Below are 119855 nucleotides of genomic sequence, written 5' to 3'. Positions count from 1 at the left end.
CCCTGGCTAGCTAGAAGTTGTTTTGCTCTGTGGTGTCTGCAATAAAGGTTGCTTCTGGCTATAGACTTTGGTGGTCTATTCCACATTAGTTGCATGTCTGTGGGACCCAACATTTTGGTGCCCAAACCTGGGACCACACAATTCTGGGAAGACACCCTAGTCTCTGGCAACTTTACTCTAGTTTTTGGCAAACTGGTAAGTTTTCTCTGGTTTTTGTATCTGGTGTTCAGACAAGCTGGGCTCAATAGAAAGCAGGCAGACACACTGTTGACCTCTAATCCAGAGGGGAACAAGGGATGCCTCGACCCCTCCTCTGACCATTGGGTCATTCATTTGCAGCCCTTTGGAAATGGACCAGAACCACATGGCCCATCACACAGCATTCTCCTATCCTGTCTGCCGGGTTTTCATCTCCCCATTTTTGTTCCCTGCTTGTCTTGTTTGATGTCAGTCTCCTTGTTGCACTTGCTTGTTAATTAATCTACACCATGGGTTAAACTTCCTCTAAAACTAAGGCCCCCTTGGGCCTTGTCCTTTCTTATTTTCAGGACTTCAGGGATGCTGCAGCAGTCTTTGCCACCTGTGTGAAACTGGGGTGACTTAAGGTCTTCTTCTCACTAGAATGGCCAGCCTTCTGGGTTGGATGGCCTCCTGAAAGGTTCCTTTGATCTTAAACTTATTCTTAAAGTCTAGAATGTTGTTTTCAGCCATCCAGGCTATCCAGTCTCCTACACTGTGGCCTGGTGCTATCTCCTGGTCAACCTCCCTTCTGGGATAAAACCCCTTATTCTTTCTCCGGAGAATGTACCTACCATTCTTCCCATTCAACTGGAGAAATCTAGCTAACCTGATGCTCCTGCAGTCTTGCCTTCCCTTCCTGATCCTGAGCTGGATGACTCTCCTCCTCCCAATAACCCCTGACCCCATAGACAGGCAGGGAACTCCTCTTTGATAGAGAATAGCATGGCTGCTAATTTTCTTTCTGCCTTTCCTTCCTTTGAACTCTCTGCTCCCTCCTGGAGTGCCTCCTCCTCCTCTGTCTCTCCCTCTTACTATTCACCACCTGAGCTGAGCCCACTCAATCCTCACTTAGGAAAACCTCAAGCTGTGGCCTTCATTGCTTTTCCCCACCACACCATGGGCCCACTTGATGTGGAGGTCAACCCCCACCTCGCCCACTTTCCTTTGCAACCAGTGACCTGTACAACTGGAAGCTCCAATCTTGCTCTTTAACCGAAAAGCCACAAGTGCTAAGAATGCTTCTTGATACTGTTTTGCTCACCTATCAACCCGCTTGGGATGATTGTCAATAGCTCCTACGGTTTCTGTTTACTACTGAGGAGAGAAAATCTGGTGAGAATGCCACAAGTTGGTTCCAGGGCAAGATGATCACCCCACCCCACAGATGATGAGACAACTATTAATGCTGCCTTCCCCACTTCCCAGCCTGATGAGGAATGGGACTAAAACACAACTGAAGGGAGGGAGTGGATAAAGGCCTATCATCAGATTATTATGAGGGGGAGGTGTCTCCAAGTGGCTGCTAGACAGCCAAAAAATTTGTCTAAAGTAAGTCAGGAAATACAGGGGGGGAAATGAGCCATTGGGACCATTTTTAAATGCTTGATGGATGCCTATTTTACCCACACTCCGTTGGATCCAGACACACCAGAAAATCAGATGGCAATCAATCTGGCCCTTATTAACCAAGCAGCTCCCAATATTAAAAGAAAACTTCAGTGGCTCTATGGATTTGAAGGTAAAAATTTGTCTGAATTGATGGCTACAGCCACCAAAGTTTATAGCAACAGAGAGGCACCGAAGGATAGACGAATTCAAGGGCTGGACAAGGTCTTACTAGCAGGAGACAGGAACTGGGGGCCCACTGGACTTAGGGACCATCAACTCCTTGCAGCCTGAGGGAACCAGCCCCTAGGCAGCACAGGGATCAAAGGAAAACCACAGCATCAGCGTGATTAGACTTTTCTATCTGAAGGGGCTAGAGAAAGAAGACACATACTTTCCTGGTGATCTCCTTCTCTTATTCTCCTCTCATGTTGTTCTCCCTCTTTATTTATTATTCTCTTTTGTTCTCTCTCCCTCCACTGTTTATATACTGTGGGGATATATTGTGTACCCTAATAAACTTGCCTGAGGATCAGAGGACTGAGCCAGCCACTAGATTAGATATAGATGGCGGCCATGGTGGCACACACCTTTAATCCCAGCACTTGAGATCTCAAGCCTTTGCTTAGGAAGCACACACACCTTTAATCCCAGGAAGTAATATTGCAGGGCAGAGAAAGGTATATAAGGCATGAGGAAACAGAAACTCACTCTCTTTAGCTGAGGGTTTCATAGAGGTAAGAACTAATGGCTGGCTGCTCTGCTTCCTGATCTTTCAGCTTTCACCCTGATATCTGGCTCTGGGTATTTTATTAAAATGACCATCTAAGATTCAAACAACAATACACCCCAACAAAGTCTTTCAGTCAATACAAGAGTCATAAAGGGGTTACATGCTGTTTCTCAAGTGAATGATTATAGATAAGACATGTTTTTTATCTCCTTAATGAGATAAAAACAGAATCATCCTGACAACTCACATATAATATAACTAAGTATCTTGTTATGAGCAAGCAAAGAGTCTATTTTCTCAACCAACCCTTTTGTTGAAAGGCTTCATATTTGTGGTTATGAAGAAGGAATCAATTACTTTATTATCTATCTTGAGATGTAATTTTATAAGGAATTTTGTAGGATTCTCAAACCTAACTTGCTAAAGAGCCCAAGAAAGTGAGAAAACTGTGTACTTGCAACCTATACTTTTAGTGTATTAGCTGCTTCAAGCATTCTCCCAGGAAGTGGAAAGGTGATTCAAACTAACCCATGACTATGTAAGCATTTTGAACTAGATATCAGAAGTCATAAATTCCAAATTCTCTTTGGGCCCAGAGGTGCCTGGAGAGTGCTGTGTCTCAGGGCTTGGAGATGCAGGGGATGTTGTAAATCCCCTAATTTAGGCTCAAGTCAACATTCCTGGAATATCATATATCTCTTAGCTATAGTTTAGTTGGCACTCCTGAGATACTAAGGCACTATGATGCTTTAAATCTCAAAATCTCAAATTTTTTGCCCTGTGTGTGACTCCTGACTATCAAAAGAAACCTGTAGCCCTTTTGTTTGGGGCTGCAGAGTCAAATTATTTTCTGTAACCCTGACTAGTTACAAACAATCAGACAGCTGAATTTTGAACCTCCAGGGTGCATACCTATATCAGCAAATTGAAGTCAGGAATAGGTACAAGGAATTAGTTATCCATTAGCTAGCAATAATTGGGCTGTTTTGTATTTATGACCCTAGATAATGGGTAAGATAACTCAGCGATGTGTCTTCGTGAATTTTAAATTGTTTCTCTGGGAAAAGTTTATCTTAAAAATCATTTGCAAGGCATTTGGTCTAAATTGAAGTTATTTTGAAGCTTTGTATCAGCTAATGGTGCACACCAAAACCTGTGACTGCATTTCTCAGCAATAAAATTAGAAGAATTTGAGCCAGCATGGCTCACAGTTAGTCATTAACTTAAGCTGTGATCTGAAGCAGATTTTTAGGGGGAACTCATAGGCCCTGACTGTGTAGCATTTTCTTTTATTCATTTTTACTCATCAAAATTCTGTATTGAATATCATTTTTATTCAAATAGTACATCTTAGGGATGTAACAAAGACTTTTAAGGGCCTGCCTTACAAGCCTTCTTTCAGGGTTCTAAAAAAGAACTACAAGAAGCAAGGAAAAACCTACTATCTGAGGTCAAAAGTAAGTCTGCTCACACCGTGTTCTTTCTATGCAAGTCTTTTGTTCTCCCCCACCACACTGCAAGGATTGCAGCTAATATACAATTCTTAGACAATGCATGGTACAAGTCTTGAATTTGGGTCATAAAAGACAGGTAAAAGTTGCACCAGGCATTGACTGTCAGGCTTTCTTTATGACTCAAGATGGAAGTGACTTGTCAAAGTCTCAGTGAACTCTTAAAGGGAATTGGGTTGAATTAGAGGGAGAGAGACCTTAGATCAACAGGGAAGCCTAGGAAGGGAGGAGGAAAATTTGTGTGTAATATTATATTCATAAGTGTGGCTAGATAATAAGCTAATCAATAAACCAAGGTAAAAGTAGGTACAAAGAGTTAAGAATTTGTTTAAGGTTAGTATGACGTTAGCTTGGGAGAGCAATTTAGAGTGAATCCAGGGCACTCTGCTCTTCCTATCTCTGAGAGCTAACAAACTCAGACATGTCATAATTTTTCCTTAGGATTGTTTTGTGAAGGCTACAATTGTGATCTATTTGCATACTTTTTCTGACATCTGATAAGATAATTAAGAACTTTTTCTGAACCAGAATGTCTCTGAGCCATTTAAACGATCGTAATTGTCAAGGGATTGCGGCAGACACCGACTTCTAAGTTTATATTGGGAAGTCGAACAAAGATCTAGTTGTGAGAAACAAAGGTTTTTAACTGTGCGACTACTTTTACACATATCTGGGGAAAGTCATCCAAATACACCAATGCATAGAGGAACTCATGCTCAATAAATTATCAATACATTGCTAACTGTGGGAATAAATCTCAAAGTTGTAACAAATGGAAAGAGCTATAGCTTCTATAGCAAGAACAGCTATTCATTCAAAAGGCAGTAATTCCAAAATGCCATGTGTGATGGGTTTCTGGTGGGTTGTTCTTCTAAATAACAGCTGAAGTCTCACTGCATAATCATGCAACATGTAGCAGGGATGAATCATCTTCTTGACAATCCACAAATAAAAATGCCCAGTTGATTGGGAATGTATTCATGAGTTAAGCATACTACAATACAGGCAGTGGGGGTCTCTTTACATCTACTCACACCTTACCAGATATCAAGCAAAGATTGTAGCAGCAATATGTAAAGGCACAACAGAAGCAAAAGACATTCTGGGGCCTGTAGTCTTGTAGCCTTGCTTAAATAAGATTCCCACATCAGAGAGTTTTCCTCCTGGTGGGTTGATCCCTTGAACTTAATTGTCACCTGCTGCTCCTCTGACATGGCCACCAGCATCAACTGTCTCAAATAGCCAGTGGGCAGAGAAATAAAGAGAGCCCCAAGTGTCCCCCTCTCAAAAAGAATCAATGTGCATATTGCAAAGAAATGGACCATTGGAAGAGGGAACTTCCCCAGAGAAAGAAGAGACAAAAAAAAAAAAAAAAACCTAGAGATGGCCAAAAGGTCCCTGAACTGGCAGACCCAGATGACTGAAGGAGATAGGGCTCAAAGGCCCTCCTCAAGCCTTGAGTAACCCTACAAATGGAGGGACAACCTATTGACTTACTAGTGGACACCAGAGCTCACCATTTGGTGTTAAAAATCTCCTCTAGGGCCTCTACCAGGCAAAGAAACATGGGTTCAAGGGGCTACAGGGACCACAAAATGAACTGTGGTCTTGGGAAGGAAAGCTGTTACACATTCCTTCATGGTTTTCCTTGAATGCCCCTACTCTCTCTTGGGAAGAGACTTATTGACCAAGATGAAAGGCTAAATTCATTTCACTGGGAAGTGGGTGATGATCTCACCACAGCCTGAAATCTGTGACTTGTGTCTGGATCTAAAAGAATAATACAGGCTTTGTCTACAGACATGTACTTCAGAAGTGTCTCCTCTAATGCTTGAACTCTAACATTCTATTCCAGGAATATGTGCAGAGACCAATCCCTAAGGATGGCAATCCAACAGCTCCCAGTAATAGCTCCTTAAAAGCAAATGCCCATTTCAGTGCAGGTATGGCGATACTCCATGACTCCAGAAACCGAATTGGGCTTCACTAAACATGCCAACTGGCTCCTGGAGCATGAAATTCTAGTCTCCATGGAACACCCTGCTTCTGACAGTCAAAAAGCCAGGGACCAATAATTATCAGCTGGTGCAGGACCTTAGGGAAGTTAACAAACTGGTTGAGGATATTCATAAAACAGTTCCCAACCCTTCTACCCCACTAAGTTCGCTCTTCCCAGAGCTCCAAGTATACTCAGTTTTAGACATTGAAGACACCTTTTTCAGCCTAACCCTGGAAGCCAAAAGCCAGCCCGTCTTTGCCTTTGAATGGCCTGACCCAGACCAGGGCTTCAGCTGGCAACTCACCTGTACCTGCCTGCCACAGGGATTCAAAAATTCCCCAACTATCTTTGATGAGGCTCACCACTGAGACTTGATGAACTACAGGACCTCACACCCTGAGGTAAGCCTCCTTCTATATGTGGATGATCTCTTGATTGCTTCCAAGGACCAGAACTCTTGCTTACAGGCAACCAGGCCTTAGATCAGCTGGGATATAAGGTGTCAGCTATAAAGGCCCATATCTGTGTCTCAAAAGTCATGCACCTGGGTTACATTCTAAAAGAAGGTAAGACATGATTACCATTTGCCCAGAAATAGACTATCTTGGATATACCAGCCCCTAAGACCTGGAGGCAAATCCAAGAATTTCTAGGCTCAACTGATTTCTGCCAACTCTATATACCAAAGTTTGGTGAAATGGCCAAACCCCTATCTGAGGCCATTCATGGGACTGATGAGTCCTTCCTCTGGACTGAGACTCAAGAAGGGGCCTTTAAAGCCATAAAGGAGGTTCTGATAAAGGATAGCAACTTGGTTCTGCTAGACATAAACAAGCCTTTCCAACTATTCATAGATGAAAACACAGGAATAGCTAAGGAGGTCCTGACTGAATGTCTTGGACCCTGGAAGCAACCTGTGGATTATTTAGCCAATCTGTTGAACTCTGTAGCTTCTGGATGGCCTAGCTACCTCTTTACCATCATAGCTACATCCCTCTTGACCAAGGACACTGACAAATTGACTCTGGGGCATCCTCTAACCATAACCACCCCCTACTCAATAGAGAGGGCTCTTAAAAATCCCCCTGACCTGTGGGTGGTATGCAGAGTTAGTAGAAATTTTCTTAATAAAGAAAAATGAAAAAACATAACCCTGGCCAGTGGATGAGCAATGCCTGGTTAACACACTATCAGGTCTTGTTCCTTGATTCCCCTTGCATGAGGCTCCTCCCAACCACTTCTGTCAACCCAGCAACCCTGCTGCCTAACTCGGATTCAAATATCATCCATGACTGCATGGAGATACTGCAAAAAGTACATGGAATCCAACAAGACTTCACTGACATCCATTGGCCGGATCCAGACCACATATGTTTTATGGATGGCACCAGCTTCATTTGGGAAGCAACCAGGTATACATGGTCAGCAATAGTGACATCCTCAGAGACTATTTGGGCCACAGCCTTGCCCTCTGGCATCTCAGCACAAAAGGCTAAGCTGATTGCCCTAACCAAGGCCTTACAATTTGGAAAAGATAAAGTTATCAATGTTTATATGGACAGCTGTTACAGTTTTGCCACAGGACATGTCCATGGGACTATCTATAGAGAAAGAGGCTTACTAACTGCAGAAGGAAAAATTATTAAAAATAAACAAAAGATTCTGGCCTTATTGTCTGCCCTCTGGCTCCCCAAAAGACTGGCCATCATCCATTGCCCAGGACACCAAAAAGGAAACTCTTATGAAGCCAAGGGCAATAGATGAGGAGATCATGCAGCCAAGGAAGCTGCCCTGGCTGCCACCAATTTATTGATACAATACCAGACCCTATGTTGCCTGAAATGCCAGATTATTCTGCCAGAGATGATAAACACTTTGCCTCTTTATCAAGGACTCAGGTTATAAATGAATGGAGGTGCACACTGGATGAAAGACTCATCCTGCCAACTGAACTGGCCAAGTCTTTGATCTACCAAATCCCCAGATGAACCCATTCAGGCTAAAGAAAATAAAAAGAACTCCTAGGACAATCAAAATTCAAAAATTTCAACATAAATCAATTGGTGGGTGACTGTGTGACTCAATGCCTCCCTTGTGAAGCTACTAACCCACAAAGGAAAGAACCCTCTCAAAAGAGGAGGGAAAGAGGAATCTCCCCTGGAGTCCACTGGGAGGTGGACTTCACTGAGGCAAGACCTGAAAAATATGAATATAAATATCTCCTAGTCTTTGTAGACACTTTTTCAGGTTGGGAAGAAGCCTTCTCCACTAAACGAATAGATGGCATTGATGAATTCATCCCAAGGTATGGACTACCTTCTGTACTAGGGTCAGACAATGGACCATCTTTCATCTCTAAGGTAACGTAAGACTTAGTTAAAATATTTGGGACCAACTGGAAATTACCTTATGCATACCAGCTCCACAGTTCAGGATAGATTAAAAAAATTAAGACCTTAAAGGAGACCTTGACTAAATTAAGCCTAGAAACTGGCAATAACTAGACAGCCCTCCTACCCTTTGCCCTCTTCTAGGAACAGAACACTCTCTATGACTGTGGGTTAATGCCCTATGAAATCATGTTTGGCAGACCTCCTCCCTTGGTTCTCAGACTCCTCTCAGAAGTCATGGCTAAAATATCTGAATATACGTTTCTTAAGTCCATCCAGGCTCTCCAGACCATCCAGAACAATGTCTTCCCACTCCACAGACACATTTATGAGTTGCCAACTGCCAAACCACACTGCCACAAATGAGGTGATCTCTTTTGGTCTGGAGACATCATAAAGATGCCCTTGGACCACACTGGAAAGGAAAGCACACAGTGATACTAACTATCCCAAATGCAGCTAAGATTGATGGAATCAAGACGATTCACCACTCACATCTCAAACCCACTCCCAATGGAAGATCAGATGACTCAGACATTAAATGGAAGGCCTCCTCACACTTGAGGACTCACTAAATATAAGGCTAAAAACTCTCACGCTATCATTACTTTTCTGATATACTTATGCCTAGTCCCTGGGATTTCTGGGAACCTCCCCGTACCCTCTCCTAGTACTTTTATTTGGAGACTCACAGACTTCTGGACAGGGCAACTAATATCTGAAGTGTTCCAATTTGATTTTGAGGCAGTCCCAGTCTTTAAAACTGACTTGTGTCATCTAATGCAAGACTAATATTCAATAAGATACCCAGGAGAGCCATTCATGGTGGAGCTGCCCAACTTGGTTCTCAGCCTATGAAAGTATGTAAATCTCTGGCCCTTACTAAATGTCTTTCAGGAGAAATTCAAGGGAAACACTTCAATGTTTGCCTGGCTATCTCTACCCCAGCCTGCTCCAGTCAAAATGAATTCTGGTGTCTATCCTGGGGATGTGAAACTTTGGCTTCCTCTTGGAATGTTAAGCAAGACCCCTTTATTACACTATCAGCTTCTGTCAATAGCTCCTGCACAAGACCCATATTCTGTAATTCTATTATAATCCAAGTTTTAAAATGGGATGCTTACACTCACAAGCTTATAGCTCCTGAGACTCGAAGATGATCTTAGGGATTCAGGTTATGGGAGTCCAGTAATGACTGTGGAATGGCATTTACCATACAATGATCACAGGTCAGGACTCCTGTCCTCCCCATAGGACCTTTATATGACCTCCTTAGGCCTCTCATGATTCCCACTCAGGCCTTCCCAAACTCAGCCCAGCACCATCTGAGATAGTCCAAAATACCACCCTACCAGAGACTGATGTGTTAACAATAACTAAAGAAACTATAACAAGCCAGATTAAACCACCAGTGCCTATGGACACCCGCTATGATACTGTCCTTGCCACCTACTCCCTTCTTAATTCTACCAATACCAATCTTACTGATGACTGCTGGTTGTACCTAGACCCTAGACCACTATTTTACAGAAAATTAGGCCTTCTGGTTACATAGACATCTGTAAAATTCGGGACTGTGTCCCTAACCAACAGGACAGGCTGTCCCTGGGAGGTGTCTCTCATCCTAGGAGACATTTGAGGGGATGCCACCTGCTTCTGCTCATATAACTACCCTTTAGACAAAACTACCTATTTGCCAATATGCAAAAATATATTTTCTTAAGGTCTTCAAATGCTCTGAACTTAGACAACTCTCATCAATTAGTCACTCCCCAGAAGGCCTTGGTACAACTCTACCATGGGTTTATACCCCTGTATATCAACTAGCCTTTTCACCATGGGAAACTAACATGAACTCTGTGTCTTAGCAAAAAATGTCCCACAAATATATTATTATGATGACTCAGCTGGAAGAAAACATTTGAACTCCTCTGTGGGGCTATGACATAATAGAGGAGCCTCAATCTTCATCCCCACAATAATGGGGGTACATATTGTAGGTTCTGCTGCCCTGGAAGAAGCATCACTGATCACTAGCCAAGCCAGTTACAATAGTCTCTTGGAGGCCGTGGAAAAAGACCTATTCCACCTCCAGGCAGCAACCTCATACTTTGAACAACAGGTGGTTTCTTTAGCAGAAATGATTCTACAACAAGGAAGGGGACTAAAGTTACTACTCCTAAACAAGGAGGGCTATGTGCCACCTTGAGTGAATGCTTTTGTTTCTATGCTAACCACTCAGGCATTGTTAGAAAAACTCTTCAAGAGCTCAAAGTAAGTCTCCTTAAAGACAGAGAGACAACCATCATTTTCCTGGTTCCATAAGCTCTTTAATTGGTCCCTTTGGCCAACAATCCTATTGTCCTCCACTGCTGGACCATTGCTTATTCTTTTGATACTCTTAATGATTGGTCCTTGTATGATTAATGTGATGGTTAGATTTGGAAAGGACTGAATTATAGCCGGAAGCTTTTCTGTGTCCCCCTCTCACCAGTTCCTAATCCTATGGTTGCTTGTAAATAATCATTCAGAGGCTTAATACTAATTGCAAACTGCTTGGTCTATGGCTCAGGCTTCTTGTTAGCTAGCTCTTTCATGTTAAGTTAACTCATTTCTATTAATCTATATTTTGCCATGTGGCCTTGATATTACTGGTCTGCTGGCATCTTGTTTCCTCCTTGGGCAGCTGGATTGTGTCTCCCTGACTCTGCCCTCTACTTCCTATATCTCTCTTGGATTTCCTGTCAGGCTATTATTCTGCCTTACCATAGGCCAAAACAGCTTCTTTGTTAACCAATAGTAGCAACATATATTCACAGCATATAAAAGACCATCTCTCAGCACTTCCCATTTTCTGTCTAATGAAAAAGGAAAGTTTTCATTTTAACATAGTAAAATTACATATAACAAAACAGTTATTCCGCAAGAATTATAGCTACAATATTTAGTCTATTTGTATTTAGCAAAATTAAAGAAAATACTCTATCATCTACCCTATTTTTGTAAGTCTAATGTTTCATATCTAATTTACCTTTTATCATGACTAAGAAAACCTATAATTATAACTACCTAGTCTTCAACTCTATCAAAGATCCAAGAAGGATATAATATTACTTGAGTAAACAGAAGGTACATTGTAAGCAACTTCCAAAATTTTAGAAATGACAGAGACATCTGGCTGCCTGGAAAGTCACCCAAATTTCTTTTGTAATGTTGGGGCATCCATCTTTAGCCTATAGGTCTAGAGTATTTGGCAGACTTTTCAATGAAGCAGGAAATTTGAAGGACTCTTATGCCTATTGGCAAAGTATATCAGTCACTTTCCTCTGTGTCCTGTAGAACATGTCATTATCTTCTGTGAAGCAGGAACGTGAAGGACCATGATGCCTTGTTTTGGCAAAGTTCAGTAGTCACTTTCCTGTGGGTCTTGTATGTCTAGTTTATACAACATACTGTCAAGTGGTCCAGGCAAGAGCAGTTTCTTACCCAAATGTATCAGTGACTATGGGGGTCCAGCCCCTCAATAGTCCCCTCCCAGGGTCCGGGAAGAATCTACAACCAGCTGATAATTAATCATTGATGAAAAGAAATGAATCTATGTACACAAAATTTCTTAATCCATACATTTTATTATTCTGTCTGATCCCTCCAGGTTCTATCTTAATTCCTTCATCTAGTTCTGTCCCTTCTAGGTTCTCATCCATCTAGTTCTTTCCCATAGCAGCTCCTCTCCCATCTCCTTCTCTCTCATCTTGGTCTTCCTCAGTTTGTTCTTCCTCATCTGGCTCTTCCTCATCTCCCATCTTGTTCCTCTAGTCCTCTCTTCTAGCCCTTAAATCTAGTTCTTCACCATCTCAGTTTGTTCCTCTCAAGTTCTTACCCATCTAGTTCTTCCATACTCTTTTCTCTTCTCCATTCTCTGTTCTCCACATTCTACCTAAGTCTCCCAGGAATCCAGTTATAGCAAGTCCCGAGTTGAGCAAGGTCACCAGGCTTGAATTCTACAGGGTCATAAAGACAGGTAAGAATTTTCCTCAGGCAGTGACCGCCAGGCTTTCTTTTACAATCCAAAATGGGAGTGGTGAAAGAGGAGGTCAACTGAGTGCTAATGACTGTTAGTGTATGAGAAAGGGGATCTGTGTGCTCAGTCTACATTCCTAGAAGTGGTTAGGTAAGAAGTTAGGGGTCTGTTAGTAAGGTTGTATAAGAAAGAAGGGTCCAAGCTAAACTGTGTAAAGCTATTATTTAATGTCCACCTGACATTGGAGGCAATGTCTCCTTGTGGAATTTATCTTAAATCAGGAGACTTGCATGTGGGCTATTATCACTGTTACTCCTTGAAAGTGGCTAAGGGAGATATCTGATTCCAGAGAAAGACTTTCCTGAGGCTGTTCTCCAAATACCTGGAATGTGTATGTCCAGAGAGTGATCACTCCACACTATTAACCCTTCTTAGGGAAAAGTCAATTGGGAAAACTATGAAGGCACACATGATTTTCATAACAGAATACAGCTGATATATAACAATCCAAATAACACCAAAAGCTCCTTGGGATTTGGCTTCCTCTGGAGGAATTCCCTGATCCCTCCAGGTAGTGACTTTGCCATAACCAGCTGAGTTCTTGTGATATTCCTATGGCCTGCAGCACAAATGTCTAACTTTTGCCACAAAGAGATGTCTCCGTGTACTGTGGCAGAAGTCTGCCATGCGGCAGCTCAAGCCCACATGCCGCTGCATCTCTGTATCACAGCTTGCAGGGAGACACAACTAGGAAGCTGGTTTTTTTTTTTAGCTCCATTCTAGAATCTCGTCTTTTAGGTGGAAACTCTTGCCACCACTTCTGGGAGCCAATTGTAGCTGGAAGTTTTCCTGTCCCACCCAGTCACGTTGCCATTCAGCCCCAAGTAAACACACAGAGGCATACATTAATTACAATCTGTTTGGTCTATGGCTCAGGTTTCTTGTTAGCTAGCTCTTTCATCTTAAAATAACCTATTTCTAGTCATCTATATTTCACCCTGTGACTGTGGCATTACCAGTCTGCTGGCATCTTGTTCCTCCTTGGGTGGTGGGATCCTGTCTCCCTGACTCTGTCCTCTTCTCCCTGTGTCTCTCTTGGATTTCCCACCTGGCTATTATTCTGCCTTATCATAGGCCAAAACAGCTTCTTTATTAACCAACAGTATCAACACACATTCACAACATATAAAAAGACCATCCCACAGCACCAGATAATTCAGGAAATCCATGGATTACTGATAAAAGGACTATTTATTAAATGATTATATTGCAGGAACAACTCACTATTACAGGATATGGCAAATTCAGTCTCGGAGTCCGGGAAGGCTGAGAACCGGTCCCACACTGCTTCATGCTGCCTGATTCGGTCTCAGCCATCCAAGGTGGCGAAAGAGATGAGAAAGTAGGAATGCACATACAATTCCCAGGTCTTAAGCGAGCCAACAGGCCATGCCCTAGGGGCTGGTACCCTAAGGGCATAGGTGGAAAAATAACCACTACACAGCATTTCTTTGGTAGAACTCTTGATTCTCCACTCACAATATGCAATTGTTGAAAACCCAGACTCAGTCTCATCTGTAGATTCTCCGGTATAAACTCAAGAGGGGAACGAAGAGCCCGGGAATATGAAAAATTGTATGCTTATTTATGTAGATTACACATATATTCCAGGGATGTTGGAGCTGACAGCTGCTTTAAATAAGTTAACCTTTAACAGTCACCCTTTGCCCTACACTCCTTCCAGTCATGGGAAAAGCAGTCGGTTAAGAATGAAGGCGGACTCACAGTTGTGTCAAGATAGTCACAACTTTCACAAACATCTTGAACCAACACCCTGTAATCAAAAATTGTGACCCTCAGAATGCACTGTGACTAAAGGCCTAAACTCAAGATTTCAAAAGTTCCCCTGACACTCCCCACACCCTTACCTCATGACTGTAAAAGTTCCTTGGCTCACCACCTGGCCTGTGATTTTTTTTTATTATTATAAAAAGAAGCTTGTGGCCTCCTCTCAAGGTCACAGTGCTAAATGCTGACTGGTCTGTGGCCCTAGCTAGCTAGAAGTTTTGGTACCCCATGGTGAGAGAATGAAGTTTGCTTCGGGTTAATAGACTGCAGTGGTCTGGTCCCCATTTATTTGCACAGCTCGAGGATCCAACACTAGAGGCATGATGGCCAGAGAGTTGGGGGTTTGCTCTTATTTTCCAATCATTTCCTTTGGGCTTTCTTATCTCTAAAGGATAGATTTAAAATTAGGATCCACCGTTGGGGATGGTAGAGCTGTGGAAGGGCATTTCTAGTTGGAGGAAGTAACTCATGGCAGGTGTGTGTGTGGCGGGGTGGCAGCAAGCCTTTGAAGTACATGTCTTGTCCCTGGTCCCTTCCTGTTACCTGTTTTCTGTTGGTCTTGAGGTGAGAAGCTTCCAGTCACATCTTTGGCTGTGACAATGCTGCCTTGTCATAGACACAGGAACAGAGCCAGGGGATAGTGCGACAGAGGCCTGAAAGGATTAAATTGTCATCTGGCCTATAATCCTGTTTACTCTGGAGAATGAGGCAAGATCACATATTCAAGACCAGCCTGGGTAACTCAGATGATAGCGGTTTTTTTTTTTTTTTTTTTTTTTTTTTTAAGTAAAAAGAGGGTTTGGGATCTAGGCAAACATTTGCCCAGCATTTTCAAGATCCTGGGGTCCATCTCCCAAACAATAAGACATACAATTTTCAAGGAAATTTCATGCTGTGAGTGAGAATAGCCTGAGGTATAACTGTCAGAGAAGACCCGGGAAAAATTCTGATAACATCTGGAAGCTGAGGCTCCATACCTGTATGTCCTGTCTATTATCTATTGTAATGCTGACACAGGAAAATGAAAGATCTCAGATGCAGGATCAAGAGGGACACCGAAATGGACTGTTTGACACAAGGCGTTTACTAGAGACGTTGTTAATGCCCTGGACAAATGGACAGACAGAGAGACAATAGCATGGTGGGGGCTCTGAAGAGAGGAACCAGGCCCATGTGGTAAATGAGGAGTTCTTCTCTTGCAGCTTTCTGAAGATGGTTTTATAGGACAAGCCTGAAGCCAGGCTCTCCAATTCTCAGGTAGGAGACAGAGGAAGAAGTACGGAGCAGAACGTGTTCTCCCCGTACCCACCCAGGATCTCCTTTACTGTAAACTCATCTTCCCCCGGGGAAGAAATCTGGGCACCTGGAAGTCTGAGGCCCAGACAGTACCTCAGTGGGCACCTGCCAGGGTCTATGAGAGGGGAGGGGTTGCTGCAGGGATTGTGGCCTGAGTAGCAGTCTGGTCTGGATTCTAGTCTTTCGTTCTTAGAGAGAGAACCATAAAAAATAAATAAATAAATAAATAAATAAATAAATAAATAAATAAATAAATACATAGAGCATTAGGTTCTCTTCTGTTGGCTTTGTCAGCTCGATATAGCCTAGAGTGTCTGAGAGAAGAGGCCTCCATCCAGGGGTTGTCTAGATCAGAGTGGCCTGTGGACATGTCTTTGGGAGAGTGTCTTGACTATTGGTTGATATTGGAGGGCACAGCCCACTGTGGGTAGCATCTTTCCTAGGCTATATAAGAAACTGAAGCTAATCATGAACCTGTGAGTGAGCCAGAAAGTATGCCAGCATTTGGTCAGTGTTTTATCATAGTAGGGAGCAGGGCGTGGGGTGGGGACAAGACTGTTGTTTGAATGCTAAACGGTCTTATAAATAAAAAACCTGGTACCAAATATTGGGGTGAAAGCTGAAAGATCAGAGAAGCAGAGCAAGCCACGGCCAACCTTACCTTGCCAACTCCTCAGCCAATCCTAAAAGCCTCTGAGTCCTCACCCAAAAAGCCTCAGCCAAAAAGAGCCTCTAGTTCCTGTCTCCTCATGCCTTATATACCTTTCTTTGCCTTGCCATACTTCTTACTGGGATTAAAGGTGTGTGTGCTTCCCAGTACTGGAAATAAAGGTATGTGTCACCACTGCCTGGCTCTGTTTTTCTCCTAGACTGAGTCAATCTCATATAGTCCAGGGTGGCCTTGAACTCAAAGAGATCCAGACTGATCTCTGCTTCCTGAGTGTTAGGATTAAAGGTGTGTGCCACTAGCATCTGACCTCTATGTCTAATCTAGTGGCTAGCTCTGTCCTCTGATCCTCAGACAAGTTTATTAGGGTACACAATATATCACCACATGGGACCCCACCATGGCCCAAACTATAAGCAAGCCCATTTCCTTTACTAATTCCTGTCTCCAGGGTTTTGGTAAAGTATCACACAGGGACTTCATATCCTGTAAAACCAGACAAGCTGTACTGAAAACTGCAACCAGAAGCTAAAATCAATCTTTACTCTCATTAAGTTGGAAATGTCAGTTATCATGTCATGGCAATGAAGAATTGACTAGTATCTAAACAAAAAAACACATTTATTTGAAGGAAGATAATTATGTCTAATAAAGTATACAAACACAGAGAATAAGAGTTTATCCAAAAGGTGTAGCTACAAAACACTAAAAGACCCAGAAACTGTGCACTGACGTTTAATAAACTATCTTGGAAGCTTGTCAGGGCAAGCCCTCCGCATGGGGTGGACACTCTGAGACAGGGCTTGATGCTCTGAGAGGATCTCCTGGATCCTGTCCAGACAGGCCTTGTTTGCTGCCATGCCTGCCTCAAATTCCTGGCGTTTCTCTTCCTTCTCCGCTTCTAGAGCCTGCTGCTGGTAGGCAATTTGCATCCGAAGTTGATTCCTATACTCCTTAGCCAAACCACAGCGCCTAAGGTTTTAAAGACAACAAAGGATAATATTAAAAGTTACATTTGGATTTATTCATAGCATTATCATGAAATAAAGCACTTCCATGAATATGAACATGCAAATATCACTTAGAGACTGAGAAGTGGGATTGCTAGATTATGTAACAGTTCTGTTTTTTTGTTTTGTTTTGTTTTTCATATTTAAGAAACTCCAATGCTGGAGAGATGGCTCAGAGGTTAAGAGCACTAACTGTTCTTCCAGAGGACACAAGTACAGTTTCCAGCACCTGTGTTATAGGTCACTATGATCTGCAACTCTAGTTCCAAGGGCACCAATATCCTCTTCTGGCTCTGAGGTCACCAGACACGTATGTGGTGCTGGCAAAACATGCACACACATACAATAAAAAGAAATAAATACCCTTTTAATAAGTAAGAAAACTCCAGTTAGTTGTTCTACACTAACTGCTGATGGTATAACTGTGACATTACATAAACCAAAGCCCCTGGTCCTAAGAACAAGCACAGAGAGCTCTTTAAAACACCCTGAACAGTTTCACCCACAGTTCTGCAGCAGAACATCTGCGGAAGTCCTCCCCTTACTCTCTGATTCCCATCCCCAGTAGATCATGAAGACCTTCCCATCCTACCTTCTTTCCTCCCACTCACCCTATTACCCAAGACCCCAACGCAAACAGACGTGCTGGCCGCCACAACATCCAGGGAAACAGGTAGGCTAACTTCAGATCTTTGCCTCTCCTTCCTTCTAAATCCAAGCCCCAAGCTCTGTAGCAGAACATCTGATGCACCCCCCACTCCTCTATGCCCCCATCTCCATCAGACCACAGGGATATCTGCACCTGAAATTATAACCTTCCTAAATACAGATGCCTATCTGCCAGTATAAAAACACAATAATATCCAAGAAAATATGTCCCCACTAGAACACAAGAACTACTACAGTATGTCTTGAGAAATGCAAAATGGCTGAAGCATAAGACAAGGAACTTAACACATCCATTACGGATATGCTGGAGCTCCTTAAGGAGGAAGCCAATAAACACCTTAAAGAGAAATCCATGAAAACATAAGCAAACAGCAGAAGAAGAATAAAACAGTTCAAAACTTCAAAGTGGAACTCAATCAAAAAAGAAAACCCAAACTGAGGGAAATCTGGAAATGAAAAACTTAAGAACTTGAACCATAGAGGCAAGGCGCACTAACAGAATACAAGAGAGAGAAGAGAGAATCTCAGGCACTGAAGGCATGATAGAAAAATGGATACCTCCGTCAAACAAATACTAAATCTAAAAACTCCCTCTTGGGCTGGCCACAAAGAGGACATTGTAATTCTTAATATCTATGCACCAAATAAAAGGGCACCCAAGTTTATAAAAGAAACACGACCACAGCTTAAATCCCATATTGACCCTCACCCACGAATAGTGGGAGACTTCAAAACCCTCTCTTGCCAACAGACAAGTCATCCAGACAGAAACTAAGCAGAAATGCTGTTGCTAACTGACATTATGAACCAAATATACCTAGAAGATATATACAGAGCATTTCACCCAAACACAAAAGAATATACCCTTTATGTTTATTCGTAAAGGTATATTTATGGGTGAACTGGGGGCAAACAGGGCAGGAACAGGAGAGATCAGGTGAGGGGAAGATGAAAAAAGAGAGTACTGGGAGAGATGACTGGAATTGGAGGGCATTGGAATTGCAATGGAAACTCCCGGGAATCTATGAGGGTGACCCTAGCTAAGACTCCTAATAATGGGGCATATGGAGCCTGACCCAATCATCTTATGTAACCAGGTAAGACTTCCAGTGGAGGGATTGGGACACCAACCCAGTCACAAAACTTGTGACCTACAATTAGTTCTGCCTGCAAGATGTGCTACAATAAAGGTAGCACTGAACTTGTAGGAGTGGCCAATGATGGCTGGTCCAGCTTGAGACCCATGCCATGAGAGGAAGCCCACCCATAACACTGCCTGGAGGGCCAGGACCCAGTATCTGGATAGCCCAGAGACCTAGAATAGAGTCAAACATGACCAACAGAAAAAAAAGTCAATGAAAATAACCTGGGCTCATAGGGTCCCATGGGAACTGAACTAACAACCAGCGAGCCAACGTGGGACCAACTGAGGTTCTCTGCATGTATGTCACAGTTGTGTAGCTTGGTCCTCTTGTGGGAATCCTAACAGTGAGAGCAGTGAGACATTTTGCCTGCTTTAGGGAGCTTTTTCTTCCTACTGTATTTCCTCATCCAGTCTTAATATGAGGGGATATGCCTAGTCTTACTGTAACTTGATAGACCATGTTTGGTTGATATACCTGGGAGGCCTGCCCTTTTCTGAAGGAAAATGGAGGAGGAGTGAATCTATGGGTTAGGGGAGGTGGGGAAAAACAACTGGAAGGAGAGGAGGGAGGGGAAACTGTAGTTGGGATGTAACATAGGAGAATAAAAATGAATGAATGAATGAATAAACACATGAATGAATGAATGAATGAATGAATGAATGAATGAATGAATGAATGAATATGGCTTCTTCTCAGCACCTCATGGCACTTTCTCCAAAATTGACCACATACTGAGACACAAAGCAAGTCTCAACAGATTTTAAAAAATTGAAAAATCACCCTGCACCCTATCTAACCACCATGGAATAAAGACAGATATCTACAACAACAGAAACACCAGAAGCTTACAAACTCGTGGAAACTGAACAACTCTCTACTGAATGAAAAAATGAGTCAAGAAAGAAATTAAAGACTTTCCAGAATTGGATGAAAATAAATACTTCACATGCACAAATTCATGGGAAACAATGAAAGCAGTTCTGAGAAGGAAATTCATAGCACTAAGTGTCTACATTAAAAAATAACTGGGGAGACCACATACTAGTAACTTAACAACATACCTGAGAGCTCTAAAACAAAAAGAAAAAATCCACATTCAAAAGGAGTAGCAGGCAAGAAACAATCAAATTCATGGATGAAATCAATAGCATACAAACAAACAACAACAACAAAACAACACAAAGAATCAATAAAACAAAGAGTTGGCTCTTTGAGAAAATTAGTAAGATTAACAAGGCCTTATCCAAAAGGCAAAAGAGAGAATATCCAAATTGACCAAATTAGAGATGAAAAGGGGACATAACAGACATCAAGGAAATCCAAAGAATCATAAAGACATACTTTAAAAACCTGCACCCTACCAAATTTAAAAGTCTAAAAGAAATGGATACTTTTCTTAATACATACCACTTACCAAAGTTAAATCAAGATCAGATAAACAATTTAAACAGACCTATAATCCTCAGTGAATTAGAAGCAGTAATTAAAACTCTACCAACTAAAAGAGCCCAGGGCCAGATGGTTTTATTAAAGAATTATACCAGACTTTCAAAGAAGAGTTAATACCAATACCCCTAAAACTAGTCCACAAAATACAAATAGAAGCAACATTGCCCAGTTCATTTTACTAGGCCACAGTAACCTTAATACTCAAACTACATAAAGATCCAACAAAGAAAGAGAATTACAGACTATTTCCTTTATGAACATAGATGCAAAAATTCTCAATAAAATATTTGCAAATGGAATCCAATAACACATCCAAAAGATCATTCATCACGATCAAGTGGTCTTCATCCCACAGATACAGGGATTGTTAAACATAAATCAATAAATGTAATCCACCATATAAACAAACTAAAAGACAAAAATCATACGATCAACTTATTAGATGCAGAAAAGGCCTTTGAGAAAATCCAACACCCCTTCATGATAAAAGTCCTGGAGAGACTGGAGATAAAAGGGATACACCTCAACATAATAAAGGTAGTTTACAGCAATCCCAGAGCCAACATCAGCTTAGATGGAGAGAAACTCAAAGCAATCACACTAAAATCAGGAACAGTACCTGGCTGTCCACTCTCTCCATAGCTAGTCGATATAGGACTTGGCAGTCTTAGCTAGAGCAGTAGCATAACTGAAGGACACCAAAGGGATACAAATTGGAAAGAAGAAAGTCAAAATAGCCCTATTTGCAGATGATATGGTAGTACACATAAGAAACGCCTAGAGCCGATAAACACTTTGACCAAAGTAGTTAGATACAAAGTTAACTCAAAAATCAGTAGCCCTCCTATATGCCAATGACAAATGGACTTAAAAAGAAATCAAGATAACATTACCCTTCACCAGAGCTTCAAATAATGTAAAATATCTTGGGGTAACCCTAACCAAGCAAGTGAATGATTGTTTGATAAAATTTAAGACACTGGAGAAAGAAATTGAAGAACATATCAGAGGATAGAAAAATGTCCCATGCTCATGGATCAGTAGGATTAATATAGTAAAAATGGCCATCCTATGAAAAACAATCTAGAGAATCAATGCAATCCCCATCAATATTTCAACACAATTTCACAGATTCTGAAAGGACAATTTTCAGGTTCATATGGAAACACAAAAAGCTCAGGATAACTTAAACAATCCTGAATAAACAAAGAGCTCTTGGAAGTACCACCATCTCTGAGTTCAAGTTGTACTACAGAGGTATAGTGATAAAAACAGCATGGCACTGGCACAAAAACAAACACGATGATCAATGGAATCGAACTGAAGCCCAGATATAAAGCCACACATCTATGGACACTTGGGTTATTTTTTTTTTTTATAAATAAGCAGAAGTATACACTGAACAAAAACCAGCATCTTCAACAAATGGTGCTGGTCAAACCAGATGGCTGCAAGTAGAAGTCAAATAGATCCATTCATATCGTGCTGCACAAAACTAAACTCTAAATGGATCAAAGACCTCAACACAAAACTAGGTACACTAAGCCTGATACAAAAGAAAGTGAGGAATGGCCTTGAACTCATCGGCACAGGAAAAGACTTTCTGAACAGAACAGTATTAGCACAGGAACTAAAGTCAAGAATTAACAAATAGAACCTTAATGAAACTTAGTGAAAAGCTTCTATATGCCAAATGACACTATCATCCAGGCACATTGGCAGCCCACAGAATGGGAAAGATTTTTACCAACTACACATCTGATAGAGGTCTAATATCCAAAATATATTAAGATATCAAAAACTAGATATCAAAGAAAACAAACCTGATTTTAAAAATGAGGTACAGATCTAAACTGAATTTTTAAGAGTAAACTCAAATGGTGAGAAACACTTATAGAAATGTTCAACATCCCTTGTCATCAGGAAAACGTAAATCGAAACTACTTTGTGATTTCATCTTATACCCATCAGAATGGCTAAGATCAATAAAACAAGTGACCACTCACCCACTGCTGTTAGGGACTGTAAACTTGTACAGCCACTTTGGAAATCAGTGTGGCAAAAGGCCTTCACAGCAACACCATAGCCAAGGCTCTAACCCTATGCCAGGCTAATCTTTTCATCCCTTTCACTGATATCTCCACAGTGATCCTCTCTTTCAAGGATGGCCCCTTCTCCTAAAGGTCCTACCTACAACCTCCTTCCTTATCCCTGAAACTCGAAAACTTACTTTTCATCACTTTATCTCTGTAGCTTCACACCATCAGTTACCCATTGTAAATGGAAGTTTCTGTCCTGCCAGCAACTCCCAAATACCTGGCAGCTGCTTCCCAAATAATTGACTCAGAGGCTTAATATTCCTTATAAATGTTTGGCTGGTGGCTCAGACTTATTACTAGCTAGCTCTTACATCTTAAATTAACCCATTTCTATCAATCTATTGTATTGTCATGTGGCGGTGGCATTACAGGTCTACTGTCATGTTGCTCCTTGGGTGGCTGGCTGGCTGGTACCTGCTTTGACTCCACCTTTCCTTCTTCCTAAAACTGTAGGCTCACCAAGATAAGATAGATAATTAAGTATTTTCTCTAATTTTGTCAAACGCAAATGGATTAGAATTGTGACTGTAATTCTTACTTAATAATTGTTTTTGTTTTACTATATTAAAGTTAAAACCTTACTTTTTAATTAGACAAAACAGAGGAAATGCTGTGAGATAATGCTCTTGGATACTGGAAAGATTTGTCCCTTGAATTGATTTAATAAAACACTGATTGGTCAGTAGCTAGGAAAGAAGTATAGATGGTGTGACCAGACTAGAAGAATTCTGGGAAGAGGAAGGGCAGAGTCAAAGAGTTGTCAGCCATATGCAGAGGAAGCAAGATGAGAATGCCCTACTGAGCAAAGGTACCACACTATGCAGCTAAACATAGATAATAATTATGAGTTAATTTGAGTGTAAGTGCTCGTTAATAATAAGCCTGAGCTACTGGCTGAGCATTTATAAGTAATATGAAGGCTCCAAGTCAATTATTTGGGAAGCAGCTGCTGGGTATTTGGGAACAGGCAGGTGGGAGAGAAACTTCCATCTACAACCCATCACATGCAGCCTACCCTTTATGTTTTAGCCTTCATGTCTCCAATCCCTGCACTCAGCCTTCCTTCACCCTTCTATCACCCTGTATCCATGCCCTCCCCTAAATAGGGATACCTTATTGCCAATGAACACCTCCACCACTGATCTCCTTCACTTCGGAAATTATGGATAGCACTCTAATACCCCTGTCCCAGGGCTAGTGACTGCTTCACCGATGGTCATGCCTTAAAAATTGCCTGCTTTGCCATTACCAAGGAGCTGTCAAATCACTTCCTACCACCTCTGATCATGGATTCTAGCCCCTCCTTCCCAAGACTACCTTTCAGTAGGCAAAACTCACTGCTTTCATTATAGCACTGATCCTAACCACCAATCCACATGCCTTAGTCAAAATCTTATTGCTATGAAGAGACACCATGACCATGACAACTCTTATAGAGGAAAGCATTTAATTGGGGCTTGTTTATAGCTCAGAGGTTTAGTCTATTATCCTCAAGGTGGGAAACATGATGGCATTCAGGCAGGCATGGTAGAGAGTGCTACATCCAGATCCAAAGGCAGCAGGAACACACACACACACACACACACACACACACACACACACAGAGAGAGAGAGAGAGAGAGAGAGAGAGAAGAGAGACAGAGAGACAGAGAGAGACAGAGAGACAGAGACACTAGGCCTGGGTTAGGCTTCTGAAACCCCAAAGCCTACTAACAGTGACACACTTCCTCCCAACAAGGCCATGCCTACTCCAACAAGGCCACACCTCTTAATCTCTCTCAATTATTACCATTCCCCAATGACCAAGCACTCAAATATTTGAGCCTATAGAAGCTGTTCCTATTCAAACTACCACAAAACATACCAATATCAGGCTTGGGGTCAAACACCTTTACCCACTGATCCATTTGGGCACCCTTATTTCCTTTAATTGATACAGTCCATTATGTAGCCCAGGCTGACCTTGAACTAAGTATATAGCCAAGGATACCTTGACCTCCTAATCTTTGCTTACATCTTCCCAGTGCTGGGATTACAGATATACACTAGCATTCCTAGCTTGCACAGGTATTATTTTTAATATTAGCTGGTGGAATGATGAGAATTCTATTTAGCCTTTGCCTCTAGTAGGGAAACATATTTATAGGGCTTTTAAAACCCTTGAAGGAACAAGAATGTCTTCTTTAATTCACCAAATCAAGTCAGTTTATGGTAAAGAGATGGGTCCCTAGGTAGTTTCAAGACAGGTTTCTAGTCACCAGAAAGACAAGTTCTCAGGTAGCTGAGGCAGGTATTGAACCTACTACATAGCTGAGGATGACCTTGAACTCCTAATCCTATTGGCTGTACCACCTGAGTGCTAGAATTATAGGTGTGTGCCCCCACATCTGGCTTGGATATTTTCTTCTTCTTTTTTCCAATCTTGAATCTAGGGCCAGGGACGTGGCTCAGTGGGCAAAGTTTTTACCATGCAATCATGGGGACCTGAGTTCAGATCTCCAGAACCCACAAAAACCTGGGCACAGTAGCATGCATCTGTAATTTTAGCATTCTGATTGTCGCTTGCCTGTGTCTCTTCCTTGGTTACCAGACTACTGAAACAATGGACCCAAGAAATTTGAGTTTGACCATAGTAGAGTGCCTAGGTTGCAAAAATGGGCAAAATTGGATTTCTATGAAATCACAGCTGGCCTTTGCTCCCTAGATAGCCTGTCTTGCTTGAGCAAACAGTTCCAAGAAGAAGGGACCATTGCAATCTGCAAATAACTTCATCATAGTTCCTACTTCCTCACCCCCAAGTCCATCACCTGTCCCTGTAAAGATTTTGAGCCAGCTCCAACCCTCCCACCTCCAGGCAGACCCTGCATTCCTCTAGGAGAGAGGCTGGTCATTGATGTGTGTGCTAATAAACCCAGCTCATCTGCTGAGGTCAGATTCTGGTCTCTTTCTGGCCTTTGTCTCTTTATTCTGCACTTTGATCAAAAATCTAACAGCCCAGGAATATCTTCTTAGCTGAAACTCTAGGGGCAGCAAGGGAGAAATAAGTCTCCCAGAGAGACATACAACGTGTTGGGAAGACTTTCAGGAGAGACTTTCCCTTCGGTTAAATCTCACCCTCATGTCAGGACCCCTAAAGATGGACTTGAGGGGTTACTGGATCTCTGTGTCCCTTTTTCCAATGTGGTCACATTCTATAAACCATTTGTTTTCCTGCTTTTAACTATTAATTTGGCTTTTTAAATTGGCTCATAGAGACTAAGTGGCCAAACCTAGATTGTTGGGGCAAAGGTTGTGCCCCCAAATCTGGTAACAATCAGGCAAGATGGGAGGTACCTTGGTGGAAAAGAGCACCAGCCATGCAAGCATGAGAACTTGAGTTCAGTTACCCAGTACCCACATAGAATCTGTGCATGGTTACAGATACTTGCAGTCAGCCTAGTCAAAACAGCTAGCCTCTGGCTTAGTGAGACATTTTACTTTAAGGAAATAAAGTAGAAAAAGATAGAGGAGTGTGGTGATATTTTATCTGTGTACCCTGTTAAAGTTTATCTGAGTAAAAAGTCAGCCACTATAGTAAACATAGAGATCAGGCAATGGTAGCACACGCCTTTAATCCTATCACTCGGAAGGCAGAGCTCTGTCTGGATTTCTGTGAGTTCAAGGTCACACTGGGAACAGAGCCAGGCATGGTGGTACATACCTTTAATTCCAGCAGTAACCATAAAGGTCTGGAGGTCTGTATAGACAGACAGGAAGTGACATAGTGGTCAGGAAGAGGAAGTGATGTAGCTATGCAGAGAGATGAAATGAGATGGCAGAACAGAAAGGCACATAGGCATGGGTATATAGGAAGTAGGTCTCTTTGGTTGACAATTTCTAAGTGGTGAGAACGTGGCTGGCTTCTTTCTGCTTTTCTGATCTATCGGTTTTAATCCCAATATTGGCTCTGGGTTTTTTATTAATAAGTCTGTTTAGCACTTTATCTTACAGAGGACAGAGGACAAATCTACTCTGGCCTCCACATACACGAGTACTGACACATGAACATAAGCACATGTGCACACATACTTTCACATGCATGCAAAACACACACACACACACACACACACACACACACACACACACACACACTCTACCTGAAGCTCACAAGTCAGCTACTTGGTGTATGCAACAAACAAGAGACTGGCCCAAACAAGGTAAAAGGGCAGAACTGACCTCCATGTGTGCACCATGGCCTGTTCATACCCAGGCTCACACATGAACACACATGTACATCACAGACACACAAAAAGGTTGAAATTTTGAGTCTTACCACCTATATTCCTAGCACTTGGAAGTCAGAGGCAGGAGAACCTCCACAGGTTTGAGGCTGGCCTGTCTACATAGAAACTCCAGACTATCCAGGACTATATACCAAAACTGTCTCAAAACAAAACAAAGCCAAACAAAATAAAAAGGGAAACAAAGAAAAAACCTCAAGCAAACAAAAAAAAAAAAAAAAAAAAAAAGGCTTGAACTTGCCAGGTGTGGTAGTGCACATTGTAATCCCAACACTCAGAAGGCTAATGCTCAACTATGAGGTAGAGACCAGCTTGGGCTACATGTTGAGTTTGAGTTCAGCCTGGGCTATGTAGGAACACCTTGTATAAAAACATACAAAAGTTTCTTGGATAATGCTTAAAGAGCTTCTGGAATGAGAAGGGTGGTAGCCCCACAGAATGTAAGGTATCTCTTCCATTAGTGACAAGCAGATAAATATATGTAAAATATGTTTCTGAGTTCTATGAGCAGGCCTAGGAAACTTTGAATTTTGAGAAAAGGAAGTAGAAGCCTCTGATTTTTATAGGTGGCCAGAAAAGCCTGAGAGCTGGGCTTGATATTTAAAATACGTCTTGTGGGACAGCCCCTAATCCTGTGTGGACTGTCTTATCTACAGTTAATGTCATAATTTAATTGAACTGTTGGATATTCAGTGTCTAGAGAATCAGATAATTGGTCATTGGTGTCAGTACAAAAGCTACCAACTTTCATACGAAATAAAGAATTGTTTAGATATCCCTCTGTAGAAGATTCTGTCTTCCAAGACTGTGTTCTGAGACGGACCTTAATCCTACTTCCCTTCTGACATGCCTTTCTGCCTTGAGAGCCACTGCTATTCTAACCAGCGGTGACGCTTCTTTCTCCATCGCTGTGAATCTGCACAAACCCTGTACGTGTCTGTGTGACCCATGGCATTAGGCAAAGGAGGTGCTCTGCTGGTCCTGCTCTTAGTCTGGGTCTGGAAACTCCTGTTCCTTATAACACTTGCTATGCAAATGCCCTCTCTCAGAACAGTACTGATGCTCTGCTATCAGTACTCCAGGCCTCACAGCTGCTAACACAGGTGAGGTCCCCAACTACAGTAAGACCCACTGCCAGAGATGAGTGGTGTCTTTAGGTCTACCTCAGAGTCTAGCTGCTAACACAGGTGGGATCCCCGACTATAGTGATGAGTGGTGTCTTTAAGTCTACCCCAGCCTCTAGCTGCTAACCCAGGTGAGATTCATGACCACAGTGAGGCACACTGCCAGTGAGGAGTGGTGTCTTCAGGTCTACCCCAGTCAAGCTTCCAAATGTACTCAGCCTCAATTTACATCTGAGCTACATGAGCCATCCTAAGCAAGAACCACTGAATTGAGCTTTGCCAACTTGCAGAATAAGAGAAAATAAATTGATTTAAACCACAAATTTTGAATGTTTTCAGGCAGCAATAGGAATCTACAATGCTTCCAGCTCACACTCTTTTCTTATCCCCCAGTTGACTTGATGTTGAGTGGGAAGGGGTGCTAATGAAGATGTTTTCAAATCTCCGACAATAAAGTAGGAAGTAGGAAATCGGAAGGAGGGACTGCCAAGGGTGGGAGTTTGCCACCCAATCTGATGACTTGAGTTTGACCCCTACGATCCATAAGGTAGAAGGTTAAAACTGAATCCGACAATTTGCCCTCTGATTTCCTATACATGCCACTCTTTAGAGCAGAAACAGTAATTTGAAGTAAACAGGGTAGGCTACATACTATTTTTATCAAAGTGGCAAAAGGCTTAGATACAAAATCATACTCTTCTAGGGAAAAAAAAAGAACATATTTATATGCACCAGGTGTCAGTGAATGGACAGAACCCCATTCCCCAGGGCAGAGAGGATGACTGAATCAGAGGATACAGGCCCTCTTCTTCTACTGCACCCCATGGGAAGACAGTGAGGAAAACTTCAAGGAGACGGTGGCCTGCTTTTCCCCCTGAGCCTGACTGGATAATCATAAGGAAGGACACTGATCCCAGAGAAGACTGTCACAGGAGGACAGTGGTGTTTCCAAAAGCATCAGAACACATAAGCCCATAGTCTTGGGGACACATACAAAGAGCACTGTGCATGTGAGCCATTCCTACTAATCTGGCTATTAGGCTACTCTGGTCTATGCCAAGGGTCTTCCTCAATCACTCTCCATGTTATTTATTGAGGCAGGGTCACTTGTTGAACTCAGAACTCACCAATCTGGCTAGTCTAGCTAGCCAGCTTGCCCCAGGGATCTCCTGTCTTTGTGTCTTAGTGCTTCCAGTTTTTATGTGGGTTCTTGTGATCTGGTCCAGTCCTCAAGCTTCTGTAGCAAGGACTTCATCCACTGAGCCACCTGCCCAGTTCCCTAGGCTGGTAGCAATCACTTTTAAGTAGAACCTCCTGGGAAGTCCTCTGGTCACTGTAATCTTGACCTTGATGGAAATATTGGGATCTCAGCTCCTTCCTCTTCCTGTTTCTTACATCCCAGCCATGAGGTGTTTAGATTTCTGCACTGTCATAGGCCCAAAGTGATAGCGATAACTCACTGAAACTCTGAAACTGTGAGGGGGGAAATCTCTTTAAAAAGAAAAAGAACTGACCAGGTAGTGGTGCATACCTTTAATTACAGCACTCAGGAGGCAGAGACAGGAGGATATCTGTGAGTTCAAGGACAGCCTAGTCTACAAAGTGAGTTCCAGGACAGCCAGAGCTACATAGAGAAACACTGCCTTGAAAAACCAAAACCAAAGAAAGAAAGAAACAAAGGAAGGAAGGAAGGAGGAGGGAGGGAGGAAGGAAGGGAGGAAGGGAGGGAGGAAGGAAGGTTGGCTCTAGGTGTACCAGTACAGCATTAATATAAAATACTATCAGTAATGTATGGATTAATAGTGCATTATCCTTATGTTAAAGATACATTTTTTTCTACATAAGAAATAGGAATAAAGAGAACAAGATCATACCTGGCAAAACTCTCCCTCTCTTCACAGTTAAGTTCTTTCAGGCCTTCATTTATACGTTCTTGTTCTATAGCCAATTCTTCTTGTTCTTTGAGTTTTCGTTGCACTAAGAAAGACAAGAGAAATTACTTGCCAAAATTTTTTTCAAGCAAGACTGGCTGATATCTCTCTGGGCACTAATGCCATATTGTCTTTAGAATTGCTGGGGTGGATCTCCATTGTATAGAATGGAAACATAGGGCCAGTAAGATGATTTAGTGGGTAAAAGCTGCTAAACCTGAAGACCTGAATTTGATCCGTGCAACTGAAACATGGTGGAATGAGAAAACTGACCCCAACAAGTTGTCCTCTGACCTCCACAGGTGCCATGGTGCATATGTGCATGCACACATACACATACAATCACACACGCGCACACACACACACACACACACACAGAGAGAGAGAGAGAGAGAGAGAGAGAGAGAGAGAGAGAGAGAGAGAACACAATAACTAAATAGATAAATGTAATAAAATTAAAATATTTTTTTTAATCAAAGGAAAAGAGAAGGTCTGCAGTTGCATACCTGTAGTCCCATGTACTTAGAAAGCTGATAGAAGAGTATCTCTTGAATTTAGGATGTTGGGGCCAGATGGCTAAGATGTTGGGGAATATTATTTTAAAGTGTATTACTTTTGTTTATGTTGCATTTGTTTAACTCTGTGAAGCTGTGTTACTGTGCCTATCTAAAACACCTGATGGTCTAATAAAAAGCTGTATGGCCAATGGTAAGGCAAGAGAAAGGATAGGCAAGGCTGACAGGCAGTGAGAATTAATGAGAGAAATTTGGGAGGAGAGAAGAAGGAAGGAGAGAAGAAAGAGGAAGAAAGACTTCAGGGGCCAGCCACCCAGCCACCCAGCTATACTTCAGACACAGACTAAGAAGGAAAGAAAAGGTACACAGGAGTAGAGAAAGATAAAAGCCCCAAGGCCAAAGATAGATGGGATAATTTAAGTTAAGAAAAGCTGGCAAGAAGCAAGCCAAGCTAAGGCCAAGCATTTAAAATTAAGAATAAGCTTCTGTGTGTGATTTATTTGGGAGCTGGTTGGTAGGCCCCTCAAAAGAGTGAAAACAATCAACATATTTTGGACATATATCTACCTAGGCAGGGCGTGAGAAAGCTGGGGCAAAAAAGATACCACTCCTTTAAGAGGCACTGCTCTTCAGCAGGGAGCATTGAATAGAAACAGCAAGCTAAGTAAAAAACAAAACAAAACAAAACACCCCACTTGCTTGTGGTTTCCTACAACTAGGAGGGTTGAATGCAGTTCCAGATCAAACAAACCTCTAATGGGGCCACAAGCTTTAGGTTTGGCTCCCATGAACCTAGAAGAGGGCAGAGCTAGACAAGAGGGTGGTGTGGAGGATCAGGTGTAGCTTAGCAATCTAAAGTTTGCTTGTGCAGTCAAAGTAATAACGTCTTTGAAGAGAGAAGAAAATAATGAAAAAGAATAAGCCACATAGAGATGGGGAATACACAGGGAGTCTGGAACCTGTAGGTTATTGTGTTGATTTTGAATGTTTTGAATGTTGATAAGCAAACAACAATTGCTAAGAGACATGGGATTGAAAGAGGAAGTGTTGAAATAAACCAGCCTAGATACTTTAGGAATGCCTTAACTTTAAAACATCAAAAAATGTATTTGTCAAAGAGAAATAAAAAATGCTTTGGAGAAGAGGTTTTGCTTTCATTTCCATAGGAAACAAGAGGCTGTGGATTCGTGCCAGGTTAATATGGATCAGGTATGATCAAGGGAGACCTTCTGAAACTTGATAGGTGATATCTATCAGCAAAGGTTACTTCTGGCCTTTCCAGGACTTGGCCATTATCTCAAAATTTCCTCAGGGACCCTAAAGATACTTTGTCCACATAGAGCAGGAGGCAATTTGGAGAACATGATGTCCACATTCCCAAGAGAGGTATGGGAGGTTTTGGTTATTTAGTGGGTTATAGGTGTTTGTTATATTTAAAGGAATATAGGAATATAGGATAAAAAGACAACTATTAATCTCAGATATCGTGTATTAGCATAGATTTTGGTGTATTGATACAAATTTGAAGTTACTTTTGCTATACTGTATTTATGTTTCTACTCTTGTTTGAAGTATTTTGCTTATGTAGCTCATTTTTAAAATGCAATATATAACTAAAAATGAGGCTAGTAGTTAATCTATAATAATAAAACCTGTAATCACATTAGGTATGTTTTCAAGGTTAAATAGATATATTTAGATAGATAAATGATTTTCAAACACTTCAAAGATCTACAGGATATGGCATTTACAATATTTTGTTAACCTAAAGGTTTTCATGACAATGAGACACATCTGCTCCTGGAAGTACCAATTTACTTCAGAGATGATGGGCATTGAATGAAACTGCTCTCATTGTGGCAAGGTTAGTCACTGGGCAAAGAAACTGCTTTTGCCTGGACTGCCTGATTGTGTGTTGTATAAGCTTTGCAGGACCCACAGAAAAGTGGCCACTGAACTTTGCAAAAACAAGGCAGGATAGTCCCTCAAGGTTCCTGCTTCATAGAAGAAACTGCCAGATATTCTGCAGGACAAAGAGGAAACCGACTGATGAACTTTGCCAATACAAGGCAGGACAGTCCTTCAAATTTCCTGATTGTCTGAAAAGTTTGCCAGATATTCTGGGCCCATAGGCTGATGCTAGATGCCCCAACATTACAGAGGAACTTTGGGTGACTGTCCAGGCAGTCAAATATCTCTGTCATTTCTAGAGTTTTTGGAAATTTTTTGCAATGCACTTTTTGTTTAAATAATATTATACCCTTCTGGGGCCTTTGATGCAGTTGAAGACTAGACAGTTATAGTTGCAGTTTTCTTTAGATATGATAGAAAGTAAATTAGGTATAAAATTTGAATTTACTGAGATAGGATAGATTATGGAGTATTTTCTTTAAATTGATCAGATACAAATAAATTGGAATTCAGTACATTGTGAATGTAATCTCTACTTGATAATTGTTCTTATTGTATACAATATTACTATGTTAAAGTTAAAACCTTTCATTTTTGTATAGAAGAAATGGGGGTAAACGTTGGGGAATATTATTTTAAAGTGTATTACTTTTGTTTATGTTGCATTTGTTTAACTCTGTGAAGCTGTGTTACTGTGCCTGTCTAAAACACCTGATGGTCTAATAAAAAGCTGTATGGCCAATGGTGAAGCAAGAGAAAGGATAGGCAAGGCTGACAGGCAGTGAGAATTAATAAAAGGAGAAATCTGGGAGGAGAGAAGAAGAAGGAAGGAGGGAGGAGGAAGACTTCAGGGGCCAGCCACCCAGCTACACAACCAGACACAGACTAAGAAAGAAAGAAAAGGTACACAGGAATAGAGAAAGATAAAAGCCCCAAGGCCAAAGATAGATGGGATAATTTAAGTTAAGAAAAGCTAGCAAGAAACAAGCCAAGCAAAGGCCAAGCATTCATAATTAAGAATAAGCCCCTGCATGTGATTTATTTGGGAGCTAGGAGGCAGGCCCCTCATAAGAGTAAAAACAACCAACAACAGTAACATAGTCAAATTCTGTCTCAAAAACAAAAGGGAGATGTACTTCTCTCCAGGAGTAAAGCTGTGATCCACACAGATTTCTTTTCATCATTTTGCACTGAAAATCTGTGAGTGGCCTTTTCAGATTAAAATATGTCTTGGCCACACCTGCTAATTAGGAAACAGGCAAGGTACTCCCTTCATCTTCAATGCCCACGATCCCTTCCAAGCCTGGTAATCCTGCTCCAGTCTACTGGCCACAAGCAGCCCATCGTGGAGTGGACTGGTAAGACAGCCTCTTCTTCTCTATCCACCTCCTACCCTCCATTCTTCTCCCAAGTGGTCTAGCCCACTGATCACCTATAGGTACCAGGTTTGGTAAGCTAAAAATACATAACAAAACTCACAACCAACAAACTAGCTCTGGATACCCAAGACTTGTTGGAAAAATACACCCAATACAAAAAAAGAATAAGAAGACAATGTGCCCCACCCAATGGTACAGTAATGATCCCAAAGGAGAACAAATTAGATGAGATAGAAAATATGGAATTCAATCTTCTACGCTCTTGGATAGGTAGGATCAACATAATAAAAATGTCAATCTTAACTAAAGCAATCTACAGATTCAATGCAATCCCCATCAAAATCCCAACACAATTCTTCACAGACCTTGAAAGAACAATACTCAACTTCATAGGGAAAAAAAAACAACCAGGATAGCCAAAACAATGCTGTACAATAAATGAACTTCTAAAGGCATCACCATTCCCGACTTCAAGCTCTACTAAAGTTATAGTAATAAAAATAGCTTGGTATTGGCTTAAAAACAAACACATGGACCAATGGAATCAAATTGAAGACCCTGACACTAATCTACACACCTATGAACACCTGATTTTTTAAAAAGAAGCCAAAACTGTAAATGGAAAAGAAAAAAGCATCTTCAACAAATGGTGCTGGCATAACTGGATGTCAAATATATCCATATATATCACACAATACTCAAGTCCAAGTGGATCAAAGACCTGAACCTGAACCTGATAGAAAAGAAAGTGGGAAGTAGCCCTTAATACATTAGTACAGGAGACCAGTTCCTAAATATAACACCAGTAGCACAGACATTGAGAGCAACAACCAATAAATGGGACCTCCCAAAACTAAAAAGCTTCTGTAGGGCAAAGGACATAGTAAATAAGACAAAACAGCAGCCTACAGAATGGGAAAAGATTTTCATCAACCCCACATCGGACAGAGGGCTGATCTCAAAAATACATAAAGAACTCAAGAAATCAGACATCAAAATATCAAATAATCCAATTAAAAATGGTTACAGATCTAGACAGAGAATTCTCAATGGGAGAATCTCAAATGGCCGAAAGACATTTAAGGAATTGCTCAACATCCTTAGTTATCAGGGAAATGCAAATCAAAATGACTCAGACACCATCTTACACCTGTCAGAATGGCTAAGATCAAAAACACTGATGACAGCTTATGTTGGAGAGGATATGCAGTAAGGGGGATACTCTGCTGTTGGTGGGAATGCAAACTTGTACAGCCACTTTGGAAATGAGTATGGTGACTTCTCAGAAAATTGGGAATCAATCTACCTCAAGACCCAGTGATACCACTCTTGGGCATATACCCAAAGAATGCTCAATTATACCACAAGGACACTTGCTCAATTATGTTCATAGCAGCTTTATTCATAATAAACAGAACCTGGTAACAACCTAGATGCCCCTCAACTGAAGAATGGATAAAGAAAACGTGGTACATTTACACAATAGAGTATTACTTAGCTGTAAAAAACAATGACCTCGTGAAATTTGCAGGCAAATGGCTAAAACCAGAAAAAAATCATCCTGAGTGAGGTAACTCAGACTCAGAAAGACAAACATGGTATGTACTCACTCATAAGTGGATACTAGATATAAAACAAAGGAGAACCAGACTATAATCCATAGCTACAGAAAAGCTAGGTAACACAGAGGACCCTAAGAGGAATACAAGGATTGTCCAGGAAAGGGGAAATAGATGAGATCTCCTGGGTAAACTGGGGTGGGGGGTGATAGAGGAGAGGGAATTGGGGATGAGAATATGAGGGAATGGGATGATCAAACTGGGAGAGGGAGGGAGTGGGAGAGCAATGAAAGAGATGTCTTGATAGAGGGAGCCATTATGGGGTTAAGGAGAAAGCCAGCACTAGGGAAATTACCAGGAATCCACAAGGATGACCCCAGCTTAGACTCCTAGCAATCATGGAGAAGGTACAGGAACTGACATTCCCCTATAATCAGATTGGTGAATATCCTGTCATCACACAGCCTTCATCCAATAAATGAGGGAAGCAGATATAGAGATCCATAGCCAAGCACCAGGCCAAGCACCAGGAGTCCAGCTGAAGAGAGGGAAGAGGGATTTTATGAGCAAGGGTAGTCAAGATCAGGATGGGTAAATCTACAGAAACAACTGAACCAAGCTCGTGGGAACTCGACAACTCTAGACTGACAGCTGTGGAGCCTGCATGGGACCGAAGTAGGCCCTCTGCATGTGAGAGATAGTTGTGTAGCTTGGTCTGTTTGAGGGGCCCCTGGCAGTAGATCTATCTCTGGTGCATGAGCTGGCCTTTTGGAGCCCATTCCCTATGGTAGGATGCCTTGCTCAGCCTTGATGCAGCGGGGAGGAGCTTGGTCCAGACTCAACTTAATGTACCAGGCTTTGTTGACTTCCCATAGGAGGTCTTACCTTTTTGGAGGAGTGGCTGGGAGGTAGATTGGGAGGAGATGGGGGAGGGGAGAGCTAGAGGACAAGTGGGAGATGGAACTGTGGTTGGTATGTAAAAATGAATGAAAATTTTTAAAAAAAGAAAAGAAAACACGGGATTCAAAAGGACAGTTATAAACAAATTCAAAGAGTTCAAAGAATTTGAAGAGGACAGAAACACCTCAATGAGCTGAGAGGACAGGCATAAATTGATAGAAAACTCAAAGTGAAATGAAGCTGGAAATGAGAAAAAAATTCATGGAAAGTTCAATAGAAAGCCTTAGCAACAAAATGAGCCATGTGGAAAACACAAAGTAGAAGAATAGGATCACAGCCTCAGAAAATATGAAAGTTAACACATGAATTGAACATACAGGGTCTCTGAGACACTACAAAAAGATCTAACTATGAAATGTGAGCATAGAATAAGGAGAATAATTCCAGGTCAAGGGCAAAGAAATCATTTTAAATAAAGTTATAAAAGAAAAATTTCCAATCTTGAGATGCCCCTACAGGTACTAGAGGCCAACAGAATACCAAATAGATGGGACAAGAAAAGGGACCCATCACATATTACAGCAAAATCTCAAAATCAAGAAAGGGTATTGAAAGCTGTAAAAGAGAAGGACCAAGTCATATATAATGGCAGCCCATTAGAATAGCTACTGAAAACTCTATAAGAAAAACTTCTAAATTTACATTTAAATTAATTAATTAAGTGTATGTGTTGATTATCTGTGGGAGTTTGTTCTCTCCTTCTACTGTGTGGGTTCTGAGACTTATTTGGTTGGAGCAAGCTTTCTCAAATGTAGCCAGACTTTCCTTTGTGGGACCAAAAGATCCCCAATAATGATACAGAGACTTAATATTAATTATGAAAGTTTGACCTTTAGCTTGGGCTCTTCCTCAACTAGCTCTTATAATTTAATTAACTGTTTTTATTAATCTACCTGTTGCCATGTGCCTCGGTTACCTCTCCTCTGTACTGTATGTCTGACTTGCTCCAAGTCTTGCTGGCATAATCTGCACACCTAGATTCTTTCTCCTCTTCCTCTCTTTTCCCAGAAATTCCATTTATCCTCTCCTACATAGCTATTGGCCATTCAGCTCTTTATTAAACAACTCAAAGGCACCTTGGCAAAGATACATCTTCACAGTGTACAAAAAGATTATCCCACAACACTTGTTGGCAAGCACCATCAGCCATAAGCCATCTTACCAGCTCTTGATAGAAATGTTCAAAAGCTAGGAAATCTTGGGACGAGATATTTGAAGCTCTGAAAAAACATAATTGCCAACCCAGACTATTATATTCAGCAGCACTATTGTTATGAGTGAAGGGGGAGCAAAAACTTTCCATGATAAAAACAAACTAAAGGAATTTATGACCCTTAAGCCAGCCTCACAGAGGATACTTGAAGGAATACTTCAGACCAAAAAGAAGGATAAACATACCTAAGAGGCCACAAGGAAAAATAAACAATATCAAGGCAGTCAATCAAAGAATATCTTTTTAAAAAATCATAAAAAATGACAGCAATTAAAACACAGCTTTCAATATTATTGAGTATTAATGGGCTTAACTCCCCAATAAAAAGTCACAGATTAACAAACTGGAGTAGTAAATAGGATGCAGGGGTTGGAGACCTGGCTCAGCAGTTAAGAGCACTTGCTGTTTTTCTAGAGGACCAGAGTTAGTATCCCAGCACCCTTTTGGCAGCTCACAACCAGTCCTAACTCTGGCTCCAGGGGTTCAATGCCTCCGGTCTCTGAGGGCATCAGAGTTCATTGCACATATCCACATGTAAACACACAAACCTACACGTGATTTTAAAATAATATTTTTAATTAAAAAAGAAGGTTAAAAGGATCCATCTTTTTTTGCTCCCTCTAAGACATACACCTTACCATTAAGGATAGTTAGTACCTTAGAATACAAGTAGGGATAAAGATATCCCAAGCAAATGGAACTAGGAACATGGCCATAGCTACATAATATTTGACAAAACAGATCTCTAACCAAAACTACTCAGAAGAGATAAAGGCCACTTCATACTCATTAAGGTAACAAGCCACCAAGAGGATATCACAATATTGAACATATCTACACCAAGCACAGTTGTACCCTATTTCATAAAGCCAACTCTATTAGTTATAAAGTCACAAATTTAACCCAACAGCATAATGGTGGGTGATGCCCCACTTTTGCCAATAGACAGGTTATCCACACAAAGATTACAATTAAATGACATCATAAATCAATAGACCTAACAGATATCTATAGAACATTACACCCAAACACCAAAAATAAAGAAAAAATGCACACTTGTCTCAGCAGCACATAAAATGTTCTCCAAGTAGACCACATTTTAGGACATCAAGCAAGCCTTAATAGATACAGGAAATTGAAAATAATAGTCTGTACTCAGTCCGACTGATTAATGGAATAAAGTTAGATATCAGTAACAATAGGAACATCACAAAACACACACACACACACACACACACACACACACACACACAGATATCCAACAACATATTAGTGAACAATAATTAAATCACTGAAGAAACCCAGAAGGAAAATTCAAATATTCTGGAGATAAATGAAAATAAAACTACAATGTTCTAAAATCCATGGAACACAATGAAGGCAACTCTAAGAGTGATGGGTGATATCTTTCTGTATGACGTGAATATGTGTTGCTCTGATTGGTTGATAAATGAAGCCATTTGGCCTATGGCAAGGCAGCTAAGAGGCAGGTAGGAAATCCAAACAGAGAGATAGGAAGAAGGCAGGGAGAGACACCAGCCACCACTGAAGGAAAAGCAACATGTCAACAGACTGGTAATGCCATGGAACATGTGGCAAAACATAGATTAATAGAAACGGTTTAATTTAAGATATAAGAGCTAGCTAGCAAGAGGCCTGCCATAGACCATACAGTTTGTAAGTAATATAAGCCTCTATGTGTTTAACTGGGTCCGAGTGGCTGTGGGACCTGGCAGGACACAGGAAACTTTCAACTACATAGGAGGGAAGGTTATAGCCTTAAATAAAAAAAAAAATTAAGAGATTTCAAACAAATAAGCTAACAAATCACTTAAGACCCTTAGAAAAACAAGATAAATCAGACCTCAAATTTAGTAGACTGCCAAAAATAAGTTGAGATCAGGACAGAAATTAATGAAATAGAAATGGGGGAAATAGAATCAATTAAATGAAGAGTTTGTTCTTTAAGAAGATGAACTGGAGCTGGATATAGTGTGCACACCTCTAATGCCAGCACTGGGGAGGCAGAGGCAGGCAGAGCTCTGAGTTTAGAAGTCAGCCTGATCTACAAAGCAAGTTACGGGACAGCCAGAGATATACTGAGAAACCTTGTCTCGGGGAAAAAATGAAATGGGTGAATTTTGAGATGTGTATAACCTCCAAGATTAAACCATAATGAAATAAGTAATTTAAATAGACCTATAACTAGCAATGAGATTGAAACAGAAATTCAAATCTAACCCACCCAAAAAAAAGACCACAACCAGATGGATTCACTGCAGAATACATTTTCCAAGGACTTACACTAATATTATTAAAATAATCCCATAAAATAGGAAAGAATGACTATCATGTAATATGAATTCTAATTGGTCTAATAATAAAAACCCAGAGTCAGATATAGGGATAAATGCTGAAAGATTAGAGAGACAAAAGAACAAGCCATAACTACCATCTTTTACCTCCCCAACTCCCCAGCCTGAAAGAGACTGAGCTCCTCTCTCTCCCCGCCTTATAGTCCTCTCTCTGCCTAGTCATATCACTTCCTGTCTCCACCTCCCTAGCCAGGATGAAGGTATGAGATCCCAAGTGCTGGAATCAAAGTTGTGTGCCGCCACTGTCTGGCTCTGTTTCTCTTTTAGACTGGATCAATCTTGTGTAACTCAGGGTGGCCTTGAAATCAAAGATCCATCTGCCTCTGCCTTCCTAGTGCTGGGATTAAAGGTGTGGGCCACCACTGCCTGGCCTCTATGGCTAACTAGTGCCTTAGCTCTGTACTCTGATCTTCAGGCAAGCTTTATTTGTTAGATCACAAACAAAATATCACCATACTATCAGATTCTTTTTAATGAAAACATTATTACCTAATACCAAAACCAAACAAAGATGCAACAGAAAAAGAAGGAGGAGGAAGACAAAAATTCTCAATAAGATACTAGCAAAACAAATCCAAGTTCACATAAAAAAAAAAGATCATATGTCATGAATGAGAAGTTGGTTTCTTCCCAGGGATATTCATAAATCAATAAACACGATTCACCACATAAAGAGACTCAAAGATAGAAATCACATGATCATCTTAATAAATTCAGAAAAAGCCTTCAACAACATCTAACATCCCTTCTGGATAAAAGTCATGGAGAAGTTAAAGATGGAAGGAGAAAAATAAAGACTATCCATTACAAACCTACAGCCGACATCATGCTAAATGGAGAGAAACTCAAAGTATTCCCACTAAAATCAGAAACAAGTTTCCACTTTCTCCACTCTTATTCAATACAGTGCTTGATGTTTTAGCTACAGCAATAAGACAAGAGAAAGAAATAAGTGGGTATAAATAGAAAAGAAGTCAAAATATCTATTTTCGTAGATGACATGATTCTTTACACAGGATACTTTAAAGTCTCTACCCCAAAGCTCCCTTAGAACTAATAAACACTTTCAAAATATAATGCAAAGTGGCAGTATATAAAATTAACATGCAAAAATTAGTAGCCTTACTATATACCAATGACAAATATACTGAGAAAGAAACAAATGAAACAATTCTATTCACTTTACCCACTAAAAAAAGAAAATACCTATCTAAAAAAATGAAAGACCACTAAAATGAAAATTTTAAGACTCTGAAAGAAATTAAGGAAGATACTAGCAAATGGAAAGACCTCCCATGTTCATGGACTGGAAAAATCAGTACTGTAAAATGATAATCTTATAGAATTCTACCATATTGAATCTATAGATTCAATGCAAGTCCAATCAATACACCAAGGAAATTCTTCAGATATAGGAAAATACAATCTTAAACTGTATATAGAAACATAAAAGACTAAGGATAGTCAAAGTCACCCAGAGCAAAAAGAACACAGTAGGAGGTATCACTATACCCGATTTCAAGTTATATTACAGAACCATAATAATTTTAAAAAGCATGGTACTGGCACAAAAATAAACAAATAAAATTACTCTATCAGTAGAATAGAGACCCAGATATAAGTCCATGCAACTACAGCTTCCTGATTTTTGACAAACAAGTAAAAAGGGTATACTGGAAAAGAGATAACATTTTCAGTAAATGGTGTTAGACAACCTGAGTGTCAACATGAAGAAGAATGAAACTAGATCCTCACATTTCACCTGCACAAAACTCAGCTCCAAATGGATCAAAGACTTCAATATAAGAAGACTTGATACCTTAAAACTGCTAGAGGGGTATGCTTCCACATATAGATAGAAGTAAGGACTTTTTGGATAGGGCCCTGGTAGCATGAGAAATAACATCAACAAGTGACAAATGGAAATCTCGTGAAACTTAAAAACTTATGTATAGCAAAATAAACTGCTAATTCAGTGAAGATGCAGGTCCAAGAATGGGAAAAATATTTTCCAGCTATATGTAATAGGCCCCCTGATCTTAGCATAACTGACTCCATGATGGAGGTACCATTCAGCATAAAGCTCAGCACATAGACAGCACCCCACCACCCAGCCAAAAAGAGAACAAAGACCTAATTCATTAAAGTCCATAGTTCTGGGAATGTTTCTAAATGTACTGACCTTGCTTTTTTGCTCCTGTAGTTCCACTTCTAGCTACCTGTTCTTTTTAACAGAAGTATGTCACCCATGATATGGTTTTATGCTCAGAAGCTCACCCTGAGAAAGGTTTGGGGCTTCAGTGAGATCCTGAACACTCAGTGTAGTCACCGACCAGCTAATAAAGACTTTCCATTGGCTTAAACCCATGTCTGAGCAGTCTTCTCTGGTGCATACCCCAGATCTCTGGAGGTTCCACCAAGATTCTAGAGACCAGACCTTGGGACACTGGGGGTCTCAGGACCCCTTGGAACAGGAAAGAGTGTGGTGTGCAAGGGGCTTCTAGGGGGTTCGCAACCTGAGATGTTCCAGGTCCCCACGATTCCCTTTGATCGACCACTGCCTAACACTTTTGAGGAGTCTGATAGCTCCCCCTCAAAAGGAAACAAAAAATTTCCTGGTCTGGACTGAGTCTACCAGGTCGACCTCAGTCCTCAGGGGAGGCTTTGCCCTGGAGGAGGTGGGAATGGGGAGTGGGCTGGGGGGAAGGAGAGGGGGGCAGGAGGTGGGAGAACAAGGGAATCTGTGGCTGATATGTAGAATTGAATGGTATTGTAAAATAAAATAAAAGGAAAAAAAATTTTTAAAAGTTTCCTGGTCTGTCACCTCTGGAGATAATGTGAGGGCTAAAGTTATATTTTAAGTCTACATTATTATGCTTTAAGCGATCTATAAAACAATACCTCTAACCTTTAAGCCCCAGTTGCCATGAACAGATAATGTCCTGGAATGCTAGGGGCTGTTGTTCATATAAGATAACAAGCCACATGTTTTTGCTTCTATAAACAAGCTTGGTTGCCCCAGCTGCACAGGATGTGTGCTTGATCATGCATAGGCGGGAGGTACATAGACAGGAAGTACATCAGGATGCGTGTGTGCCTCCTATTGGATGGGGGTGGGAAGTGTGTAGCCCTTGGGTTTTGCCTTTATAAGCCTTTGACTAAGGTAATTCTCTTGGAGTCCTGGGTATAGACCTGGCCAGTGTCCATCATCCTGGCTATTATTTAATAAAGCTTGTTTCAAATTTGGCTCAAAATTTGTGGTAGTGATCTTATTCTCACTCTGTGGAACTAACAGTAAGTCTGATTAAGGCACCTCCTGTTAGGACACATAGGAGAGGTTGGACACAGCCATTGCATATCCAGAATCTGTGGGAAATGTCACCAAATTCCCCTGTGTGTGTTCAAATGTGTGGTGGCCACCCGTGAGTGTGTGTGTGTGTGTGTGTGTGTGTGTGTGTGTGTGTGTGTGTGTTCCTGTCAGTTCTGTTTCCCTGTATTGATCAGTGGTTTTCTCTGATGTGAGACATCTCCCCTCCAAGGTGTTGTCTATGCCCCCTCCTATTGGGAACCCAAATCCTTTTGACTTTGCCAGGTTGCCCAGAGAAACTCTCAAGAAAAACAAAACAAAAACTCCACCTGTCCCATTCCCAGAGCTCTTTCTTGTTTCCAGGTAGGTCCCTGTGTAGGGGATGGAGAAGCTGAGTCTCTCACCCAGGGCTCCCTGACATCTAAGCAGAATGCACACAGGGATGGTAAAGCAGTTCCCCAGGTGTGTGTTCCCTGTGCTCCTCACCTGCTCGAACAGCCCTAGGGAAGGGAAAAGGGAAGTTCCATTTCTTTCCCTTCCATGATTTACGTCTTTTCGGTCAATGATCCATATAATTGGAAAACTTAAAACCTACCTTCCTCTGAAAAAAAGTAGAAAAACTGGCCCCAGACTGGATGGGGGTACTGCTGCTGGACAATGCCGCCTGGAAAGAATGGATTTTCTCTTCTGTCCAAGCCTGACCAAAGAGACTTTAAACAATGTTTGCTAGGTCCCCTTTAGAAGCATTAAAGACAATTGCTGAAAAGATTTCCTTTGTCATCCAGTTGGCCCCAGATATTAGGAAAAGTTGCAAAAGTTTAAAAAAATTAAAGACATAAATAGGTCCCAGATGCTGGGGGTAGCTCAAAAGGCGATTAACAACAGAGAACTGAGAGGGACAAAGCCTTTTCCATAAACTGAAAGCCACCATCACCTTCTCTGACCATGAGATACAGTCGGACTCTCTCTCAGATTAACAACAAATACTCATGGCAGTATGGGCAGAAACCAAACCCCCAGGACGAGCCCAACACCAAGTTCCTATACCAGTTCAACTAACCAGGTCGACCACCTCCATCCAGATTAAACAACTCCCAGTGAGCCTGAAAACAAGGGGAAATTGCAGTCCATGTTGCCTGGCCTGGAGAGACAGCGTCTTCTGTGCACCATCCTGGCACTCTGTCAGTCACTGTGGAATACACCTCTCGGGCCTGTGAAGAAACCTGAGACCTCTGATTCTCATGGTTCTGATGCTTCCGGAGAAACAGCTGTACACTGTCTTGGGCCGGAAAGATGCATTTGAGCTGAGCCATTGTTGCTTTGAAAGGGACAGAGAGAGAGGACCCAGAGAGAGGACCCAGAGAGAGGACCCAGAGAGAGGACCAGAGAGAGGACCAGAGAGAGGACCCAGAGAGAGGACCCAGAGAGAGGACCCAGAGAGAGGACCCAGAGAGAGGACCCAGAGAGAGGACCCAGAGAGAGGACCCAGAGAGAGGACCCAGAGAGAGGACCCAGAGAGAGGCTACAGCAGGCAACTGATCTGGACCATGTTGCCCCAAGGATTTAAAAATTCTCTAATCCTTTTTTGATGCGATGCTAAATGCTGAACTCCTGCCCTTCCTTCAGAGGTTTCTCGGGAAAGTAAATTATAAAAGAGCCCCTGAGGGGCGGCTTCAGGAGTTCTAGTCTATAGATTGGGCTATAGATTGTTGGCTAAGAAAGTCCAACTGTTGTACATCAGGGCCACCTATTTGGGCTACTAGCTGAAGGGAGACAAAAGGAGCCGGTCTCAGAGTAGGACTGCTGCACTCCTTCAGATCCTGACTCCAAAGAGACAGGTTCAAGAGTTCCCAGGTGTGTGTATTGCTGCCTCTGGATACCAGAGTTTGCAGAAATAGCAAGGCCTCTATACACCAGCACAAAGGGGGGCTACTGAGCCCCTTAATCTGGACTGAGACTAAACAGAAGACATTCGAGGCTTTAAAAACAGCCCTGACTTCAGCTCCATCCCTAGAACTCTCATATGTCTCAAAACCTTTTCATCTGTTTGTCCACGAAACAAAAGACATTACAAAAGAGATTTCAACTCAGACTCTGGGGCCATGGAAACGCCCTGTGACATATCTCTGTCCAAACGATTGGACCCTGGAGCCACAGGATGGCCCATCTGTCTAAGAGCTACCACTAGTCTTTCAACAACAACAAAAAAGAAGTTAGCTCTAGGTCAGGATCTTATACTCATAGCACCCCACCTCCAGGAATGCCCGCTATCTAATGCCTGTGTGACCCAGTACCAGGCCCTACTCCTGGACCACCCTGGGGTCCAGTTTGAGAAGCCCACTGCCATCCATCCTGCTGCCCTCTTGCCTGATGATGGCCCATAGGTGCTCGTCCATGACTGTCATGAGATGAGAGATGAAACCAGATACATAACTGAATATGAAGGTACTTTAACTGAGATGATTTGAATCCAAGCCAGGTAGTTCAGCCCAGAGAGCAGAAGTGACCAAACTTTACCAGGTTCTCAGACAGGGAAAAGGAAAGTCCAATGCCACGTATGTAGACAGCCACTCTGCTTTTTCTACCGTGCGTGTCCATGGTATGATTGATAGTGGAAGGGGCTTCTCAACGCTGGAGGAAAGGACATTAAATCTTGGCCCTCCTAGAAGCTATTTGGCTGCCCCCACAAATTGCTATCCTCCACTGCTCTACTTCAAGGACATCAAAATGATGACTCCCCTGTGGCAAGAGGTAAAGGAGTCTGCTGCCCTGGCTACCCAACAAATGGCCCTAAGACCAGTGGACCCTATTAATAATCTGAGGACATACCCTGACGGGGGGTGCAGGGAGCTGCCTGAGACTTCATGGTACAACCAAGAAGAAAGAGAGGATGCAAAAAGAAAAAAAAATGGATGCCTCAAACCCACAGGTTGGTGGAAGACACCAGAGGGAAAAAAATCATTCTCCCAGAAACAACTGGCAGGACTCTGGTAACTAACCTTCACCAGGCTACTCATCTGGGGTCTACAAAAGTTTCTGAGTTGCTCAGACCAAGGTATATTATACCTAGACTGGACTGCCTAAAATGGGATGTATAAGTCAGGTGACAGGTTTGTGCTCAAGTAAATCCTTATCCAGGAAAGGGTCTAAATGAGAGGTCAAGGCCCCAGTGAACCCCCGGGAAGCTGACTTCACTGAGATTTGGCCTGCAAAGGAAGGATACAAGTACTTCCTAGTTTTTATGAGTACTTTCTCTAGGAGGGTAAAAGCATTCCCTACTCATACTGAAACTGCTCAAACAGTAGCTTAAAAAGCTCCCCCACAAACTGGTCCCCTGCTTTGGCAATGGGGTTTGACAATGGACCAGCTTTCATAGCCAAAAATCTCTCAATTAGCAGTGTAAGTTGTGGGGAAAGATTGGAAATTTCATTGTGCATATAGAACTCAGAGGTCTGGGCAGGTTAAAAGAATAAACAGGACATTAAAAGAAACTCTAACAGAACTCTTATTAGAGTCCAGTGAAGGGTAGATAGACCTCCTTCCTTTGCTTTGATTTGGGCCCACTGAACCCCATAAAAGGAGGGATTATCCCCTATGAGAATCATGTTTAAAAGACCTCCCCCATACTGGGACACCAATTCAACCACAAAACCTTCGACCCACACCTGTCCTGCCTGCAAGATGTGCTGGGGGCAATGGTGGCTCAGAGCTTGTGAGAGCAGCCAACCAATGACTGGTCTAACTTGAGGCCTGTGCCATGAGAGGGGGCCCATGCCTGTCACTGCCTGGATGGCCAGGAACTGGAAGCTGAATGGTTCAAAGACATAGGGTAGAACCAAATAAGACTAAGCAAAAAAAGTCAATGAAATGATTCCTAATGATATTTGTGGTGATACTGTGGTCCCCAAAATATTGTGTACCCTACTAAACTTATCTGGAGTCAGAGAACAGAACAGCCACTAGATATAGAAGCCAGAAAATGGTGGCACACGCGCACTTTAATCCTATCACTTTAATCCATCACCGGATGGATCTCTGTGAGTTTAAAGCCACACTGGAAACAGCCAGGCATGGTGACTCATGCCTTTAATCCCAGGAAATGAGCCTTTAATTCCAGGAAGTGGTGGCAGAAAGCAGAAAGGTATATAAGGCGTGAGGACCAGGAACTAGAGCTGGTTAAGCTTTTAGGCTTCTGAGCAACAGTTCAGCTGAGATCCATTCTGGATGAGGATTCAAAGGCTTCCAGTCTGAGGAAACAGGATCAGCTGAAGAATTGGCAAGGTGAGGTGGCTGTGGCTTGTTCTGCTTCTCTGATCTTCCATCATTCACCCCAATACCTGGCTCCAGGTTTGATTTTATTACTAAGACCTTTTAAGATTCATGCTACAAATTTCTGCTATATTCATAGATTGGTGCCTAGCCCAATCACCATCAGAAAGGCTTTTTCTGGAAGATGATGGGAGAAGATGCAGAGACCCACAGCCAAATATTAGGTAGAGCTGGGGGAACTCTGTGGAAGAGAGGGAGGAAGGCTTGTTGGAGCCAGGGGTGTTGAGGCCATCAGGAGAACATGGCTCACAGAATGAACTAATCAGGGCTCACAGGGGCTCACAGAGCCTGAAGCAGCAAGCATGGAGGCTTCATGGGTTTGTGATAGGTCTTCTGTGTATATGCTGTGGTTTTAGACTGGGGTTTTTGTGGGACTCCTAACCTTGGGAGTGGAGGTGTCTCTGACTCTTTTGTCTGCTCTTGGGACCCTTTTCCTCCTGCTGGGTTGCCTCATCCAGCATTGATATAAGGGTTTGTGCCTAGTCTTATTGCATCCTGTTATGCCATGTTCAGTTGATATCACTGGGAGGTCTGCTCTTTCCAGAAGGGAAATGGAGGAGCAGCATATCTGGGGGAGAGGGTAGGTGTGAAAAGAGGGCCGGTAGGGGTAAAGGGAGGGAAGGATTCAGTCAAGATGCATTGTATGAGAAAAGAAAAAATAAAAAGACAGAAAAACAAAACAAAACAAACAAAAATACCTCCCCCACAGTTTCCCAGGCTCAGAGACCAGCAGTTGGTAGGACTCTCTAACCACTCCTTTCCCAAGTCATTACAGACCCTCTAGTCTTCCATAAAGCCCATTCATCAGACGATGCGAGAGACCCAACTGACCTTCAAGTCCACCACAGTCTCCCCTTGTTTGAGTCCAGTGATACTGCCTGGGTCAAGCAGGTAGCCAAAGGGGTGCTGGGACCAACTTGTAGAGGACCCTAGAAGGTGACTAGAAGGTGACTCTCTCCGTGCCTACAGCTTTGAAAGCAACTGAAATGGCACCATGGATCCACCACACCCAGGTGAAGAAAGTGGAAGCCACAGATGAGGATGCCAAATGACCCACTAAGGTTTCACCAGGCCCCTGGTACTTCCACTCCCTGCCCCTCTATCTCCTCCTGAGTCTTATGTTTAGTCTAAATACAGGGTTCTGGTCCAACCTGCACCACCCTCAGGCTTTGACCTGGGAACGGAGGAAGACAGATACAAGGAAGGTATTAGCTAGTGTGACTACAGACCAGTAACCCATATTCATCTTGGCCTTTGCTCGCTGATGCTCAATTTAAACGTCTGGTTGTATTGGGGAAAGGAAAGATATGAGAATGTATCCTCTCAGATAGAAATACAGAGTTCACAATTCTATGCATGTCCTGTGGCTGGGTCTCTTAGTTGCCAAGAACAAGGGAGTTTTCATTGTAAAAATTGGTGTATTGAAACTGAGGTTTTCCTGAAAAAAAAAAAATCCTTAAAAAGTATCTGGCCTTTGGGAAACAGGAAGAACCTAGGCATCCAACTCTACCCATGTCAAGGTCTGATCAAATCTCCCCTAAAAGTACTTGACACATCCAGAGCCAAAGTCTCACCTCCCACTGTCCAAGAACCTGAAGGACGCCCCATCCCTACTCTTGACATGGTCCACTGCTCAGTTAATTATTCCCAGCCGGAAATTAGCCAGGATTGCTGGTTATACTTAGACCTCCATCCCCTTTACTACATAGGGATAGGAACTCACCAGACTGTCAGCCCTTTACACTGTGTGAAGATGTGTCACTGTGATTGGTTTAATAAAGAGCTGACTGGCCAATAGCTAGGCAGGAGGTATAGGCGGGACTTCTGGACAGAGAGTGCTCTGGGAAGAAGAAAGGTGGAGTCGCCAGTCAGACATTGAGGAAGCGGGATGTGTTAGAATTCTGCCCTTACTCCAGCTGCATGACTGCACATGTGCAGTTCAGGAGTTAAGCAAGGGGTCTTGTGTCTTGCATCATCATTGTGCACCGGTGATCGTGGACATGTGGCAAGGTCCCACAGTCTGTGCCTTAAATAGCCGAGATGCAGACCCCACCCTCTCTCTCTCTGCTCTGCTCTGCTCTGCTCTCTCCCCCCCCCACCACACCATCTTTCTCTCTCTTTCCTCCCCAGGCCTGGTCCTTTTGTCCCTCCTCCCCCTTCCTCCTAATAAAGCTCTCCACTACTAAGCAACCGGGTTCTGTCATGACCGTGAGCTTTCCTCCCATAACCAGCACCACTTATCATTCATTTCAGGATATGCAATATAGAGTAAGGTAACTGAGCCACATAAAACAATGTAGATTTTAAAATATGGGTTAATTTAAGTTATAAGGGCTAAGCTAAGGCCAAGCTTTCATAATAAATAAAAAAAAATCTCTGTGTCATTTTTTTGTGAACTGGCAGCCCAAAGAAAAATCTGTCTACTTATGGCATCCAACATCCAGCCATGTATATCCACATCAAGCCTGAGAAAGCTAAAGTTCAAAACATGGAGCCAAACATAGCTTCCTGGCACAGCTCCCTGGTAACTAAGGTCTCTTAGGTAGGTTCACTGTACAGACACTGCCTGCAGGCTGGAGCCAGCCTCCAACACAATGTACCAGTACCATGTGCTAAGCTGAGCCACACTGGTGGCTGACATAGTAATTTAAGATTTTTCTCACATGATCAGAGAACACTAAGCCATGTAGCAATACATAGATGCATAGAAATGGGTTAATTTAAATGTAAGAGCTAGTTAGTAACAAGCCTGACCTATTGGCTAAGCATTTACAATTAATATAAGCCACTGTGTGGTAATTTGGAAGCGGCCCCTAGGACAGGAAACCTTTGCCTACATCAGTGGGTTATTTTTTTTAAATACATGAAGTTAGAGGGGGATATTGATGGGGATCCTAGAGGAGTTAGGAGATGGACAGTGGGCGGATAGGATATTGTATATATGTATGAAAGTCTCAAAGAACTTTTCTAAAAAGCACATCTCATATGAATCATGCAAGGCTATACATGAATGCAACCTCCATATTAAAGAGGCAGAGGTAGGGGATTCCAAATTTAAAGTTAGCCTAAGCTACATACCAAGACTACTATTAAAAAAAAACAACAATTGTATATAGGAGGGCTACTGATTTTTTTGAGTTGATCTTGTATCCTACTATGTTGCTGAAGGTGTTTATAAGCTGTATCAGTTCCTTGGTTGAATTTTTGGGGTCACTCATGTATACTATCATGTCATCTGCAAATAGGGAAAGCTTGACTTCTTTCTTTCCAATTTGTATCCCCTTAATCTCCTTATGTTGTCTTATTACTCTGACTAGAATTTCAAGTACTATATTGAATAAGTATTGGGAGAGCAGACAGCCTTGCCTCGTTCCCAGTTTTAGTGGAATCACTTTGAGTTTCTCTCCATTTAATTTGATGTTGGCTGTTGGCTTGCTGTAAATTGCCTTTATTATGTTTAAGTATGTTCCCTGTATTCCTGATCGCTCCAAGGCCTTTATCATGAAGGGGTGTTGGATTTTGTCAAATGCCTTTTCTGCATCTAGTGAGATGATCATGTGGTTTTTTTCTCTGAGTTTGTTTATATGGTGTATTACATTGATGGACTTTCGTATGTTGAACCACTGCATCCTGGGATGAAGCCTACTTGATCATGGTGGATAATTGTTTTGATGTGTTCTTGGAGTCTGTTTGCCAGTATTTTATTGAGTATTTTTGCATCAATGTTCATGAGGGAGATCGGTCTGTAGTTCTCTTTCTTTGTTGCATCTTTGTTTGGTTTAGGAATCAGGGTAATTGTAGCCTCATAGAAGGAGTTTGGTAATGTTCCTTCTGACCTACTCTGGTGATAGGATGGCCAGACACCCTAATTGTCATGCTAGAAATCTCATCCAATGACTGAGGGAAGCAGATGCAAAGATCCATGGCCAGGCCCCAGGTAGAGCTCCAGGAGTCCAATTGGCGAGAAAAAGGAGGGCTTGTATGAGTGAGAATTGTTGAGACGAAGCTTGGAAAAAGCACAGGGACAAATAGCCAAACTAGTGGAAACACATGAACTATGAACCAATAGCTGAGGAGCCCCCAACTGGATCAGGCCCTCTGGATAAGTGAGACAGTTGATTAGCTTGAACTGTTTGGGAGGCACCCATGCAGTGGGACCGAGACCTGTCCTTAGTGCATGAGCTGGCTGTTTGGAACCTGGAGCTTATGCAGGGATACTCTGCTCAGCCTGGGAGGAGGGGACTGGATGCAGGGATACTCTACTCAGCCTGGGAGGAGGGGACTGGACCTGCCTGGACTGAATCTACCAAGTTGAGCTGAATCCCCAAGGGAGTCTTTGCCCTGGAGGAGATGGGAATGGGGGGTGGACTGAGGGGAACACGGGGGGGGGGGGGGAGGAGGACAGGGGAATCCAAGGCTGATATGTAAAATTAAATTAAATTATAAAATAAAATAAAAAATAAAAAAAAACAAAAGCTGGGCAATGGTGGCACAAACCTTTAATCCCAGCACTCTGGAGGCAGAGCCAGGTGGATCTCTGTGAGTTTGAGGCCAGCCTGGGCTACAGAGTGAGTTCTAGGAAAGACACAAAGCTACACAGAAAAACCCTGACTCAAAAAACCAAAAAAAAAAAAAAAAAAAAAAAAAAAATGAGGACTAATAAATAGTCTAGCTCAGTATTAGAGCTTGTTTTAGTTAACTTTAAATTGCTATGATAAGACACAATGAGGGCAACTTCGAGAAGGGTTTATTGGGGGGTTCACAGCTTCAGAGGGTGAGTCTGTGACCATAATGAGAGGGAGCATGGCAGGCAGGTAGGCAGGTGTGGCACTGGAGCAGCAGCTGACAGCTTACATCTGATCCACAAGAATCAGGTAGAGAGAGCTAACTGGGAAATGGTTTGAGCTTTTTAAACCTCAAACCTCACACACAGTGACGCACCTCCTTCCAACAAAGCCACACCTCCTAGGCTTTCCCAAACAGTTCCACCAACTGGGGAGAAAGTATTGAAATATATGAGCTTATGGGACAATTTTCATTCAAACCACCATGGAGCCCTTGCCTATCACACTTGAGACCTTCAGTATTATCTTCAGCACAAGAAGAGGAGGAGGAGGAGGAGAAGAGGAGGAAAAGGAGGAGGAAGAAAACGGGAGTTCACCAAGTAGCAAAAACAACTAGGCTCATTCTGATTCTTGAGAGAAAATTATACACGTGTGAAAATGCTGAAGAGAAGGTCTCAAAAGCTGTGAACAGTTATGATTTCCTGGGTGGTAGAATCATGTTTGGTTTTGTTTGTGTACTTATAACTCACCCTAGATGTTTAAGTTTTCCATGGTTCCTCAAAAATTTCAACATTTATCAATGATGAATACAAACATAGTTTCCACTTATAAATTTTCTTCTCATTTGCTGAGAAATTTAACTAATTTGAATTAATAATTTTTTTACTGCTATTATTGTTCCTAAAGTAAAGAATTAATTGGCAAAACCAAGATGAGCTATTCCTGTACAGACCACTTGTGTGGAAATCCAACAGTACTCTCCCAGTCTATATTGTACTTTTCTAGCAGAGGCAGAAACCTCAAGGTAGCAACAAACTTTACTCCATGACTAAATGAGGATGAGGAAACACATGGGGTAGTATAGTTTTCGGCTTCTTAAAATGGGGGTTTGTAATTCTACATGGAGTCACATAACTGAATGCAGAGCCATGAGAATGTTGGCAACATTAAAAGGTTCCTGAACCTGCAACAACCAAACTTGAATTCAAAATCAAACAGGTAACATGACTGATTTGTTTCTGGACATGCCTGCTAGTGTTGCAGTGACTTCCCCGGCCCCTTGATTCCAAGTGCACAGTGTGTGAGTTTTTTACTACACATAATGCCATACCACCCAGCGCCAATGAAGGCCGTTGGGATTGCTGTGGGTTAGATTTGGGTGACTGTGTGCTATGAATTGCAGTTTATGCGCCAAGTTTTCTGTTCCTAAAGAAACAAAATGGAGCCGGGCGGTGGTGGCGCACGCCTTTAATCCCAGCACTCGGGAGGCAGAGCCAGGAGGATCTCTGTGAGTTCGAGGCCAGCCTGGGCTACCAAGTGAGTTCCAGGAAAGGCGCAATGCTACACAGAGAAACCCTGTCTCGAAAAACCAAAAAAAAAAAAAAAAAAAAAAAAAAAAAAAAAGAAACAAAATGGTGTAATTATGGCAAATCATGGGGATTGGATGAGGTCCAAAGTGAATGTGTGTGTGCCATTGGCATAGGCCTAGACATGTCAAGGCACAAATGCCTCAGATCTATGGGGATGGAAGGCCTTCCCCTGGTCTGGCTGAGAGGAATGGCAAAGCCCTCCTGGGTTCCAAGTACAGGTGTTGAAGAAAGTTTGATCTTTAGCTGAAACCAGTGTGTGCAGAAATTACCAACCCCTGCTTCCTCCTTCCTGATGACTGCATCCCAGGACTGCTTGCCTACACAGACCCCCCCCCCCCATCAAGATTAGCTCACCTGCCTTCACCAAAGGCCTTATACATAAAAAAGCTGCTGAGTCCCCAGACTGCTTGCACATCTCCATCACGGCCCACGGCCCACCCGATCCCAGCCTTCCTGTATGTGTGCCTATCATTTCTTCATTCCCTGTCACTTAGGTTAATCACTAAGCCATGCAAATGGCACCCTAACAAGGATCCTGGCTCTGGGGGCTTGACATTTGGCCAGATGAGGGAAATCTCTTAGGAGAAATGCAGATGCATGCAAATAAAGTTTAGGGGAGCTCATTTTTATGCACTTGGAGCCAAACATGGGACAGCAGAGTCGAGAGACGGGCAATTATATCTTTAGATTTTGAAGGAGGTTTTGGGGAACCAAGGAAATAAAAATGTTATGGTTACATCAGTTCTTAGACTATGTTCAGGAGAAGTGCCCTTGGCTTCCAGAAAGGACAGGAAATTTGGCTATTTGAAAAAAACGAGGAGAAAAGTTAAAGGATGGATACACAGCTAAAGGACCTGAATACATTCTCGTTTTTACATTTGGTTGATGGAGTCTTATATGGGATTCCATAGACCCTGGCCGTTTCCTCACTAAGGACAGACTCTGTCAAATAGGGTCCCAGTTGTCTGGTTTTGTGGGCTTTGCCCCTTGGGTTACAAAGGACTGACTCCTTGTCCCCCAGAGATAGCCATACATAGTTACAAGGGGACCACAGCTGAGGCTCCAACAGCACCCCTGGAATCTGGAGAAACATGCAAATTTGATTCACATGTCATGCTGGCCCTGACCTGCCTGATGCTTCAGTCAGTGATGCTGAGAAACATGTCCATGAGGACAAAGACACCCAATCTGGGGCAAAAATTATACCTTGAGCCATGAGACATATAGGGAAATAAACTCACTCCTTTACCACAAACCTTGTTTAGCGAGAAAGATTTGGGGGAAGACACTAATGATTTTAACCGCTTTCCCATATTTGAGTGACTTGATCCACAGAATCCCAACTAAATGGTATGCTATTATGAGACTGCACCTTCACATTTTTTAAAAGAGATCAAACAAGCCTGTACAGCCTATGAACCTACAGCTCCATACATTCAAGGGCTTATTCAGAGGATCCCCGGCGACAATGACTACCTCCTTCTGATTGACTACCCATGGAAAAGTCTTGCCTCAACCCAGGGGATTGCCTGTTATTCAAAAATGGGTTTACAGAACCCTGTCAGGGCCAGGTGCCATGTGCTCCAGCCCACGGAGTTGCCATAACCCCCATATGCTCCTGAGGGTTATGGGACCTTAACAGGGAGCTGAAAACCAATTACACTATCCTTTTCAAGCTTACCAACAAATTAATATTGCTGCCTTAAGGGCACTGAGAGAACTGTCCTCCAAAGGGTCAAAAACCTGGCCACTAACAGTTTTGCCAGGGCCAGCAAAACGGTGCCCAGACTTTGTAACCGGGCTCTTACAGGCAGCCCTGAGGAGAGGTGCTGCAGGGGCCAGGAAGGCCTTACTGGTTTCCCAGTTCGTCCAGCCTTTGAGCAGAATGACTGGAACAACCCAGGCCAGAGGTCAAGGAGTTTGTTTTCATCCCTTCTCAGCCAGGTTCGAGAGACTAGGTGGGTGGAGCTGCTGCAGGGACTGGAGGTCGAGCTGCATTGGGAGCATTTAACAAATACCAAAGGAGCCTCCAAAACAGTGCAAGCTAATCAACTGTCTCACTTATCCAGAGGGCCTGGTCCAGTTCCATGGGGGCTCCTCAGCTATTGGTTCACAGTTCATGTGTTTCCACTAGTTTGGCTATTTGTCTCTGTGCTTTTTCCAATCATGGTCTCAATATCTCTTGCTCATATAATTTTCTCTCTCTCTCTCTCTCTCTGTCTCTCCGTCTCTCTGTCTGTCTCTCTCTCTCTCTGTCTCTATGTCTCTCTCTCTCCCTCTCTCTCTCCCTCTCTCTCTCCCTCTCTCTTCGTGGATTGGACTCCTGGAGCTCCACCTGGGGCTTGACCCCAGGCAGTGGGACCGGGACCTGTCCTTGGTGCATGAGCTGGCTTTTTGGAACCTAGGGCCTATGCTGAGACACTTTGCTCAGCCTTGGTGCAGGGAGGAGGGGACTGGACCTGCCTCAACTGAATCTACCAGGCTGGGCTGACTCCCCAGGGGAGACCTTGCCTTGGAGGAGGTGGGAATGGGGTGGGGGATGGGGGAGGAGGCTGGGGGTGGGAGGAGGGAGGACAGGGGAATCCGTGGCTGATATGTAAAACGACTAGAAAATCTCTTATATAAAATTAAAAAAGAAAGAAAGAAAGAAAGAAAGAAAGAAAGAAAGAAAGAAAGAAAGAAAGAAAGAAAGAAAGAAAGAAAGAAAGAAAGAAAGAAAAAGAAATACCAAAGGGAAAGATACAGGAAGCAGATAAAGTCCTGAGCAAATGTGCTGTTGACAGGAGCACAGCCAAGCTGGAGATGCCAGTGCCTCAGACCCATGAGAACAGCCAGGCCCTCCTCTGGTCCAAGTGCAGATGTTGAGAAATATTTGACCTCTAGCTAAGATCAGTGTGTGTATAAAGTAGCAGCTGCATCCTGAGACTGCTCCCCTACAGAGACCCTCTATCAGCTAACACACCTAATAAATGTGCTGAGGTTCCAAGATGCTCTCAGTGCGTCTCCACGACAGCGCTGGACCATCTCACCCCAGCTTTTCTGTACATAGAGTCTATCCCTTCTTCAGCCCCCATTGCCCCAGTTAGGTCAATCCCTAAACTGTGCAGGTCACAGAAATAAACAAAGATTTCAATTATTTTCTTATTAACATTCCTCAGTATTATCAGATCTTTGAATTGTATTATGTTAGGATGTTTGATTATTGATTAATGTACTATTATTGCTGTTTGAATTGCTGACTTGAGTTTCATTTTAAAAGATCAGTAAATGAGTTTTCACTTGGGATTAGGGCAGAACTTCCAACAATTTCTGAAACAGGCTTCAATGTAATTCTGCCAGTTTGAACTACATGTTTATGTGAAGTTGCATTCTCAGTGTTGATGATTATAAAATAAAAACACCAGTCAACTCTGAAAATATAAAAGATGCTGTCATGCATTATCAAATATTCCACCAAGATTAGGCCTCAAGATTTCATTCTTTATGTAAAATATGCAAGCATACCCACCTCATTAGTATGCAATTTTGCTTTTACCTTTAATAAATGGTAAAAATATACATATACCAAAGAATTGTTTTAAAATAAATTTACTTATGATATATTATCAGTTCATTGATCTGTGTACCTATTTTATACATTCATAGATATGGATTTGTTTAACAATTTCCTGAGTCAAAGGGTCATGAGTGGGAAACTGTAAGAAGTTATAATCTGGGGCTGGAGAGATGGCTCAGAGGTTAAGAGCACTGACTACTCTTCCAGAGGTCCTGAATTCAATTCCCAGCAACCACATGGTGGCTCACAACCACCTGTAATGAGATCTGGTGCCCTCTTCTGGTCTGCAGTCATACATGCTGTATACATAATAAATAAATTAATTTTTTAAAAAAGAAGTTATAATCTAGACACACAGAAGCTGTAAGACTGGTGGTCTCCAGGAGACCCTTTGAGACTCTCACTGAAGGCCTCTACATTCAGAGAGCAAGAGGGGCACTACGTTGGATTACACTAAAGAGATTTATTGGAAGAAATATTACCTTTAATAAAGGTAGGCAGATACCAGCATGGCAGGAACTCTGGGGAGGGCTCAGGCCCATGTAGTAGAGTAGAGGTCCCTTACAGGTTTTAGTAATCCACAGTACACACCTGCACTCAGACTGTCTCTGATTCCCAGGTGATGGGGGTGGGAGCATGGGGGAGTGAAGGGTGTGGGGGTGTCATCTTGCCCTTAGAAAGGAATACACGACCTTGAGAATATGGCATGAATAGGGCTGTGAGGCCCAGTTCGTTAATGGGTATCTATCATACAGTTGGGAGTGTGTTAGCCAGTGTGCAGACTCGACTAGAGGAAGGAGGAAGACACAGCTACAGAGAGGCATGACCTGAGAAGTCCCTGGTCTGGCTTCTAAGGCAGAGTTAATAGAATCTGTCACTTAGTAGTATGGGGCAACTCGGTCCAGGGAGATCCATGAGTCGAGGGTAACACAGCACATAGGTACTTCCAGAAATCTTAAACTAAAGTTAACCCTCATACGAATAATTGAAAGTTCTTTATGAAACACCTGGGAACTGATGTAGACTGACTGCTGATAGAAAAGGGGGAGAAGACCTCTCCAAATTTTGAGAATGGTCTCTGAATGGAGACCCTTCTGGTCTGTCAGTCATCTGAAATGTCAGAAAGTCATAGTTAAAGCCTTGGAAAGAAGAATACACTTTCAATGGGGGGACACAAAGAGCCTTGAGTGAATGAGCCATTTGAGTTGACTTCAACAAACACCTAGGATCTCTCAGGGTTCAGTACATTACAGGCTGCTAAAAATGACTTGCACAGTTACAGGGATAGAAACACCTTCAGAAAGAAAAGAGGGACAGGTGAAAGGGAGGAAGAAGAGGTGAGTTTCTGCCTTCCGCCATTTCCTGTCTTTTATAATCATCAAAGTAAATGGCACTCAGAGTACATACTGCCCTTCGACCTTGAGAACACCTCCCTTGGGACTGTGCAGTGTCTGCTAAGATGTGAAGCTTCTCATTCATTGATGTCTCCAGTTCTAATTAGATAAGGTTCGCAAAAGCAGGAGTCTTAGTACTTGTAACATTCATGACATTTCACAGATACATACTTCAATGTTTTGATGGTTAAGATAAGAGCATGGAAGAGGAGGGTACAAGAGGATGGTGGGGAAAGGGTGAAGGAGAGCACAATATAATGATATGTATGTATTAAAACGTCACAGTGAAACCCATCATTTTGAGTTGAATGCTAACTAAACAATTAACTTTTAAAAAGTAAAGGCAAAGAGAAGATGGAGATAATTCAGTTCCTTACGCTTTTCTTGAACTTGGAGTTTTCTTGTACACATGACTTCGTTCTGGAGTCGCTTCCTTGCCTCCTTTTCAAGGGCCAGCTCCTGATCCTTTTGAGCCTGCTTCTTGGCCTTTATGTCCTCTAGTATTCTGTCTAGTTCTTTCTCTTGGGCCTTCTCTTCCATTCGCCGCTGCTTTAGATAGTCATTGTATATCTTCTGTTCTCTTTCCATGTCTTCCTACATAGCATAGAATTTAATTCATGTTATTAGAACACATCAGTAAGAGCAAGTTTATTTTTTTGACTTACATGGAATATTAGGGTTGTTATTGCTGTGAAAAGACACCATGACCACAGCAACTCTTATTTAAAAACAAAAAACAAAAACATTTAATTGAGGTGATGTAGCTTACAGTTTTAAGGTTCAGTCCATTATCATCATGTAGGGAGCATGGCGGCATGCAGGCAGATGTGGTGCTGTAGCTGTAGCTAAGAGTCATACATATTGCAGGCAACAGGAAGTCGACTGAGACACTGGGTGATATCCTGAGCATAGGGTATCTCAAAGCCCACCCCCACAGTGACACACTTCCTCCAACAAGGCTATACCTCCTCCAACAAAGCCACACCTCCTAAGAGATTAGTGCCACTCCCTAAGAGGTTATGGGGGCCAATTACATTCAAACTACCACACATGGTAATTTATTTGGTATGTGAATGTGTAATGTGTATGGGTGGAAACACATGTACCATGGGTGTGTGTGTGTGTGTGTGTGTGTGTGTGTGTATGTATTAGCATGCCTGTGGTGGGAAGGGGCGGTATCAAAGGACAACTTTTAATAACAGGCTCTGTCTTTCTACCTAGGGAAAGAACTCAAATCAACAGGGTTGATAGTAGACTCCTTTGCCTGCTGAGCCATCTTGTCAACCCCTAAGGCAGCCTGAAAAGCAGTCTTCTAAAAGGTACCATCCTTATCTTGTGGTGCCACATACTTAAACATTCATTGGTACACTATTATGTCTGGAATTTACTTCAAAGGACTCAGAAGTGCTTGTAGGTATAGACAAGACAAGAATGGATTTTAGCTGAAGTTTTCTAAAGCTTGCTAAGGACACAAGGGGACTCAGACCATTCTTTGTATCTGTTTGAAGTATTTGACAGCACATTTTTGAATAAGCTGATTCAAATGCTTTCTCAAAGAGTTTCCTAAAGCACTTAACCAGCACACTTTCAATGGGAATACTGCTACCCTACAATGGGTTGACTGGAACATCAACAGGAATGACCTAAGTAACCCATAAAGAGACCTTTCACCTAGGAGACTAAGGAGAGGGCAAATAAGAACATAAAACACTGTTCAACATCATTAACCATGAGTGAAATGCAAATTAAAGTCATATGAGATATTAGTCAACATGTACCATAATAAAGCAAAAAGAGTGACAATATCAAAAGCTAAAGAGAATGTGGAGATACTGGAGTGCTCCTGCACTGCTGGGGTGACTAAAACTATCTTTTATAGTCTTCCTTCCCCTCCTCCCTCCCTCTTTTACCCTCTTCCTCCTGTCTTCCCTTCATTCCTTTCTGGTGCTGGAGACTGAGTTTAGGGCCTTGCACCATAAAGCACACAGAAAGTAACAACCCTATTCCCATGATGTCTTCATTTATCATGGTATCTCTTTCCTTGCTCTCCTACTCTGTCCCTGTTCCAGCTCAAACCTTCTGCTCCCCTATGTTCTCAACCCCCATCCCTTGCCCTCCATTGACCTCCCCTTCACTCCCTGTTTGCTCATGTAGATCTCATCTATTTCTCCTTCGCTGGGCAATCCATACATCCTTCCTATGGTCCTCCTTACTAGCTAGCCTCCCTGGAACTGTGGGGTTGCAGTCTGGTTGTCCTTTGCTTTACATCTAGTACCCACTTATGAGTGAGTACATACCATGTTTGTGCTTCTGAGTCTGGGTTACCTCACTCAGGGTGATATTTTCTAGACAGAGTGCTAGGGAAGTTCCCAGGAATGCATGAGGATAACTCCACCATAGACTACTGGCAATGGTTGAGAGGGTGCCTGAACTGGCCTACTCTGGTGATCAGATGGTTGAATACCCTAACTGTCATCATAGAGCCCTCATCCAGTGACTGATGGAAGCAGATGCAGAGATCCATGGCCAGGTGCCAGGCCGAGCTCCAGGAGTCCGATCGGGAGAGAAGAGGGATTCTATGAGCAAGGGACATTGAGATCATGATGGAAAAAAGTAGAGACAACTAGCCAAACCAGTGGAAACACATGAACTGTGGATCAATAGCTGAGGAGCCCCCATGGAACTGGACCAGGCCCTCTGGATAAGTGAGACCGTTGTTTAGCTTAAACTGTTTAGGGGACCCCCAGGCAGTGGGATTGGAACCTGTCTCTAGTGCATGAGCCAGCTTTTTGGAGCCCAGTGCCTATGGTGAGACACCGCGCAGCCTTGGTGCAGGGAGGAGGGGTTTGGACCTGCCTCAACTGAATGTGCCAGGCTCTGTTGACTCCCTATGGGAGACCTTGCCTTGGAGGAGGTGGGATGGGGGGTGGGTTGTGGGGAGGGAGGTTGGGGGGAGGGAGGAGGGAGGACAGGGGAATCTGTGGTTGGTATGTAAAATGAATAGAAAATCTCTTAGTAATAATAATAATAATAATAATAAATAAATTGAACTTGATTCACTAACTGAAAAAAGAAGAGAGAGAAATAGTAACAACCCATAAGACTGACAACAGCCAATCCTGACCAGCATTCAGTAGGCACTAAATAAACGCCTTACTCTCTTCTGCTTCTTCTTATCTGCCTCCTCTTGCAAGTCTTGCAGGGCCCTTCCCACAAGTTTCATGTTCAAGTCCTGCTCCTCTCTGTGCTCCTGCTGCAGAGACTCCAGCTTCTCCTGCACAGCCTTTTGCAAACTGTTCCTGGTTTCCCGTTTGGACTTCTGTTTCCGGAGCTTCTCTTGTTCCTTCTCTAGCTTAACCTGTGCGTTGTTCTTCTCCTGAAGAGCAATCAAGATGGACCGGCATAGTTAAGGAGGCAAGTAAGTCAATGCATTTGCCTAAGGGGTGAGCCTAAGGGATCTCTTGCATTAAGGGGGCTGTAGAAAGGGAGCTTGCTTTTTAACATAGCTGAGGCAGCAATAAAGCTTTGTTAGAATTGCTCAGTGTGTGACTGTAAACAATAGGTAGGTGTGTGTCCAAAAGTGACACACACAGAAAAGTAAACGTAAATGATCTTTGATCCCATTACTCATCACTCACCACCACGCTCCACATGCCAGCCTACAGTCTTCCGGGCCTTGTGCTTCTATGCACATCTGTACATCTAGACTTGAGTGTATTATTAAGAAGCCATGAGACTTCAAAGTGGAAATGTGCTTAGTGGACCAGCCCCAAACTCCAAGCCTGAAAATCTATATTAACCAGCCAGAAAGCGCTACCCTCATGGAGCGCATCACCCCATCACAGGCATTTGGAAGGGCTCACCAGGAGGCGGGCCTCCTCTTCCTTCATCCTCTGTTCAGCCTGCCTCTGCGCCTGGTTGCTAGTGACTTGAGCATCCAGCCCCAGGCGTGTGTTTTCCACCAGCGCTTTCTGTCTCCTCTCCTCGTAAGCTTCTCGCTTTTCCTTGGCTAGTCTGTCTTCCTCCCAGAGCCTCGCATACAGCTGCTCTTCCACCAGTTTTTGCCTCTTCAGCTCCTCGTTGAACGCCACCTGGGCCTTCCGTTCCTCGCCCACCTTCAGCTCGTGGACGCTGACCAGTTTACTGCGGAGCTCCTCATAACGTTCCCTGCAAGGGAGATTTAAAAGGGCAAAGCCCAGCATTCCGTGGGGGCAGCGCTGTGTGTAGACATCTGACTACACAGTAACGCACAGGAGCAAGGACAACCAAAACCAGCCAGATGCAGGCCATCTGGACAGAGGATGTGTGAGGAAGCCACAGGCAGGGGGCAGGTCCAAGCGGATAGACCCTGCTAAGATACGGTCCTGCCATCAGGCCAGATCGCCTTGAATCCTTGCTCTGCCATCTCCTGTGTGACTTTGGATCAAAAATTTAACTTATCTCTCCAGGTGTAGTGGTGCACACCTTTAGTTCCGGCACTTGGGAGGCAGAGGCAGGCAGATCTCTATGAGTTCAAGGCCCAGCCTTGTCTACATAGTGAGTTCTGGGACAGCCAGGGCTACACAGTGAGACCCTGCCTCAAAAATAAAACAAAACAAAAAGAATTAACTTATCCGGGCCAATTGCCTCATCTTTAAAACCCCTGCCCAGAAACCTGTTCTCTCTGGTTCCTAAGTCTGAATTTCTTCTTACCAGCTAGCTGTTCTTGCATCCTATGCCCATTACTCATTACAGCAGCGTACTTTTCCTATTATCCTCTGCTGCAGTGGTTTCAACCTTCCTAACGCTGCGACCTTTTAATACAGTTCCTCATGCTGTGGTGACCCCCCAACCATGAAATTATTTTTGTTGCTACTTCATAAATGTAATTCTATCACTATTATGAATCGTGTTGTAAATATACAATGTGCAGGATATGTGATACAAGTCCCCCATGAAAGGGTTGTTCTACCCCCAGAGGGGTCTAGACCTACAGGTTGAGAACCACTGCTCTAGCAGGAAGAATTAGTGTAGTGTGTATTGTTAATGGAAAGTCTATAGAACTGTGGTCAGTGATGAAGATTTCATGGTTCTCTGGACCACATCTTGATCTAATTTTGCTGCTTTCTCACCTTGCTTTGCAAGTGCTGTGAAAATGAACTCTTGTATTCCCTTTGTATTCTGCAAGTTAAGTGGGGACTTCCTCTTAGACCCTCTGGTCCCGAATGCAACTTAACAAGAGACGTCCCTTTGCTTATTCATGTTCAGTGACTTGAGAACCTAACTGATATTCATTCTCCTTAAGCCAATCACCGTAGTATTCTATCAAAGAGGTTGAATATTTATTGAAGCCAGGGGTGGTGGCAGTCCTAGGACTTGGGAGGCTGAGGTAGAAATATCTTCAATTCAAGGCCAGCCTGGGCTACAATGTGAGTATTGAGATAGCCTAGATTACAAAGTTAGACCTCATCTCAAAAATGAATGTATTCCGGCTAGAGAGATGCCTCAGCAGTTAAAGCCCTGGTTGCTCCTGCAGAGGACCCTAGTTTGGTTCCAGCACCCACATGGCAGCTCACAGCTGTCTGTAACTCCAGTTCCAAGGCCTTCTTGGGCACTAGGCACCAGGTGCACTTACACCCATGCAGACAAAAAGCTCATAAGTATAAAATAATAAGTGCATTTATTAATGAATTTTTGAAAAGACTAATGGCTATGTTTTAAACACTTCCAGGAAAAATTTGACCTTTTCAAATCCCTTCTGCAGATTAAAATCTTAAAATTAAAAGACATATGAAACTGATAATCCTATCATGTGATAATCACTACATTGAAGGACTTGCATTTAAAAAAGGGAGCAAAATGAAGAAACCAACTTGAGAAATATGATGGGAATTTTTAAAGATTTGGTTTTTTTGTGTTTTCTAAATTATGTCTATATGTGTCTGTCTATATGTGGGTATGTGCACATGAGTACAGGTGCCAATGGAGTCCAGAAGAGGGCAGCAGATCCCCTGGAGCTGGACTGTCAGATGATTGTGAACTGCCAGATCTGTGTGTTACAAACAGAACATGCAAAAGCAGTGCACAGCTCTTAGCCCCATGACAGCAATGTCCTTAATGTCCACCTCTTAGTAGAAGAGGCAGTGAAAATATAGCCACAGAATAATAAATTAGTTATAAATATGTTCTTACTCTAAAAACTAGGAAGAAACAGCAATCATGGAGACTTTTCCAAATATCTTTGCTTTATGCCTGGGGATATATAAAGGCATAAAGATATGAATACAATCTGCTGAGTCTGTCCAATGTCCCTTTTATTTGATTTCAGGGCTGACCACTTGGCACTGTAACACTAACCAAGGAGCTCACCCCTGGAAGACTAATTCTCCCACTCTCAACATTCTTTAGTTGCCTATAATTATTTGCCTAAATGAGGTACATTGTGAGAGGTCCCCCTTCCACAGCTCTGCTAGCTTTCTTATACAGCCCAGGCCACCACTTGCCTAGGGATGATGCCACACACAGTGGGCTGGGACCTCTCACATCAATCAAGACAATTCCTCACCGACATGGCCACAGGCCAACTTGATCTGGCAATCCCTCGACTGAGGCTTCTCTCAGCAAGCTCTAGGCTGTGTTGATAGCTGAAGCTACCTAGGACAGGGATGGACATACACACACACACACACACACACACACACACACACACACACACACTTCTTTTAAAGGTAAGGAATGTGTCTTAGTTTATGCTGTTAAAGGCATCTGCCACACTCTGATGATGTAACACACAATAGGTCATTTCAAAGGAGTGGTACTTCCTTCAAAACGTCTCATGAAATCAGAACAGATTCAGGACATCTTAAGGTAGAAAGGCAAAATGAGAAGGGACACTAGAGACAATCATGGGATCAAACTGAGTACAGAGAAGACCAGGGATCTGAAAGCGAAGGGTCTCTGTAGTCTGTGTCAGGAAGTGGATCACAAGTCTAGGTGATCAGAATTGATCACGGTACCAGGCAATAATCGGACACTAGTAAACGGCGACCCACCATGTATTTGGCAGAGGTGAAAATGACCCTCACTTGGCACTTCCAATCTTGGGAGGCAAGCCCAGAGCCCTAGAGCAGGGTTTAAGACAAACTGAGCACTTGTGTTTTAAGTGATCTATGAATTTAATCTGTGAATTTTAAGTGATTACCAAGATTTAAAGTATGATTACTGTGCACACCCTTCTAAGGCTACGATTTACTGTGAGCTAGCTTTCCTAAATCATTTTTAATATACCAGTTAGAATGCAAGACTGCCCTTTAAGACAGTGGTCACTCTTAAAAGAGATTCCACAGCCTAAAGAAGTCAAGCCCTGCCCCCCACAGCCACCGCCTGCCAGAGGACTAGAAGGCAGTCTATGCTCTGACAGCTCTTAATTTATCCTGGCTCTTCCGTGCCCTTTGTCATGAAGGTTATGTTGAACTAAATCACTGGTGTGAAGCGTCCACCAGCCTCCAGAAAGTTACAAAATCTGGCATCTCCTTTGTTCCTGAGGTTGATCCCAGGGCTTTCTCTGAGAAGGCTCCTCTGTGCCCAACCCCCACCCATCCCAGGTGCTCCAATGGGAGGGGGCTCTCCCCCCCTCCCCTCCCCCTCTCCTTCCTCTCACCCCTCCCCTTTAAGGCCCCCGTTGTTCATTGCCACATACTCTACCATTTTCTGTCTAATGTTCTCCCTCCCACCTCAGGGATCCATCATGGTCTTGAGGAAGGGAACCGAGTGTCTGCTTCCTTCCCTTGACGAAGCACTTCTGCCCGTCTCCCTTCCATAGTCTGTCTAACAGTCCCGTGTCCCGTGTCCACACTCCACTTGTGCACTCTTCCCCTTTATTACCTGAACTGCTGCTCCAACTTTTCAGCCACAAAATCCTGCCTCTCTTTCTCCTTCTTCTCTCGTAAAAACTTGGTTCTCTCTCTCATTTTGTCTTTTTTCTCTTCAATGGTTTCTCCTTTCGATTGCATTTCAGTAAAATACTCATTTTCTTCTGATGCTAAAAGTTCACGTAGCCTGAAACAAACAAACAAAAAGCAACTAAGTAATTTATTCATTAAAATTATCATTCCAACTAACTTTTGTTCTTCTGAATTAGTGTCTGTTTCTTCAGAAATAAAAGATGACTATTAAGTTGAGGAAATAACTCAGCAAAGCGCCTGCCTTGCAAGCATGAGTTTTGTCTTCAGAACCCCACTTCTTTTTCGGTTGAAAGAATAGTCTGATGACCTGAGTTTGACCCTGGGACCCACACAGTGGAAGGAGAGAACCAACTCCCAAAAGTTGTCTCCTGAACTCCACGGGCACAATGACACTCCCTCCCTCCAATAAATAATGTTTAAAAAAAAGTCACTGTGGGTCTCCATAAAATAAGACCTTAATCTGTGCCATATTTTATTTGATAATATACAGGTAAAATATGAATGCTTATCTTCAAAAGTAGCAGAGTGGACAGATTTTAATTAAAGAATCAAACCATACAACAGTATACTCTTTTTCCATAAAAATGTTGTTAACATAAGCAAAAATAATCACAAACAACAGTTACTGGTTTTACTATGAAAAACTTAGCAGGACCTTTATTTCACTTGATTGTTTCATGCACAATATTAAACATGGGTGAGCTGAGGACATAACGAAATGTTAGAGAACTTGCCTAGCCTAGGAGAGGCCCTGGGTTTGAGCCCCAGTACTCAAAGGAATCAAACGTGTGAACACTTGGGCGCCTGGGCTACCGGGTTCACGAGCCTTACCTGTTGCGTCTCTCTTCGGTGTTGAGGATGAAGCCTTGCATGGCATCCTTGGTCCTCGCTCGCACCAGGCTGTCGAAGTACTTGCGGTCATTGTGCTCCAGCCAGTCACTTCGCAGGCGATCCTGCTCGTTGGACTTAATGGACGCCAAAGTAGTGTGATACTTGTGGTAGCTGCGCTGGATTCGTTTCAGATGTTGCTCAGCCCTATGGGCCTTGGGATGCTTGGCCCGCTGAAGACAAACAACAGCTGTCATTGACAAGAAGCAAAATTCAAGAGCCTGACTGTGGATAGAAAAAAACTTGTGTGTCACAACTTCTTACAAGTGTGTTACAACTTGTTGCTGTTACAACCAAAAAAGCAGCTTAAGCATCTAAAGGCTAACTTGTTTTGTTCCCTGAGTTTGATATCCTTCAAATTAGCCTCAAGCACAGAGAGTCTTTGACTTGTGATGAGGTGCATTCTGATAAAACCTATTGTAAACAGGAGATACTAAAATGCATTTAACACACATAAACTACCAAGCGTCACAAATACTGCAGAGTATCTGTTACTCGGCCTCACGATCTCTCCTGAGCCTGGTGTAGGCTCCACCTTAACGGCATGCCCAAGGCCTTGAGAGTCACCTTACTATATATTGCTAGTCCACGAAAAGATCCAAATTCACATTTTAAAGTGCAACCTACTGAATGCCTATCATTTTTGCACCATCATTCAAGAAACGTAAGTCAAATCATGAGTTATAGAGCATCTATTTTTCTTAAAAAGTCCTTTGATTAAAATTAGAAAAAAGTATTAAAGTTAAATTTTGAACAGCTTTTTGCACACTTTTCTGCATATTCCCACCAGGTCAATACATCCCTCAACCCTCACCAGAAGCCTCTATTTGCAGTAGATGGTGATTAACATGGACACCCAGAACTGGTCAAAGTGCATAGAATAAGAGACTACAAAATGCTCAGCCCCAAGGGAAACATATATACTGCACTCCAGTACCCCCTCCCACTTCCAAGGCTCGGGGATCATTGCAGAAGAGAGAGCAGAAAGAGAGTGAGAGCCAGGGGCAGTGGATGACAAGAAAACATCCTCTGGACACAGGAGGGGAGCTGCACATATGAACTCACAGTGACCGCAACAGCACAAAAACTGGGTAAGCCCAAGCCAGACTGAATCCCAACATGGAAAGGGAAGCTGGGCACACAATCCCATCACTAGCTGTGGAGCAAATGGCAACAACTGTTAGCTGCTGAGAGGGAGAGGGGAGGCAGGGAGGGAGGGAGAGAGGGGGGGAGAAGAGAGAGAGAGAGAGAGAGAGGAAGAGGAAGAGGAAGAGAAAGAGAAGAAGAGAGAGAGGAAGAGAGAGGGAGAGCACTTTCACTAAGAGTGTATCCCCTGGTTAAGCTGACCACACTCAGTGGAAGATCACACATCCAAGAATATTGGGGCAGCATAAATCGGTCTTGAAGGGTTAAAAAAGAAAGAGCATACAAGGTGGGTGAGTATGGAAGAAGGAGGTGGACATGGGAGGAGTTGGGGTAAATACAAGCAAAACAGGCATGGAACTGGAAGCTCTCAAAGAACTAATATAGACAGATAGATGATAGATAGATAGATAGATAGATAGATAGATAGATAGATAGATAGATAGATATAGTAGATACATAGTAGATAGATACATAGATAGATAGGAGATAGATAGATAGATAGATAGATAGATAGATAGATAGATGATAGATAGATAGATGATAGTAGATAGATAGATAGATAGATAGATAGATAGATAGATAGATAGATAGATAGATAGATAGGAGATAGATAGATAGATAGATGATAGTAGATAGATAGATAGATAGATAGATAGATAGATAGATAAAAATTTAACAGACTAGGTTCTAGAAATTATTTAGTCAACCAGAGATGTAAATGTTATGCTCAAAGTACTTCAAATAGGCTAGACCTGGATAACAAGAATTAGGGGCTTTCTCAAGCCTGCCCCTGTGACCTACTGTCCGCACACTGTAATCAGTTATTAGCATCAGAACACTTTCAATGAAAAAAAAAAAGAGGGCTACTATTTAACTATACATGTACTAAATTGTGAAAGACCAAAAAGGAAGAAATGAAGAAAGGAAAGAAGACTGGAGGAGGGGGCTGCTATTAGAAATTTACTCTGATTTGGTTGGTTTTTAAAAGTTTGAATGCAAGACCTATGTGACAGACATTTTGGGGATAGTTTCAGTTTCTTTTGAAGGGGTTAAACTCTCCCATTTTCACAGCTGAATTTAGGTTCCAGTTCTCTGAGAAGGACAAACAGGTGTCTTTTCCGACAAAGGGTCACTTATCTACAAGACCCTTACATTCAGGGTCGAGGGAGAGGACAAACCCAGAGGGTCTAAGTCAGCCTCACAGTGAAAGACCCCCACTCCATTATGAGGACATGGGGCGTTGGGCCAATGAAATGCCCCCCCCCCGTCCCAATAACTTAGCCTAAGAAACACCATTCTGAAAGGCAAGAACCAGAAAAACAGGGGTTCACAGCTGTGGCCGGCCACCCGGCCTTGAGAGAGATAACTGTGGTTGGCCACCGGCCTTGGGAGAAAAACCGTTGAGTCAAAACAGGATATTTATGGCCGGCCACCCGGCCTTGAGAGAGATAACTGTAGTCGGCCACCGGCCTTGAGGAATAAGCAGCTGGGCTGGGAAAACACCCACTGTACCCTAGGCAAGGCCAAGTCAGCCACACACATCAAATTTCCGAGAATTAAAAATATGTCCCCAAGTTCACCCTGGCCTTCTTTAAAACAACCAATAGGAACCCTGTAACTATGCTTCTCACTTCTGTAACCACGCCTCTGCCCCTGGGATCCTATAAAAAGTCCCCCTTGCCCTAGGAAGGCGCGCAAGTCCTCCGAGAGACTTTGCCCCAGGTACCTGTGTATCTGAATAAACCCTCTTGCTGTTTGCATCTGATCTGTGGTTTCGGCGTGTTCCTTGGGTTTGGGGTCTCTCCTGAAGGAAGATCTCCCCTGGGGGTCTTTCAACAGTGTCTCAAGGACAAACCCAGCAGCCCCTTCTGGGCCACTTCAGAGCTTATGCAGATGTGTCCAAAAATGATAAGACTAAACCACAGCCAATTAGAAATATACTAATGTAACTGCTGCCTGCTTAACCAAGCAGTTATTATGTAGTTGACCCTGAAACGTCCTTTAGCTGTACTTAAAAGGAGCCTACCAGTCCCTCTCGGGGTCACCGCCATTTTGTCCAGGTGAACAACTGTAGATGTAACCAACCGTCTTATTAAAATAAAAAACACAGAACCAATATAAAAGAGAAAGCCGAGAGGTCAGAGCTCAGAGCTAAAATCTTACCTCCTGCAGTGCTCCTAGCTTCCCCGAAAGAGAGCTACTTCCTGTGTGTCTGTCTTTAAATAGTCTTTCTGTTCTGCCTTCTCGTTGGTTGTAAACCCAAACACATGACTGCCTCGTCACTGCCTGTAAGTACCGCCCTCCAGGTCTTAAAGGCGTATGTCTCCAATGCTGGCTGTATCCCTGAACACACAGAGATCTACCTAGCTCTTCTACCAAGTGCTGGGATTAAAAGCGTGCGCTACCACCGCCACGCTCTTGCTATGGCTCTAATAGCTCTGACCCCCGGGCAACTTTATTTCTTAACATACAATGAAAATCACATTTCAGTACAAATAAAATACCACCATAAACAACTGCACATGCGTGCTGGTATAATAAACGCTCTTTGTTCTTGCATCCTACTTGGGCCTGGGGTCTTCCTTCAGCGTTTCCTGGGATGCTACACTTTAAATGTATTCTCTTGGCACAACGGTCACTCAAACATTGAACATGCCCACACACTTTGAATATGTATCCACACACTAAATGAAATCTCCTTGACTACATCTTTATCATTTCTGTATCACTAGCATTGAGCCTACTCTTCCCACATTTAGTCTCTCAATATAAGTGAGTGAACAAGTGTTTCTGGGTGGTCTTGATTCAGTCTCTGTACCTTTTGGTGCCACCAAGAAATCAGTAATTTTGAACATCATGTTTTCAGCAGCAGTTTTATGCAGTAATCCTTGGGTGAGTGGTGGCATGTGGGTGCTCATTCATAGAAATAAACCCAGAAGGCACAGGCGGACTCATTATTCTGCTGAATTACATTTAGAACATTGGTGCCAGGATTATCAGATACTGGGTTGGGGATTTGTAGTAGAGCATTGAAAGGAAATAAACAAACACAGCATCCAAAGATAAACTGATGAAAAGTATCAGGGACAAGGACAGAATCTCTAGTTAGTGGAAAAATACAGAACCCCAATAAGACAGGAAACTAGATCATCTTACAGTCAGGTTGCCTAGCAACAGGACACTCACTGAGTCAGAGCCCTTGACCCTCTCACCCTGTAAACATCCTATACAAACATCCTGTTAGCTTGCCCCACCTTATGCAGATGACAGCTTCTTGCTCCCCCCCCCACCCTGTGGAGCTATATAAACCTTTGTGGAAGAGAAATAAAGTGCACCTTGATCAGAATCCAGACTTGGTGTCTTTCCTTTGTATCTCCTGTCCCTACATTCCCTCCTTAGGGTGGTCGAGAACCCGTTGAAGCCCTGCAGGCGGGGCAGAAATGTTTCGGGTTTGGGGCACACAAAAAGGTACCTAGACACAGCTGATAGGATGAACTGGGAAGCAGACCCAAGAGAAGAGTAGGAAGTGTCTCATGAGAAGCAAATCCACATCAAAACTCTTTGGAGTCTAGAGTAATTTAATTAAACTACTATTCTCTAACAATCCTGGTATTTTATGAGTACAGATTCTGTGACAATGAAGTAGCTCAGGGTCACTTGGGCAGGAGACACAGCAAGAACTTAGGCTTCTGGTAGACAAGGGTGGGCTGAGAACAATTCACAGGCCAGCTAGATGCAATTATTGATAGCTGTCAGGACAGGAATCAAGACCTGAAGTACACTTTGACTAAAGGGGGAACATGGGTAAGAGTTGATGAGAAATAGCGTGGGTGGTAGCTAGACCTGGAAGCCTTGGAAGGCTTGGGGCATTGAGACATGGTATCATGTAGCTCTGGCTGGCTCCAGGTTTCTCTTTAACTGATCATCTGCCTCTCCCTCCCAAATGTTGTAGTTACAGGCGTGTATCACCACACCTAGCTGAGTTCCCAGTCTCTGGATGAAGGAAGGACCTTGAATTGTCTAAAAAACGGAAAAAGGTGATACCAATCAAGGAACAGGCTTGTCAATGACCAAAATCCACACTGTTCAATAGAAATATACTACAGATACATAACTGAAGTTTTTCTTGTAACTGAATTAGTTAAGTGAAAATAGGAAATTGATTGTGATAATATATTTTATTTATCCAATATATCCAGAATATTATCTTTTCAAAATGTGACTCAACACATTTCCAGAAGTGAAGTCATATGTGGTTAGCAACTATAATAATGGACACTAATGCTCTGACCACACTAAAGAAAGAGCAAAGATTTGTGAAGATCAAGGAAGGACTTGGCTACTATAACATCTCAGGTTCCTATTTTAAAGAACAGTGACTTCATCTAGATTTGAATCTGGCCTACACACTAGGTGGCTACTCACCTCACTATTCTTTTTTTTTAATTGCTTTTTCCTAGAGAATTTCTGAGAGTCTATGCTTCATCAATTGTTACCTCTCATCCTTTCATATCTGCATTTCTTTTCTTCTCTCTCTCTCTCTCTGTTTTTTTTTTTTGTTTTGTTTTGTTTTTTGGTTTTTTTTTTTTGGTTTTTTTTGTTTGTTTGTTTGTTTTGTTTTGTTTTTTGAGACAGGATTTCTCTGTGTAGCTTTAGAGCCTATCCTGGAACTTGCTCAGTATATCAGGCTGGCCTCGAACTCACAGAGATCCGCCTGGCTCTGCCTCCCAAGTGCTGGGATTAAAGGCGTGCGCAGCCGCCGCCGCCGCCGCCGCCACCACCACCACTTGGCATCATGTCTGCATTTCTTATCACACACTTATACACCAGAGAAAAAGAAACAACTCTGCCTTCTTTTGCCTCCTATTTCTTTTTCTGTAAGCACACAGTATTCAGTGGCCTGGTTCAGCTTTAGCAGTCTGGGTTTTTTTTTTTTTTTTTTTTTTTTTTTTTTTTTTTTTTTTTTTTTTTTTTTTTTTTTCTGATCCTTATTGGTTATGAACATAAATATGTTCTCCAACAAAGGGCCTGGACCCTGAGCACTACATTGAGATACATGACCCAAAAGTGTTCTGATTCTGTCCCTCATGGAGTTATCTTGAGCCCTTAAAGCCCACAGCAGTTTCCAGACTACTTTCTTCCAGGGCCAGATTCTATAGTCCTTGGACCTAGAGAAGAGGGAGGTCTGTAAGTGGAAATATGGTATGTGCCCTATGTACCATATTACAGCTGTATTCTTGACTAGCCCAAATCTTTCTTCCACAAGTTGCCACCATAGAGACCATAACCGTCTACCTACTTTTAATGGCTTATTTAGGAGGAAGCTTTTCCACCATGTGAATGGGGCTTTTAATGAAGGGGAAACTCCCAGGGTCACTGGATTTACCCCTGATTATTCTTTAGTGCTATACACCCTGTAGTGGTTCCAGCCATAACTCTAATTACACAGTGCACGTTTTTCTGGTCTGTAGAAACCAGTTTGCAGGAATAAAGAAGCCCATAGGAGTGCGTGTATTCTGAGCAAAATTAAATTCCATTCTTATGGGCTACCATTATCAGCCCATCCTAGGAGGCAACTACCTGGCTTGCTTTCAGTCTGTAGGGGCACTTTTGTCCCTACCACACCAGCTATTTACTCATTTAGGGGGGCACAGGGAACATTCCATTATCACACACAGCATTCAAAGCCCAAGTCCTTTTCTATAGACTATTTCCATAGGGTCACAAGAGCAATCCAAGGTTGTGCCATTGAACCATAGCCAGTATAGATCTGCCTCCTGGCCCAGTGCCCTTCCATAATGCTCTAACACCCAAGCTCATAGCAAGGGGTCAGATCTTTCCTTTTGGAGGAGACTGAAGGCAAAACAAAAACACAAAGATCCCAAGTGGTGATTGTAGCTAGAGGTTGGAGTAGAAAAGGATGGGGTGGGTGTGGGCAGAATGATAGACAGGTGAGCAACAACCTTTTCTTCCTCAAACCCCGCTGCATCAGGGACCTGCTTCCCAGGTGAAGGACAGGCTCCACCAGATGCAAAAAGTCGTAAGCTTCCCGTACAAACAGCCTGTACTTACTATGATCACCGCCTTGGGAGTGGGGCCTTTAAATTCCCTGGGGACAGTGCCAAACCGTTGGCTGTACATTTTCAAGTCTCCTTGGGATGGCTGCGACCAGGAACCGGGAACCGCAACGCCCAGCGGAGTCTAATTCCTAGACGCAGATGCCCGTTGCCATGGTGAGCCACCCCTCCTACGAGCCGCTAGTGAAGGTGGGCGGGTCAAGCGGAAGTTGTCCCTCCCTGGTCACTGGCCCGTAACAGCACTCTGCTGTTATCACCCCGCCCATCCATTGCCCGGCCCCTGGCAGGAACACCTCCTTCTCGTCCTCCAGGGCTTGCCAGATGCCCCACCACTGGATGGGGGAGTGGTGGTAGTGGAGTAATGGAACCAGACGGGGCACACCTCTAACTGAAGGGTCAAAACAATCCAGTTCGCTGTCACCTGTAATTGACCTAAAAGCACGTGAAAGGTTAGTGGGCCATGAGTGACAAGGTTAAATTTTCTACTACCTTGAAGTTAATATTGATGGCGGTAATAATCACATGGCAAAATTATGCTTGATTTTTTTTTTTTTACAATTTGCAAAATATTTCCAGAAACAACCTTTGAGGTTGACAACAATCTTACAGGGTTGAAGGAACTGAAAGTATCATTAGCTTTATTTTATAATGAAATCGATTAAGGCTCAAAGAGCTTAAGTGCTATATAGAGCCACACAACCAGTAATATCTGTGAAGAGAATCTTCCCACTGCACCGAACGGAGAATGGGGCTTACACTTGGGTGAACACAGGAAGCAGGCAGGTCAGACGCACTGGTGGGGCAGTAAGTAGTCTTACTGGGCTGAACACGATAGTCTGAACGGAGGAATCAGAGTGGACCAGCACTTGCAGATCACAAGTTCAGCTACTCAATTCTTGAGCCAGAAACTCAGGCAAAACTGGCAACATAGTCCAGGGAACTAGATTGTCCCCAGCACTCGTGGGGACCACAGCTGTAGTTCCCATCAACAGTAAGATGGAGTTATAATGTTGAAGAGCCAATTATGAATGCTGCTTTGGTACCCCTGCTCTTAAGTGGGGGAGAATAAGAACAGAAAAGTAGACGAGGGAGGGTCAGTAACAAGGTCAGTCACTGACGGATACTAATAGTCTGAGTGCAACTCATGTGTATGCCCTCTTAAGGTCAGTTTCCTTCAAAATTAGCATGCTTAATGATTTGTAACCCAACCACTTCAGGTTTTCTACATGGTACATCTCTAGATTTGGATTCCATTTCCTGAATTCCGGGTTCAGCTTTTCAGCCACAAAAGAATGTCTTTCTTCTCTTAATAATAATTGTTTTTTCTCTCCTACAATATTTCTTCTTTCAACTGCAGTTGAGTAAAATACTCATTTTCATTTACTGCTAACAGTTTATGTAGCCTGAAACAAACAAAAAAGAAAAAAAAAATTAAGAGGCTGTCTGGGTTCCCCAACAATGTCCAGAGGGGCAGCTCCTTCATCTGAGCGGCTCTAGGTGCTGGTCTTTGGGTGGGTCTCCCCTCGTCCCCAGCACATATTTTCTCCACAGAAGGGAGGAAACCCCTTGAGCAGGGTTTGTCAAAGACCCCAGAGATTGGGGCTGCCGGCCCCACACCCTTGAGATTCATGTAGCCACAGAGGTCCTGTTTGTGAGTTTGGGAAAGCCTGGGGAAGCTGACCCTTAGAGGCAGCCAGCTGCTTGCAGACATCACACCACCATCCTGAGCTCATACCACAGAGCAGTCAGGTGATGAGCCTAGTGAGGAAACTCGCAGACTGTTCCACCATCCTCTGAAGAGTGGAACCGGCTTCTCTGTACCACAGGAGGGACTGCTTGCAGACTCTGCCCCAGGGTGCCTGGTACCAGCTTTAGAATCTACCCAATGGTCTTCTCAGCCAGTCCAGGCGTGGAGGAGACTTTTAGACTGCAAGGTGGATGAGTAGCACAGTGCCTTAGCCTGCAGCTATGGAAATCTGAAGCCTAGGGAAATGACAGAACTGACCTTCATCTTGCCACCCACTATCCCAAATTTTCCACAGCAGTCAACACTGTTACCACCACCAAACATTCCTCAAAGAAAAACTAACATAAAAACCAATAAGTAGAACAAGAAAATTATTTTAAAATAATTTTAAAATAGAACAGCTTAGAAATAGAAACGATTAAGTTGTTTCCAACTTCTGGAGCATCTCAAAAAACTCAAACAAGGACTGGCTTCTCCATAATATACTAGATTCTATATTTTGAGCATCAATGTCCATAATAAACTGGAGATCTGTGTATCACTTGTAATATATACTGATGCATTTTATAAAATTGCATTTCTAGACCTCAGTATCATGTACAGTGATAACTATGGGCCAAGTTTTCAATACTTGGATGAGTAACACATATACAGCTGAGACCAGCAAGACTGTTATGGATGAGCTTGACAGGATTTCTTTGCTTGCTGGGACCATCATGAATCCATGGTCTTTACGATTCCCCCAATGTACTTCTGTCAGTTATCCTCAGGTGATTGCTGAGACCTTTAGGAGCTGCATCATGGCAGGGTGGCTTTCTAACATGTCACCTTGACTAGACTATGCTTCCCAGAATCCTTCCCCACAGACTTCTAGTTAAGAAAATCCAGAAACATTGTGGTTAGCAGAAGTGAGGCAGCAGCAGCAGGCTGTTGGAAAGTTGTTGCAGGGATACCAGGCATGTTGCAGTTCATACAAGTGGTCATTAATCTGCTGTCTCACCTTGGTATGGGGAAACAGCAAGTCCTACAGGCAGGCCTTCAGCTGCTACAACTTCCCTGGGATCTTCCTTCAGCTTCTCTAGTCCTAGGTCAGATGCTACTTCACTCTGAGGAAGGACACTAGCTTCTGCAGGACACAGACATCATCGAAGCTGGAGACGATGAGACACTGACATGGGTTCCAGGCCATCTTCTTGAATTCCAACTCTTGTTCATGGGATCCCATTTGTCCATCCACCTTCCCTTTCTGACTGACTGTCCTGAATACTTTTAAGTTCCAGCACTACATACAAATGACAGCCTTAGAGGCTATTAAACCATCTCCCAAAATTATATAATGTAAAATGTCTCCCAAAATTCCCTTACAACACATACACTATTCTTTGTTGTAGTGGTTCTGATCTTTTGATTGTACCCTAATCAATACATAGTAATCAGAATCTTCATTCACAAGTCAAATGCCAACCAAAGGCATTACTCTTAGAACGTCGCTGTCAGGATTACTAGAATACTAGGGACAAGTGGTGTGCTCTGGGGGTTAAAGAGCAATGATTCCAGGACAGAAGTAGACAAAGCAAGAGTAGAGGGTGGCAGAGAGCTGTGCCTCGTGAGGTGGAAATAAGAGATGAGTAATCCCCATCTGAATTACCTAGGGGCTAGGTTAAAGCAAAGGGGCACACACAGGACACAAAGGATGACGAGGCACTCAGTCCTAGCCCTGTAAAGCTGGCTAAGCAACCAATTATATATCTTTTTGGCATTTTAAGGATAGAAAATGAGGTAAGGCTGAGCCAAGTCCAGCCCTTGGGCAGGACTCAGTGCATAAATTCATTCAGCCTCCTAACAAACATTTGGGCTGAGGGCAGGAAACAAGTACAAAAGACATCAGAGAAAAGATGCTGCCAGGAAAAGATGGGCCAGGCTGACAGCTTTAGTTCCAAGCACTGCTCCGGCCAAAGGGAGACCATCTGGGCTCAAGTAAACAGTCAGCCAGCAGTGGGCAAGAACACACTTTCGGGAGTCAGGGGTCCTATGCAGCATCCAGGGCCTTCAGGGAATCTGGATTCCAAATGAATCAATGCTCTGTCCAGAAGGTGACCCCATCCACCCACAGTCTGGGAATCCCTAAACCACAATGGAGGCAAAAGTGTAAAGGATATCTTAGCGTTCATAGTGATCCACTGCTATTTTCAAAGTTACTAAAACTGTTACTGTAATATACATTATTGCACAAAAGATTGCAGTTAACAGTTTAGTGGATTAAAGAAGAAAGCTGTTATAGCCTGATGTATTTCTAGACTACCAACACCAGCTGTCTGACACTGGGAACATTCACCTCTTCTGGGTCTGTTTCCCCTCCTGCAAAAGTGCACAATGTCACTCACTGTCTTCCTAAGGACTCCTGTGAGGGTTTAGGAAGTGGCTCTCCACAGGAGGAGCTCACCAAACAATGCCTTTTCCTCCTTTATTCTGTAGCATTTCAACTGCTGTTTCCCTGAGAAAATGTTCAGACACACTGCCAGGTCTCATCCAGAAGCCACCAACAAACAGTTATGAAGATGGCTTGTTTGAGTTGTTTGTCGGGGCTTCAGTTATATCCCTCCCTACCCTACATCCAACTTCTCATCGCCTCGAGATCCTTGGAGGAGCAGACGTTCTCCCAGCCTTCTACTCTTTCTCTTCCTCTCCAGCTGGCTTCCGCTAAGCTTCCAGGACCGGGCAGGCCTGTTCCTCGATTGTGCTTGCAGGATTTTCTCCTAGGGTTCATTCACAAACAAGCTCTGCAACCAAACCATGGCCCAGCCCCTGGTAGATCAGGGTTGATTCTCATAAAGCCGATCTGCAAATATCACCTTCAGGCCTACAGTCAGCAGAGGCCTCCAGTCTACTGCATTTTAGCTTCAGGATTTTTAAGGTCCTTGGACCTAGAGAAGAGGGAGCAGGTCTGTCTGTTGAATGAGGTTTGCCATGTATAAAACAGAATCACAAAACCATTTCCTACTATTTTGCATCTGCATCAATTTCTCCTTTTTCACCTATACTCACTGTTCTGTCTTCTACAGACTAGCAAGGCAAACAGTACAGCACTTCTCTGTTAAGAGGAAACAATTTCATCTTCCAGAAAATCCTAAGCCCCTGGAAACCCGGGATCGTGCATCTCCTTGGAGCTGAGCCTCACAGGCTGCAGTGGAAGTCCCCAGCTGCTGTACACCAGGCAGTCTCAGGCATCTCCACCCGCTATCCACAAGGTACACTAGCAGGTTTCTAGCAGTTAAAACTGGTGTGTGGGAACCAAGGAATCCAGGTGCTTGGCTAAAGAGTTTTTTAACCATAGGGGTGGTCCTCCCACTACAATGGCCTCTCTCCTCACTTCTGTCACTAGACATGTGGGGCAGTTCTACACAGCACCTGCAACAGTCAACTCAACAGGAAAGGCTTGGGATGCACAGCCCAAACCTACCCACAGAGGCTACTCGAGGAAGTGGGGGGTACACTTGAAATCACACAGCTAAACAAACAGACTCAGCCACAGAGTCACTTAAAGCCCAATCCCCTAACCAACTCTACAGCTTGGGCAAGGCCAATGTCATCTGTGTGATCCACATTCTTCCCATCATCAGGGAACAGCTCACCCAACAATGGGCTCAGGGGACTTCAAAGGCCTTCAAGACCACAAATGGTGATCTGAGTAAGAATGTATTAGATATATCAAGTCTGACTCTTAAAAGGATTTTCTTAGGGAGTTGAGGACCAGCCTCACTTTATCTGTTTTCTTTCAAATCTCATTGTGGAGCATCAGTCCTTCTGTTCCTTCCCCAAGAAGAGAGCCCTGGAATACCAACAGGCTGGGTCTCAGGAGCAAGCTTACAGTGCTGCACGCACACACACACACACACACAAACACACACACACACACTCCCTTACTGGCTGTGCACTGTAATGGTTACAGTGCTACACACACACACACACACACACACACACACACACACACACACACTCCCTTACTGGCTGTGCACTGTAATGATTGTAGGCCTTTATGTCCCTCTATACCCAATCAAATTGCTGACCCACGTTTAAAACTCAGGGCCCACACCTGGCCGGCACCCACCCGTCCCCACACCTAACTATATGGGGCACACCTTGGCAACCAGGCTGCTGCATCCCGGAGACGGGTTCCACCCAGGCTGAAAATCTCCGTGATCTAGGGAAGAATTAACATCATGGGTCAGCATGACAGGAGGAGAGCAGGCAAGGTCAGGGTAGGGCGGCGACATCCCCCAGCACTGACCACTGGTGTGCCAACCCCTCCTGCCTCCTCCTCCGGGACTGATTCAGAGACATAATCTTCTCTGTTTTCTTCTCTATCCTCCTCAGGGCCAGGGGGCTCTTGTTTCACGGGTGGAAGGTCTGAGTCTAGTGCCTGGAAGATTGAAGAAGGGCAGCAGTTAGGGCAGGGCCAGCTGAGGCCGTTTTTAGCTAACCCATTATGCAGACAGACCTTGCTTTTATAACTAAATGCCACCTCTCTGTCTATGAACCTTTCCAACTCCTCAACGATCTTCAGGCTCCTGTGAGCTGGGCAGTACAGCAGACACTTAGCCGCCTATGGAGAGGAAGGCACCTGCTAGACACGCTGGGTAGTTCAAGAGAACGGTCCTCATCAACACACCGTCACTATTCACAGTGCCGCAGCCGCCGCCGTCAGGGCTCACTACAGTTTTGTTTACGGACAACCTGCACGGCAGCCCCAGGACACCCACTGCCTCGCTAACCTTGCTAGGGTAGCCAGGCTGCAGTGCAGAGGTCGGGAAGCCTGTGCCTGATGTCCACTCCTCTGGGGCGTCCGTCTTCTCCTGCTTCACCTGCGGCATGGCTACACCCCAACTCTGGGCCTCCTGCATAAGGGAGGAGGGCAGCAGCCTTGGTCTCAGATCCGCGGCACAAGGCTGGGTAGAGCTTGGAGCAGCGGGAGGAGAGCCTTACCTGTAACGGGGCTTCCGAGGAAGCTGCGGCAGGGCCAGGCACCTGCACAGGACTGGCGGCACCCTCTTGTAAAAACACAAAGTCTGTGTCAGGTGGGGGCAGCACAAAGCCTCTACCTGCTTGCTGCTTTGCTGAAGCCCGGGCAGGGCCTGGTGGGGTGGTGAGCACAGCCAAAGGGGCCTTTGAGGGAGCGATCCGACGGAGTCGTCGTCGAGGAGAACCAGGCCTCTTTCGACAAGGGCGACATGGAGGCAGTCCTGCTCCCTCCTCGGACCCTGACCCGGTACTGGGCAGCAGCCGCTTCTGTGAGAAAAATTGGGTGGTGTGGTCAACCTGGTGCCATCCGACCGTACCCACCCTGCCCTACTCAACGTGCCCGCTAACTTCCCGTTGTCAGAGCCGGCACAGAAGCTGCTGCTGCCTACACGAGCGCGCGCTCACCACTGAACCTCTACAGTCTCCTGTTTGCAATGGCAGTACAGCTGGACTCACTCAGCCCAGCACAGCAGCTGCTCATCCTCCACGACGGTCACTACACCACCCACCCATCTACCAGGCCTGCCCACTGCTCCCAGACACAGGGGTGGGCTGGGCCCAACCTAGCCCATCCACCTAACCCTTCCTGCCCCACCCACCATGGCAAACTGCAGGCACTGGCGCCAACGACACTTCTGGCGCTTCTGGTTGCTGCCCCCGAATTTGGGCTTGTCGCAGCAGAAGTCGCAGTGGCCGCAGTCCATCCGCCGTAGGCAGGCTGCACAGGCCCCGCACTTGCGGTTCTGCCGTTGGTGGTTCGTGTAGGGCTGCTGGGGTGGAGGGGAATGGGGCTGCTGTCACTAAGGCTAGGAGAGGCCGTCCTCCACACCCGCTGCAGGGCTGGGTCTGGTTCCTCGAGCCCCATGGAGGAGCTGTCTACACACGAGCCTCAGCCTGCTACCTCTCCTCGGCATCTGCGACTTCAAAATAGGCCACGATCACTGTGCCACGCGGCCTCCAAGACCACTAGGGCTGAGGCCACTGCATTACTGCATCATCAGAGAGAGCACCTGCGTTCAAGACAGTGTCTTGGGCCCTCACTGCCACCGGTCCTCACCACTGCCAGCTGCGTTGACGTGTTGCCCTGCACCCTTGTGAGCGCCACCATTCAGCCTGCTTGTCCTGCACCAGCCACTGATGCTGGTCCGCCTGACAGGAAGCACTGTGCTGCTGAACCTTCCTTCTCCTTTCCCGGCAACTGCTTTCCCATCTAGTACTCACTATCACTCCCTACTACCGCTTCAGCATCTGCTTCCTTGGGCTAACGAAGCATCAGGAGCGTCTAGGTTTACCCAGGTAGGTGGGGCCACTCACTAGCTCGTCCTCGTCTACACAGTAATAGATGAACTCAGCAGGTGATGTGGGCGCTAGGTCGCTGATGTGCTGCAGAGGCAAACGTGTTGGGTCAGGGCAGGTCCCGAGGAAGTTTAGGGTTGTGCCTTCCCCCTGCCCACCGGGGCCTTACCAGCTCTGTGGGCTCTGGGTGCTGGGATGCAGGACGTGGCGGCAGGGGCTGGGCTCGGGAGTGACGTCGGGCAGCCACCTTCGAGCCGCTCTTTCGACAGTCACGCTTACCCTAGAAGCAGAGACAGTGAGGCTTGGTGGTACCCGGTCGGCACAGGACCCCCAGGGAGTGCAGAGAGCATGCAATGACTGGTCGGCACTCACAGTAGGGGAAACCACAACCTGAGGAGGGCACTGGTGACATCCTTGAGGGTGACCACGGAAGCGATGGGCAAAGTGCTGGCAGAGAAAGGCAGGTAGGCAGAACCAAGGAGGCGAGCATGGACAGAAAAGAAAAGAAGACATGAGGCAGGCAAAGCCACCGGGAGGAAGCAACCGCAGCATCGGTGGTAAACGTAACAGCAGGATGAGCTCGGGCCGGCCGGGCTCCACCAGTGTGGCCCCTCCCGCCTGACTCACCCAAAAGCAGCGCCGCTGCAAACACCTCCACTGGCGCTTGAGACCAGGGCGGGCTGGGCGAAGGCAGACTCGGCAACGGCCACAGTCCTCTTGGGTCTGACAACCCCGGCACACTCCACACCCTCGGCTCTGTGGGGGGAGCCCGAGTTGTGACCTATGGGGTCAGGGCCTTGAAGGCCCGGGACTGAGCAGAGCCTTGACCCACCTCACCTGACTGCCTCACCTTCTCCACAATCCGGAGGCAGCGTCTTCGCTCACACTTGCAGAAGAGCTCCGAGGCCACGTCATGGGGCAGCTGCAGGCGGCAGATGGAGCAAGCCCCACAGTCTTCTTTTACAAGGCAAGCCGTACACTCTCCACAGCCGACTCTCTGTCAGCAAGGGATGGGGTGAGATCAGAAGCCTAGGAAGGGGTCCACAACGACTGCCCTTCCAAGTGTTTGCTGTACTCATTCGTCTCCATTAGCCTTCTTAGTACAGCTCCGAAACTACTGACTAGCTTGCCGACACCAAGACCGCTACTGTGCCTTCTCCTAGTGCCCTGTTAAATTCATCCCCGTGTCTACTGCTACCCCGTTAATTCCCATTACTGCATCTACAAACAAACCAACAGCCAACTCTCTATTTAAAAAACAACAACAAAAACCAACCTATCATGCCCTGCAGACCTGTCATCAATGCTAAATGCTCCATCAGTCCTATCACATCCTGCTCCCTTGTAGACTGTAAGGAGACATGTTGTTCTTACCCTAAACATTCTCTGTTCTCGGTTGAAGGCAATTCTCTGTGCTGGTGGAAGAAGAATGGAGAGAAATGGGAATGAAAGGGGCAGACACAGACACACGGCTGCAGCTCCTGCCGTCAGCCTGACTTTCACCTCTCCCTATGCCAACAGAGTGGCGTCACAGGCTGATCCCATCCATGCCCAAAGCCTCCATCCTGACACGTACCATACACCCTCCAGCCTAGCCTGCCACTGGGTCTAAGATGTGGTCCGTCTCCCTCTCCCTAGGGACGAACTCACCTCGGCAGTCTTTGCACAACGCCTTCAACCTCTGCCTTTTGATACAATCCCATGAGAGGCGGATCCCACAATTCTCACAGCACCTAAAAGGAAAAGAGCCGAGGTCAGTGCTCCCAATCCCAAGCCTCACCCGCATGGCTCACCTTAGGCCAACACTCACCCAAGTGCCGGTAACGAGGCTGGAGCTGCGCCCGCAGCAGCGCCAGAGCCAACAGCAGCGCCAGCGCCAGCCTTACGCCCCTTCCGTGGAGGCTCCTTCCTGACCTCACTCTTCTGGGGCCCAACCTGACGTTGCTTAGCCTTGGCTGGTTTAGAAGGCTTCTTTTTCTTCTTGTTGGGGGCAGGCAAGGGATGGGTCTGGAGGTGAAGACAGCAAGAATGTGAGTCAGTACACGGGTGCCATGTGACTCAGAGGCCCCTGCAGACACTGACACTGTGAAGCACCTTGGGAACCGGGTAGCACAAGATGCCTTGTCTGAAGTTGAAGAGGGTGAGGTCACATGCAGGGCCCAGGTATCGAGTCAGCTCAACTTTGCTTCGAATCTTCTCTCCTGTGGGGCTGAGAATGAACCAGAAGGAATTGGCACCAAGATGGCGTTAATGTCATGCCCCCCATAGAACATCCCCACAGATCCGGTGAGATGTTGGAAACAGTTGGATTCAGCCTGTGAGCCTCACCCAAGTCCTTCAATATAACTAACAGGAATACAAAATATGAACATAAATACCAGCATGCAGACAAATGTTAATAAATAATACAACTGTGAACCTCATTTTGATCCATGACATCACATATTCTATGGTAATCACATAGAATTATAATACAGGGGAAAATTCTATTATCTGACAATACTGTAATAATGTTAATGTCATAGCACAAAACAGTATTCAGGCACCTGCAGTGGTGTATACAAAAGTATATACACAAGTGGTGAATAAAAGAGTAAACAAGCCTAGTGTATTGCACACTGATGTACAGTACATGCTTCATTAATAATAATTATAATTACTGGTTTATAAACTTAGTGATTCTTATCATTTTAGAGTCCTACTTAACAAAAAAATGAATGTACTGTGAAACTGCAATGTTAGACTAGTGGTAACCTAATATAATTAAATGGTTACTGCTTCTTTTGACTTCATAATTCTCTCATGTTTGATTTAATCTCATGATTTTTGTTCAGCATAGGAGCATATTCCATAGCTTATACAATTATATGGTATTCAATGATGCTCTCATCAATGATCAACTGCATATACACAATAGTCCCATAAGACAATATTGTCTAAGGACACATGTCCTAGTTTTATAATCTATGGTTTTCACATGAAAAATCATTAAATAACATGTTTCTCAGAATATATCAGTCCTAGTAAGCAACGTATGACTATATGAACATTTGACTTAGGTGTGTAATGTAGTATATTATGTCACCCAAGTTTGTGTAACTGTATTCACTGTATATTTCTCAGATTGTATTACTATTGGTACAGACACATAAAACAGGCAGGGCATGGTAGCACATGCCTTTAATCTCTGCACTTGGGGGGCAATGGCAGGTGGATGAATATGAGTTTAAGGCCAGCCTGGTCTACACAATGAGTTCCAGTGTAGCCAAGGCTCTGTAGAAAGCAACCTTGTCTCAAAAATGAATAAAAATAAAGACATACAAATATACTTACAACATGTAACACTATTAGTGTTGAAAATATGAGTAAAAATCGACACAAAACACATATTAAGTAACATGTATAAAATATGTATTTTGTTTTGTTCTGCTTCGAGATGGGGATATCATTTTAACCTAGAGGGCTTTGAAACTCCTATGTAAAGAAAGATGACCTAGAACTTCTGATCCTCCTGCCACTTCCACGCCAGTGCTAGGATTTCAGAAGTGTACTAACTACCACACTTAGTTTATGTAGTCCTGGAAATCAAACCCATGGCTTCATGAACGTTAGACAAGTACCCAGTACTTAAATATGTTATGTATTACATACCAAATGAATGAGCATTAAAGCTTAGAACAGAGGTATTTTTTAAACATGAAAGTGAAACTACATTCAATACAAAGTGTAAGTAGCTAATATTGAGGGATGACACTCCAAGTCTTTTCACTTCTGCAAGAATTGTGAGAGGCATTCAGTGTCTCTTGAAACAAACTACCTTCTCGTTGTCTCTAAAAACAAGTAACTTTAGAAAAGGTCCCCTTCCAGGGAAGGGCAGCATGCTTATTGTACTGCTCCTTGATTACCTATGCTCAAACAGACAGGCTGTCTTTCCAATAGACAGTGCCGCATATATGCTACTTAGGCCTCTTTACGTCATCCAATGGGAACTGGGATTCCGGGAGAGGTCAGAAACAGATATTTTCGGTTCTGATACTACTGTGAGAAGCTTTTTTTATCCTTGGCCCATAAGTACATTTCCTACCAGCATCCACAAAACTAACAAACCAATTTACTATTCTGAGAAATATGTATCTTTTGACAATTACTTTTAAGTTTTGAAATTGTTATAAAATTTCATATGTGAAAAAGTTATAAACATAATGAAAACTATCTGAAATTGTATTACATTCTTCTAGGGAAATGGCAACTCAGATAAACAGGAAGGGTGGAGAAATGTTAATAGCTCTATCAAAAATACATTCTAACACATGCTTCTGAACCTCAAGGCCGATGTATTTACAGTCAATTCTCATTATATATGTAGTAATTATGTGTTAGGAAGTTGCTACAAACACCCTGAATTTATGGAACAAGAACCACTGCTCCCACAGGAAATACACAGTAGGTTCCTGCATGGCCGCCACATTTTCAGCAGCTCATCAATGCACAGTCTTGTTGTATGTGCTTCAAGACACTGTAACATTCTTTCTTACAAATGACTCCATGATCGGTTAATGATTAAGGGCCACTGGCTTCAGAGGATGTTCTGTCTACGTTTGTCTGCCAGTGTTTTGGTTTTGTTTTTCTGAACACACCTGATGTACAGAACCTGTATCACAAGTTTAAGGTCTTCATGCCATATCACCTTATGAAACACGCAAGCCAGCCAGAAGCAGCTAAAATGGTTTACATTTTCCTAATGCTGGCTAATAAGTCTTGGGCCTTCTTCACAACAATGCTGTTCACTATGCTTTACTGGCCACCAGTTCACACATCTACAGATTAGCTGCTTTCCCAACTCCTCCGATGCTTCATCAAGTGCTACAGATGTTAGTTTTTGTTCTTCCCAGAGCGGCCTCACACAATCCCAGCAAGTTTCCTCTTCTCTTTCAGGACGCACCATTTCTGAGCCTTAACATTGTAACTCAAGCGGATAGTACATGCAATTCATGGAAGAAACTTATCTGACGAGGAAAAGCACGTGACCGTCTTCTTGCACTCAGAACACTAGAAAACCTTCAGAACTTTATTTGGGAGTCATTTTAAACAAATTTGGCAAGAAAACTATAGCACTAAATAGACAACAGAAAGAATGCCCGATTTGCAGTACAAAAGGAAACAAAGGTTCTTGTTCAACTGATTGGGAACGCAAGCACTAGACAAGTCAAATCTTTAGCTGCCCCATACGTGTCTGTGAATAATCACAAATGCACTGTGAATACTGACTTTGGTCAAATAAAACTTTATTAAGAATAGGTGACTGTGAGAACACAAAACTTTTAATAAGGACCGACTACATGCACAATGTGAACTCCATTCATTTAACTACTAACTAGGTCTCACTCCACTGAACACTGTCCACAACCCACCCATTACCTCTGATAATAGATGTCTGAGCGTCCACAAGAGGCCCCTGACTTTCGAAAGGCCTCACGTCGCTTCCAGCCAGGGCCCAGGGCTGGGCAGTCTTGCCAGTCCTCAGCCATAGATGCTTCAGGAAAAGAACAGAAGCCTGCAGGATTGGAAGCAGGTAGAGCATGGAAGAAATTGAGGCTCTAGAAAGTGGGGGATCTGTTTCCAGGCCACAAAAATCATGTTTCCTTTAATACTAGCCCCAGACCTGCACCACATACTTACTTCCATGGTGCAGACTACTCATTCTGTCTGAGGAGACAAGCTGCACCTATTCTGGGCATGAGGTCCCCATTTCTCTTCTCCTCAGGCCCCTACTTGAGTTTAACTTCATTTAAACTTTCCTTGACCTGAGTTTCCAATGCCTTCCAGTGTTTCAGCTGCATTTATGTGCATGAAAGTCCCCAACTCCATCTATCCAAGAGTCCCCTCGTTCTTCCCATTCCTCAGCCTGGAAGCCTCCGGTGTCCCCCCTTCTTAAACCAAGAGCTCTCCCCAAAACTCCTTTTCCCTCATTACTCTGACCCACAATTCCTCTCCAATCTCATCCCTCACCCCTCCAGCCAGTGTTAACCACTCTTCCCCCCTAACTTTGCCATTCTCGATTTCTCTTATCGTCCTGTGAAACTTCCTGGTTCCTTCACATAGTGACCCGCCTCTCAGTTTCTGCTTGTGTTCCAGGACGATACCATCCGTGGGTCCGTCTTCTGACGTTCTCCTCCTTTTGGTCTTCCACGGGTCTCGAGTCCCTCGTAATTCTAACCCTGCTACTTCTCCCGTCCCGTCTCGGGTCCCGGCTTCTCACTATCAGCTTTGAGGGTCCCCGTTTCTATCCCGTTAACCTGGCCGCCTGCCTGATGCCTGTCTGAACGTTCCGATCTCTTCCATTCCTCATCCCTCCTCGTCCCGGAACCTCGGCACGGCTGTCATCGCCCTGAACCACACTCCTTCCCTTCCCCACTTGGGCCCAGTTTCCCCAGGTCTCTCTTTCAAAGCGCAGAAGACGCCATGCCTCCTCCTGGTTGCAGGGCCCTGCGCGTCTCCCCGCTAGCGCTCGGGAGCCTCGATTCCTCCCAGCCTCCTCCTGAGATCGCTCTCTCTCTCTCTCTCTCCCTCTCCACTTGCACACGCGCGGCTGGCTCACCAGCTTGACACGAGGCCCGCAGCCTGCGGCGCTCTAGGCCCGGGGACCCATGGGGAGGATCCCGCCCGCGCGCGTCCCGCCTGCTCCACTCTTCTTCTCCTTCCTCTTCCACCGCAGCCTCCTCCTTAGCACTAGTTGTGGCCTCCGCGGCCGTTGGCTACTCCCGGAACCGGAAACCCACGGGCTGCCTTGCGGGCTCCGACCCGTGAACGGCACCTGTGTGCAGCCCTGACACGCCTGCCCTCAGTGGGGTGGCTCCGGCGCCTGCGTACTGCCGCGTCCGTGGGGCGCGCGCTTTGCCCGGGCTCTGCTGCGCCTGCGCGCTGACGACATCCGCAGCCCTCACAGGTTCCCTTGGCCCATGCGCCTGCGCCCTGAGCTCCCCGCATTTGCTTCCCAAGTCTGCCTGTCCCAAGAGCGAGCATAGGCGCCCTCGGGTCCCAACACAAGGGGGCGTGGACGGCCTGGCCCCCTAGTTTTTGTCTCCACAAATAGCAGGCATGTGATCGCCCATGTCTGTCCACTTCCTTTCCTAGGAGACACCCCTCCTTTGTTCCTGTGACTACCTTCCTCTGGATTGGTACCCCCTACTTCCGGGAACTTCCAGGGTCTCTGCACCCTGGCCAGGTTCCCTTCCTTGGGAACCAGGGGGGAGGGCATGGTGCGGAAGCAGGGAATGAGGGTGCAAGTGAGAGCTTGCCCATCCCTCAAAGGCCCCACGGGAGGGGATGGTGAACTGACCAAGGTAACCCATTTCGCTTTAACTTGACACCATTTGTGTGCTTCACCCAACAGCTCCTTGGCCCTGATGGGTTATGGTGTTCCCGGGTTGCAGACCACTGGGAAAGATCACTCAGACTCAAACAAATGCAATTAGCTGAATTTGGGCCAGCTGACTGTAAGAGGTCTAAACTTCCTCCATTTTACAAACTGGGTCCAAGTTTCTGTTTTAAGGGGCTGTTAATCAACCAACAGCACCCCTGATAGCAGGGACAAGGGAGAGTGCATGGACAAGGCCTGATTCCGCGGCACAGTACCTCAAAGCAATGACCAATAAGGACAGTTCCTACCGTTGTGCCCAGATCGAGACCCCCCAGAGAGACCACCCAAGTCGAGCATTCCGGAATGCAAAAGCAAGGCTTTATTCGGGAGCAATACGAGCCTAGTCAGGGACCTCGGCAAGCACACCCGACCCGAGGTGTTGACCGAGGATGGAATAGGTGCTCAGCCTGAATTGAACATAGTTTTTTAAAGGCAAAAACCATAGGATTACCACAGCAAAGGATTATTTCGGTACGGGTACGTTTCTGATTTGCTCACTTCTAGGGACTTCCAGAAGCTTTGTCTTCATCTTACTGCAAAGCGGGTGGTTGTTTGTCCGCCGCCTGCGGGTGGGGACATTCCGCGGTTAAACAGTCACTCCCAGATGGTTATCTTGATATCCTGTACTTTGTACTTTTAGGTTCCTGGAATTTGGGTCAGCGGTTCCAGGAACTTACACCTAGAATGTAGAGGCTTACAAAATGGAGGCCTTCTTAAGATGGAGGTGCTTTGGTCTCACACTACAACCTCCCCCCTTCAAAACTTACCCAAGTATGTCCAAAGAGGAAAAGGCTAAAAACCTCAGCCTATCAAAAATGTACTAAAATAACTGCCGCCTGCTTAGTCAATTTTATTTTATTTGACCTGTCCCTGAAATACCCCTAGCTACACTTAAAAGTGTTAGGATTCTTAACCACCACCACCACCACCACCACCACCCTGCCAGCTACATGCCCCTATATGTGCTGTCCAGCAGCCAGGCAAGAAGCTTAGTCATCTCAGGGCCTTATGTCGTACGTAATGCGCCATGAGATCCCAGGGCCTTATGTCCTCTGTTACTGCCGCGCGCCCTCGTGGCTGGTCGCCGCCTGCAGCAGTCATGCCGGAGGATCATTGTGCTGATTAAAAGAATCACAGCCATGGTTACCTTTTTAGAGCTTTACTGGCGGGGAGGGTGGAGAAACAGAGAAAGAAAGACAGAGAGAGACAGAAAGGGGTGAGGGAGAGATGGGGGCCGACGGGAGGAAGGGGCGGAAAGGAGAAAGGACAGAGAGCCAACAGAGGGCCCACCCGCTTTTTAGGCTGGGAAGCCGGCAAGGCTGATGACGTAATTAAGGATCAAATCCTTACAATACATGCACTATGAGGTCACGTAATTTGCGCGGAGCTGTGTAGGACTATATGTGCATGCTGGGGGGAGGCGGCAATAAAAGCAGATTCAACCCGTTCCTCCCCTCCTTCCCATACCTGCCATTTCTATAGACCTATGAACCTCTTTACACCTGTCCCCTTTCCTTAATATACTCTTATATATATTTGTTGTACCTTGTGTTATTCTCACATGGTAAACAATGCCGCATAATAAATAGCCCCACGTTGGGCGCCAATATTATGATATACACGTGCTGACAGGTAGAACCAAGTGTCCCTTGGCAGGTGAGATACAGAGATGCCATGCAGACAATGCTCAGTCAAGAGTTTTATTTGATGGGGGAGGGAGAAAGAGGGAAAGAGAGATAGAGAGAAGGATAAGGGAGAAGGGTTCGGGAGGTGCGCATCTCATGGTAGGAAAGCGGAAGAGATAGGACAAGAAAGAGAAATGGGCAGAGTTTCCCTTAAGAATAGGCTTTTACTTCAGGGCATAGGGTGGTGCCAAGGGGCCAGAATCAGAATATTAACCAAAAGGAGCCTGTGCATGCCTATCAGGGTCTCCGTTTTGTATAAATGGTTGACCCTGCATGCCAATTGTTTGTGCAGAATAAGCACTCTTGGTTTTTTGCATACTATTCAAGTTTGGGGTCTTCTTCAGTGTTTCTTGGACCCTTACAACTGCACCCTCCAGATTGGAATAAGAGACTGCAGCCCAGGCTAAAAGAGGAAGGGAGCTTTTAAAGGCAAAAACCTACAATCACTTAATTTCTGAGGAATTTGTAACTGTGAGGAAATGTCTTACTTCCCCCTTGCACACAGCCATAAGCATGTTTACAGAAGCCAGTGCAAGCTAATCATTTCACAACAGATCCACTGGCTCTGGATCATGTGGATCAAAACATTGATTCATACTCATGTTGGGTTAAATGTCGATATTGGACTAGCAGAGCCAATATCTTAACCACAGTGGTTTTTTATATATGTAACTAGACAGTTTATGACACAAGGCCTGTGGTGACATCAGGAAGTAACAAGAGGAAAAGTCTTGCAGTTAGGGTAGTGAGCCAGGGGACCAGGAGAAAAGTGACGGATACGAGTTAGAGGACTCCCACTGGCTCTCTGATCTAGATTTTGCTTTACTGGAGTAAAGTTTCCCTTCATGACTTCCTGAGTTATTAGCATTAAAAACAGTGGTTTTCATCAAAGATCTCCTTCCTTTAGGAGTAATAATTTCAGTCCTCTTCAATTCGATTCCATTGGTCCGTATGTCGGTTTTTATACCAGTACCAAGCTGTTTTTATTACTATAGCTCTATAGTAGAGTTTGAGATCAGGGATGGTGATGCCTCCAAGGGTTACTTTATCGTATAGGATTCTTTTAGCTATCCTGGGTCTTTTGTTTTTCCATATAAAGTTGAGTAAAGTTTATAAAGCAGATTTCAACTAGTAGGAATTTTAAAAGGAGAAGAAGGGGGTTAAAAAGGGTAGTATCCAGTTTCATAATGGATTGTCAATGACCCACTGGACGGAGGCATTGAGTTGTTTCTTACATTTTTTTTTTTTTTTTGAGATCTGTCTGGAGTTGACATAAAAGCAACATTCATCCCTGAGGAAGAGACAAACGCCACCTCCCAGCTGTTAGTAAGCCTAATTATCACCGATTTTGTAGCAGCACAGCAGCCCGTGAGTCTATTTGGCCCTGGAGGGCAAGGATGATCTAAGTCACCCACTGGAGATCCTGGATGAACTTAGATGAGAACTGATAGTAAATAACTAGGGAAGCAGTCCCACCTCTCCAGTGGCAATGCCAGTGCTTATGCCCAGGACTTCAAGCAAGGGTAGGACCTGAACCATTCATTCATTATGCAGCGCCACTATAAGCCCTGTGTTTGAATGTGGTTGAGAAAACAGGAAGGACAGAGTAAACAGCTTTCAAAACTAAGAAATGACAGTCACCCCAAGGTTTCTTTGTAACACTGCAGCATCCATCTTCAGCCTACGGGTCTAAAATATCTGGGAGACGTTTCCGTGAAACAGGAGTTTGAAGGACTGTTTTACCTAGTCTTGGTAAAGTATGGCAGTTGTCTTCTTTTGGGTTCTGATTGTCCAATTTGAACAGCATTCTGTCAGCAGTTTTTTTGTTTGTTTGTTTGTTTTTGTTTTTGTTTTTGTTTTAGGCAAGGGCAGTTTCTTTGCCCAGTGGCTAATCTTAACAGAAATGAAAGCAAACTCCATATGGAAGTTCTTTTATGCCCATCATCTTTTTTTTTTTTTTAAGTAAATTGGTGCTGCCAGGAGCAGACATGTCTCACTGTCATGAAAAGCTTTATGTTACTAAAACATTTTGATGCCATATTCTGTAGGTTTGTGAAGTATTTAAAGATCACCTCTCTATCTAAAATATATCTGATTGACCTTGAAAACACACCTAGCATGGCTATAAGTTTGGTTGTTATAGATGACTAACTACTAACCTGTTTTTCTTTATTATTCTAAATAGCTTTCAAGTACTAAAATTTTACATTGCATTTAAAAATGAGCTGCATAGGTACAATACCTTAAATAAAAGTAGAAACATATAATACATGCTGTGGATTAGGCTCATTGTTAATAATAAAGTTGATTGGAAAGAGATTGCACAAGACAGTCTGACACAGGGAGAATGCTGGGAGAGAAGAACGGAGTTGGGGCAGTTGTGAAAGATGTCAGCCAGCTGACGAGCAGGATGTATAAAAAATTAGTTAACAAGCCATGAGCCATGTGGCAAAGCATAAATAGAAATATGGGTTAATTTAAATGTAAGAGTTAGCTAGTAACAAGCCTGAGCTACAGGCTGAGTATTTTATCATTAATTTTCATCTTCTGAGTCTGTTATTTGGGACTAGGTAAGGTGGGACAGGTAACGTCTATTTACATATCGCACCCAACATGGGGTGTACATCCACATAAAGCCTGAAAAAGCTTTTTTTAAAAAGGAGTTCTAAATGCACAGAAATGGTGTCACACTGTGCTTCCTAATCTCTTATGCTGGGCACAATACAGAGATGCATCTTCAGACTACTGCCCACAAGATGGAGATGGCTGCCAACTGCCATTAGCTAAGTGGTGTGGCAAGTTTCTGCAATCTCTCACATAGGCCGCAGTACCAAGAGGTGAGAAGTGTTTCTCAGCTCCTGCCTTTAGACTTGAGCTGTGAGCACCAACTTGCTGCATGACAGATTTGGGGTTTTGCTCATGCAGACAGAAAGGGTTACAGATACACAGTAAGAAAAGATTTAGACAGAAAAAAACTCTAAACAGGTTACAGTATATTTCAAATATACATAGGAGAGAGAAGAAAGAGTATACAAAAAAAATAGTTCAAGAATAAAATAGTAAAATCCTTTTTTTTTTTTTTTTGGTTTTTTGAGACAAGGTTTCTCTGTGTAGCTTTGTGCCTTTCCTGGAACTCACTCTGTAGCCGAGGCTGGCCTCGAATTCACAGAGATCCGCCTGCCTCTGCCTCCCAAGTGCTGGGATTAAAGGCGTGCACCACCACCGCCCAGCCAGTAAAGTCCTTTAAAAAGAAATAGAGTAATAAAAAATTAGAATAAGCCATGTAATGATGAAAAATACACAGAGAGTCTGGATTCTGTATGTTCTTGTGTTGTCTTTAAATTTTTGGGCTGCTAAAACATCTTGGATTGCAGAAACTGCTATATTAAAACAACCTATATATTTTTAAATGATTTTGACTTCAAAATTTAAATCAAAATATATGTTATTTTGGGAAAGAGGTTCTGCTTTTGTTTCCACAAAAAATAAAAGGCTGTGGATTCATTCTAGGTTAAAAACAAATCAGGTTTGACAGAGGAAGACCCTGTGAAAAACCTCTGATGGGAATGGATGACCCAGGTGATCCAACATTTCAGAGTGCCTCTTTTGTAGTTTCCTCTGAGTTCTGCATCCAGAACAGCTCAAGGCTGCTGGCTGAGATGACCCAGCCTCACAGAAAACTCCAATCAGTACTTGACCATAATCCTAAATTTTATCAGGGTCCCCCAAAGATTACCAGCACGCCAATCAATAGTAAGTATTCTAGAGAACTATGCCCACATTCCCAAAAAGAAATTATAGATATTTGTCATTGTTTGGGGGTTTGGTTGCACATTGTTATTGGTCATAGTAAAAAAAAAAAGATGCTAAACAAAGTAGTTAAATTCAAAGATCTTTTTTCTAAAGGAAAAAAAGGGGAATATGATATAGAAATGATGGGAGAAAGGGTAGATTATTGAATCTACTTTAATCTAAAAAAAAGCTGTTAATCTCAAAATATTTTACATTGGTATGGATTTTTGTATCTTGACACAAATTTGAGGTTTATTTTTCTACTCTTATTTAAGATTTTTGTATATTGATACAAATTTGGGTTATTTTTGTTAGAACATACTGTACATACATTTCTACTCTTGTTCAAGGTTTTGTGCCTATACAGCTTATTTAACAATGTAATGTAAATTTTTAGTCCTTAAAAGTTATTATTACAAACTATTTCAGATAATAAAGAAATGCATGTTAATAGTCATTACAATTAAATTTGTAGTCAAATGTTAGGTATGTTTTCAAGGTCAAACAGATATATTTTAGATAGATAGGTGGTCTTCAAATACTTCAGTCATCTACAGAACATGACATTTAAGATGTTTTAATAACATAAGTTTCATTTGTTTGACAATGAGACATGTCTACTCCCGGTAGTACTAATCTACTTCAGAGAAGATGATTGGCATCAAGGAAACCCCATGTGGAGTTTACTTTCTCTGTGGCAGAAGTTAGCCACTGGGCAAAGAAACTGCCCTCACCTCAGTTGCTAACATTTACTGTCCAAACTGGACCAGCAGGACACAAAAAAAAAATGTGACTGCCAAACTTTGCCAAGACAAGGTAGAACCATCCTTCAGAATCCCCTGATTCAAAGGAGAGTCTGTCAAATACACTCAGCCTGCAGGCCCAAGTTGGATATCCCAACATTACAAAGGTACTTTGGGAGACTGTCCAGGTAGCTTGAGGTCCCTGTCATTAGATAGCATTTCATCTTTCTGGGGTCTTGGATGGAGTTGAAGATTTGATAGTTATAGTTTTCCTTAGTTAAGACAAAAGGTAAATTAGGTACAAAATGTTGGACTCACATAGATAAGATAAATAGTAAAATACTTTCTCTAATTTTGTCAAATACAAATGGACTAGATATTTTAACTGGAATTCTTACTTGATAACTGTTTTGTTGTATAACTATTTATTATGTTAAGCCTGAGCTATTGGTGGAGTAGTTATAATTCATATTCTGCCCCTGAGTCAGTTATTTGGAACTGGGTGGTCAGGACAGGAAACATCTCTTTACAGATACAGTATAAGAAAAATAGCCTTAAATTTGTATCAATATACAAAAATCCATACTGATACAAAATATTTGAGACTGGTGATTGTTTAAAAGTAGACTCAATAATCAATCCTTTTATCCCATCATTTCTCTACTATATCCCCTCCTTTTTTTCCTTCAGAAAGAGATCCCTGAATCTAATCTCCTTTGTTCAGTTTTCCTCTGGCTGTGACCAGTAACAATTTGTAACCAATCCCCTTAAATGATGATACACATCCATAAGCCACCAAACAGCCAAAAATCATCCACCCCACCTCTTGGGAATGTGGATGCCATGTTCTCAAGACTTCTTCCTGCTGTCTAGGGGTGATTACATCTTTGAGGGATCATGAGAAATTTTAGATAATGTTCAAGTGCTGTGGGATGGTCTGTATGTCAAATTGCTCTGATTGGTCAGTAAATAAAACACTGATTGGCCAGTGGCAGGAAGTAGGCGGGACAAGGAGAGGAGAATTCTGGGAAGTGGAAGGCTGAGTGAAGGAGACACTGCCAGCTGCCGCCATGACAAGCAGCATGTGAAGATGCCGGTAAGCCATGAGCCACAAGCCACGTGGCAAGGTATAGATATATGGAAATGGATTAATTTAAGCTATAAGAACAGTTAGCAAGAAGCCTGCCACGGCCATACAGTTTGTAAGCAATATAAGTCTCTGTGTTTACTTGGTTGGGTCTGAGCGGCTGTGGGACTGGCGGGTGACAAAGATTTGTCCTAACTGTGGGCAAGGCAGGAAAACTATAGCTACATTCAAGTCCTAGGAGAGCTAGCTATTGTCTAGTCTTGGTGTGATGGGAAAATGTAGGGCTTATCTAAAATCTGGCTGGAGTAGTCTGTGAGGCCGGACCATCTCAGCCAGCAGCCATGAAGCTGCTCTGCATGCAGAACTCTGAGGAAACTACAACAGAGACACTCTGAGAGGCTGGATCACCTGGGCCACCTATTTTCATTTGTGTCTGGTGCCCTTGCTCTGAAAACACATAAATAAATAAATATATATATCTGCATTAACACAAGTATGGAATGTGCACTATGTACAAATCAGTTAAAGATGGCTTTTTGTTGTATGTTTAAGCAGGTAAAAGGCATCTCTCAACTTTATAAGTCTGTTTTTTTACTGCATAACCAAACTGTAATATAAATCTCTATCTATGCCTTATGAAAGGATAGCATGTAATAATAAGTCATGAGTACTCTGTAGCCAACAAGATTTATCATTTCTCTTCTCATCTCTGAGCTGTTTCCATGCAGAGGGATCAGCTTACACATCACCTGTCCTGTGGTCTTTATTGGCTTCCTCCCCCATGTCTGTAGCCAAGACACTCAGTCAAATCCCCTGGTCAAATCTGACCTCTACTAACCTGAAAAGAATCCACAGCCTTTCGTTTCCTTAGTAACAAAAGTATAATCTCTTCCCCCAAGGTTATACATTTTTTGACCACCATTTGAAGTTAAGACATTTAAAAAATATATAGGTTGGTTTAATTTAGCAGTTTCCATAATCCAATGTCTTTCAACAGCTATTGTTCACTCATCAGCAATCAAAAAATTTAAAGTCAATAAGACACCATACACGGGGGCTGGAGAGATGGCTCAGAGGTTAAGAGCACTGGCTGTTCTTCCAGAAGTCCTGAGTTCAATTCCCAGCAACCACATGGTGGCTCACAACCATCTGTAATGAGATCTGGTGCCCTCTCCTGGTGTGCAGGCAGAACACTGTATACATAGTAAATAAATAAATCTTTTTAAAAAAAAATAATAATAAGACACCATACAGGATCCAGACTTTATTTTTTATCTTCCTTCTTTATATTATTTTATTTTCTCTTTAAAGACATTTTCTTATTATTTATGAACTACTTTTTCTATGACTGCCTATACCCACCTTTTTAAAGCCCACACACATTCTTTTTAAAACACACTGTAACCTGTCTAGAGGGTTTTTGTCCCATCTGGATCTGTCTTTACTGAGCATCTGTGGCATTCTCTGATGACATGAGACAAGTCTTGAACTGCTGTGTCAGCCACCCGGGCAGCACAGCTTAGTGGGTGATGCTGGCTCCAACCCGCAGGCAGTCTCTGTACACAGAGCCTACCTGAGACACCTCGATCACCAGGAAGCCGCTTGTGACTCTAGTTTCTGAACCTTTTTACTTTTAAAGCATTCTCTGGCCTTATGTGGATATACATGGCAGGATGTTGGGTACCATATGTAATGAGTCTTTCTCTGTCCTACCAGCCAGATCCCAAATCACAATGCAGTGGCATTATTAATTATGAAAGATTGACCAATAGCTTAGGCTTGTTTCTAACTAGCTCTTATTACTTAAATTAACCCATTTTTATTAATTTACTTTCTGCCGTATAGCTTTATTACCTTGTCTCCATAGTACCCATCCTGTTTACTCTGTGTCTCTTGGCATCTCCACCTTATTCTTCCCAGCATCCTCTCTGCCTGGAAATCCTTCCTAGCTTTTGGTCATTTGGCTTTTTTATTATTATTATTAAACCAGTCAGAGTGACACATCTTCACAGTGTGCAAGAAGATTATTCCACAGCAGCAGTTAATGAGAGGCAAGTGTCTAGTGTCCAGTGGGTGAGGTTATGAATGGTGATCATGCATTTGACTCAGGAGGAATGCACAACCAGAACTCCTCAAAACAGACAGAGTGTTATTTAGTAGCTGATATGCAATTAGGATGGCCCAGATTGTCCCATGATATTTGCAGGACCATTATGAGTAACCTCTTTAAGTTTCTGGCCACTTTTTACAGTACTCATCCATGTGATTATAGAGAAAACAGGCATTTAGGTAAGCCCTGGGGAAGGAGAGATGGATAAGGGAGGTATAGGGGACTGAATTAACCCCTGACAGCCTGATATAGTGTAATTTCCCAACCCCATGAGGATGGACTATTGCTTAGAGGTAGAGGTCTTTTGAACATTGACTATGCAAACATAAGAGCTACCCCAAACAGGTGTAAAGAGGAAGACATAGAGGAACAGAGAGAAAGTTTATATATAAACGATTTTTGGGTCATTTGTTTGGTGTGAGTCTTTATCTGTCCCATCTGACAGCTCCCAAATCACAGAGACTTAATTATTAATTATGAAAGCTTGGCTGCCAGCTTAGGCTTGTTTCTAACTAGTTCATATAACTTAAATTAACCCATATCTTTTAATCTACATTCTTTTATGTGGCTCAGTTACCTTTACTTTGTAATACCCATGCTGCTTGCTCTGTGTCCCCTGGTGTCTCCACCTTTCCCAGTATCCCCTCTACCTGGAAATCCTGCCTAGCCATTGGCCATTCAGCTTTTTATTAAGCCAATCACAATGACATATCTTTATACAGTGTAATCAAATATCTTACAAATTCCTTTGTGCAGTCACATTGTCACCACTGAAAATCAAGCATGTCAATTTTTGCCACTGAACTGTATTGAGGCCAAATTGTTTATAATAACAGAGCAATGCTTTACTAAAATCTGAGTCTGTGGAGGAAAACAAGAAAGGTCACTGTAGTCAGGCTTTCTTGTTGGCTGCCAGCCCCAAATAATGACATGGAGACTGATTATTAATTATGAAAGCTTGGCCTTTAGGTTAGACGTGCTCCCACCTAGCTCTTATAACTTAAATTAACCTGTATCTATTAATCTATGTCCTGCCACGTGGCTTTTATCTCTCTCTCATTCTGTATGTCTGTCTTGCTCCACATCTTGCTGGGGTCTGTTTTGAACCTAGGTTCTTCCCAAGTTCCTCTCTTTCCCCAGAAGTCCCGCCCAACCTCTTCCAACGTATCTATTGGCTACTCATCTCTTTATTAAACCAATCAGAAGGTACCTTGGCAAAGACATATCTTCACAGTATATAAAAGTATTATCCCTACATATACACAATGGAGTACTACTCAGCAGAGAAAAACAATGAAAGCATGAAATTTGCAGGCAAATGGATGGAACTAGAAAAAATCATCCTGAGTGAGGTAACCCAAACCCAGAAAGACAGTCATGGTATGTACTCACTCATAAGTGGATTCTAGAAATAAAATAAAGAACAATCAGACCACAACCCATAGAACCATGGAGGCTATATATATAGCATGGAGGTCCCTAGGACGACTGTGGCTTATAATAAATTTCGGTTTTACTCAATTATTGAAAAAAAAATAGCCAAATGAATGGAAACACATGAACTATGAACCAAAGGCTGAGGGGGTCCCCAGCTGGATCAGGCCCTCTGAATAGGTGAGACAGTTGATTGGCTTGATCTGTTTGGGAGGCATCTAGGCAGTGGTACCAAGTCCTGTGCTCATTGCATGAGTTGGCTGTTTGAAACCTGGAGCTTATGCAGGGACACTTGGCTCAGTCTGGGAGGAAGGGACTGGACCTGCCTGGACTGAGTCTACCAGGCTGATCGCAGTCCTCGGGGGAGGCTTTGCCCTGGAGGAGGTGGGAATGGGGGGTAGGCTGGGGATAAGGGGAGGGGGTGGGAGGGGGGAGAATAGGGGAACCCGTGGCTGATATGTAGAACTGAATGGTACTGTAAAATAAAATACAAAAAAAAAAACAAAAAAAGAAGAAGAAAGAAATACTGTATCCACAGCTAAAAAAAAAAAAAAAGTATTATCCCACAACAAGTGACAAAATCAACTCCACCAGAGGGAGTTTCTATAAGCTCCAAGTGTGCACTGAAAGCAAGAGAGAAACCCAGGAAGGCACAGAGAAGCTGTGGAACTTCCAAAGCAGAGCTGAGAGACAGGAGGGATAAGGTCACAGAGGCCCATAAAGGCTTAAGGAAGCTGCAAGACTTAGAAGACATCTCCTAGGGGGAGAAGGCAAAGAAACAGAGGTTGATTCTACTAGAAGTAGAGGGGCAAGTGTCTTAACAAGTAGAGAATTGCCCACATGGTTATGCTCCAGAGGGTGTAGGAGGCTCCAGGAGCCAGAGAGGGGACACTTTCCAGGTAGGTGAGGAGAGATAGATGGTTAGAACAGTTGGGGGGAAGGGGCAACTGATGGGTAGCAGAAGCCAGCACAAATAAATGATCCATACACACCTTAAGAGAGTCAAATCAGCAACTTGAGTCAAGTTGAAATGTTGAGTTATGAGCATGGCTGAAAGGTAAGTGTGGCATCCTGTACCAGTGGTACCTGAATAGAGAGAACTCGGGAAGGGAGTAGTGTTTGCAGACTCTTGTATGTTAGAATATGGGACAGGTGGTGAGGAGAGAAGACAGTAAAAGGTTACTCAAAGGTTAACTTCTTTCATTTGCGTTTAAGAAGTTTGACTGTGGCCAGAGGTACATTCTTGTATATGAATGCATGGAAGCGTAGCTTTAATACCTTTTTAAACAAGCATCGTTTTAAATCCCATCTTTCGTAAACTGAATCCAGTGTCCAGAAAGTCCAGCAATAGATTCTGAGCTCTGGCCACCAAAGTAGTCACAGCAAGCAGTTAGCAGTGGTGGCTGGTGGCTGGCAGTGGCAGAGAGAGCAAAAACAAAACCAATAAACACAAAACACAGGAAGCTCACGCACTCAAAGAGCTCTTACAACCTACATTAGCCCATATTTCTTATCTAAGTCCTACCACGTGGCTCACGGCTTGTTATCTCATTTTCTACATACACATCCTGCGTCCTCTGTGTGTCTTGTGACTCCCACAACTCCACCCCTCTTCCCAGCATCCTCTTAGTCTGGCTCTCATGCCTGATCCCTTCCTACCTCCCTATAGGCTCTTTATTAACCAATGAGAGTCATACATATTTATAATGTACAAAGATTGTTCCACTTCAGACCAGTCAGAAACAAAACATTGAGTGACCACCATCATTCATACATTCAACTAAGCCTGAGCAATTTCCATCGTAACTCCCATGTTTACAATGAAACGTATGGATACACCAGAAAATAGATCCATCTGCACACAGGAAACAGACAGAACTTCCAAACAACTAGAATCCAGTTGGCAGGCTACATCTTGTCTTTTACCCTGGATGGGAGGGAGTAAAAGGGTTTTGTAATTGGATGATAACAGAATTTTCCCAAGGGCCTGCCCTGAGAAAGTTCCTCCCAGGGTCCTGGGGAAGATGATACATCTGACATGGTGTTATCTGAGGGGAAGGAATCTATATACACCATCCTCCTTCGTCCGTTTACTATATGTCTCTAGGACAAATTCTTTTCGTCCGTTTACTTTGTCTCTAGGACAAATTCTATCTATACAGTTTCAGTTCTGTTCTGACACTCAGTTCCTCTCTGTCACTTCTGTTTCCATCCTCTCATTGCCTAATAGTAAGATCCTATGCTTTCAAACTTATCTTTGTCCTCTGTTCCTTTGTCCTCCATCTTTCCTTCCTTACTCCTTACCCCTGACTCTGCCTTTTTCTCTTCTCTCTGGCCACACAGCTCTGCCTGCATCAGTAATTCTGCTCCAGTCTTTACTGCACCTGGTTATGCAAAAAGCCCTATTGTCCTGAGTCAATAGCTCTGCAATGCTACTTACTAGGCCTGAAGGCAAGAGATGGTCTGAAATTCATTTGCACAAGAAACAAAGCTATGCATCTACAGTTTGCCTGTCTCCTGGACCCTGCAGGGGTGTTAACTAGTGGATCAGCAGTAGGTCTGAGAAGCTTAACTGTTTGTCCTGTGGCCTAGTAGTATGTGAGGACACAAGAATTTCATAGCAGAAGACAGCTGATATATAGTAAAAGCTAAATAACACCAAATATTCCTTGAAGGAATCCTTGGTAAGTCAAAGTATAGCTTATTATACACAGCTGAATCTCTATAATATATTCTTTCAGCCCATTGCAATTCCCCTTTTCTTGTATAGTTAAAAAAAGAATGTTTAATTCTCTCTAGGGCAACAAATGATGTGAATAAATATTAAGTTTGGAGATGACTGGAAAAATGATAAGTAATGGTCAGTTAATATTGATATATGATCAATATTTGTATCAATATATATTTATAATCTACAAAATATATTTATAATCAATAATCTATATAGATGGCAAGCTAAGAATTAGTTTAATCATCTAATAGGTATATTTGTATATAATTAGAATATCTCTGTCCCAAGAAGAGGGGCAGAGGAATGACATAAAAATCTATCATTGGCTAGTATATTATAATACGGTCAAATGTGTCTAAATACTATGATTCTGACTTATCAAAAAGAAATGGTTAGTTTGGAACATTGGTTCTATCTATTAATCTCTGGTAGTGGTATAAATTTGGTTAAACTGTATTTTAAAGAGGCATTGTTAGATAAAATTACCTGAATTAGTCATGAGCATCTGTGAGACCAAGGCTGCAGTTGAAGCTTACCTAATTTAAATTTATAATCAATGCAATATTAAACCATAAGCTGTGAGAGGACAGTAATAACCTGTGTCAGGGTGTACATAGAAAGACTCACCTATAGAACAATTGTCATAAGTACATGAGGGGATATCTGGTAGTATATACATTTCAGGATCATGGGTAGAATTATACAATTAATAGTAAAAAATTTTTAAGGGCAGCCTAGCCCCTGGGCTTGAGAGTTCGGCTCAGAAAGAAGGGTAAGTGACAGAGGGGTTGTAGAAATCATCCATGGTTACTTCCTGCTGAGATGGGGGCAAAGCTGAGGGTCTTGAAGGCTGGAATTCAGTAGAAACCCAGGAAGAACAGGCTGTCTTAGGCTTTGTGAGACGTGTAGCAGGATTTCCTGTCTCGTAGGCTGGAGGGCAGAGTGCAGGGTTGAGCTGGACGGCACATCCGTGTGGGCTGGAGGATGAGATGCAGACCTGCAGCTGGACAGCGTGTCTGTGGTCCAGAGGATGGCAATCTATAACTCTTTAAATTAGAATTTCTGCTGGAAACAAATATATGTTTTAATGGTAGAACATGCAGCCGAGGAGTTTTAATGATGAAGAGTTTTAAAGAGAAAACATTTTCTCTTAGGTGTACCTATGGAATATTAAATGCATGGTTTTAGCAGATGAGAGAAGGGGATACCTGGCCAGGGAGAGGGAAAGCTTCCCCCTCCTCCAGAGAAAAAGGAAAATTTGTAAGTGGGAGACATAAATTGTAGTCATGTTACATTCCTCCTGGTCCTTCTTGGCTTGTGAGTGTAGGTGAATTTTGATCTCCTAACGCTTATAAGAACCTTCTTAAAAGACAAAATCTTTAGACATATTAGCAATATGATAACAGTGATAAATTTTGTCAGAGCAAAATTATGAATCATTGGAGTCTTAACAAAACAGCAGGATAGCTAGAGAATAAAGTCTGAAATGTTTCATATATATATATATATATATATATTTATATATATATATAAAATCTTGTTTATCATTTGATCAAAATTAATAAAATACATTTAGAACAGAATTATTATTTTTAATCATATTTCTACAAGTTTTGATATCACTGATGATATCAAACTCTGTTCATCAATAGGACCTGGAATTGTATCAATTTATTTATAAATTCAAAGCCCAATAATTAAGTATCTATGAGTGATTAACAGCCTGTAATCAGGCTGGCAACTTTAGAGCACCTCTGTCCTGTAGTTGCCTGGTCATATGGTGTGATCAGGTGATCCAGGATTCATAAAGGCAAGTCAGTGTCCTATAAAAACATGTAAGCATATCCTCTTCCTGACAGTATGAAACTATCAGGACCTTTTCAAATACCAGTGAGAAGGTCCTAGAGACTTAGGTGTGACTTTGTGGCTTGGCCTGGGGGGTGATAAGGAACGCTGTAGTGGGAGATAGGAAAAGTTAAGCACCAATTCTTAAGAGCTCTTGAAGTATATGTAAGGCCTTTGTCCAATTATGAGCTCTAAGCATTCCTAAAATTGAAAAGCAGTGGAATAAATGGTGTATTACTTCTTATTTCATAGCCATAAATCATAAGAACATAGGCCTCATGGGTGAACTTCCATAGGGAGAGAATTTGTAATTGTTGGACAGACATAAGAAAGTGCTGGTGTATCCTGTAGACCTATCTGCCAATCTATAGACTCATAAGTTTTATAGTTTGATATAAATATAATATCATCTGTGCAATAAATGTAATATATATGTACATATATACATACATATATGTACATATATATTACTGGATTGGGGGACTTTGAGGGGACTATAATTGACAGTTCTGATCGTTAATCTGTACATATGATGAGGAACTCTGCCCAATAAAATGAGTACTGGATAAACAGAACATGCAGCTCCTACTCTGTATGTCTACTTTGGCCTCAATTGTGGCAGGATTAGAAGGCAAGCTAAAGGCAAAATGCTGACAATGTTTAGGGTGAGGAGGTATGGTAAAGAAGCAATCTTATATATCTATGACAATTATATTCTGATTTCTAAGGATGGCCATGAGAGATGGCAAGTCAAGACTATGAAATTCCCCTTGGCTTCAATAAATTTTATTTAATTTTGTAAGGTCTTGTAACTGTCTATTAGCCTGATTTTTTCTAAATAACAAATACTGAGGTGATTCAAGTGCTGGTGAGAGGCTTTATATGTCCCATACATAAGTTTTTTCCCCACCAGACAGGTAGCAGCTATAATTCCCCTAGCATTCAAAGGTCATTGTTTAATTCAGATAGGAGCATCAGATCTCCAAGTAATGGGGTCAGCATTGGACAGTGGCCCCCAGGATAAATTTTGATACCCTAGGCCATGTCTGTCATTTATAATTTCTGGAATAATGGGCTTAGTTATGGCTTGGGTTTGTTTACCCACGTTCTTTTAAGTTTAAAACCCATCTATATCATTTTAGCTGGTATTAGTCCATAACAGAGATTAATGATACATCCATTTGTTACAGCAGGTCTCTTCCTCATAGTATGTTAGGTATGGAGGATGACATATGGGCAGAATATGCCATAATTTTCTCCATCTAACCATCTTAATATTCCTGAGCTTCTGGCTACATTATTAGTTTGGCCTAGCCCTATAAGAGACAAAGGAGAAAGGAATGATGTCCATCTAGAGGGGGGTTTTGAGTGTCCCATACTCAAGGATCCACCTGGGAAGCTGGTAAGGGAAAGAGTGTGCCAGACTGTGCGAGTTTGGAGGAGAAGGAGGACGGGGATGTCTGGTGAACCTGGAGTCAAACAGATGGGAGAGCAAAAGAAAGAGAGACTCCTCCTACCTTAGCTAGGAAGTCCCTTACCAGCAAGCGGATGGGACAGGGTGGCACCACTAGGAAGGAGTGGGTAAGGGTAATATCCCTCAAAATACGGCTAAGTGGTATGGTTTGGTGAGGCTGGTAAAGCTGTTCCCTTACTTCAATAATAGAGGAATGAGGAGAGCCAGGACCCCAAAACTCCATCGGAACTGAAAAAGTGTCCCCGGTATCCAGAAGGAAGGAGATGAATCGCCCTGATACTGTGAGGACTACCCGAGGCTCCCTGTCAGAGACTGTGGTGGCTGGGTCAGGGCCTCCAGGACTCCTGACTCATCCATGGTCAGACCTATGAGGTCGGCTGGAGGGTGATCTAGGCTTAATATCCTCATGTCACAGAGGACATGAGGACAGTCAGGTACCCAATGTTTTGGGTTTTTTGTTGTTGTTGTTTATTTGTTTTGTTTTGTTTTGTTTTGATGGCACTGTGGGCATAGGTGGAATGGTTTGTGAGGATTTGGAGAGGCCCAGGCACAAATACTCTCCTGACAGACCCAGAGGATCTCAGGCTTTGGGAGCCTGGGCAGCTGCTATGGCTGGCTGAAAGGACTTATCCAGATGATGGGGACCCCATAACGATGATTCCACATGGACTATGATAATGCCACAAAGCTGACAAACACCACCCAATGATTGGCTTTGAACTACAAACTGCTCAGGACAATTTCAAGGTGGCTAGCTGAGATGATCCAGCCTCACAGACTACTCTAGCCAGGACTTGAGACAAGCCCTGCACTTTCCCATTATGCAGACTGGACAACAAATGATACAGCTACATCTCCCAGGACTTGACAATTAACCCAATTTTTTCTTTTCAGGATCCCCTAAAGATGCCTTCACCCCCAGATAGCAGGAAGTAAATTTAAGAACATGATGCCCACATTCCCAAGCGGTAGGGTGGGTGGTTTTTGGTCATTCAATGGGTTATAGATATTTGTCATTGTTTAGGGTGGTTGGTTACAAGTTATTATTGGTAATGGTCAGGAAAAAAGCTGAACAAAGGAGATTAGATTCAGGATTCTCAATCTAAAAAGAAAAAAGGGAGGTTTATAGAAATGATAGGATAAAAGTATAGACTATTGAATCTACTCTGAAAAGAAAAAAGGGGGATATAAATATGATAGGATAAAAAGGTAGATTTTTGAATCTACTTCTAAACCAAAAAAGTAACTACTAGTTTTAAATATTTTACATTGATATGGATCTTTGTATATTGAAAAAAGTTAAGATTATTTTTGTTAGAACATACTCTACATACATTTCTAATTTTGTTCAAGGTATTGTGCCTATATAGCTCATTTAACAATGTAATACAAATTTCTAGTCCTTGAAAGTTATTATTACCAACTATTTAGGATAATAAGGAATGTAGGTTAGTAGTCACCTATTACAATCAAACTTGTAGTCATATTAGGTATGTTTTCAAGGTCAAATAGAGATATATTTTAGACAGGTCATCTTCAAACACTTCAGAGATCTGCAGACTATGGCATTTAAGATGTTTAATGTCTCTCAACATAGGTTCTTTTTTATGACAATGAAACATGTTTGCTCTTGGCAGCACCAATCTACTTCAGAGAAGATGATGGACATTGCAGAAACCCCACATGGAGTTTACTTTCTTTGTGGCAAAAGTAAGCCACCAAGCAAGAAAATGCCCTTGCCTTGACTGCTGACAAAATGCTGTCCAAATTGGACAAGCAGGACACAAAAGAAAGTGAATGCTGAACTTTGTCAAGACAAGGTATGACAGCCTTTCAGAAAATTCTGCTTCACAGAAAAGTCTATCAAATATACTAGGACTGTTGTCTGAAGATGGATGCCCCAATATTGCAAAGGAATCTTGGATGACTGTCCAGGCAGCCAGCTGTTTCTGCATTTCTCACATTTTTTGGAAGTTGCTTGCTTGCACTTCCTGCTTATTCAGGTAATATTATTTCCTTCTTGAGTTTCTGATAGAGTTGAAGACTTTGTAGTTATAGTTTTAGTTTTCCTTGTTACCAGATTCAGAAAAGAAATCCACTAAAGAGGTATAAAGTGTATAGGGTTGAGAGACATTAAAAGATAGTTTTGATAATGCAAGTTAGAATAGAATGTGAATTAGTTAAAACCCTTTGGACTCACCAAGATAGGATAGATAGTGGAATATTTTCTCTAAATTTGTCAAATGTTAATGGACTGGGCATTGTTAATATAATTATTGCTTGTATATATTATACATAGTTATTATATTTATTGTATATAGTTTCTCTTATATTAGTTATAATCTTCTTTTCTATTTTTGACAAAAAGGGGAATATGTGGTGATATTTTGTTTGTCCTTTAACAAATAAAGCTTGCCTGGAGATCAGAGTGCAGAGTTAGCCACTAGATGCCAGGCAGTAGTGGCACACACCTTTAATCCCAGCACTTGAGAGGAGGAAACGGGAAGTGATATGGCTGGGTGGAGAGAGGAAGTGTTAAGGCAAGGTACAGACAGGAGCTTGGCCTTTTCAATCTGAGGATTCCTAGAGGTAAGAAGTCTTACTAGTGACTGCTCTGGTTCTCTGATCTTTCATCCTTCACTCTGATATCTGACTCTGGGTTTTTATCAATAAGACCAATCAGAATTTGTGCTACAAGCCATCCTCCAGATCCCCATGCCTCAGACCAAAAAACAACTATGCAAATTTCTGGGGGTAGCAGGTTAATGCTGTCTTTGGATCCTTGGTCTTGCCAAGATAGCAAGGCTTTCTATGTGACTACTACAGCGGAGAAACCATGAAAATGGACTGAGATAGAAAACCAAGCCTTTCAGGACTTGAGAATGCCCTAATACAAGCCCCAGCTTGGGCCTTACCTGATGTCACAAAACTGCTCCATCCTCCTTTTCATTCATGGGTTCTGGGGGATTACCAAGGGTGTGCTTACCCAGACCTTCAGACCTTATCAGAGGCCTGAAGAATACCTATCCAAATGCTTGGTGGTCACTCTGACTGTGTCATAGCTGTTACCAGCCCTATTGGTAAAGGAGGCTGATAGGCTCAACTTAGACCAGGACTTACCCCTTATGGAGATCCTGTTCCAGGGATCAAATGCCTGATGGATGTCAAATGACCACATTTCCCAATATTAGAGTCTGTTTCTCCATCAGCTCCACATTCAGAGCCTCAGCCCAGCAACAGTGATGCCAGACAGTGACCTGAAAGTACTCTTTATTTGTTTGTTTGCTTTTATTTTTGTTTTTGTTTTTTTTCGAGACAGGGTTTTTCTGTGTAGTTGTAGGTACCTGTCCTGGATCTCACTCTATAGACTAGGCTGGCCTCAAACTCACAGAGATCCACCTGACTCTGCCTCCGAGTGCTGGGATTAAAGGTGTGCACCACCACCGCCCGGCCTGAAAGTACTCTTAAAGAATTGTGAGGATCCATTGGACGTCTTCCTCAGATTAGCTTCCCAGACTTCCACCTCCATCCAAACATCCCCTTGCCTGAGGCGGACATTGACTTGTTTACATTTGGAAGCAGCCTCATAATGAATAGAGTCCAAGGGGCAAGAGCTGCTGTGACCACTGGAAAGGATATCATTTTGGCCCAGGGCCTGCCTCTGGGCACCTTCACACAAAAGGCTGAGCTGATTGCTCTTGCCTAGGCTTCACTTGGGAAAGGGTAATTGGGTAAACATCTTCAAAGACAGCAGGTATTCCTTCACCAGTCTTCATGCCAATGCCACAATCTATAGGGTAAGGGGGCTCCTAATTGTGGAAGGAAAACCATCAAAAACAAAAAGGAAAGTCTAGCTCTCCTCGAGGCTATCTGGCTCCCCAAGGAAATAACAGTTATACACTGCAGGGATCATCAAAAGGCTGACATTGGCAGACCAAGGGGCCCTAGCAGGCTGCCAAACTCTGCATTGAGCCATGCACTGTTCTGCCTGTAACCTTTTCTGACCTAGTGTTCCCCCTCAGCCAACATACACAGAAAGAGAAGACAGTACTCATTCCTAGGGAACACAAAAGAACCCTGTGGAATGGTGGACCCTGCTGGACTACAGGATCATTCTTCCCACAGCCCTCAGACATCTCCTTGTGGACCAACTACACCAGAGGACCCACCTAGGTGCCACCAAACTGACTGAGTCATTATCTTTTAAATCACAGATCTGCCAGGTTCAAAAACTAACCACCTAGCCAGTCTTTCTCTGCCTCTCATACGGTCAGATTAACCGTAAACAAGGATTTAAAGGTACTGGTATGCAGGCCATTCTCTGTTTTGAGATATTTGATTACACTGTGAAAAGATATGTCACTGTGATTGTTTTAATAAAAAGCTAAATATCCAATAGATAGGCAGGAGGTATAGGTGGGACTTCTTGACAGAAAGAGCTCTGGGAAGAAGCATCACCAACTAGACACAGAGGGAACCAGACATGCAGGAGGAGAGGTAAAAGCCAGGAGCCATGAGGCAGTACAAAGATTAATAGAAATGGATTAACATAAGTTATAAGAGCTATTTAGAAACAAGCCTAAGCTATATGCTGAACTTTCATAATTAATAATAGGTCTCCATGTCTTTTTTTTTTTTTTTTTAAAGCTGGAATTCCAAAGAAAAATCTGTCTACAAGTGGTATCCAATATGGGGCTACATATATCCACATAAGGACTGAGAAAAGTTTTTTTTTTTTTAAAGTTCGGAACATGGAGTCAAGTATGGTTTCCTAGTGACCACAGTCTTCTGGGTAGGCTCAGTGATATTCAGGGATATAGCTACTGGCCATTGCCTGTGGATTGGAGCCAGCTGGCAGCACCATGTGCCAGCACCATGCGCTAAGCTGAGCTGCATGTCAGCTGACTTGTCTCATGTATGGGAGGCCAGCTGGGAGACCAGCACCCACATTTTACCCCAGGGAGGAGTAAGGTGTGAGGTGTGAGGGATAAGAGATTTAGATAGAAGGATAGAGGGGAGAAAAACAGAAACACAGGATAGACTTGAGAGGGCCTGGATCCTATCCACTGGTCCTTCCTGGTTCTTCTAAAGGGCTATTTATAGGAATGCCAAGGGGTGGAGCAAAAGACCTCTCCCTAGCTCAGACAAGTATAGACCCTTCCAATCACCTAGAAACCATGTACATGGTCAAGCAAACATCTAATGCAGCTCTTCTGGGTAAAGGAAGCTCAGATCTCACTAGAAAACATTTGTGGGCCTCCACACTCATGCAATCAGAGAACATTGTTGATGCTCAATAAAGACAGATTCAGATGGAAAAAAAAACTCTAAACAAGTTACAAGGTGTTTTAAAAATGTATGTAGGTTAAAAAAGAAAAGAAAATGGGTATAGACAGTCATGGAAAAATAAATAGCTTATAAATAATAAGATAGACCTTAAAGAAAGAATAAAATATTGTAAAAAGGATAAGACATGTACGGATGGAAAACATACAGAGAGTCTGGATCCTATATGGTGTCTTACTGACTTTAAATTTTTTGATTGGTGATGCAGGAACAATAGCTGCTGAGAGACATTGGATTATGGAAAATTAAACCAAACTATATATTTTAAAATGCCTTAGTTTCAAAATGGAAGTCAAAAAATATGTTGAGTTGGGGAAGAGGTTATGCTTTTGCTTCACAGAAAACAAAAGACTGTGTGTAGGCATATTTTTCTTTGGGCTGCCAGCTCTCTCACAGACACACAGAGAGGGGAGAGAGGAAGAGAGAGAGAGAAGAGAAAGAGAGACTTTAAAGGGGGGAATGTAATGAAATAATCTTTTTGTGCACTGTGAAGATGTGTCAACCTGATTGGTTTAATAAAGAGCTGAACAACCAATAGCTAGGCAGGATTTCCAGGCACAGAGGATGCTGGGAAGAAGGGTGGAGATTCCAGGAGATGCAGAACAAGCAGGACGGTATAGAGATGAGGTCATAAAGCCTCAAGGCAGAAAGTAAATGAATAGAAATGGGTTACTTTAAGTTATAAGAGCTAGTTAAAAGAAAGCCTAAGCTATCAGTGGAATTTTCATAATTAATAATAAGCTTCCATGTCATTATTGGGTAGCTGACAATCCTGAGAAAGAAGTCCAACAACAAATGGCACCCCACATTGGGTGCCATATGTAGGTGGAGTTTTCTTTGGGCTGCCAGCTCACAAAAATGGCACAGAGACTTATTAATTATGAAAACTTGTCCTATTGCTTAGGATTGTCCCACTTGCTCTTATATCCTGTTAACCCAATTCTATTCATCTATGTGTTGTCATGTGGCTTTTACTTCTCCTCCTGCATGTCTTGCTTTCCTAGTATACAGCTTGCAACTCTTCTTTTCTTCTTCCTAGAGCTCTTTCTATCTGGAAGTCCTACCTAGACCTCCTGTCTAACTATTGGCCATTTAGCTTTTTAGTAAATCAATCACAGTGACACATCTTCACACAGTTTAAAGTAACACTTCACAGTAGCTGTGGATTAATTCAAGGTTGAGATTTGATCAGGGGAGAACCCTGAAAATCCTGGCTACAGACATAAAGAAATAAACCTAAGAAAACTATAAAATAGGTGGCTATATTTTGCCTGCTCAAACATAAAACAAAAAAAATCATCTTTGAATGGCTTGTGTACTATGCACAACCCATACTTGTGTTAATACTGATGTGTATTCTACCTTTGAAAGTTCGTGTGTTTTCAGAGCAAGGGGACCAGACACCACTGAAAATGGGTGGTCCAAGTGATCCAGCCTCTCAGAGTGTCTCTGTTGCAGTTTCCTCAGAATTCTGTATCCAGAAAAATTTCAAGGATGCCAGCTAAGATGGCCCAGCCTCACAAACTTTTCTAGCCAAGACTTCAGATGAGCCCTGCACTTTCCCATTACACAGAGACTGGACAACAAATGATACAGCTAGCTTCCCAGAACTTGACCATTATCCCAATTTTCTCAGGGCCCCCTAAAAATGCCATCACCCCCAGACAATGGGAAGCAGTCTAGAGAATAGGATATCCACATTTCTGAGAGGTGGGGTAGATGACTTTTGGTCATTCAGTGGGTTATGGATGTTTGCCATTATTTAGGGGAGTTGGTTCCAAGTTATTATTGGCCACAATCAGGAAAGAATCTGAACAAAGGAAATTAGATTCAAGTATCTCTTTCTGAAGGAAAAATGGAGAATATAGTAGAGAAATGATGTGATAAAAGGGTTGATTGCTTAGTCTAATTTTTAAGAACCTAGTCTCAAATATTTTACATTAATATGGATTTTTGTATATTGATACAAATTTAAGGTTATTTTTGTTATACTGTATTATATGTTTCTGTTTCTTGTTTAAGGTATTGTAAAAATTTAATTTAAAAATGTGAAGTTCTAGTCCTGGAAAACTATTTAGAATAATAAAGAAATACAGGTTAGTAGTTAGTCATCTATAACAATAAAAATTATTGTCGGGCTGGAGAGATGGCTCAGAGGTTAAGAGCACTGACTGTTCTTCCAGAGGTCCCGAGTTCAATTCCCAGCAACCACATGGTGGTTCACAACCATCTGTAATGAGATCTGGTGCCCTCTTCTGGCCTGCAGACATACATGCTGTATACATAATAAATAAATAAATCTTAAAAAAAAAAAATTATTGTCATGTTAGATATATTTTCAAGGTCAACTAGAGATGTATTTTAAATAGTTAGATGGACTTCAAACACTTGACAGACCTACAGAATATGGCACTTAAGATGTTTTAATAACATACGGCTTTCATGACAATGAGACACATCTGCTCCTGGCTGCATCAATCTACTTCAGGAAAGATGATGATCATCAAAGATCCTCCATAAGGAGTTTTCTTTCTTTGTGGCAAAAGTTAGCCACTAGGCAAGAAACTGCCCTTGCCTCGACTGATGACAGTATGCTGTCCAAATTGGACAAGCAGGACACAAAAGAAAGTGAATGTTGAACTTTGCCAAGACAAGGCAGGACAGTCCTTCAAAATTTCTGCTTCACAGAAAAATCTGTTAGATATTCTAGGCCTGTAGGCTGAACATGGATGCCCCAATATTACTGAGAACTCTGGGTGATTGTCCAGGTAGCCAGCTGTTTCTGTCATTTCTATGGTTGTGGAATTCATTTGCTCTGTACTTCCTGTTTACTCAGGTAATATTATAACCTCAGATCTCTGATGGAACTGAAAACTAGATAGCTATAGTTACAGTTTTTCTTGTTAGCAAATTCAGAAAAGAAACTCACAAAAGAAGTATAAAGTATATAAGGTTGAAAAACATAAAATCTTGAGTTGTTCATCTAAAAATATAATTTAAGATGGTAATACAAGTTCTGACAAAAATAATATAAGTATAAAACTTTGGGGTAAGATAGGATAGATAATGGAATATTTTCTCTGAATTTACCTAAAGCAAATGGACTGGACATTGTATTCTTAACTGATAATTGTTCTTATTGTATATAGTTTTTTACTATGTTAGAGTTAAAACTTTTTCCTTTTTATTTAGACAAAAAGGTGGAAATGCTGTGAGATATCTGGTTACACTGTGTGAAGATATGTATATGTAATTCTGAACGGTCTTATTAAATAAGAAACACAGAGCCAAATGCAGAGTTAAAAGCCCAGAGATCAAGCAGCAGCCAAGAGCTAAGACTGCCTTCTTACCCCCTCGCTGTAGCTGTCATCCTTCCCTGAGAAAGAGACCTACTTCCTATGCATCTGTATTTTTATTGACTTTATGTTCTGCCTTCTCATTGATTGTAAACCCAACCACATGACCTCCTCATCACTGCCTGTCTATACAGACTTCCAGGTCTCTATGGTTGGTATTGAGATTAAAGGCATGTGTCTCCAAGCTGGCTATGTCCTTGAACACACAGACTCTTCCTGCCTTGTGATAGGATTAAGGGCATGTGCTACCACAACCAGACTTCTGCTAAATGGTTTGCTACTAGCTCTGACCCCCACGCAACTTTATTTATTAATATACAAATAAAATCACATTTCAGTACAAATAAAATGTCACCATAAAGATGTATCACTGTGATTAGTTTAATAAAAAGCTAAATGGTCCATAGATAGACATAAAAGACTGTAACACATCTTTGCATCATTAAACAAATGTTTTTCACAAGCATAAACAAATGTAACACATCTTTAACTAATATTCCACAACACCTACAGGAAATAATTCCCAAGTTCCAGTTGCCTATCAATCAGCTCAGATAAATGATTTTCTTTCACATCATCTATAGTAAGGTAGGACTCACGTCCTGTGAAATTATTTTTGCGAGGCCACTTCCTGTGCTACCTAGATTAAAGGACTCTATTTTAGAGGAAATTGCCAGTAAGTCTTGTAACAGATCTTTCTTTGGACTGTCAGCTCCCAAATAATGACACAAGATTTATTATTAATTATGAAAGTTTTACCTTAGCTTAGGCTTATTCCCAACTAGCTTTTAAAACTTAAATTAACCCTTTTATATTAATCTATGTTCTGCCACATGGCTTGTTACCTCTCCTTCACACTGTTATGTCCAACTTCCTCTTTGTCTCACTGGTGAATCCCCATGCCTCACATTCTTCCCAGAGTTTGTATCTCTGTTCAGAAATCCTGCCGATCCTCTCCTGCCTAGCTATTGGCCATTTAGCTCTTTATTAAACTGAGGTGCCTTAGGCAGGTGAGGTCATATACAGACATCTTCACAGAGTATGATCAAATATTCCACAACAAAATCTCTTTATAGTGTCTGCAGCCTCTAGCAGGTTTAAGTGTAGTTCATTCTAATCCAAGACAACCTCCTAGTTCCCTCCTCAAGTCCTTGCTGGAGATCTGGTATATATCAAAAATTCCAAAAAGAAGGCTTAACCCCTACATGGAGGGGACTTTACACTGTTAATGTCACCATACCAACCATCATCAAGGTAGATGGAATTCTAGTTTGGATCCATCATTCCTGAGTCAAGCTATCCCCAGACCAAAATCAAGAAGGGACCACCACTTCCCAACAAGACCCTGTCAAGCTAAGACCCCCAATTATAAGACTCTTGAAACTTGGCCATGTCATGTCCTTTGTTCTGACTCATCTCTTTCACCACTGGGTAGGTCTTTACTGAACTTATCTCCAAGAATACAGTCTTATTGAAGGCCAGCCTCAAGTTTCTTCCTCTGAAGTGTAACAGGAAATATTAGATGAGCGTACTGAAAATTAGGAAAGGCAGATTTTTATCTATGTCCAGGCCAACCTGCTGTCATCAGGTGTGAAGACTCAGTTGAACTCTGCCCTACTGGTCCTGTGTCACTATAGCCATATAACTGGTGGTGTGTGTGTATGGGGGGACGGGACCAAATGATAACAGCCTCCTCTCAGTTTGGAAGCTGCATTTGTTGCTATGAAGACAGCCTATAAAGCTTTCATCAAAGGCAAAACCCATGATTCAGTCAATCCTCCCCTTGGTGTTCATATGTCTTTGTGGGAAAACTGCAGGGCAATCTGATAGCCAGAAGGAAAATGTCTTTAGGTGAGCTTTTGGGAGAAATATGTCTTGAGGTAGCTCTGAGCCCTTATGACCAAGCTCTAGATAAGGCCCGATGCTACCAGCCATCCCGCCCTGCCTTTTAAACATACCAAAATATAAAATAAAGTTGGTTTCCTTTGTTTATAGAAGGAACTCAGAGAGTGCATGTCTCTGCCCATGAGGTCATTGCTCTTCTCCTCCAGGATCTCCAAGTTTTAGCATTTGCTGCACTGGATGTGGCATCCATCAAGGGGGGGAAGTTATGTCATTGTCTTAGTTAGTGTTTCTATTGCTGTGACAAAACACCATGACCAAAAAGCAACTTGGGGAGGAAAGGGCTATTTGACTTATACTTTCATATCACAATTCATCACTGAAGGAAGTCAGGACAGGAACTCAAGCAGGGCAGGAACCTGGAGGCAGGAGCTGATGCAGAGGCCATGGAGGGCTGCTGTTTCCTGGCTTGCTCCCTATGGCTTGTTCAGTCTGCTTTCTTATAGAACCCAGGACCACCAGCCCAGGGATGGCACCACCCGCTGTGGGCTGGACCCTCCCCCACTGATCACTAATTGAGAAAATGCCTTACAGCTGGATCTCATGGAGATCGTTCCTCAACTGACTCTAGTCTATGTCAAGTTCACACAAAACTATCCAGCATAGTTATCTTCATTTGGATACAACAGGTCCTTAACTATTTCAGGGGAGTTGTGTCCACCTGGAACCTCTGATTGTACATTACAGAATATAATGAAGGAGCTTTGCTCACCCGTTAACCAACGGTTGCCACCAGGGCCAATTGTCCCTGTAGCCAATGTAGGAGACCCACTTTTTGCCTCTCCCACAACCACCGGACTTCATCCTTCTCTCTTTACCTCTACCCCGTTCTGAATAAATCAAATGCAGTTCTCCACAATCTCTGAGTCTTGTTTCCCATGTCAGAAGAAATACACCAGCTGCTTAATCCTTCTCAGCCCAGATTTGCTGGAGATTGCTGGCTTTGAATTCCAAACTGCCTCACTATGCAGGGCTAGAGATCGAAATACCAATTGTTACAAATGACAGCAAGTCCACCTGTCCTGTCTCTGCCCTGCAGTTAACCTTAGGAAGATATAATGGATAGTTTTTCATGCTTTATAACATGACTCTAATTTCCAAAAATCTCCCTTCTTAGAATCCTGCAGTATACTTTCACCCTCAGCCTGTCCGATTCAAAAGACTACTTGGCACTGCAGGGATCCTGGTTAGCCTGTACTCTGTACTTACACAAATGGATGGCCTCTGACAGATGCAGTAGTCTAACCTTGGGTGTTACCATCCATGTTTTCTCAAGGCATATGCTTACAATGGCCCAAGGATGCTCAGAGCACATTCCCTCCTGGCTTCCAGCTCCACCATATGCTGGAGGCTCTTGTTGATCTCTCTCCTCAGAAGACTTAGCCCAGATCAAACAGCAGCCCTAATGACGATCTCAAGAAGTGAGGTTGGAATATCCCAGATGACCCACAAATCCATGGGAATATAGGACACCTACTGACTTCCAGTGAAATGCTTCTCAACAGGTTGAAATCTTTGGCTGAGACAGTTCTACAGAATTGGGGGGAGGAGCTAGATGTACTGTTCATGCTTTGGTGAGATCTATGTGTACCTTAGCTGTTTCTATGCAAATATATCAGTCCTTATTAAAAACACCTTACAAAATGGTCTAAGAAAATCTAAGTAGACATCAAAAGGAAAGAGGCCAACACTTCCTGGTTCCATTGCTAGCTTGGTTGGAATCCACAGCTGACTACCTTAAATACGGGTCTCAAAGTCTTCTCATTCTTCTCCTCCTAGGACTGACAATTGGGCTTTGTTTAATCAACTGGTTCAGATTAACACTCATAAGGGCCCAGCACAACTCCATGCCACTGGAAGATAACAAGTCAGCGCTTTGACTCTGCTAAGACCAGTGGAGAATAAACTAACCAAGGGAATCCCATTTTGTGTGCCTCACACAACCACCTCCCCTCCCCCAGCCTGGCTAACCACATATTGCTTACAATATTCTAGTCTCGCCATACCTGTAGTTTCAGGAAGACCGTTGTTTTAGTCAACTAGAGCATTTGCAATCTTTTAACAGGAACTGTAGAAACTTCTGCCACCCGGCCTTGGTCTAGTGCAATTGTGGTCCGGGCTTTATAAGCCCTATCCTGCCTCTCTCTGGGGTTGAAGGGTCTCTTTGGTATGAGCATGCTCTCAACTGCCTACAAATAAAAGACTCTTAATCAATTGTTGAATGGCATTCTTGTGTCTCTTTTGGGCAGGACAGACTGGATGGAGCTCCTGGTGAAGAAGCATCCTCTTGGTCTTTGGGAGAAGGCAACGTGAGTGCATGACCTCTGGTCTAGAGATGTACCCTGGTACAAAGGCGGTCCAGGT

General features: G+C 43.0%; 2 protein-coding genes and 1 long non-coding RNA gene across 21 annotated transcripts; 1 reads left to right on the top strand and 2 right to left on the bottom strand.

The window, feature by feature from the left end:
• Positions 1-16695: 16695 nt before the first annotated feature.
• Positions 16696-74963, bottom strand: Cfap53 (cilia and flagella associated protein 53). The gene is made up of 8 exons (XM_028864765.2): positions 74500-74963; positions 67225-67454; positions 66314-66487; positions 62314-62617; positions 61608-61826; positions 58828-59044; positions 29742-29844; positions 16696-17063 (listed from the first exon to the last, which is right to left on the bottom strand). Exons 1-8 carry the CDS (start codon positions 74566-74568, stop codon positions 16835-16837), a joined length of 1545 nt encoding a protein of 514 aa, XP_028720598.1. The 5' UTR covers positions 74569-74963; the 3' UTR covers positions 16696-16834.
• An 82-nt stretch (positions 74964-75045) lies between these two features.
• Positions 75046-89432, bottom strand: Mbd1 (methyl-CpG binding domain protein 1). 19 transcript variants are annotated; one of them, XM_037197205.1, is made up of 18 exons: positions 89165-89432; positions 87985-88120; positions 84661-84775; positions 84377-84573; positions 84217-84299; positions 83941-83981; positions 83417-83563; positions 83194-83322; positions 82939-83013; positions 82736-82846; positions 82585-82653; positions 81870-82040; positions 81235-81537; positions 81024-81146; positions 80540-80671; positions 80391-80452; positions 80012-80080; positions 75856-75907 (listed from the first exon to the last, which is right to left on the bottom strand). In XM_037197205.1, the coding sequence occupies exons 2-17, from the start codon at positions 88092-88094 to the stop codon at positions 80047-80049; spliced, it is 1902 nt and encodes a 633-aa protein (XP_037053100.1). In that variant the 5' UTR covers positions 88095-88120; positions 89165-89432; the 3' UTR covers positions 75856-75907; positions 80012-80046. The 19 variants fall into 19 exon arrangements, with proteins under 19 accessions (XP_028720578.1, XP_028720579.1, XP_028720583.1 ...); XM_028864745.2 differs by lacking the exon at positions 80012-80080 and having other exon boundaries at positions 75046-75907; XM_028864746.2 differs by lacking the exon at positions 80012-80080 and having other exon boundaries at positions 75046-75907; positions 81870-82037.
• Positions 79171-87863, top strand: LOC119086288. The gene is made up of 2 exons (XR_005089541.1): positions 79171-79499; positions 87502-87863. It is a non-coding gene; the product is annotated as an uncharacterized LOC119086288 (long non-coding RNA).
• Positions 89433-119855: the final 30423 nt, after the last annotated feature.

Source organism: Peromyscus leucopus, chromosome 19, assembly GCF_004664715.2.
Source record: "Peromyscus leucopus breed LL Stock chromosome 19, UCI_PerLeu_2.1, whole genome shotgun sequence".
NCBI classification, from domain to species: domain Eukaryota; kingdom Metazoa; phylum Chordata; class Mammalia; order Rodentia; family Cricetidae; genus Peromyscus; species Peromyscus leucopus.
Note: the sequence above shows the minus strand (reverse complement) of the source record. Positions and strands in the feature narration are given on the sequence as shown.

What these genes read in the sequence shown, in the direction of transcription:
- Cfap53 (XM_028864765.2), bottom strand. Translation starts at nt 74,568, where the DNA reads ATGTACAGCCAACGGTTTGGCACTGTCCCCAGGGAATTTAAAGGCCCC. An exon ending in ACCGAAGAGAGACGCAACAG is followed by an intron (nt 66,488 to 67,224) that starts GTAAGGCTCGTG and finishes TGTTTGTTTCAG; the next exon opens with GCTACGTGAACTTTTAGCAT. An exon ending in ACTCCAAGTTCAAGAAAAGC is followed by an intron (nt 29,845 to 58,827) that starts GTAAGGAACTGA and finishes TGTCTTTCTTAG; the next exon opens with TGCAACGAAAACTCAAAGAA.
- Mbd1 (XM_028864745.2), bottom strand. Translation starts at nt 88,094, where the DNA reads ATGGCTGAGGACTGGCAAGACTGCCCAGCCCTGGGCCCTGGCTGGAAG. An exon ending in AGTGCCTGCAGTTTGCCATG is followed by an intron (nt 81,538 to 81,869) that starts GTGGGTGGGGCA and finishes TTTTTCTCACAG; the next exon opens with AAGCGGCTGCTGCCCAGTAC. An exon ending in CCTCGGAAGCCCCGTTACAG is followed by an intron (nt 81,147 to 81,234) that starts GTAAGGCTCTCC and finishes TCCCTTATGCAG; the next exon opens with GAGGCCCAGAGTTGGGGTGT.